At 42.3% G+C, this 144,179-nt stretch overlaps 3 protein-coding genes across 14 annotated transcripts; 1 reads left to right on the top strand and 2 right to left on the bottom strand.

Moving 5' to 3' along the window:
* Positions 1-36,481: 36,481 nt before the first annotated feature.
* Positions 36,482-91,707, bottom strand: tfec (transcription factor EC). 12 transcript variants are annotated; one of them, XM_010898247.4, is made up of 9 exons: positions 91,611-91,707; positions 80,466-80,781; positions 44,998-45,243; positions 44,347-44,448; positions 42,049-42,175; positions 40,490-40,546; positions 40,302-40,377; positions 39,250-39,397; positions 36,482-37,662 (listed from the first exon to the last, which is right to left on the bottom strand). In XM_010898247.4, exons 2-9 carry the CDS (start codon positions 80,757-80,759, stop codon positions 37,213-37,215), a joined length of 1,500 nt encoding a protein of 499 aa, XP_010896549.2. In that variant the 5' UTR covers positions 80,760-80,781; positions 91,611-91,707; the 3' UTR covers positions 36,482-37,212. The 12 variants fall into 12 exon arrangements, with proteins under 12 accessions (XP_010896549.2, XP_010896552.2, XP_010896553.2 ...); XM_010898250.3 differs by having other exon boundaries at positions 39,250-39,424; positions 42,130-42,175; positions 91,611-91,706; XM_010898251.3 differs by having other exon boundaries at positions 42,130-42,175; positions 91,611-91,705.
* Positions 91,708-99,922: 8,215 nt separating this feature from the next.
* tmem209 (transmembrane protein 209) lies at positions 99,923-109,951 on the top strand. Its single transcript, XM_010898260.4, has 14 exons — positions 99,923-100,364; positions 100,459-100,517; positions 100,680-100,811; positions 100,900-101,126; positions 101,364-101,568; positions 103,015-103,190; positions 103,301-103,372; positions 103,483-103,579; positions 104,019-104,144; positions 104,274-104,371; positions 104,488-104,602; positions 106,834-106,931; positions 107,115-107,188; positions 108,878-109,951. Exons 1-14 carry the CDS (start codon positions 100,225-100,227, stop codon positions 108,930-108,932), a joined length of 1,674 nt encoding a protein of 557 aa, XP_010896562.1. The 5' UTR covers positions 99,923-100,224; the 3' UTR covers positions 108,933-109,951.
* Positions 109,952-120,718: 10,767 nt separating this feature from the next.
* LOC105026662 (transmembrane protease serine 9) lies at positions 120,719-133,357 on the bottom strand. The gene is made up of 10 exons (XM_029116973.2): positions 133,275-133,357; positions 126,714-126,734; positions 126,421-126,580; positions 125,864-126,132; positions 125,612-125,751; positions 123,974-124,940; positions 123,698-123,869; positions 123,296-123,552; positions 121,238-121,335; positions 120,719-121,134 (listed from the first exon to the last, which is right to left on the bottom strand). Exons 1-10 carry the CDS (start codon positions 133,333-133,335, stop codon positions 120,760-120,762), a joined length of 2,520 nt encoding a protein of 839 aa, XP_028972806.2. The 5' UTR covers positions 133,336-133,357; the 3' UTR covers positions 120,719-120,759.
* Between the last annotated feature and the right edge of the window lie 10,822 nt (positions 133,358-144,179).

Here is a 144,179-nt window from a genome sequence, read left to right as displayed (position 1 = left end):
TAGCTTTTGTTATGAAGCAGTCAGGGCCGAACACAGTTCCCGTGCATATTCCTGTGGGTGTCTGGGTCTGTGTCACCGCACGCATGCAACAATGTGAAGTCGCACGTCAAATACGCGACTTTTCTCGGTATCCCCCCCGCGTTTTTTGTAAGAATCACAGTGAAAGAAAGGTTTCTGTGATATGTAGAGGAAAGTAACGAGTGTTTGTTATGGTGACAAGGCCTGAGTGGGGAGGAACGAGGAGGGTGGGGAGAGGAGAGAGAGAAGGAGGGAGACGAGGGATCGCCATGCTCCGCAGCTCAGCTCAGAGAACACAGCGAGGGACTAATCAGAGAGAAAGTCCCCCAGTCCTGTCACCTGCAAACCCTGCCGCGTGTGAAATCACATTCACCAACCTCAGCCCTCTGGTTCGTTCCAAAAGTGTCAGGCGACGCCGTGGTAAAGAGGTGATTACTCCACTCTCAGGGATTGGGCAGGAACAGTCTGAGGGAAGGGCGCACGCACTGTCATCTCCCCCAAAACAACGGAGGGAGAGGAGCAACGAGAGACCGAAAGAGAGAAACAAGAACGGTCCTTGCATTTCTCCTTTAAGGTCGAATGTGGCATCTACAATAAAAGAGACCATTTTGCATGGCCCATAAAGGACATTTTATGCTCATCGCTGCTCCCCAGCAGAACTCTATTGGCTCTTTGTTTTAATTGTTCACAAGCATGTCCATTGTTCTGCTAGATCACGGGTTTGGGAGGAAATTTCCTCGAACTCGGTCATTGTTACAGAGAACACATTATAGCTCCCTTCATTATTTCCTCCTGATATAAAGAATATGTTATTTGAATTTACATAATTCTCCCTCTCCTTCTGCTTGAAGCTCAAAAGCTCGTCGTCCTATAAATAGCTTAATTCAACTTTCAACATCAATTCAAATGAGGGGAAATTCATAATCTCTTCACTGGGTTGTATCAGTGTCTATCACTGCTGTGGTCTTAGTCCAATCAGTGAGCCAACTCCAGCTGGGGTCTTTGTAGAGGACAATGCTACAGTATAGATGCAGAGCATTTCTATTCTTATTTGAATGGTTCGATAAATCAAACGCATCGTTTGGTTAGGGCACAGATCTACGGTTTGACGAACACATCTGACGTGCGGATTGGACAGGATCATCCAAAAGTCAGCGGCACCAACTTTTCAACACACTAAACATTGCCTTTGTCAAACGAGGACAATTTCTTCGGGGATCGGTGTCTGTTCTTGTACGTTTGCAAGGAGGCATGTCCCGATTTAAAGCCACAGTTGCATTCTGGGGCCGTGGCGACAGTCCACACTCCCTCCGAGGACGGCGGCGGGACGCTAAACCGTGTACCTCTTCGTCTTCTGCTCGGTCAAACCGGGGGGGCCTGTAGGACAGACACTTGTTCCCAAGCACCTGGGGAGAGCTGGCGGGGCGGGGCGGTTGTCGTATAGTATTGGGTGACTGCTGATGACCTCTGTATGAGGGGAAAACCCGGGGGGATATGAAGCTGCTGGCTAGGATGCCTTTGTGTGGTCAGGCGTTCATTTTACTGCTGGTTTGATTTATATATTTTTTAACAATGGCTTTGCTATTGGCAGAGGGACATTGGGAAATTCTGAAATAATAGGGTTATGAAAAAACAAACTGTTGTTAATACTGCTAGTATTCCAGTTTGTGTGGCCTTGAACTAACAGGACAAGGACTGTTCTTCCTATCCAACAAGGCAGGTGTTTGTTTTAGGTCTGGATAATAATTTCACCTGTCACATCCCTGACTCTGTGCACCCCCTCAGCTGGGCATTGCTGTTTAAAATGGGAATTCTCTCTAATTTTGTCCTACTCCTTATTAATAATAAAAAGTGCCTGTTTGGGGGCAGCCGGGGTTTGTATTAAAACGGTTAGGAACTCTGAATACTTCCAAGGTCGCCAGAAGGATGGACGAGACTGGACCGTTATTCACTGTTATTCTCCTGCCGTGCGAGCCTGACTGAACCTGACTGAACCAGTGGTCACTCCTGTGGTCCAAGCCGAGCGCCAATGGATTCCTTATATATATAGTGTGTGTGTATGTATATAAAAGCTGGAGACCTTCTGCCATTGGAGTGTTTAACCTTTTTATGCAACAGGGATGTAATCTGCATTCGTTGTTGTGTTAAGAAGAGTTAAATGACCACATGGGACAGATATGTCTTCACCTTTGACCCTGTGGGGTGGGTGGGGGTTAATGAGTGATGTGACTATTCAGTGATTATTCTACCCTTTAATAGACTGGTGAACTGTTAATATAGTGAAGTTTAGGGCAGGCTATCTCTGTCTCTCACTCTGTACATCTATTTCTCTGTCTCTGTCCCTCCATCTTTTTTCCTCTTTTTCTCTCCATTATTCTGTCTGACTCTCTCTTTCGTTCTCTTTCTCTCTTCCCCTCGCTTCATGATAAGGTCACTATGTGCAATGATGATTGTGGAAATGAGATGGGCCCGGGTAGAGACTCTGACACAATTAGACGTTCTTGTCTCAGACTGGGTCTTCCTAATAGGCCCAGGCCTCGTCTCTTAAGCATGCAGACAAAGAGAGATAAAGAAGTGACACTCAGTCACCAGCCGAGGGATACGCTAACTAACACCTAACACCTTCCTGGCGGAAAGAATCTAACAGGGTTACAGGGAGCTCTTTCCATTCCGCTCTGAAAATGAATTTCATGGCTTTCCTATTATTTATCATTTCTTTCTCGGAAAGGAGTCGGATGGTATTGATTGGGCTAGTGAATTCATAAAGAATGGGCTGCGACAGTTTGTCACAGACCAGTTTCCGTTGGCCTCGTGCTTCCTGTCCGTCATGCCTGAGACTGCCGTGTCCCTGAAAGGGCACATTTGTTGTATCTGTAGGTGTTGTGTCAAGACTTCTGAGAGAGAATAGATCTTTCCCGTTCCTCTGGAATTCATCCGTCTTGGTTTGGCTTTGTCTCCGAGGTGACGTACCACCACAGGCTCCTTTTGTGTGGCAGAATGAATGTGGCTAACGGGTGTAATAAAACCGTCTAAAACTTACACCGCGTTTGAAGAAAAGCCTTCCCCTTTGTTAGGGGAGCACATATTGTTGTGGGAGATAACTGTTCAAACAGAGGGCTGGGTGCTAGATTAACATGTTTTCCAGCCGTGCTGTACCTTTCTGTCAGACTGTATCGCTAGTGTGAGCATGGTCTTTAATCTTTGGTGTTTTCTTTGTTTTATGGCGGCTAGATCCTTCTAAGTGTTTTATTGAGGTGTAAATAAGTCCACATGCGACGAGGGACTGCCTAGCGCAAATCCCGTCTCCTTGTCCGGATTGGGGTGAGACGTAGTCGCACAGCTTTCGGGATTAAAACAGTGTCCCTCTCCGGCGCAGGTTGAGGACGTGCTTAAGTCATCAAAGATGGACATCGCAGTGGCCGGGCCGAGAAAGCGTCGCACGCAGAGTCGGCCCGGTCCGTTGTTACGCGGTCCCTGCTGGCGGTGTTTGTGCACATTCTGCTGATCTTCTGTTTGAATGCAAGCCAGGCTTCTCATTTCTCTGCCGAGGTGACATATCCAAATACAGGAAGCAAAGCATGAGAGTGACACTTTTTTTTTGTCTCATGACAAATGGTAACCCGACACCCCCCGAGTTGCTGAACTGTGTCTGAGGACTAATGAGAAAAATGTCCCAGGGGAATCTTTATCTATTGCTCCTTGGAGAGCACCTTGGGGACGGGTTCTTCTGTCTGTCACCTTCTCTTCTTCTTTCCAACCCCCCCCCCCCATCCCCCACCCCTCCAATCGCATTGGCACTCGGCGTCTTTAACGCTATCATGGAGTGCAACCATTTCACTTTGCACCTCGCAATTAAAATCAGAGAAGGGGAGGGAGAGGAAGAGGAGCCAGAGAGACACTTTCAGATATACTATACTCTCGCTCTGGTAGTCGCAGCACAACCTGCAGGGTCTTTTTTCCCCTCGTTTTCTTTTTGGTTGACATGGAAGACGAACAGAGAGATGGTATGTGTTAAGATTTGAGAGTTTGCGAAAAAATGACAGGTATGGAATTAATTAACAAAGGAGATCTCACAATGCCTTTCAGCTGGAGGAGAGAACATCAGAGTTTTACATTATTCTCCCATGATTCAATGAAGGGGTCTTTGTGAATATTAAACATGTGATACTTCCATGGTGGTAGAAACAAAAAAGGGGCACTTAGATTTTTACTTCACAACCTGTATATTCAGAGCTATAATTTGTTAGTCTATATTATTTCTTTTAATACTATTGATCTTTACAGTGCCTTATAGAATTATTGCCAAATGTGTTTGTTTATCTGCTTTATCATACTGTAAAAATGTAAGATAAAATTACACACTAATAGAGTTAAACATTTTAAAATAAAAAAGTAATCTAGAAAAAAATGTGCTTCTCAAAAACATGGGAATTTTTTTTTTGGAACTCCTGGAATTTCATATGAAGCAATTCCATTAAAAGTATCTTCACATTGATTTGCCAATATTTTTCTTAAAGTTCTGAAAGTCTTAAGGGACACTCCAGTGGTCATTCCTGAGCTCCCCTTTCCCTGGGATATACATATAATGTGACACAACCCAAACTCTGTTATTCATCTCTCAACATGGAAAAGTTCAAAGAACACAGAAATGGAATCCAACAGAAGGTTGTCGGCTGTCATAAATAAGGAAATGGGTGTAAAATAAAATACATGCATAAAAGTACACATTTACAATATCAGGGCTACAAGTATAACATTGAAATCAACTGGTGCTGTGATGAACCTGCCTGTAAGAGCACTGTATTTTGCCCCTACATTTGTCAAGGAACACAGTTGGAAAGTTGCAGAGATGGTTGGCTCTACAATTACATAACATCTCCATGCCAGCAAGCTATTTGGAAGACTTGCCAAAAGAGAGCCTCTACTCTCATCTAGATGTCATGTCAGTGCCTGGAGTTTGCTGAATGTCACTGAAACATGGATTGGGTATGGGTTCCATGATAAGACAAAAATGGCTCACTAACCCTCAGAATCACGCTTTTGCAATGGCCTTTATTCCCCTGATATAAACACCATTGAAAATATGTGGAGTGAGCTGAATAGGAGAGTACTCAAGCGAGCACCAAAGGACTCTGAAGGAGTTGGAGAGATACTAAATAGATGAATGGTGTCAGATCCTTTGCTATATGTTCTTGCACCTCAACAAATGTGTAAGACTGGCTGCTGTTATCAATAACAAACATTTTTCATAGCTTTTTTGCTAATGTTTTGCCAATCTTTAATTATGGATGTGTCTGTATGCATACATATATATGTGTGTGTGTCCAGAGGCCCGGTTTTAGTTCTCTCAGAAGTCTTGTCCACCATCCAACAATGAATGCTTGGTTTGGTCTGAGTGTTGTGTGAATTCAGGAGAAGTCTTTGATCTCAGTGGCGTTACTATACTGACCTCTGCAGGATCTCTAGTGAGTGTGTGCGTCTGTGAGAAAGTGTGTGTGTGTGTGTGTGTGTGTGTGCACACGTGTGTGTGACTTTTGAAAAAGTAGGTAGTTCTCTGCCAGAGCGCCATGATGACTGGTTCAACATGTGTACAGTACAAGGCTGATATATAGAATGACAGTTTTGGCTAGAGAGAATAGGAGGCTGTCCAACTAACACATCAACACATCTCTGGGAACATGACACACTTCCCGAGGGAAAACATCATCACAGACAGATCAGCCATCACAGCTAAGTAAACAACCAGCTTGATTAGTGTTTCGTTACTGTTTAATTTTTTAGTTGGGCCCAAATTGGATATCCGGGGGTTGCTGTTTCGGCCCGACTGGCACTTCTTCCTCTCCTGATATTAAACATGGATTATGGATGTCTAAGCGCTTGTCTCCTAGACACCTCAGAAAACACAAGCTCAAAAAAAGAGGTGTCTGTTTCCTGCTCACTGGCCATTGATTCTACGCTTACTTACGGGTTGTTTGTATGTATGGACACACTGGAGTGTAAGCTTGTTAAATGTGAAGTGCATCAACTGTCACATTAGGCCCTGTCTCATCTTTTTTCCCGGGCTTATCTACTTGCGGAGCAGGTTTATTCCACCCAGCCGCCCGTAGCTGCTTAGATCTCTTGTTCAGAGATCAGATTTCGATGTTGCTTGGGCTTCGTGACAAGGTGGGGCTAACAAGATCATACATCAAGCTATTATGATCTCAACCCAGGCTTGGCTGCTGACACTTCTGACGGGCTACACTGTGTTATCATCCAACAGCCACTCATTCATTCCCTGTATTAAAGAAGCATCATGCATTATGCCACTGAGTTTCCCTCTGCATTTCCAGTCAACATGTTTATGTAGATCTCCAAAAGAAATCCATTTGTTTTGGGATTTGAGCATTGATGTGTCGAGGGCGGGAACTGGTCAATAATGAAACTGGATTCTTCCTTTCTCCGCAAAAAAGTTCTGTATCTCATTAAAAGACAATTTCTACTTGGCCTGGCCTTCTGCGTCTCAGGAATCACCCAGTAGATTACTTTACGATAAGGTAGATAGCAGTTCAGTTAATTATGCCAAGAAATGTTTCCGGCCTCTATCTTCCATCCAAATATGTTATAAATAATGATTAGTGTGGATGTCCAGTGCTCTGGGGCATGGATATGCTTGTTTAGTTTCAAACGCAGCTCAATCAATAGGAGCCTGTCATCCAAAATGTATGAGAAAACCATCTTATATATTTTATTCATTTATTTGTCTATTTATTTCATTATATATTTCATTCGGATTCTCTCTTTTTTTCTTAAGGTATCTAAACCGTATGTGTTTTTTTGGGGGCGGGGATCAAGAATTTGGGCCAGTGTGGGTTGTCTGTTCAGGGACTGAACATATAGATCAAAGACGGCTGCCATAATTGAAGGTGATTGACAGGTGATTCCTCAGAGGGAATCGGTTGCTTATGTATAAAGAAAAAAACACACATGATAATGAGCATTTATAGCATGCTTGTTCCAGCTAATTACTGCTGCACAGAAATATTGTGATAATCAGTGATTAACAAGAGTCTGTTGTTTTCTTCTACATGTGTTTATTGTTCTTAACCTATGTTGTGAAGCAATCAACATTTTCTTTGACTAATCTGTTGTTCCTAGACTACTTCATGTTTCTCATTAAACATGCAGTAGTCTACCATTCAATTGTTTACCCCAAGTGTGTTGCACATGTTGGGACAATAGTACGTTGCGGTTGTGCCTGGCTTGGAAGGTTCAAATGGAATCCAGACATGCCTAAATTGGACAATGTGTGAATTAACCTTCAGAGAAAATTTTATGTTTCCAAGGTGATAGAATTGCATGGCTTAATAGTAGCAGTCCCACTCACAGCTTCTAAACGCCCATATATGTGTAAGCTACAGTGACTATAACAACAATTCAAAAGAAGAAGACGCTTAAAGGGGTCTTTGAAAGGTTAAGCTAGCTTCACGCTTTCACTGCAACAGTTCTGCTTCTTGTCTTCGGGCCCCACACAGTACACCGTACATCTCTGGTGACCTTCTTGTCTTCGGGCCCCACACAGTACACCGTACATCTCTGGTGACCTTCTTGTCTTCGGGCCCCGCACAGTACACCGTACATCTCTGGTGACCTTCTTGTCTTCGGGCCCCACACAGTACACCGTACATCTCTGGTGACCTTCTTGTCTTCGGGCCCCACACAGTGCACCGTACATCTCTGGTGACCTTCTTGTCTTCGGGCCCCACACAGTACACCGTACATCTCTGGTGACCTTCTTGTCTTCGGGCCCCACACAGTGCATCGTACATCTCTGGTGACCTTCTTGTCTTCGGGCCCCACACAGTAAACCGTACATCTCTGGTGACCTTCTTGTCTTCGGGCCCCACACAGTACACCGTACATCTCTGGTGACCTTCTTGTCTTCGGGCCCCACACAGTACACCGTACATCTCTGGTGACCTTCTTGTCTTCGGGCCCCACACAGTGCACCGTACATCTCTGGTGACCTTCTTGTCTTCGGGCCCCACACAGTACACCGTACATCTCTGGTGACCTTCTTGTCTTCGGGCCCCACACAGTGCATCGTACATCTCTGGTGACCTTCTTGTCTTCGGGCCCCACACAGTAAACCGTACATCTCTGGTGACCTTCTTGTCTTCGGGCCCCACACAGTACACCGTACATCTCTGGTGACCTTCTTGTCTTCGGGCCCCACACAGTACACCGTACATCTCTGGTGACCTTCTTGTCTTCGGGCCCCACACAGTGCACCGTGCATCTCTGGTGAACCGCTGCTTCCTCTCTCCCTCTCCTGTCTGACAGTGGATGCACAGTCTCTTCCACTCCCTTATCTACGTCAGGTGCGTTTACCATGGCTTTGAACGCCATGCCTCCATGTTTTATTGATCGCTTTGTTGGTTGATACTGGATTCTTCCGCAGTGCGGTGCCATGGGCCTCATGCATTAGAAATGCCCATTCGATGGAGCTGGAGACCAGGATGAAAGGAGGACAGTCGTTTCTTTCTATTTCGGTGGGAGAGTGCAGGGGGAAGCTCGTTGCTTAGCATTTCAGTATTAATTCATGTCTCCTCTGTTTTTCATAGGGGGATAGGAAAATAAAAATGGCCATTGTAGCTTGAGGTTGTGATTGTTTGAAACTAGATGACTTGGACATGTATAGATTAGTTTGGATCTGGATTAGTTTCTGTGGACACAGTCAGTAGGAAGGATGCTGGCCTTGTTTTGAGAGTATAGGTTTACTTTGCTGGGAAGTCGTTAGATCTGTATTGGCTATCAACAGTGCTGTTAGTGAAGGAAACCTGAACTGATTTAGGTTCTTTGGAGCAATTTTGACACTTCTGGCAGTTGTGTTTTTGGCTGTTAGACTATGGCAGTTGCCATTGATTAATTCCCAAGCAGAGAGTAAAACAGTTTTCTGTTAATTGTAATTTCCTGCAAAGAAACGTGAAGATGCAGAAAGAAACACACAGATGTGTCAGGACCCGAATTAACACTCCATATTTTAGACCCATCCCAAATGCGAAGTGTCATATGTAATGCGTCCACACACAGAAGGAGCTCTTGTTGTCAGACACACTCCACACTTTCCACCGGGTTTAATACTTCCTAACAAGTGTTGTTCTCCATTGCTTTGTTTCACAGAGCAATGAGGTCTATTGTTACAACAGGAGATTTTACTTGTGCTCTCTCAGGTCCTATATAATTGTGTGACCACAGTAATCATAAGGATTCAATATTTATACCAAAAATGTGTGTTGCACTTGAAGGGAAATTGTAATTCAAAAATGTGTTTTGGCTTTCTGCTTCCAAGATATTCAAAAAAAAAACGGACATTTTTCTTTTTGTTTTCGTTCTTTTTGCCTTGTTCTCTTCTGCATATTTGTCTAAGGGGTGTTGTAATTGTTGAAGGCGTTCATAACAGGGTCATTGGAGCCAAACAGATGTTCCCAGTTTTAACTGACAATTACATACAGAGGAATCTCAGGGGAAAAAAACTGCACATTGTGTTTATTTAAACAAAATCATTACATGACTTGCCCTCTCATTGGCTTGGAGCAGATTTATTTTAAACAGTTATGCTGATACTCACGTTACTTTCTCAACCCAGCCCAGGGAGTGTAATAATCTGCATTCCTGTAGACTAAACATAAAATTAAAAAGCAATCTGCGCTATACAGTATGTTTTATAGAAATCTCAAAACTGCACATCAGCAACTTTGCAGAGATAACAGTGGGCACCAAGCGATTCTTCATCCGGCAGTCAAAGAGTGTGTGTGGGGGGAGGGGGGGGGTGTATATACATATATATATATATATATATTTTTTTTTTTTTTACATAATATGTTACAGTACTTCATTAAAGAGCACACAGACCAGAAGCTAATTATTTTACACAGTCAGAAGTGAGACAGAATCCCACCCAGGGGATTTGGCTTTAGCTTTTCGAATAAGAGAAGGACCCTGTGAGTGTCACCCTCCCCCATCCTTCGTCCTGCACGATGACAGAGGATGAGCTGCAGGTATGGGTGGTCTCATCACATGTGTATCAATAAGGAGCTTACCGGCACTACTGGAAATGGGAGGGAATACAATGCAGGCACAGTTAGATTTTAAGCCCTGCGGGTCAATCCTCTGAACCCTTTTTCAGGCGTTTCCTTTCATCGTTCTTTCCATCAGTTCTCCATACTGTAACTTTGACTTGAATATTGAAGGGTGGCGGTGGGGGTCTGGGGTTCATGTGGAGAGTTGTCTTTCAGGACAGTTCCTGGCTTTAACTGCGCACGCAGAGGCTGCTGGTTCCAGCTTGGAATGCAGAAGGCAGCTTACGGGATGGTAGTTGGAGACACATCTCGGTGACACCTTCTGATACAGTCCATTGCTTTCCACTACCGTGCTCTATGTGGAAAAGAAAGAAGTGTGCTGCGGGCAGAAATGAGATGCAGCTTGTCGATAGTTTATTCCCAGGCTGACTTGTGCCAACCCCACGGATGTGCGGGTCCCTTGTACTCGTGCTGATTTATCCCCTTGACCCTGTCAACAAGATGGCCCCTCGAGGAGCTTTCCGTTGAGAAGATGCTTCACTACGTTCATCTGCCCGTTCGGTATCGAAGGTGAGGTGCAGCGGACAACAAATTGGCTGCTTCAGGTCGCCCTCGCCAAATGTTAAGGTTAGCATTTAATTGCGGCGTGAGGTGAGGAAAGGCTGCAGCGCTACAGACAAAATAGCGATGCACATGTCAGCGTACGTGTTGTGAATAGTTCACTTAATACCACTGTATACACAACGGGACAGAGAATTGGCCACCTTTGCTCTGCATCCCGGAAATCTCTGAATAAGAATTTGACATGAATTCTGCACATATAAAATTAGTAAATGCCACTGTAGCCGTAGTTAAATATCACATAAACCCCGTGGGGAAACTCCTGCAAGTTACCTTGGCCTATTTTGCAACATACAAAAAAAAAAAGAGCTCAGAAGGAGAGAGCAAGGAGGGGAAGGAGGCGGGAGGGAGGCGTGAGGGAGGCGGTGGGCAACAGCTGCCGAGTCAGAAGGAGGTGGGGTATGAGCTGTGGCGGTCACGTAGACAGGAGGATGCCTTTATATATGAAGCCATCAAGAGCTGCGGACCTCCCCTCCCCATGCTGGAGCTCACATTGAAACGATCAAATAAAAGTGCAGTTAAGAAGGTTTTTATTCCGTCCCTCATATGGCTTGTTAGGGGTTAAGTGTAGTCTAATCTCTCCCCCTAATAAAGTTGCTTTGAAGTGAGGAGAGGGGGGCGGGGCGGGGCCAGGGGTTGTTCACACAAGCCGTTTTGTAAATTAGCTGCAGCCAAAAGCCCTTTCTGGCGCAGGGCAACCCTGTTCAGTGTGAACTGTCACTTTGAACTGGGAGAGCTCAGTCGGCCCCCGGGTTCATACCGGGAGGAGGATAGAGGATATAATCCGGTGGAGGGAGACTGGGAGTTATTTTTAGGGGGGAAACCTCGGATCCATCTTCATCCTCTCGCGTTAAGCCACCTCCACTCCTCGGGACTCAGAGGATTCCTCTCCCCTCCCTCCGCTCCTCTCCGTGCCAGCCTGTTGATACCCCAGGCCTGGCACCGTGCCAACGAGGCGGGCCGGGGGGAGGGAGGGCCCCTCCTCATTAATTTACCAACAGATTGCCGTTAGCTCCATTCTCACAGTTCCGCCAGCTCTGACGAGGGGTGTTTACAACAGTTTAGCCGTGAACTGTCACCGATTAAAATCCTTAATGTAGCACAATGTCACGGCGCCAAGACGGGCCGCGTTTGTCTCTCGTCGTTGGCTGGCATTCCCCCTTAATAGGCTGTCCTGGGCTTGTGCCAGCGCTGCGCATCTGTGAGCCAACAGGCAACAGGTCCTACTCGCACCAGCACACACCGAGTGCACGGCAGAACAGTGTGGATTGGTTTGGATGGAGCCGCGTACCTGACACAACACACACCCCAATGTGGTTGTGATTTCCAGTGTAAATGTTATTGTACTCACATGCCTTCCACGCCACATGTTTTTGTGTCTTTGCGGAATAAAATTTGCTGGATGGGGGCTAGGGATATTCTTCCTCAGAACGGATCATGTTAAATTACTCCAAACCGTTTAACGTCCAACACAGAAATGGCATTTTGAAACCATGTGGAACTCTTTATTTAATGTTTTCCTTGTTGATATACAGAATATATAACAACTGATAATGGCTAGCAGCTGTTGAATGGATGAAGCTCAGCGCTGTCAGATGTTCTGGTCGCTTGGCCTGAGTGAGCGTGGAGATGTTTAAGGAGTACCTCATGGCCCGTTCCAGCGGTTTCCATGCTGAGAAGAACTTTGATTGGATTTTGTGACCAGCTTGTTCCATTCCTTCTGGAGTAATGAACGATCCGCTGAAGAAGAAGAAGCAGCTTATTCAAGTGGGCTGCGTGAGTAGGAGGCAGGTTGTATATCACTGGAAAGAACCAGACTTGACTTTTGCCACAGGATGTCTTCCCCAGTTGGCTTCTTGTGGTGCTATTAAAAAGGTTAATTTGTGTTACAGTTTAAAGGGATATATGTCCAATATCAAGGATGTGAAGAGGTAGTTTTGTGAGCTAATATTCAAAGAAGTAAACATTTACATGTTGGCTATCCCATATACTTGGTCATTGCACTAATGCCAGTTGACAATTGTGCTAAAACTAATTGACAACTTCCTTTCAGCTAAATGCTGAGAACATAAAAATGTATCATATCTGGACTCCAGGGAACTAGAGAAAAGGCTGCATTGCCAAAACCCCTAACTATCTCTCTTAAACAGTTTATATTATATTGGAAAGTAATGAAGATTAGACTTTGGCAAGAAAGTTGAACTTTTGATTGAATAAATAGAAGGAGCAAGTGAGAGAAAACATAATGAAAGCAGCCATCTATCCTGAGAGAGGACTAACCTTTTTGTTCATTGGCGTGTATTTTACAGTTTGGTCACTATCCCTGTTTATCATCGTCACTCTGGTTATGTGGATAAATCATGTGTCCTTCAGTTAACTCACCATAGCAACTTTGATAGAATTGAGTTGATTTAGCATAGCATAGCAAAAGAGAATGTTGATTTTTAAAAGCCTGGGGCCTTGATTATACCGACCGGAGTGTGACAGAAGCAAATCAAAACAATAATCGCACTTGTGTGGATCCCCTACTGGGATAAAAGGTAAATACACAGTCTGAGCCAGTAACCTGATAACTGATTTACACAGTACAAGTCTGTGTTCCTGACAACAGACCCATGTTGACTCATACATAAGTTCAGGATCTTCTAAAACCTCCATTTGGTCTCGCTAAAAGGGCGGAAAGTTGAAGACTGACGTTAAGGGAGGAGGATGCATTCGTCAAGCAAGTTTTGACAACACAGCCATTGCTGAGAGGCACTTTGATGCTGATGGCAGGATTGAAAAACAGGGATTTTTCCACCGACTGTAGGCGGGTGTACTGTAAATTCCATCAACTGTCAGTAGAGAAATCAAACTGAGTGCACCATATACCATATTCATGGAACCATTTGCTTTGGTACTACAGACCAAATCTGGACAAACAATGACAAATTACATTATAAGGCAAATGACTGACTTTCTAAGAGACTCTCAATTTGTCCGGCCCAATAAAACCATTGGGTGCTCATTCTGGGCTGAATGCCCAATCCCTGCCAAGAGGAGAGATGATTGGATGTAATTTGGGACAGCTGTTGGAGTTCCGCACGAATCAGGGTTCACTTCAGCCCGACAAGCCAAGTTTCAGAACCTCTATGTGTATGGAACCTGGCTGAAAAGTCCTATGTCATCTGTGTGTATTCAACGTGGCTTTCTGCTTAAAGGGGCATATGACTGGTGACGGCATGGGTTAATGAGGAGCCGTCTGAGCGTGTTTTATGGGGGTCCACTGTCTCCAGGCCCTACATGTACAAAGGAGGTGAGGCCAAGGGGTTAAAGAGGCCTGGGGGTTGTGGGGTGAGGGATGGGGGTGTTATGCTAATCGGGGGTTGCAATCACTGATGGGGAGTTAGTAGTGGGTGGAGTGCTGGAAACAGAACGCTTGTTCTCCAGTCCTCACTGGGTCCCCATTCCAGCCCTCTAGTGGTTAAACGAAGCCCTGTCACTGTCTGAGATTAGCCAACCATTAGTGCTCTCTGTTTGTTTGATTTGCTCCATCGATAAAGATAATCTCTGATCAAACACGGCTATCGACAAAACACTGCAACCTACAGAAGCTTGGATAAACAGGCTGGCAACACAGGACATGGTTGTTGTGTGGAAATATATCCTGTGGGGACAAGTTTTCAAACTACCCCTATTTTCATTTTAGACCATGGCTGCATAAAGCAATATGTGCATTTGAACAACAGCACAAATGCACATACTTAATCTATGCATGTGAAGAATGAAAAACAACTGACCTCACATGCTTTCGCTGTTTTGTACAGACAGTCCTATGCGTACAGCCGGCTCATGAGTCAATTCACAGGCAACACTGAGGGGGAAACAAACATGTGGATGCAAAGAGTGAATGAAGAGCTACAGTTTCGAGTACATTACGAGATAACTATTTCAGAGTTTAGGATAATTTGTTTAAATTTGAAATTGGCTTGGGAGGCAGCTGTTGCTCCAGCGGCGCATATGCAAAGGAGGCAGCATCTTAGCCAGTTGGAGCATCCTGGGCAACCTACGTTTTTAATTATTCTTTTTATCATTTGGTTTTATGCTGGTCTAGGTCCTCTGTCACTACGGCTAGACCTGAGTCAGGGTGGAATGTGGGCTGCCACAGAAGTCATGTTTTTTCTTTGTCCTACAGCAATGAAAAGTGCAAACAGTGGTTCTCCTGTTGGACGCATGTTTTGCAGTGGCAAACCGTGGGCTATTGGACCTGAGGAGAGAAAAATCCTTGAAAACGCACCAAACGAAATAATCAAGAAAAATCACGGGTGAACTTCTCTCACATACTCTTCCATGGCAACACCACAGTACCCAGCCGGCTCGCAATAACGTGACTAGCATCATCAACCACAAGGCACAACCAGCGGTACATAAAGGATGTGACAGCTGAGTCCCAAAGAGACCGTGACCAGATCCACTCCTACATAGGCTAGTTGCATGTTATTAAACAGATCTACTAGGCCAATAGAAAGAATGAGAACATTCCATTCTGTTCACTGGATAGGATGAGCCAGTAACATACTGTATTTCACCAGGAACATTTATAACATACATATGATACATTTTAACACACTAGTTTGAATGCAACACCATCAGTCTCGCATGGTCACATACTTTGAATTCATGGTGAAGAGGCTGATGTTGCCAAATTGTTGACAACACCAACTAGAGCAGTTTTTAAATTCAGTCAACTCAAAGATTGCGCGAACAAGGCAAATGTTAGCTTTCAGTTAGAGACATCTTTCCAGGCCTTCTAGAAGGTCTGACGCGTCATTTGCCTCTTCAAAAAATATATACACCAATTGCTAGTCAAATTGTGATTGATTGATTCTACAGTCATTCCAAAATTCTGCTATAATTTAGTTAAGTGGACGATGCAATGAAGTGGGCAGGTGCCTTCCATCCAAATTCTGAAGGCCTAGCTAGATTTACCCAGAGAACACCAAAGAAATATTCTGATTGGGTGTTCTTTACTCTTTGTTATTAATCCTTCTCGTTCCAACAAAAACTTAAGGAATTGAATAGGAAAACATTAAAATAAAGACAAAAAATATCAAATAAAGAAAAAGTTATTGAGATACACAAACTTATATACAGCAATCCTTTGGCACAGAAGACCCTGATGGTTCCACAGTGATATGTAGTCTAGTTTATGATTGCTATGGTGATTTATGTACAATTGCTGTTTTCTTTAGCGCCATCTGTTGTACTACCGGTGGTAAAGCAGATTCAATCTCATGCGCAGATGCCATCTGGTGCAAGAGACAAGAGCAGGCCCAGAAGATCTTTGAACACATTTGAGCTCCCCAGGACGGTCCATTTAGTTTGTCTAGTAATGAGTTCAGGTTTGAAAAGCTTCAATTTCATTAAGGTAGTCTCCCCTCATTAGAAATAGTTTGCAAAACACTCCCTGCTCTGGTGGCTTTGTTGAAGCCACTTTGCAGCCTCTGGCCTTACTTTTTGAATCAGGAAAATGTACACAAACTGAACACACTTTCAAAAGCAGTTTTAAACATAATCCATATACGATCCAACTATAGAATGAATATGAATATACTGTGTGTATTACTTTTATGTAGAACAGTCACCAGGGCAGCGCTGCCCTTAAGAGCCTGCAGGGTGGGTGAGCACCGGCCCATTCAATCCCTTAAAGCAATGTTCCACAATCTCTTCAGTTGGATCCACGCAGCCTAAAACACAATGACGCAAAGTACGTTATGACAGACTTCTGAAGGAACGAACGCTGTCAGACGCATGGTTAGGGTGTGAAGGCGTTCCATATTGTGAGATGCCATTGTCTTTCCAAATAAAATATTTATCCTATTGATTTCTTTTGATTAAAATCTCTAAGCACACAATTCTCCTGTCGAGGCGGAGATAGAATGTCCCGCTTCCCTGTCTGAGAGAGAGAGCGACGTGCGAGATAAATTAATATTTCAAAGTGTGTTAACACATTTATAACACGGGTTTCGGGATGCAAACGGCAATGTTTTTCTGTTTACAGCGTGCTGTTCTTTGATAGATCAACGGCAGTGTGTCGGCGCTCTTGATGTTCTCGTTGTTGTTTGTGCTTGTTTGTTGCGGAGCAGCAGGGAAGCGGCGGCGGGGGTGCCATGTGTTAAATAATACAACAAATTACACGACAACACTGTTCTTTCTTTAGTCTGACGAGAGAGAGACAGAGAGCAGATTTGAATATCTATTATTTACAGAGACTTGTTAGGTAAAGAGTAAGCAGTTTGTTTACTAAACACTTGTATGTGTCGGATAAAAGCATCCCGGCTGCATAATTCATGAACCCCGTGTTTGTTCACGTAAATCAAGCATTGTAAAATGTTGTGGTGTCAGGCACATATCCCTGCACATTAAATATACACCGTTGTAACACAGCAAAGCTCCCTGCGTTGCTATCATTTATTCAGGCCAACGCACATTAATATTCCAGATTACACATCGGCACGCCAGCCAAGGCTGGGTGTGTGTCTTGTCTGTTCCTCATGCCAAGAAGGGAGTCTCATCATATTTTTTTTTTTAATTCTCTACCTCCACACCCGCACCCCCAACCCCCTTTAAAATAATCCTCATTTTAATCACTAGGTCTGCACTGCTGCTGCCCCCTGATCAACTCAGGTGAGAGATTGCCTCCTCTCTGACACCCTTCAGGGTATCTCAGGCACCTTTTAATCCAAATGCCAATTTGAAAAAGCCAGGCAAACACTGACAGGAAGGCTAGGGCTTTGCTTGTTTGGGCTGGCGACTACTGGATGCGTGCGGGTGTGGGTGTACTGCAGGAGTGTGTGGTGGCGCAGGGCAGCAGAGGCTCTCTCAGCTTGGCGCGTCTCTAATTGGAAAGCGGGGAGCGGCCGGAGTGTGCCTTGTGTCAGGCGGTGTTTAGGATGCCCCAGGGCTCGCCAGGCACTCCTGCGGGTATCAAAGTGTTCTAATTAAATGTGGGGTTCACCAACGTGGCACAGCGCATCGCAGACCCACAGTTGGGAGTGGAAGGAGAGAGGAGGGAGGAGGGAGAGAGGAGGCAGAGAGGAGGCAGAGAGGAGGCAGAGTGTCCCATGTCCTCCAGTGTCTTTGAGAATCCCTGCAAGCTCACACTAATTACCTATTGTCCAAATGACTTCCCTTATTCGCACACTGCAATGAATGTCTCAGCGATGCCGCCTCCCAACCCCCATTCCAACCCCTCCCATCCTATTTTTGTTTTATTTTATTTTTTTCCCGGCCCTCCTGCTCGGCCCTGTCTTTGGCTGGCGAGCCTAATTAATCTTATGGAAATCTCCTCCAGCCAGTTCCCCAGCAAGGTTGGGCCACAATGTTGATAATTTGATTTGTGATGATAAAAGTGAAAGCTCCCCGGTGAAGGAACAGTGTCATTTTCTCGACACTCGAGAGACACGGAGGCCAGGGCTATCAATCTTTCCCAGGGCCCGGCAAACTGATATCCCAGAAAATTAACTTCAATTAATAACAGAAATTCCCCTGACGCGGCAATGCAGTTGAGCCGTGCTTTGAAGGAGGACCTTCAAACATGTCTCTCTGCTTTTTTCCCCCATGCCGGCTAGGGAGTAATTTTAGGATTTTCATTATCATCTGTGATATTTGAAGATTACTTTGTTCCAGCCATTTAAATAAACTGGCGTCCACAACAAAAAAAATCAATTAAATTTCCTCTGGCAAAAATGCTCAAACCTCTAAATGGCAGATAGTGCCATGGCAAATATTATGCTTATATTGTGTATGCATTCCTATACAGCCCTACCTGTCAATACCATGTTGGCTTCGGAAACATGAATCATCCAATTTCTTGTTATGTGTCTTTTTCATAGCAGGCACTGAAGTAACCCCAGACGGGAGTCAGGCCTGACCATAGCTTTTTGGATGTGTCCATAATAACCCTTAAGCCGTGCTTCCCATTCTCTGTTTACACGTCTCCACTGCTGTCTGTGCCTAAGTCGTACAGAGACACAGTACTTAGCCTGTCACACAGACACCATCATCCCATAATAAAAACAATCCTTTTCTCCTCCAGCCCTGCGGTAGCCTGTGATGGCAGGAGCAGTCACGTCTGGCCGAGCGGCTTATTTATTTGCGGAAGTTTTCCACCGCTCGCTGTCAGAATGAACAGGACAACACAGAGGCTGTTTGAGAACATCATTTTGGTCCGAGCGTCTTCGCCTGAAGCGCTACAGGCTGCTTGCTGCGTCTGAGGAGACAGCCCAAACGGCAGCCTTTCTAGCGCACTGCTTTCCACCAGGGTTCATTGAGTAACGCCATAGGGGTCGAAAGTAGCACACTAGATGGAGAACAGGCGTTATATTATTTGCTCACTAACAACACACGCTGTCTTCAGCCCCGGCAGTGCAGTGCACTATGGGTAGCACGGTGGCAGGGCTTTGGGCGGCTGGTTAGGGGCAGCAAACCCTCCCGCTGCCTCTTGTTAAGAACTAAAGGGATCCGTGTCTACAACAAGCAATGAAGACTGGCGATGGGAAAAGGCGATGGGAGGAAGGGGTGAGGAGTGGGGGGGGGGTACACGCGAATAAAATATAGATAGAGGTGAGAGCTTTGAAGGGTCTATTACACAGAGGCCTGGATTGTGTGTTGTGAGAGGAATGCCAGGGCCAGGATCAGTCTCACAACACCGCATCAATGGAGGGGTCTGGAGCCCTGCCAGCCGCTGTTTACAAGCCCCACAACACAGCGTTAGCAGCCGTTTGATACCGGCCTGCCAGCGCTTGATAGGGATGAAATCCCCTCCAAAATGAAAAATAAACCCCAAGGCTTTCTCTGAGAGAGGATGTATGAGCAAGGCTAGGCGGAGTGCGCTAGATAACGGGGAGCGAGAGCAGCCGGAGATGCTGAATCAGGCGCTTTGGCAGGCGGCTTCAGACATCTGGTTCTACGGTGCAGTTTGATGTCGGTCCACGTGTGGCTACTGTGCCAGGCTGAGTTCGGCACACCGGGGCCCTTGTGCACAAAGCGCAGAGAAGTAGGAACACTGATCCAGGATCAGTTTGGACTTTTAGATGATGAATAGCTTTATACGGACATATTCTAGATCATCACTCCGTCTCGCAGATGCTTTGACATTAAATATTATCAACTTACAACAAACTTCAGGGATATCAGTCTGTCCAGTTGGGAAGCAGAAGTGATTGTGAATCAATGTCACCTGTTTTGGTGCAAATGAAAGTGACAACAGGGGCACTGTAGAGGCAACAGCAATTGGCGTCCTATTCTCTTCACAGAGGAGAGCAGGTTCACACTGAGCATGTGATAGACATGAAACAGACTGGAGACGCCATGGTGAACATTATGCTGCCGGTTTGGTGGTGGGTCAGCGGTGGTCTGGCTAGGCATATCCTTGCAGGGTCGCACAGACCTCTATGTGCCAGTCAACGGTACCCTGCTGTTAGGTACCAGGATGAAATCCACCAGCCCATTATCAGACCTTACGCTGGTACAGTGGGCCCTGGGCATCATGTGGCCAGAGTGTGTAGGCAGTTCTTGGTTGATGAAGGCATTGATGCATTCGACTGGCCCTCACGTTCCCCAGACCTGAATCCAATTGAGAACCTCTAGGACGTTATGTATCGGTGCATCCGATGTCGCCCAGTAGTGCCACAGACTGTCCAGGAGCTCCCTGATGCCCTGATCCAGGTCTGGGAGGAGATATCCCAGGACAATATCCGCTGTCTCATCAGGAGCATGCCCAGACGTTGTCATTAGTGAATACAGGCACATGGGGGCCATACACACTACTGAGTCACATTATGAGTTGATGAAATTCACGCAAGTTGGAACCGCCTGTGATTTCAATTGTTTCCTTTGATTTTCAGTGTGAGTTTGAATGCAGCCCTCTGTTGGTTGGTGATTTTGGTTTCCGTTGACCCCTGTTATGTCATTTTGTTTTCTACAAATGACACAATGTACATGTTATACACTGCTAAAAAAAATTTTTTTAGCAGTGTATTATTTCACTATCAGTTTACACACAGTACCATAAAGAAAAAAGAACAAAATGTTTTTAAGAAATATGTGCCACTTGAATGCAATTTAAGATATCTCATGTACAATGATTTCATACTTCTGCCATAACACTACAAGATGAGCACACATGCATCTGTAGACCTCTGAGATCTGTGAAAATTATGCTGAGACGTAGATTTGGGGAATGTTACAAAATTGTTTAAAGGAATTGAAAGTTCCGAAGAGCACAGTGGACTCCAACATTGTGAAATATAAGAAGTGTGGAACCACTGAGATTCTTTCTAGACCTGGCCGTCCAGGCAAACTTAGTTAACCTGGCAAGTAGGGCCTTGATCAAAGAGGAGACTGGCAATAATAAGGTAACACTCATCACTTGGCTAATACCATCACTACAGTGAAGCATGTTGGTGGGAGCTTCATGATATGGGGATGCCTCTCAACAACAGTCACTGGGAGACTGGTCAGGATTTAGGGAAGGATGAACGGAGCAATGTACAGAGAGGTTCTCAAGCTGATCCAGAGTGCACAGGATGTCTGACTGTGGTAAAGATTCATATTTCAGCAAGACAATGACACGCACTGTCAGGACACCGCTGGAGTGGCTTCGAGACTTGAGTATCCCAGCCAAGGCCGGAAAAATCACTGTGCACTGACGCTCCCGAGCCAATCCCACAGAGCTTACGAGAACCTACAAGGTAGAATTGTAGAAACTGCCCAAATCCAGGTGTGCACAGCTCATAGAGACAAAATATGAAGAAAGGTAATGGGTGTGAATATTTTTGAGAAGCTCTGTATATATCAGCAATAAAGCATTTGGTGTCATGTAACACAGACATTCTTAGGCTTGACACAGTGCCAGGACATAGGACTCAGCATTCAGAGCAACCTGTTGAGCAATAAATACAGCACTTTGCAAGTTTTAGGCCAGTATAACAGCCTATTGCTTGGATTTTTTGTAAATCTCACCAGTAGAAAAGCTTTTGTATGTACAATATGAAGCATTCACAGAGGAATGTCCTTTAAGGCTCTTCCTATTCTCCTATTGGGGGGGAAAAACTTCAATAAAACAACACAATCACGTCTTAATTAAAGTAAGCTGTGTGTGTGGGTGTAAATGTCAAAACCCATTGCTCACCTGCTGCTTAGGAAGGATGTGTTGGTCTGTCTTTTCTCACCATCTCACCCCCTCCCTGTCTCTCTTACTCCATTCCTCCCTCAGCTTCTCTCTCCTTCTGTCTCTCTTTCCCTTTCCTCCCCACCTCAGATACATGCATTTCCTCCCACTCTTCTTCTGTCTTTCCTGCCTGAGGCGGCAGGCCTCCATTGGGATGGTTTATATGCAATAGTGGGGCCTCCATTTATTGATCAGAGCTAATGTCTCAATAATCTCCCACTCATGTTATCGGTAGCCGGGCTCACTGGGTGCGCTGCATACTGAGTGGTGGGCTGGCGATGGCCGCAACCAAGCGTGTGATTGGTGCGGCGGTGTTGGTGGCGGTGGAGGCCCACCTTGTGCCGCCCCCCCCGATTCACAACTGCGTGTTAATTAGCAGCTCTGTTAATTAAGGCCTCACATACTGGCCCTTACATTCACCCAGACAACGAACAAGCCAACAGGGTTCATTCACTCAGATCTCGGTAGTTCAAGTTGATGTGACTCTCTCTCTCTCTCTCTGTCTGTCTGCCGCTCTCTCTTGCTCTCTCTCTCGCTCTCTCTCTCTCTCTCTGTCTGTCTGCCGCTCTCTCTTGCTCTCTCTCTCGCTCTCTCTCTCTCTCTCTCTATGTCTGTCTGCCGCTCTCTCTCTCTTTCTTTTCTGTCTTTCGAGCTGTTTCAGCTAGACTCTCTCAAACAAGGCTGTCTCATGCTCTCTCTCTATCTCTCGTTAGAACGTATTTGAACTTCAAGGCTTTTGATATAAGAAATCGAACTGGGATGTTGAAATAACATGCTTAATCACTGTAATGCTAACCCGTCGTGTTAAATAAATCATTCTTAATATGTCATAACGATTAGGAAAGGGAAATTTTTTGTACTTTACGTACTTTAAGCACAGTGTCTGGAGTGCGTGAGAAGTGTATATTCATAGGGCATAACAGTGGTCCTATAGACTGTGAGTGAGACTGAAGAGTGTACAGTGTATAGGTGTTTTAAAGTTCCTCTGAGCGTGTGTTATTTCCATGCTAGATGATGATGCAGTGGGCTGTGCCATAAATCATTTCCTTTAGGCTGAATGTCACAGTTGGATGAAATGCCTCCTGCTTCTAGCTCACCTTCCAGAAACATTCCTGTGTCATCTTCCCAGGAACAACCCTCTCATATTTCTCCCTCTCTCTTCCTGTTTGTGTCTTCTGCGCCTGGTGAGGCCTCAGAGAGCTGGAGGACAGTGTAAATAAAAGAACAATGCACCGTTTGCTGGTGTGGGTGGGTGTGGGTCTCTTTTCCAGCAGTGGTGTGCAGAATGGTGAAGGGTAGTGTCCATACATTCATTTGGGAAATGTGTGTCTTTCATGAATTGTGTATTAGAATTTTGGATCTAAATAGCGTTAAACTATGTGTGTGTGTGTGTTTTTTTTTACACTTTTAACACAGGCAGAGCAGTCCCTCTCTTCCCCTCATTTGTTTTCATTAGGGTGATTGCCTCAATGTCTCTCTGACCTTCAGACATCTTCACTGTGTTAATACACACGCACACATACACACGCACAGACGTTCACTTCTGCTTTTGCTGATTATATATTCTCTCTTTCTCACGTCTGCCTGGCTGTCGGCTTGTCTGTCTGTGTATGTACTGTTGTGCAATAGAGGACGCGGACGCCGCCTTAGCTTATTTTTTTCACTGATTATTTTCAGTTTCCTTTCTGATCAATTCCTGTGAAAGCGCTCTGGGACCTTGAACGCACTAATTACAGTTCCACTCCACTTCTGTGTTTGGAAAATAACCCATTCATAATAAACAGTAGAACGGTGCAGTGCAGTTAGCCTAGATGGTTGCTGGGGCAACGCATGGCTGTCCAGTTGCTGAATCCCATTTGGCATTGACAGTTAGAAGTGTCTTGTGTGTGTGTGTGTGTGTGTGAGCCTATGCGTGTTGAGACATCGTTTCACTGAGTGGCTATGACCTTCAAACAGTGATTAGGGACAATTAAGTTGTGAACGGTGGGCCCTCTGGAGAGAGTAACACTGGTTCCGCTACTGAGTGTGTGGTGGTGGGTAGAGGGCAGCTGGATGTCAATATGTCACTTCCTCCTGGACCTGAAGCCAGCCACATACACTGGGATTGGCATCACAGGGTCTTGAACTGTCTCTGGCTAGCCATGTTTTCTGAATCCGAAACCGGCATTAGTGTGTGTTGGCGTGTTTGTTGGTCAGGGAAATTGAGAGTGTGTGCGAGTGTGCCCGTCCGACATCCTGACATTCTCCCCCCATCTCGCCCTCCGTTAGAAGTGCAGTATTTTCACTTACCGCCTGTCATCATGACGCCATATCAATATTTATCAGTGGCAGCAAGGACCAAGATGGAGAAACAATTATTAATATTAATTACAGGCGACACGCTGATTGAAGGAAGAGAGGTTCCTCATGGTGGAGTGGCTGATGATGTCTCCAGAGTCCCTCCCACACACAGCCAGCGGCCCCCAGCCAGCCACGGGGAGGGTTGCCTGAGCAGGAGCCCAGGCGAGGCTGACGGGTCTGGGGAGGAAGGGTTCGCCCGGCGCTCCCATTTCTCCGCGGAGTCTGTCTCTCCTCCGCTGTGCTTTCCCCCCCTCTCCCTCAGATACACCTTATTGGAAGAAATTACCCCCAGCCGCCATTCCTCCCCCGAAAAATACCCCTCAGCAGCAGCAAGTGATTAATTATGGCTAGTCGAGCATTTAACATACATACCGCGCTGTCACAGTGCCTCCACCCAAACAGTGACAACCACAGGCAATGAGGAGCAGTGTGCTATGGAACTGATTTCTATGGTAACAGGACTGCCAGCGTGCACGCACCACCCGTCGGAAAAAGGAACAGCATCAACGTCGCCAGTCTGGATCTGAACCCTCCGCCTCGTGACCGGTGAAAGTGGTTTAATTCTTCCAGACCTCCAGACTCAGTGGCCCGGCCCCACCGCATTAATGTAGACAAAACCACCTTGATCTCTCTCGCCGGCCAGGCCAGACCAGGGGTGGTTTTACAGGAAGTTATTCATGGTGTGGTCCACTCTGGGGGCTGGGTGTTAATGTGTGTGGAGGACCAGAGGGCCAGGGGCACGCTGGGGCCCTGAGGAGGGCTAAACTTGGGTAGTGGGGGCCCTGGGGGGGAGGAGCCTCTGAAATTAAGAATGATGAGCACCAGGAGCAATGCTGTGGAGCGATGCAGGGGAACAAGACTCAACTAATGAACAGACCCAGGGGATGGAAGAAAAAGCCCAGTGGAAATAGAGATACACACACATGCGGTTGTTTCTGATAACATATTGTAGCGAGGGCAGTCTTTCTTTTTTTTTTTTTACTTGTCCTATGGTTACGCTCACAGTGTCATATTTAACTCCACCTTAACTAGGAAATGAAAGTTTCATTAATTTCAGTGTGTGTGTGTATTTCCAAGAGGAATGAGTGTGACACAGAGTACATGTGGAAAAAGCACTGGCCGGTGCTGTGGCATTATTGTGGCAATCACGGCTCCGTAATTTGATGAGTTTATAAGTGTCAGCAGAAGTAAAATCATTGTCAAGTTACATCAGCGAGAAACATTTTTGTTGGCCTCGCCAGTGATGTAATTAACTTTTAGACCTTCCTGTTAGCAGCAGTTCTTCAACGCAGGTGTGCCAATGAAAACAGTTTCGCCAGTGCGCCCCACTCTGTTTCTCCCACTCTCCTCCTCTGTCTCTCTCTTCTTTACTGTCACATTTTCTTGCTCTCCTTTCTTTAAAAAAAAAAGTTGCCCTGTTTTCAAGCAGGAAAACAATGCGTACACACCATTCAATGTAGGCTTGTATCCAATGTGTCTTTCACTTTTCTGCCTCCAACACAAAAGCTTTTCCTTGCTTTGTAACAATTTCATATTCCCAGGAGAGGTGCATGTTAAGAATAGGCTTCAGTCCTTCTGACACTCTGGAATTGCTTAACACAGCACATTTTTCGTCAGTTTTCAGGCGTTGTGTTGGACTGACTTAAAATATAATCCGATACGTTTGCAGCTGAGACATTCTTGGCGTGCCTCAGAAAAACAATAATAGATTTAAGTTTACCCATTTATTCTTTTCACTGTTGAATTGTACTTTTAGACTGGTACAACAGAGTGAACAAAATGGCATGAATTGACGTTAGAATAACTGCCACTTCACTTTCCATTGAGACAACTCAAACCAATGTGTAAGTCTTAGGTGGTACCTCCCTTGGGTGTTGAGGTGTCCAGAGGCGAAAGACTCTCAGAAAGTGCAGGTGTGTGCATTTTAAAACCACCCTGGCCATATCAACTCTAATGAATAATGATGCTAGGGTTCTTGTTTATTTGCTGGCTTTGAAACAGGATCTGGCTTATTTAGTACTGACCCCAACCCCCCCCACCCCCCCCCCCCCCCCCCCCCCACACACACACCTTACCCTCCCTCCCCCTCCCTGCCGATACACAGCTAATGGTTGGCAGATGCAGCGGGGATCCGTGAGGGGGCCAAGCTACTAGACGTGTTTGTTTGCACACGTTGATTCCTCAGACTAAACTGGTATCGGCCACTGCCAGCTGGGTTGTATCAAAACAGTGAGACTGTGGCGGCTCCACCTGGCAAAACAAGATGGGAACTGACGTGACAGCAGTATAACATCTCCCTTTAACAAACGAGCAGTTTACGGAGCGAATGCATCGGAGCCCCGACTGTTGTTTTAGCTGTAAATCCCATCCCGTCCCACGGACGAACCACGAAGTGAGATATTAGATGTGTTGAGAAAAGACGACAGAGGGAAAGAAACACCCGCCACCCCACCAAAAAAAAAAAACACTGAGTGCTTTCTTTGTCTGTTGAAACAAGGTCAGACTGAATTATGTGATCCTATGGTACAAAACCCAGACTATATTTAGGCTTCAGAGGTTGTGAAAAGATGGAAAAGACTTTCCTGTCTGATTCATACGATACAACACACACTCAGGGACGATAGCAGCGTCTCGTTTTCCTCAGGTGTCTCGCCAGCAGAAGCTCCCCTGTAGCATTTATATTGGCATTTGGTGTCCATTTGGCCATGACAGCCCCACTGTCTAGCAGTGTGTAGTTAAAACCTGGTCTTAGGCCAGCACCATCCAGTTTCACTGTAAAAGCCTGATGACTTTGAATGTCTTTGCTAAGTTTGTTTAGTTTGTTTAAAAGGAGAAATAAATGACCGTAGTTACCCAGTAAACACTGGAGCTATGTAGCCCTCGGGAATTACAGTCAGTCGGTAACAGAATGAAGAAACAAAGGGGCTTGTGTTCCTGCCACCTCACAACTCCAAAAGTGCAAGTCTCAAGTTGAAACTGAGGTAAAATAGGCCACCTGCAATCCTCCCCCCATACACCCCTCTCAGTACCTCACCTAGCTCTCACCCTGCCAAACCAGGGAAAGAGGGAGGGGAGATGGACGACAGGAAGCGAGAGGTGGAAACAGAGGAAGAGAGAAATAGGCAGATGGGGAGAGTGGGGCTGGAGGAGTGGAGCGTGGGTGGAGAGGAAGAGAAGGACAAGAAGGCGCGTCTTGGTTACCAGGTTTTGAGCCTCTCCACAGGTGGGCATGTCTGTGGTGAGTGGAATGGATTCATTTGGCGAGGATTGACAAATTCCCCACAGCGGTGTGCACCTGATTTCCTGGTTTTAGCGACACGCCTTTCTTGCAAAAAAGGGATCTATTTATGCTTTCACGGCCAGTTGGAGAGCATCTGTTTTTGCTCACACAACTGAACAATTCTCCTCAACACAATGAGTAGAAATAGTGGGTGAATACTGCACAGTATCTCCTGATGGCACTGATTTGAATGTAATGATCCAGTCACATGAAGGTCATTTTAATTGCCCATCAGTCTGACTTGATGATCAAGCAAACCAATAAAAGGAGATTATCTCAAGGGCATTTTTCATTTCTCCAGCCTATGCAAATCCTCCAGTACAAACCTAAATCGGTGACTGCCGCTGGTTAATAGCATTAGAATCACATGAATATAAAAACGGTAAAACCAAATAATTTCAACACCAACGATTCCATATGAAATACATAAATATCATGTGTGTTCCATTCCATCTCCAAGTGTCCTAGTTAAAAAATATAGCCTTTCAACATTAGCGAATGCACAACATAGCTCAGTAGAGGTGGCAGACAGGTTAGTGGTTAAAGTGTTAGCCCAGTAATGGAACGGTTACTCGTTCAAATCCCTAACTGAAACATTGAAAAATAACTTCTTGTGCCCTTGTGCAAGGACCAAATGGCTCGTTAGTCTATCCGTGGTGATATGATCATCTGGTAAATGAATAAAGTGTCAATATCTCGGTACAGCACTCACTATTCTGTCCTAGTTTGATTCCTGCCTACTCTATTGCACACTGTCTAATGAAACGCTGGCTAGCAGTAAACCTAGAGCTAACAAAGTGAATATAGCCAATTAACAAAGCAATGAAAATATCTAATCTTTTTTTGCGTGTCTGTTCTCCTTTCCTTCTCTTTCCTTTTGAACGGTTGTTTCTTAGGGTGTAAGCTAGGAGGCTGAATCCCCCCCCCCACCCCCATCTTTACTCCTTTCCGGAACACTCCCACTGATTGGCAATATGAGGCTTGAATTTGTTTAAGTACGTCAAGTAACTTCAACACGGTGCTTTGTATTTCACCGCAATGTACGTCGAGCCTTTCCAAGCCTGGGTCTGCGAGTGATTTCCAGGCCACTCAGAGGGTTTGTGTTGAGGCTGGGGGGAAAGGGTGAAGGCCTGACTGAAGTGTTCGCTCTGACAGAAACATCCATCTGATCCATGCAGCTCCCGATAGGCCTCGGGGTCTAAAGCCCTCCAGAGCCTGTGTGTGTGTGTGGGTGTGTGTGTGTGCGCGCGCATGCGGGCTTAGCCCACCACCATCAGCCGACCTCTCAAGGCCTTCCCTCCGCCTCAACACCAAATAAGAACGTGAAAAATGAAGGGGATATGAGAAGGATCTGAGCCAAGCCAAACGGGAGGGCCTTGTTTTCAAGGTATTTATTTTTCAGAGACGCAGTGGCGGTGATGGGGGGTGGGGGGGGGGGGGGCTGCTAAATGCTGATGTTCCTGCAGTCTCAGGTGTGGAAGTTTGAACAAACAGGCCTTTGTTGAGGAGGGAGAAGGCCCGGGCGTTTTAAGCCCCACTGTTATCTTACGCCCGCTGCAGGGAGAGCAAGGGATTAGGACTGACGCTCCTCTTTCCCTGAGGCCTAGACTCCAGGGGGAGGGAGGGAGGGAGTCGGAGGGGGGGTGGAGAGAACGAGAGGGAAGGGAAAAGGAGAGAAACTGGCAGAAGCTAACTGTATTTCTTTTTTTTTCTACCTCCTATTCATTTAAGGAAACCACAAAATGGCCTATGTGCAATCTGTGGTATGCTTGAGCCAGACACCAGAAGTAACATATGATTTGGCATCCGCAGAGCAGCTTTGATTGAATTCTAACTTGAAGCGCATATGATTGACTCGGCTTGATCCTTGCTCCTTGGCAAACACTCACGCGCTCTCTCTCTCTCTCACCAGCCAGCATCATAATGGAATAGCAGCCAGCCTCCACCAAAGTGGATCATTATTTACTAAACAGGTTTCTTGCCTAACAAGAGAAGACTGATTACCATGAAGTCTGCTATCAAAACCCTGGCGCTGGAGGAATATCCATCATAATTGATGTGTTGCAAAGCAGATTACACACATTAACGCACACACTCCTAGAAATGACAGCTCCAACTGAACATGACAAATTTCATAATGCCAAAAAAGGATATTTTACTCTCTAGACATTAGGATGCATAAAGGCAAGTAGCAAAGAAGCATTTGCATGTTGCGTGCGTGCGTCTGCATGTGTGCGCACGCCCTCCACCCCTTTCCTCACTCTCCATTTAATTAGCTTTTATTTGTTAGAGTTTTTCAAGAGTCGCTCTGTATTGTGAACTGTTGTTGGCCAGGCACGAATTCGGTTCATGACCAGATATACACTCATCAGGGTTAGCTAATATGGCTTTAGCTCTGTGCGATGTGTTTGAGCCGGGGGTGGCCGCGTCTGTGGTGTTATTTACGGAACGTGACGCGTGTTATGCGTTGCACAACAGATAAGCTCATTTAAATTGCCTCACTCGTTCATTCATTTGGACGGTATTAGCCTGCTATACCCCCGAATAATCACTGGCGGGCGTCGCTGGAATAAATATGCTTTGGGATAGATGGGCGTTTCACTCCTCGCTCATTCAGTTAATCAACTAGTCTTTAGAGGGACCACCACTGGAACTTGCAGTGTTCGGCGTTGTAAATGGGTGGAGAGATTTTAATCTAGATCTATTAGCCTACGTTTATTTCGGATATTGATATGCAGGCCTACCTGTTAATGCCTTGGGTTTCTTTATTTGATTAACGGTTTATGATCAGCCCAGTAATCTACCATTATACTGTTTAGATTTTGTCATTAACTTAATTTCAAAATCGTCTGCTTATGTTTCTTTTTGGTATAAGATGTTCTTCGCTCAGAATTGCCTGAACCCTGGATCTGAGAAAAAAGGTCTGATTGCTATAGTCAGTGATTACATTTGGGTCTGAGTGCACTTTTTCTAAATGTTTTAAAATTCCTGGTTGAGCTGTAAATGCGGTGTCTGCTGAGAAACTGCAAGTTATTACCCAATGTTATGTGTAATGTAAAACGTTTGAATATCGTCGTTCGTATTAATATAAACTTATTAGTAGTGTTAGGCTATGCGTGTGTCATGTTGTTAACGGCATTCTTGTGTCGCGGCAAACCTTGTCTTTTAACTCAACATCCATTTTATTTAGACTATGTCTGACTCGTTATTAATCGTATTATTGTGTTAATTAATTTTGTTTTAAAATAATCCTGATGATCTCTGCTGTGCGCTGACATGCAAAGGGGCTAGCTCTTCAGAACTGTGTCATTACATTAGGCACACAGCCACTCCTTGGGCTAAGACCCCTTAATTAACACTCCATGTTAATCACTTTGAACCGAGGCAAGGTAATGACGTTCCATCATACAGATCGCTGCGCTCATTCCAGCTCACAAAGTATTTCCTATTTCTCTTCCTCGCCGCCTATGTGCGTAAAAGAAAATACCGTAGAATCTCAATGAGCGCTTTCATTGAATGAAGGTGTGTTTAGGAAGCGGTTTGTGCTATGAACGAAGCTGTCAATCACTTTTGCGTTATCACATCGACTATACAAACTTAGTATGGTATGACACCAGTACGATAGGAAATAAAACACCCCCTCTCATTCTGTGTCAGTGCATTGATTTCTTACTGTTTTTCCCAACTCTTAATCTAACTTAATGACACACTAATTTGTGTTAGCATACTGTGTGCCCCATGTTTCCTATCGAATCCATTAACTGAGTTCCTAAACTACATAGACTGTTTTAAGTACATGTTGGCTAAATATCTTTTCTAGAATCTGCCTGCCAGCCTGCACGTAATCTGAAATAATGATTTCGATATAAGTTAAGCTGATTTGCCTAAGCTACAGAGTAATTAACTGAACGTAATCATTTCATTTCGATTCATTTCCATCACCTCGATTATATTTTGTCCTCCCTCCATGTCGTTCCTGGATGTTTGCTTCTTCTGCCTGAGCCTAACGTGAGACACCACGAATTCTATAGCCACACTGACCTCTAGTGGTTCCAGTCAGCTCCTCTCCTTGGCTGGCTGTCCCTCAGAGATGACATTTAACTGGGCTCAGTGGCTGGCACACAGACATGTGTCCCATTTGGTGCACTCCTTTTGACCAGAGCACTATGGGCCCTGATCAGAAGCACTGAACCACCTAGGGAGCAGGGTGTCATTTGGGACATCCATCCTATCTCAGGTAATGAATCCGCTTTTGACAGACTGTCTCGTCGGATGCCTTACCCTCCAAAATGCCGAGAGCTGGGATTGCCCACGTCAGGCCGTGGAGAGATTAAGAGTCAGTGTAATGAGAGCAAAAGAGCTTCTTAGCTCTTTGTCTCTCGGCCTATCCGCTAACTCTTAACGGAGACCGTCAGAGGAGAATTCCATCCGGTCACATGGGCATTTTTATCATTCCTCTCCTCCCTCTGACGGCTTTCTCTCTGCCCCCCCCCCCGCCCTTCCCTTTGCCTACACTTCTCTGTCCCCTTTCGTCCATACATACATACAGACCCCACTTATCCATACGAATCTGGCCCCAACGTCTCTGACAGGGGATGGTAAGATCTTTAGAATATGGAGAAATGCATGCGCCGCGACTCTGCAGACGGGCCAATAGGCATAATAGGGTCAGGTCTTGCATTTAATAAACAATTACCCATCAATTATGAATGAAGGCCCAGCGATGGCCTGGACGCCTCGGTGAGGGAAGCAGGAGAGGAGAGGGGGATAAAAAAAGGGGGATGAATAGATGAATAATGTAAACGAGGAGAGAGATGCCCATCGGAGAGAGGAGGCTCCCGCCAAAGACCTCACGGCCCATGCCGCCGGAGCCAATTATCTCGCCACGGTGATGATCATCATCATATTCCCCCAAACCTGGCTGACATTTACCCACATGTCACGCGCTCAGCTAATACACACTCACTTACAGCAGGTTCTCCTCGTCACCCGGGCGCACTCTCTGCTAACCCATTCAACGCTCACACTTCCCACGGCCTGCTTTCCTCCCGCCCGCTCCCCTTCCCCTCTCGGGTGTTTGAGGGGTGACGTCGGTTTTAGCGGCGGCTGTCATAGCCCGAGACCCGTCGCTCCCGTTCTGAATTACAAATCAATCGGGGCCTTCCTCAGTCCCCCTCCCGCGTCCCCACCGCCCAGCCAAGGGCACCCAGATTAAAGAAGGTTACCAGAGATAGATTGAGGGGAGGGGGGGGGGCAGCAATGGAAGGATAAGCGTAGCTCCCAATAGTGATGGAATTAAACAGGGCAAAAGCTTGACGTTAACCCAGCCAAACAGGCCTGCGCTTCTGCTCCATTAGAATGTGTTACCCTGAGATGATACGGATGGAGAAGGGACTGCAGATCAGAGGCCGGCGGCCCAGGGCTGCTATAGGCTGGTTAGTGAGGAGACTGAGTCAAGGAGCCCCAGTGGACAGCTCTTCTAGGAGCTCAGGCTGGAGAACATGGACATTCTGGGTCCCTGGTGGAACCTCAGTGACTCCATCCAGCCCTGGGGGATCTGGTTCAAACGGAATGAGGGCTCATCCGGAACCTCACCGGACACTGTTAGCTGAGTTTATGATGCGAAGGAGGCCTTGGGCAGCGACTGCTTTGTCGTTGTGGCACTGTCGTTGTCGTTATGTTTGATAGCAACATCTGGTCTGTACTGTGTGTGTCTGTATGCATGTCCAAGGCTTCTTATGTGAAAATGCATATAAAATAGCCAGTTTCGTAATGGGTCCTTTTTCCTTTGAATTTGAACACTGAACGTTATGCCAATGGATCATAGGAACAATTTCCATTCCAGAAGAACCTGCTTGTACGGCACGTCCTAGCGTACAACACAGAGATAGTAACCGGCTCAATTCTATTAATGGTACAGTCTTTAGTTCTGCCGTCTGCTGGTTGGATTGTCATTTTCCTAATGATCTGCTTTGGTCCTCTTAACCATGTCCCTTCCCTCACCTCACTGCCCCCGCCTACTGATTTAAAACACATACAACTGCACTGTAACCGCCTGCCTTTATTGTCGAAATAAAACAAAAGAGCGGTTCGAAACACCTTTGGTCTCCTCCTCGCCCCCATCTGTTGCACATCTGGAAGTGTGTGGCTCAAATAATTGGAAGTCAATTTGTTTGAAGTTATGTTTTGGCATCTGGTTCAATTCATAAAAACCTCTGGAAATCGCATTAATTTTATAGTGCTTCGAAGCCCAGCTGGTTATTTTTCATCTCTTTGTGTTCCGTCGTTAATGCGATGGTTTGCTGGCGTGTGACGTGGGAGTTTCGAGAGACTGGTCAGGGTGCGGTCTCCCCTCGTAAAGGCTGAATGGACTGGAGGCATGGCCCCAAAGGATCATGGGATGCATTTTGGTGGTATTTTACAATATGGCAGTGGGGCACTAACAGTATCAGCAAATATCAAATTCCACTCCTAAAGCAGCGCTAGTATATAGGGAATATGTTGTCACTTGGCCATGGTGAAAAGTCATTTTCTAGGTTGGCAATGGAGTGCAATTGCCATATGTATTAAGTTCCACTAGCTCCCCAGGATCTCTGGATCAGAATCAGCCTGTTGTTTCCAACACAGCAACTCTGAGTCAAGGCTTGAAAATAGATATGACACATGATGTTTGGGCCTTCCTGTCACATTGTTACCCGCTGTCAAATTTCATTTTAATTTGTGCATAAGCCTTGTCACAGGCCAGATGCTGATGACTGTTTGTAAATGGTATTTTCTTCCCGATCTTGCTCAGGTTGATGAGTGGCAGCTGAGAAGGTGTGTGCGTGTGTGTGTGTTTGGGCGCGCATACACATATGCAAGTGTGTGTCAGAGTGCTCGTTGTGTTCCAAAGTGAGTCACTTGCAGATGATTAAAAGTTGCCATTGGCAGCCTCAGCAGGTGAATGCATTGTGGCGTGTTAAGCTGGCAGCTGTGGCTACACAGGTGACAGCTAGGCAGCCTTCGTGTCAGCATTTGTGGGGAAAAGGGGTGAGAAAATTGTTGTGGTGACAGAGTCACCAGCATCCTCTGAGGTGGATTACATCAAGTGGCTTTATGAGCCTGCTAAAGATCTGCTCTACATTCAGTAGAGACCAAAATGTGCTCAGGTAATGATACCGAGATAATGTTAATAAAATGGACGTTCCATATATTCCATAATTGTCTGTGCAGAAAATAGGATTTTCACTTTAAAATAAAAAAGGATTTGGTTTTGCATTTACGTGAAATAATTGTTTAATTTTTTTTGCATTGCTGGTTAAATCAACCACAACAGTGGTCATATAATATTACAAAGCCAGGTTTGTGTAGGAAGGGCAGTGCTTTGAGGTTTTTAAACAGGACACAGCATTCTGCTGCCACCTACTGGTAAACTATGGCAGTGACCTTCTGCTGCTTGAGTATTTTTTGAGGTACACTTCCATGTTAAAAAGCCATACATTTTTGACAGATATTCTTGTACATGAAATACACCGCCATATCTGTGAGCATATAAAATATAAACCGATTACTATAAACCAATGTGTTTTACATCTTTACTTCATGTATAGGTTTGTGTCCTGACTGATTTGATCTAAAGCAGACATTTGGTTTCCCTGCTTTTTCTCCTGACTGATGAACTGAGATTTTCCAAAATTAAAGATTCTTATGTCACTGTTGCTGCAGACCACCATTTTTTTAAACTTTGTTCATTGTTGTTTTTATTATTGAGATAAAACTGTACAGGGGTATAATGTATTCTCTTTAGGTAATGTTTAGATGTTGCAGCTTGTGTATCCAATTGATGTAGTTCATATTTTCCGCAATACAAATCTGGATAGAGTCCTAGATATCAAAATGTAAATTGTGCCTTTGGAAAATTGATTTTAGTCACACAAACCCTCCTTTTTTCTCCATAATGAAAATCCATATTTACCATCATAATTGCATTGGCCAATTACCCGTAAACATCACTCACCACTTTGTAGTTGGGCTGTCTATATTTTATAATGATTGCTGGTTCAATTTTATTTTGTAGCTATCGAGGAGATGCAAGCAGGAATCTTTTCATTTCATTATGGGAGAAACATACAAGCTAATACTATGCTGAAACATTAATTTGGACGTGCTTTGATGAGGAACACAGGGTGTATACTGAAATGAGTCTGGACTGTTTGTTCTATTATTAATGCATAACTTTAACAAGATGGAAAAATATCCACTAATGAAATATTTCTTCAAAAGACTTCGGCATCATGTAACCAAAACAAGTCTGACTAAACTTTTATTGCAGTTGAGATTACATTTTATGAAAATATGATTTTTTTGGGGGGGGGGGGTTGATTCTCAATGTTTTTGAAACAGCATATTCTTCGCTAAGGTGTATTTTACGTAGGGGCAAAGCCTATATCTCAAGCTTCAGAGAAAACTTTTAACGAATGCCTGCTCTGTGCTCTCCTGCAACGCAACCTTTTTCGTCTTGTTCTCCAGAGTCCTTAACTGAATCATCATGATCATCGCTCCTCATTTTCCCATTCTCTTAGTCTTTGCTCTGTCAGTCATAAACTCTCAGCCAGCCTAGGTGAAACTCTCTTCTTGCCCGCACTCACCTTTGTTCACATGCAGTCCCTGCATAGACCCTGGTTCATCAGTTCAGACTCGTTGGTCTAGCCTTCCTGAAAGACATATTCAACCCTTCTGTCACAATCCTGGTTTGTAGCTGAACAGCTCATGTTGGATGAGATAAGAAAGAAAGTTAATAAGACTCTTCATCATTTTATTATGTTTTAGATAATGTTTATAGAAATGTATTTCTTTTAAATCGTTCAGTTGGGTGCATTATATATAAAAAATGTATATATAAAGTATGAGTTTCAGTATTGGTTATGTGGTAAAAACATTTGTGATTATAATGAAAAGATCAAGTCGTGGTCTATCAAAACGGGGTTTATTATACGTTCCCAACCCCTGAATATGAATAAAAAAAGATAACGTTAGATACTGAAATGTTTTAGGAATACATGGTTTTAAACACATAAATACATTAAACTTTTGTAAAAATACATTTATCACGAACAATAGATGTGTTAGTTTTTTTTGGATGCATCACTTGCATTTGTTTTCTGGAAGCGGGAACCACCAGTAACAGTCTCTTGTTAAGTCAATAAATCTCAGTGAGTTAAAGTATTTTTATACAATACATATAGTATTACACCTCTGAAAAGGGTACTTCTTTTTGGCATATTGCAAAGGCACGATATATTGTAGTAGTCTTTTTTAAGTGGTATACACCTGCTGTGTTCAGTACACTGTGAAACAATATTTTCTGATCATTATGGACCTATTCTTTATCTCCCTTTTTCTCATGAGTCTGATTCCGCAAGGCAGAAGTGCACGTCTAGACCAAAGTTTGTAAAAAGCAGGAGCGCCCCATGGTCACTAACCCTGGGCCTAGAGAGCCCCAGGCTTTTGCTCTGAACCAGCACTAACACACCCGTGCCCACTAATCAAGCTTTCGATGATTTGAAGTGATAATTTTGAATCGGGTGTGTTTTTGGTTCTGGGCTAAAACAAATCCCTGCAGCGACTGGTTTTGGGTGACCAACTGCTTGTACGTCCTTTAACATGGAGTCACCAAAGGTGTCAGGGTTCATAGGTTTTCGTCATCGGAGCTGAAGCTGCCTCCTTTGGCTGGAGTCCTTGGAAGTGGCGGGCGAACCGGCGGGAGAGCAACGGGTTCGGTGGCAAAACGGCGAGAGTGGGTCCTCCATGAGAATCTCGTCCAAGCGTTGCTCCTCTTTGAGGGTGGCGCTGAAGAAGTCTGTGAAGTGAGACAGCGGGTCGGAGAAGGTGGTGGAGCCGTCGACCGCCCCCGGACCCTGTTCAGTAGCACCGGGGGCCATGGCTGGCATGGAGGTCCTCTGGAGGTACTCCCCGTTCACCTCTTCCTGGTACATGGGTGGCTGGGGACCCTTTTGGGTCTCCTCCGGCTGGGAAGCCTGGGGCTGATGCTGCTGCTGCTGCTGTTTGAGGAGGTGGGAGGAAAGCTCGACAGTACCTAGGGAAGTGGCCATGTTGGGGAGACCGTGAGCAAGGGCCTGGATCTCCAGTTCCTGGAACCAGAAGAAAAGGACCAAGGGTCAGTACATGTTCATTCTCAAACCCACATTAATGGAAGTTTTGAAGATAAAGTTGATGACTATTCTCAGAATGGGCTCAGTATGAGTTGGCAAGCTTTACACACACACACACACACATCCCTGATAGTCTAATTGATGATAATGGATCGACTTTAAATAGCACTCTAATGTATTAGAGGCCAATCCGTTTAATATAGCCCTCCATGTGTCTGCTAATCTCGTTCCCAGACACTTTCTTTCAAATGTGCTGTGTGCAATAGCCTGGGGACCAGGTTGTGTTTCTCCAGACCGTCCCTCTCAGGAGTTGGCCTGGGCCCTCAGGGGTTTGTGTTATAAACATGACAGGAAGGAGCCAATGACCAAACCTCATCAATCAGATAACATCAGGGGAGCAATATGTTTCCCACAGGAGACGCTGTAAGAGTAGCAGCAATATGGACTGTCTTGTCAATCTACCTTAAATAATGGTTTAACTGCCATGTCGTATAGCTCAAATAAAGTAGAGTTTGAAGCATCGCCGTTCCCACGTAACCTGAGAGATACCACTGAAAGACAGTTAGAATCTGTCTTTCTAGGGGATTTTTATTAGCCAAGATGTTTCTGTGGTTGTGACAAGGCTATCGATCACCTACAGTGTGTTAGCAATCAGTGAAGCTAGCTTTCTACCATCAGTGAAGCTAGCTTTCTACCATCAGTGAAGCTAGCTTTCTACCATCAGTGAAACTAGCTTTCTACCATCAGTGAAGCTAGCTTTCTACCATCAGTGAAGCTAGCTTTCTGAGAATTGCTTTTGTTAGCACCGTCCACATTCATATTTACATTCAACCTTTAAATCACCCAGTGGTATGTGCCTACATTCTACCATTATGGACAGAAAAAAAGAATGTGCCAAGTTAGTGTTTAATACAGGTCTGGAAAAAAATGAAGAGACCACTGCACCTTTTTCTTTCCTTTCCAAAAAAGTTGAAATGGAAAGTTTTGAGTGAGCTGTATGTGTTGTTCTCGCCGTCCGTTACGATCACAATGGGCAGTTTTTCCTGTGCAGTGAGAGTTGAAAGCTCAACCCTCATCTCAGTGAAAAGTTGTCCTCGACTCCCAAGTTCTGTGTGAGTGCTAGAGCTGCGGCCATGGCAGTGAGGAAGCTGATTAAACTGGCACAATTGCAATGTCTCAGTGGCTTAGGACTGGTGGTAATATCTTCACTGTCTGCTAGGCTCTGCCTTCATGTTAACAACCGTCTGCCTTGTTTTAACAGATCATTACGGTGGGGGGGGGGACTCATGTCTCTCTGTGTTATTGGGACTCATAATCAAATTCTGACCCGATTCCTCCCTGGTATATGGAGCCGGGGTCTGTCGCCCCTTTTTATTAAGTAGATAAGGGCCAGAGCTTGTTCAAGAGGAAAGGGACGATGAGGGAGTTTTAGGGAAACAAGGGGGTGCTAGGGAGAGAGCACTTAGTTATGTGTGGGGGGGTCAGTGTGCACTGGCATGTTGCTGAGGATGGTAAAGTCGTTTGAGGAGGGGGGGGTTATGCGACTGTCTTTGGGGTAGCCCATACCTGGATCCTGAGCAGCAGTCTTCTGTTGACCTGCTCCAGCTTCTTCTGCCTGTTCTCCAGCTCTCGGGCGTGCTGCTGCTCTTTCTGCAGCCACTTGATGTACTCCACAGATGCCTTCAGAATGGTGCCTTTGTTCCAGCGCATGTCGCTACGGCAGAGGGATGTACAAGATAACCTTTTATTCCCCGCGTCAGCGGAATGTTCTGTGCAACCCCCAAAAAAAGAGAGCCCACACAGGGACTCATTTTTTATATATGAATAAGAAATGGTGATTTACATGGCCAATTATTCACTCTCGGACATTACATCCAGTCTTTGAATGGGAATTTTAATAGAATAGTTAAGTGTATCTGCGAAGAGTCCATTCTGGAACCCCTTGCATGGTAAAATTAATCCTCAAGTAAAAATAGGCGTCGCAAAAGAGGCAAGGCGTGTGGGGAGGGAATTGGACTTTGGAAGAGGCCAAGAGTGCACTACCCATTCCCTGATACCATTACTTTAAAAAAGAAGGAATACGTTGAGAACGGTTCTTTTCTTTGGGGTAAGACGTTGGTCTGCTCCACAGCTAATAATCTTCTTTATCTTGTCTTAATGGCAAGGCGACAACGGTAACCTTCCATTTAATTTCTATCAAAAGTTCAATTGCGGTCGGGCCAGTCGGATTCCAATTCCAGCTTCTGTAGTTCATCTTAGTGGGCCAATTGTACTCAAACTTTGATTTAAATGGGTGGTAGCCCTCTTTGGGTTGACCCCATCTTCATTTTCTTTTTTTTTATTGCTCTGAGCTCTAGTCTGTAGTTGAGAGTCCAGAGGGGACACAGACTCACTTCTTTAGCAAATCATGGAGACTACAATAGCTACTCAAGTACACCCTCAAAATAGGAGCAAAATGTGCTCCCCAGTATATGTTAGAATTCAATTAACAACATTTAGCTGGATGTGCTTGGAAAGTGATATGCTTTGCAGCAGCAGCCAGACATCTGGGCATTTTTCTCAAAGTAATAGACTTGATCATAGGGATTGATAAAATAGAAAAACACTAGATGACTCACGGGTCATTTGACTTCGGTATCATTGTTCCAAGTTCTTTAATTCTGTAGTTGATGTTGTACCTTCGTCTTCTTTCAACTGGTCAGAAAGTTACCGAGAGGGAAGGGAGAATGGAAAAAAGTGAAGTTACTTTGGTGCCCCAAAGGAATATTCAGAAGGTAGCTCCGTATTGAATGGGGTCAGCTCTTACTCAAATTGTGGTTGTCCTTCTTCTGTCGCTCTTTGGCCATCACTCTTGTTTCATGTTCTGTGGGCAACACATGGAGAAACAGCTTGATTAAAATAGCACAAGTACAATCAAGTCTGAAAATAAACCTGCCCCGGTTATTTCTGGGGTGGTAGTGGAGGTCAAACTGAGAGCAGAGATCATCCGTGTCAACCACCAGCACCGCTGAACTCTTTCCCACACAAACACGTATCCACTGAAAGGGGTGGATTTATCCCCGCTCTCAGCTCGCCTCGGCCTACATGCATCTCTTCTTCTTTGGTTCATTGTAAAAAAGCCTGAGTGTCCCCGTTTTAAGCCGCTCAGCCTGGCAATTAAGTCTGTTTAACAAATTTGCTCATCTACCCAAGGGGGAAGAAGGCATGCTACAGCAATCATATTCACATTTCTCCCAAATTATATAATTGGAACCTGCGACTGGATTTCTCAATTCGTCTCTGTTGATTCAATAAGGTCATTTAGAACTCGGTGTAACTGCACATTGTCCGTCAGCACACTTATATGAAAAATATCGTAATCTAGTTAAATTCTCGTTGCAGTGAAGAGTTCTTATGGCATCCTTTCTATTTCCTAAATCAATTAGCTTTACTTGATGCATGACATTCATGAGAAAAAAAAAAAATGTCTCAAAGAAGTGCTTTGTGTTCGGCTTTAAAACACTAAATAATACATGACGTTTCTCTATAGACTGTTAACTGAGGCCCTTGATAATTTGGTATGTGAGTGATACGGTTGGAACCAAACACTTGGCTTACTACTTGTTAACACATTTATCCTGGGCAACTTTCTTCTTCACTGGACTTGATACAGCTAAACTGTGAACTTGTGCTACTGCAAAAACTCAGCGTGACAAGTTCTGAACTGTCATAATTCTGGCATGGAATACAGCTTTATAAGCAGAGAGGAGACTCTAACTGCGTCTAAGGATACTGATTTTGCTATGCCGGTTCCGTTAATCATTAACTCGTTTGTATTGGGTTAATGCAGTACACATCTGAGCTAAAGAGGTGGGCTTTTCTAGGTATACACACGCCAGATTCTACGGACCTCTACACTAATCAGGCTCTCTTTGGCAGTTATGGACAGTATGAAGAGTTCATTGGTCAGGAAGGTCTCCCATTGGTCATTATTAGACTGAGAGGTCTCCCATTGGTCAGTAATAGACAGTAGGAAAAACTTAATCAAACTGGAAGGCCCAGGTTTGGTTAATCCGATCACCAGATCTTTGAATAGAAAATGCTGAATTCCGAAAGGCTATCTACAAAGCTTTATTCATTTTAGTCAGAGGAAAAAGGTCTCAGTGTTGTTTCCTATTGTCATACACTTTTAGAAATGCTGGATTAATTCGAAATGAGTGTTAATGGCAAACTGTTGAGACTTTTCAGGAATGTGCTATCTAGGATGTTATGTTTCAAATACAGTATGTGTTTGATTTTCACAATGCTGTCCTTTTGAAATATCTCCAAAGTGATCATGCACTGGCTAGATCTGATCGGATTCAGCACTATGGTGTGTGTCCGTACCTGTGAATTCCCTTTTTACAGTAGTGAGTTTAGTGGGGCATGAGTTGGGTTTCATTCGGCCGTGAGGGGCTGTGGTCATACCTGGTTCACCCCCATAGACATCCAGCATGCTGCTGCTCAGGGAACCCTGGGGAAGAGAGTGCAGGAGGGCAGGGGTCAGGTCATGGTTGAATACACAGTGAGAACATTGCTCATACCCCAGGACCCCCCTGCCCGGGTTATGAAATCATTGCTACTTCCAAAAAACAATTAACTTTGGTTCAAGTGAAAGCAGTGAAATAGCAACAGGCGTTTGAAAGGCTTCTGGGGTGGTCAGGCGAAAGGAAGTCGGTTGTCCTGTTGCTTCACGGCCCTCAGGGCATCGCTTTGTTTGGTCCGTAAGGAGAGTCTAGGGGCCCTCCAGGGACCCATCCTTAACACGGACCTCTCATTGGCCCTTCTCCTGGTGTATGACCTGGCTCTGTACCTTGGTACCCATGTTTACCAGCCTAGTAGTACTGATATCACCAAGCCATTAAAGCTACTCATCATAAGAGCCCCAGAACACAGAGGCGTCTGTGTGTTCAAAATAGCCCCCCAAGGAATCAAAGCCGGGGTCATAACCCACCCAAACAGAGACCAAACTGTTTTTCTATGCCGCTTGCCTACTGTGAGAGAATAGACATATATATTTTCCCAACAAGCGTGATAACTACAGGGTCTTTCAGTGACTCGGTTGGAATGCAGATTTTTTTGGGGGAGATATTATTATGACACACATGCGTATCAAATTGAAGCGAGCTCTGTATTTCTGGGAATCTTACAAAAGTCTGCGGAGATGCCACAAGCTGTGTAAAGCCAATCTATCACTGCATGTGATGATATTCTGTTCATAGAAAAGCACAGAGAAGGATAAGAATAGAGGTCAAGTTATGGGAGGGAAAGAGAAAAAGAAGGAACTGTGGACATTTTCCATATTTGCAGTTGCTTTGCTTCGCGAGTAGGTGGCTTTCTCTCTCCCGCTCTCATTATCTTGAACGAAGGGGGTGATTGGGAGGGGGGAGGGAATGCTTATCAAAATGAAAGATTGCAACAGTCCCCTGACTGCTTGCCTGGTAATCACTTCAATCCGTTCCCATCTGTGTCGTCGGGACATGTTGACATGATGCATCGTACTGTATGACTAATTAGAATGAATTGATCCATTTAAGCGCGCTATCATTTCTGAACAAGCCCATCGGGAGTGTAGGCATTAACCCAATCCGATGCCTCACTGCCTTGCTCTGAATCGCTCCTCTCCCTTTTTGTCGTACCCCCCAAATACACACAGAGGCAGAAACGTAGTCTCTCTCACTCTGTGTCTCTCTGTCTTCGTCTTTCACCCTTTCTCTCAATTTGTCTGACTGTGTCTCTCTGTGTTTGTCTCTCACTCAGTTGGTTTGATTGGCCTCTCGTCAATGTCTCCATTTGGAATTGCAGTGTGGACATTTCCTGCAGTGCCTTTTATATTTGTGTTTTGGATTCAGGTGTAGCTGTAATCTGTCCAAGCATGGGCACAAAGTTTTCAAATTCCACTCTGGACCTAGTTTGTACGGAAAACACATCTCTCTACTGCCATGCACGCATTCTTCGCCTAATGGAATGCCTAGTCTGAATAAGGTCTTTTTTCGGTTGTTGATATTTTGCAGAGTCTTGCTATTCTCTCTCTACCCTCCTAGCCCAACCTCACTGGAAGTGACCAATAACCATACAGGGCTTTCAGTAATGTAAAAGAATGAAATACTTTGTTTTCACTAATTAGCACATTATTCTCACTCTGTGGACATGTAATGACATCACTTGCAGATTAATCTGTATTGTTGGGCCGCTTGAGAAATGCCAGCAATGCTTTAAGCCCTCAACCCTGGTGAAATGAACTTTGACTCATCAGTGGACTTAATCTGACCTCACACAAAGCCAGCTCCTTTTTTCCCAAGCAAGTGAAGCCTGAAAGTTAATGTTTGGTAGAGGAAGTTCCTAGACGTTCTCACGGCTCCTTTTAAGTTTGATAAAGCAGTTAGTTAAGCAACTTAACTTTAATGCTTAATTTGACTACCCAGAGTAGTCAAATCTGCTGTTGATGAGTATCAAGAAGATCAATGATCTTGCTTAAATCACATCAGGATAAAATAATTGTGTCAACAACAGTCTACACACACAGGAACATTTTAATATTAATTGCACGGTTGAATATTTTTTGTTTTCACCCGACTTTTGTGATTAAAATGTTTTTCCTTTGAATATTTGCAAAGAAAAATGTATATGAATATTTACACTTACATTGTTTTGCATTATGATGCCGGACTCCATGCAATCCAAGCCCCCATCATTAAACCCGGATTCCAGGTTAATCAAATCATCAATAACTTCATCCATTGGAAACTGAAAGAAAACAGTCATAATATTATATTGTGCCACTGATAGCAGCCTCAGTTCAAGTCAATTCTCAATACTATACCTGTCCAACAAAAGGTAATGCTAGCTGACCAAGAATATATATGATGCTAGCTGATGAAATGCACTTGTTGTAATTCAAAATGAAGTTTATTTTTGCATAATCTCAGATGTAGACACTGCAGATAGTTAAGGACAGTTAAGGTCCCTGTCTGATAGCAGACATTACTTAATCCCCATTCTGGACGAGGGCAGCCGTTTGGGAATGTTATCAAACCAGTGCCCTCCTTAAAAAAATTAATCCATCCCTAACAGAATGTCTGAAGTTATTGACAATCATTTCAAAAGAGAATCAGGATCACCAGAAAGCCCTGAGCTGTTTACACAACAGCATGGCCCAAACATCGCTCGGCGGAGACTTGTAAGACTCAGTCACATCTCTCATTGTGTTACAAAGCCTCTTCATTTTCCAATAATTTCTCTCCCGAATAATCACCGACCTGAACGAACCCTGAATGATGAGAAGTGAAAAGTCACCTCACTGTCGTGGGAGCCCGCCAGACTCAGCAGAGTGACCGGGCTGCTGGGGGTGCTTCCGTCACTGACCGAGGCCACGTGGCCGTTCCTCATCACAGGTACGGTGCCCAGCGGCTGCCCTCCCTGGGGGTGAAGGTGACCCCCCTGTCCCCCGGCCAGCTTGGAACCCAGCGTCAGGTACTGCTTGACCTGCTGATCCTGGCCCGGGTGCAGATGGAACTTGGAGGGCTCCAGGTGACCCGGGACCTGTTCCATACAGACCTAAGATCAGTTAATGAGCGAGACAACAGGGTTACAATGCAGATGGGGATCAAGTGTCAGGATGTCAGACGGACGTGCAGCAAGTGATCGCTCAGAGCCGTCTAAGAGGAACCACTGCTGTGAGTCATGCTGGAACGGTCATCCATCATACCCAGTCATGTTTCACAGATGAAAACAAGACGTCCTCAAACCCATCGTGGACCAATCAACATTAAACCGCCACTAAGTTGATAATTGACCGCAATGGCATAGTTGTTAAGGTAGGTGCAACAAAAATGTCCCAATTTAGTATCATGTCCTTCAAATGGCTATGCCCAAAATGCTCCAGAATCAGTAAGTACACGCCACAGAAATACAACCAATGATTATGATATCTACAAAGTCTCTAAGATAACTTCAATGGAGCATACTGCTGCTATGTAAATATGAAATCCTTACATTGGAAACCCGGGCTCCGTCTCGCATCTTGTAGTAGCTACAGTCAGTGAAGTGTGGCATTCTCATCGGTCAAAGAGAGACAGCTGTTTTCAGGTCTGGTCTGCTAGCTCTAGTGAAGCTCAAAGTAGTCGTAGGGTTGGAGTTAAGATGCTACTCTCCGGTGGCTATCCTGATGAGCTGATATAAGGACTGTCCTCTCCTGTCCTCAGCCAGTGTATTTATAAACTTTCTCAAGACTCTGTCACTAAATGAGCTAATTAGGCAAGAAGCCGTGCTATCCCTTTATGTTTCCCTCCGTGATAATCACTTCAAACAGAGACTCATCAGATTACCCCCCCAGGTTTAATTCTCAACAGGAAATCTGCCTATGGCTTTTGACTATATCTCGACTAATTCAACGGCACCGCCCACCAGCCAACCACCATCGACCCCTAGTCTGGAGTCTCTAAGATCTCCTTCAGGGGTCTTGTAGTTGGTTCTAGTACAATTGGTTCTTTCTTGTTCTTCTGTGGTTTTTAAATAACTTTGGATGGTCATTTCTACCATGACCCCTCCCCTACCCGACCTTTCATTGTCTCATGTCAATTACTCAAAGAATAACCCGAAATGTACCACTTTGAGGGCTTGTTTTAGTACTGTAGTTATTATAAGCCTATTTTTAAGCGGTAATCCTCTTCTTGTCTAAAAATATGTCCCTCTTTTGTCTAGGGCTATAAAGGGACTCATTGTAATAGTTTTCTTCATTGGGTTACAGTTGGTTAAGTATTTCAGGCAGCATCTCTAAAAGGTTGATTCTCAACTGAACGCAATAGGTTAGGGTTTTAATTTCCACTATCAATGAATTTCCACGGTATGTGAGAGTTTCTAAATGTACCACTTGACATGAAGGGGAAAGATCCTTGCAGTAGCTATCTTAGTCTTTTGTCTCGCACAATCAAAAACTTGGTAAACACAATCCCTATATTACGCAACAGTAGTGACTGGGGACTGATTTCAATGACTCTTTTGGCAATCCTTGGAAAAAAACATCTTTAAGCAGGTATCTGTTTCAACCAATCACAAAGCTGGCAGGCTAGAATGTGTCAGTGAGCGTTTGCAGGTAGTCTACGCCAACAAGCATCTCCAGGGGTCCATAGTCCCACCCATTTTACTCCCTCAGTGGAATTTGAATGTAGGTGTTGTTGCGTCTAGAGAATTGAAGTATTATGAATTTGATAACTCATAAATGTCATTGTGCACCTAAATGTATGTGTGCCGCTACGATTTGTCAACTGAGGCGCACGCATGCACTTCGATTCACGCATGCCCTGAATGAAAGATCTGAGTTGAGCTATGCACTTGGAAAATCTGCTCATTATTGAGATGAAACATTTAGTTTTTTACTTGTTAGCTACTACTTTATATTTTTGGCAAATTAAGCTAACTTTTGTGCTACATTTGTAAAGTTGTTATCCTTGTCATCTTGCTTTACATGGACATTAGTCCAGACCAAAACCGAAGTAATTCATGTGTAACCATTTGCTTCCCTTTTCTCACTAGTAACCAGAAAAGGAACCGGGCAAGCCTAGTTCAGCCGGCCCGCAATTAATAGTGATAGATATTGTTGCCTTCACTGGATTCGAACCCATGTCTCCCACAGAAGTGGCTGTGTCTTTAACCTGTACACCACAGTGCTATACAATTCCCTACTGTCGGTATGGCATCTTGACATTATCATTATGTCACGCATTAACATCAAGCCAAGTTTGAATATTTCGCTAGACATCATTAAGCATTTTGTTAAACTGACTAACAATATAAGAACTGAGCAATTGCTAGCGAGATTGAATATGAACTTTACACTGCCAAAAGTTTTTTTTCTTTCATTAGTGAATTACATTGATTCAATATCTATCAATATAGGTTACGATAACTGACTTTTTTTGTCAAGTGAAAATACAAGAGAATCTTGGAAACCCCTCCTCTTTTGCTGACCAAAGGGGCTTTGATCTAGCCTAGATTACCCCAAAAATGCATGCACGGATGAGTACTTCGAAAATCCACCAGAAGTAGTCGCAATATAAACAGTTTTATTTTAGGCTTACTATAACACAGCTACTGAAGGTTGTAATCTAGCAAAAGTTTTAATCTATCCGGAACAAATCCTATTGCTTAATTTGCTTTAACGAGAATCGATCGTGGGACATATTGGTGGCAGGTCTGCGTCTAACCACTACATAAGGGGTAGTCAATCACTCAGTAAGAGACATTCACTCTTCTTGTCCGTCTCCACTTACGAGGTCCAGCAAAAATATATTGAGATGCTTAAAAAAAGAAGTCTAAGAATCTACATCATAGTTTTGGTGCCACTACACCCCAGTTTCAATACCAGGTAGTGTTACAGCTGATGTAAATGAAAGGCTCCAGGGTTAGGGGAGGCTGAAAGGCTCAAGGGCTCTTGTCTCATTGCACTCTAGCCTCTCCTTGTGGCGGACCGGGAACCTACAGCTTGACTAAGGTCAGTAGTCAAAGAAGGGTTCACCTATTACATGCTGATTAGAGTCCCTGGTCACACGAGTAAACAGATAAGAAGCAATGTGGCATGGCTGGGCATTTCTCAGAGGAAGGATGTCCCACGCTTTTAACTACTGTTTGGACACCAAAACATTAGCAGGGAAAAGAAGTACTAAACGCACCTGAATTCTCACAGACACAAATTAAACCACAGATACAGACTATGCACATTGCAATTGTATAGAGCCTACATTTTTGGGCAACAGAAAGTCAGCCAGTGCTGTCGTCCGTCTTTCCACATAGGTCATGTAGAAAACCAGCCCTGTTCAGAATGGACCAGCGACAATACTGAACTTGTCACCAATGAAGAGACAGGCCGAGTCCCAACACTGGCAGCTAAGGGCTGAACAAGATACCATTTGTTACTTAATCAACATTTTTCCACAGCGGATGGGATGGCTGCCAGCGCACTACACTCAGCTTGTTGTCTGAGGAGATGGAGGCCGTCCTTGACATACTTGCCTTGTCTTTACTGTACAGGCAGCAGGAGACACGCCTATTAAGGCATTAGGGGGCCTCTGATTTGATTCCACCAAGTAATAGCTCTTCTGTCGCTTATACACCGTGCAACAATGACCAGACTGTGCATGAAGACAGGACACGGCCGAAAACTAACAAAAACCGGCATAGAATAATAAGACATCTAACTGGAGAATCAGAGATGTAGATGTTCGTAAATGACTTTGACACTAGTAAATGGAGTAGACTGCGTTTCTTTTCTATTCTTCTCATTAGAACTGATGGAGTCCCTTCTGTTTTGTGGCTTTGCTGCAATGAAAGGATACAAGTCCTCTATGGGTTTGGTAAAAACTAATAATAGTCATCTCCTATTTGAAAAAAAAATAGACCCAAGTAACTTTTGTGTTATTTGATCCATCGTACATTCTGTCCCTCTATACAATAAATGTAGTTAAATACTCTCCATAGTATTTGACTGGCATCTTAAAGCAGTATTCATAACAGCAGGCCTCAGCTAATCATATTTTGTGCTCCCCATGCAGTTGGCTTATGGTTGAATCTGAGCATTGATTTGTTGTTTTTTTAGTTGTTGTTTTTTTGTAATGGCCTGTGGGGAGGACATCCATGAGAGGTTCAATTCCCGTTAGAACTTCTGCTGTGTTTACCTGATAACTTCATTTTAGCTACTTAAGCCACTAAAATGAGGAATGTCGCACAGGCAGAGGAGAGAAAAACACAGTCATCTGACAGATTAAACTCTCTGGCACCGACAGTTAAAGTTTATGCTCCATCTCGTTATCTGATGTAAAGCATCCCACCATTATTTCACACAAAACAGCCGTGATTGATTAAGAAAGTGCATCATGTTCCTGAAATACTATTCTGGCAGTTATAATAAAAGGAAGTCGAATGGGAAGCAGAGTATATCAAATTAAACAAGATAAATATACATCTAATCGTAGCTAGTCAAAAGCTGTGATCAAGTCATTTTCGTATCCATATACATTCTCATATCAACAGCAACCAAGAGAGTCCTAAAGTACTTTGATATAACCTTTACATTAATAACATTTTTAATTAACAAATTAAAAACTAAAGATTGTAATCTACTTTCAATTGTGACAAACTGACAAATATTTACCTCAGCCCGTACTGTACAGCGATACTTGTTGGCTACTTTCTCTGTGAACTCAGTGAAAACATATGGTCTGTAATGACGCATGCTGCTGTCTGTCACAGAACTCGCAGGTAGCTACCATTCTCTAAATGGCCAGCTGTTGCTTCACTCAGTTTCAGTCTTACCCAAGTTCTTTTTTCACTTCAGAAAAATTTTGATTATGAAACTTTGGGTTGTTAAAAACAGTTAGACATGCTGTTTGGCAATTTTGGGCAATACCTTAGAACCTTGAAACGGTGAGATTATTCTTTACTTTGAATCCCAACTTTTCTAGTGTTCTGTTGACTTACATTAAGTGTGAAGCATGGTGGACTATCACCAAGTTACTATAATGCTCTGTGCTATAGATTAGAGATGCAGATAGAGTCTGGTATGGACCATGACAGATATGTTCTCAGTCATGGTTCATTTACATTTACTGAGCCAGCTAACCAGTAAATATATGTGACCACGTAGCTGAGACTGCATGGTGAGAACACAGACTATCACACAGACAAAACTAAAGATTCACAGAAACAAGATTTCTCACTGTGTAATCCTGTTCGGAACATCAGTCGATAAGATCACGTTATCTGGAGAGATGTTTGTAGGTTAGCGTGCAAGAGTACATAGAAAATGTGTAGTTCATAGATCACACACAGAAAACAGCATTCTAAAACCCCACGATATATATATATATATATTTACACACACACACACACATTATGCAAACCATTAACTAATATGATGCACTTCACAAGAGTCTAGAATACCTGAAAGTGAACCTGCATGCACACAGTATTCAGGCTGTGTAGAGACCCTCTTCCCCACTCACTTCCTCTCCTCTCTCCCATTTTCCCTGTTTATCCCCTCTTTCCCTGGCACATACCGGCAGCACCTGGATCTCCGTCAGGGTAATCACTTTGACCACACAGCATCGACTCATGGCTCCGAGAGTGACGGCCACCCCCTGCAGAAGCAACTCAGGGCGACAGAGGAAGAAAGATCTGGGGTACTGCCTGCCTGACCCCCCCCCCCCCCCCCCACACCAAAACGTGAAGAAGAGAGGACTGTGTTCGCTTCCTGAGCTTTGCTGAAACTAACGTAGGCCGGAAAGGAAGGCATGACACATCAGTTTTTTGGAGAGTAGGGCTGCTTCCTTTGTGTGTGTGTGTGTGTGTGCGTGCACATGTGCATGTGGGTAACCCACTTGTTGCAACCCTGTGCACTGGGTAGCAAAAGGCCTTATGGCAGGAGAAATGCGGATGGCAGTTGTTCTGATCCACACTTTCCTGCCTGAAACCCTTCCAGCTCTGATCAGCACATTCCTCTCAGGTTATCTTACTGACACTCACTTCCCCTGCAATCCCTTACTGCGAACAGACACATATACACACACGCACACACACACACAGAAACTCACAGCACGCGTGAGGTCACTGTTTTAACCCTCTGTCACTGAGAGATGTTCCTATGAAAGCCTTTGGCAGGTCATTCAGAAGTCAGTGTGCTGACCAGAAACTCTCTCTACCAGAAACATCTGAGGGTGGCAAACTGGAAGTGGGACATATTTAATCCACAAAAAAAACACAACTAGAGAATTTACTAAAATCTAATAGAACCGCTTCTATACGAGGACAGAGATTGATTGGATGAGGCGGATAAAGTTTTTAGAAAAACCTTCTCTGCATAATATTTGGGAAATGTTTTGTCTTTGTGTCGCTATTGCCCAATCCTTGCTACTACTTGCTAAGTCATTTTTATAAATACTTACAGTACAATGATTAAACAGCCTAATATCTTGAGACACAGTTAAGTAAACCTTTCAGACCTGAATTTAAGTACAGCGAATGCAATAAGGGGCAAATTGCATTATAATGATTACATTTCAAATGCAGATAGCAAGCACATGCTCTTCGGAGTGCACGGCTGACTTACAACTGAAAGGCTGGATGTAGGTCATGTTTCAGTGTAGTAAGGCTGCGTAACGTTGTGACCTTTCAGATGGAGGGCATTGTGATGTACAGTGGGGCAAAGTATTTAGTCAGCCACCAATTGTGGATGTTCTCCCACTTAAAAAGATGAGAGAGGCCTGTAATTTTCATCATAGGTACACTTCAACTATGAGAGACAAAATGAGAAAGATAAAATCCAAAAAATCCCATTGTAGGATTTTTAATGAATTTATTGGTAAATTCATCGGTAAAATAAGTATTTGGTCACCTACAAACCAGCAAGATTTCTGGCTCTCACAAATCTGTAACTTCTTCTTTTAATACATTACCTGTATTAATGGCACCTGTTGGAACTTGTTATCAGTATTAAAGACACCTGTCCACAACCTGAAACAGTCACACTCCAAACTCCACTATGGCCAAGACCAAAGAGCTGTCAAAGGACACCAGAAACAAAATTGTAGACCTGCACCAGGCTGGGAAGACTGCAATAGGTAAGCAGCTTGGTGTGAAGAAATCAACTGTGGGAGCAATTATAAGAAAATGGAAGACATACACTGATAATCTCCCTCAATCCAGGGCTCCACGCAAGATCTCACCCCGTGGGGTCAAAATGATCACAAGAACGGTGAACAAAAATCCCAGAACCACACAGGGGGACCTCGTGAATGACCTGCAGAGAGCTGGGACCAAAGTAACAAAGGCTACCATCAGTAACACACTACGCCGCCAGGGACTCAAATCCTGCAGTGCCAGACGTGTCCAGGCCAGTCTGAGGTTTGCTAGAGAGCATTTGGATGGTCCAGAAGAGGATTGGGAGAATGTCATATGGTCAGATGAAACCAAAATATAACTTTTTGGTAAAAACTCAACTCGTTGTGTTTGGAGGAGAAAGAATGCTGAGTTGCATCCAAAGAACACCATACCAACCGTGAAGCATGGAGGTGGAATCATCATGCTTTGGGGCTGCAAAGGGACCAGGACGGCTGATCCGTGTAAAGGAAAGAATGAATGGGACCATGTATCGTGAGATTTTGAGTGAAAACCTCCTTCCTATCAGCAAGGGCATTGAAGATGAAACATGGCTGGGTCTTTCAGCATGACAATGATCCCAAACACACTGCCTGGGCAACGAAGGAGTGGCTTCATAAGAAGCATTTCAAGGTCCTGGAGTGGCCTAGCCAGTCACCAGATCTCAACCCCATAGAAAATCTTTGGAGGGAGTTGAAAGTCTGTGTTGCCCAGCGACAGCCCCATAACATCACTGCTCTAGAGGAGATCTGCATGGAGGAATGGGCCAAAATGCCAGCAACAGTGTGTTAAAACCTTGTGAAGACTTACAGAAAACGTTTGACCTCTGTCATTGCCGACAAAGGGTATATAACAAAGTTTGAGATTAACTTTTGTTATTGACCAAATACTTATTTTCCACCATAATTTACCAATAAATTAATTTAAAAATCCTACAATGTGTTTTTCTGGATTTATTCTTCTCATTTTGTCTCTCATAGTTGAAGTGTACCTATGATGAAAATTACAGGCCTCTCTCATCTTTTTAAGTGCGAGAACTTGCACAATTGGTGGCTGACTAAATACTTTTTTGCCCCACTGTATACACCTCTCTGGGCCTGAATGTGTAGCCCTGGGAAGTAGGGGTGCTGTACTTGTTAACACCCCCCTGTCCACTACGATGCTTAAGCATCATCACTTCGGCTGATGGGCAAAAGTCTTCCATCCGTCACATTGAGCTTCCGTTCAATATCTGTCCAATACCGTCCGTTATCAGACATTATCAGCCCTCTCCAGTCAATTTTTTTTCCTGTGGCCTGAACAGTCATTATTTTATTATTGTTGGGTTATCCTTAAGCTGATACCCTTAGGTTACCGCATTAGGGAGAGCTGTTGTGTTTAATTCTTTAGATTTTCTGGTCAAATCAGCAGTCAAATTTATAGTGCATGTTTAGTATACTTTTGTTCTGAGTAGCCATGTTTAGTGCACAGGATGGTTTAATGGGAAGGAAGTTGGAGTTCCCCAAGTGGTTGTTCAGCTTAATCTTAATCCTCACTCACTCTCTCTCTGTGTTTATGTTTGTGTGCACATGCACACGTTTTTGTCTGTGTGTATGAATGTGTGTGAATATATACTGTGGATTTCTATTTTCTGCTTTAGCTTTTTCTCACTGCTGAAATTCCTGGCTGGCTATTTACCGTCCCATCTTGGGGGCCCATCCAAAATGCTCACCTTTGTTAGTCCCATGCACCACGGCACGTATGTTTAAAACATGAGCGAGGCACTTCCTGTAAGAGTTGGTCTGCTTCTGAGGCAAGACTTCAAAGTCCTGCTACCACATCTGAAGGCTGTTTTATCCTGCTAGAAAAGGAATGCATAATAGCCACAGCACCGCACTTTAATGATTCATATATAAATTAAATATTACAGCCATTTTAACGTCAGAGGTATATGTGTGCCGAACTATTACCTCAAGCTTGATGTTGGTATATAAGTTGGTTTGTGTCTGTAACATTTGACCTGGTTTTTGTAAAAATAATGTTGTACTTTCTGTAGAATACATGTAGCCTTCAATATATAGAGTCAATATACATTTTTCTTGGGGAAGAAATATGGTTTCAGTCTACTTTTTCATTGAAGTATTTCAATGCTAGCACACCTGATTCAGCTTGCAAGTGAATCATAAAGCCCTTGATTAGTAAATTAGTTGTGCTAGTTCTGGGCCAAAACCACATTATGAAAAGTCTGGGGGGCCGTCTGACAGTCTCTATTTACCAAATATTAAAGGCTAATTAGGTGCTTAAGTCAGCTTAACTGTTTAATTAAAAAAAAATGTTTTTATTTTTTTAAGACTACAGGATTGTTTTAGCGATTTGTACTCTCCGCTTCAAAAGGGCTGTACCCCCAGTACTTTTTTTCATATTTGCTTTGAGGGGGCACTGCAACAATGACCCTGGATGATTTTAACATATTAATTTTAACAGCACAAAGTCAATGGACCGTCCTGGGGCTCAGAAGATCTTCTTTGTCTGTTCTGTCAGAGTCAAAGGATGTAATGACAAGATGCTTGTGTTTCCGCCCTAACAATAGATTTGTCCACAGAGCAGAATTAAGGGCTTTGAAGCTCCAACCTATACTACCGTTCAAAAGTTTGGGGTCAGAAAGAAATGATCATGTTTTTAAAAAAAGAGCAATTTTTTGTCCATTAAAATCAAATCAGATTGATCAGAAATACAGTGTGGAGATTGTTAATGTTGTAAATGACTTTTGCACCTGAAAACAGCAGATTTTTTATGGACTATCTACATAGGCGTATAGAGCCCCATTATCAGCAACCAGAGGCATTGCTAGGATCACAGTACATTCAGGGCTCAGCCCTTCCCCCCTCCCCGGACAGAAAGTACAGGGTTCTGAATGTACATGCTACAAGAAAATTGCTAAGCGCATTGTAGCGGCCAACACGCAAAGATTATCATAATGTGCGATTGGAATTATTGATGAATAGATCAGGGACTTTTTTAGTATTAATATTTTGGTCAATTTGAGATCTGGGGCTATTCATAAAAGATCTGGATGCTATAGCCCCGGACGACCCAGGCCTAACAACGCCACTCTCAGCAGCCATCAGTCCTGTGACCAATGGTACATTGTGTTTGCTAGTTCAAGTTTATCATTTAAAATGGTTAGTTGATCATTACAAAACCCTTTTGCATTTATGTTAGCACAGCTGAAAACAGTTGTGCTGATCAAAAAAGCAATAAAACTGGCGTTCTTTAGACTAGTTGAGTATTCTGAGCATCAGCAATTTTGGGTTCAATTACAGGATCAAAATTGCCAGAAACCAAGAACTTTCCTCAGAAACTCAAAGTCTATTCTTGTTCTGAGAAATGAAGGCAGTTCCATTGCAACAGTTTGCCAAAAAATTGAGAGTTCTTACAATGCTGTGTACTTCTCCCTTCACAGAACAGCCCAATCTGTCTCTAACCAGAAAAGAAAGAGGACTGGGTGCACAGCTGAGCAAGAGCACAAATACAATGGAGTGTCAAGTTTGAGAAACAGATGCCTCACAGGTCTTCAGCTGGCAGTTTAATTAAATAGGACCCGCAAAACACCAGTCTCAACATACACAGTGAAGAAGCAACTCCAGGAGTTTCAATGAAAAATCCATAAATCTGACTGGCAAATAAAAAGAAAAGATTGAGATGGAAGAAAGAACATAGACCCTGGACACAGGAAGATTGAAAAAAGGGTTATGTACGGACTTAGTTAGGGGTGTTCAGATCAGACAGAAGAACATTTGTGAGATGCAGACCAAATTAAAAGGTGCTGAAGCAACACTTGCTGCTATCTGTCAAGCATGGTGGAGGCAATGGGATGGTCGGGGGGTGCTTTGGTGATGGTAAAGTAGGAGATTTGTTCAAGGTTTAAATTTGGTTTTAAACAACTGAAAACACCCCTCAACTGCCAATCAATGCAGTCCCAGTAGATAGAGTCAAAAGCTTCAAGTTCCTCTAGTGTGCTCATCATATACAACCTAAATTGGTCCAACTACACAAACAGAAGTGGTTGGAAGCCTGCCCCATCTACCCCAGGCAGCTGTATAAATTCAACATGTAGTTATAGCTGCAAGAACAGCTGCTGTAATGTATAGGTAGAAAATGATTTTAAGTAAAATTAAAAGCTTTTTTATTCTAGATAATAGACAAATGCACATACTGTTTAAAATAAGAGGAGCAGCAATGTTACATAAAAAATTTCATACATTTCTAAACGTTTGGTAGGGTTGAGGTGAGAGATAAATAAAACTGTTCTTCTTTAGTCATGTAGCAGGAGATGCAATTACAAGAAAATGGAGTAACATGATTTTCTCCCTTAAATCAATTAGCCTGTTCTGTTCCTGTCGTAGACGACAAAAAAGGCTGTTCACAGGGACACCTGAGAGCTAAGGCATCTACAGCCATCCTCTTCCCTGCCTGCTTTCTTGTTTTTGCTTCTCTTTAAATGGCATTAATTAGAAAGTACTGTAAATTGGATGATTGGAAGGTATGTTGATGTTCTTATGAATCTAGCTGTGTCAATGAGAGGGCTGCCTGTATGTTCTTCCCTGCCAGAGATAAGCCTATCCAGAACTATGGTGAAGTGCCTCTCACAGACAGACAGTGAGAGAGCCTGACAGATATGAGACCGACATACAGACACATAGTAAGACAGAGAAATCGAGAGAGACAAAGAAACTGACAGAGATATAGACAGACAGGCAACAGAAAACAAGCACCCTGGAGTTATAAATGCATGTTGAAAACCGTACCTATAGGTTGAATTGAGGTCTTTTATGGCACATTCCTTCGATAAACATGTTGTTGTGAGATTAAAGAAGCTTATTCAGCTACAGGGTGCTACAATACAATGTGAAGGCTCAGAATGTCCCTATGGTGTCCCTGCCATCATCAGTAAATGGCTATAGCTTTTCCTGGCCTCCACACAAAAGATTACCCAAGATTACTAGATTAAACAAGCATTAGCAGCTACAACTTCACATGTTGTGAAGAAACTGAATTGTAAACCTCCCTGATGTTAACCAGCCCTTAAATCACCAAATGACCATCTCTTGCCACATGATTCTCTTATCCTCTCCGTCCGTGGAGCACAATGCTGCTCAGCCCAGCAGAGCGCTGGCTTATGGGTAACCGCTGTGTCTGTGTCTGCAGTCTTGAAAGCCCGTCTTTATTCCTTAGCCTGACTGACCCTTGAGATGACCGCTGGTCTGGGACTAAATGGATCCTCTTTATTGTCATCTTCGGGGTGATGTTATTGTAGGCTCAGTGGTTCCAAAGGGGAATACGTCGGTTTAAGTCGGGTGACGCTGAGAGAATTGGTTGTGTAATGCTACTTCAATCTAGCTGATGTCACACCTGAAACATGGAGGCGCTTTAGGCGATGAGTGAAGAGATGTCTTTTCTGTATCCTGGGTAAAGGATACAATTTTATGAACTGATTTTTTTTTTTAATGACATCCAAAAAACTTACCTTTTTAATGTTTTTTGTTTCATGACTAGATGTTAATGGAAGTAGTGGTATTAAAAAATATAGTAAAAAGCAGACTGAATACCATCAGTGTTTATATTGAGAAGCATGAAACAATACAATTGATAATGCAAAAAATGGAATCAGTAAATTACCATTATTGTTTTGAGAAGCTTATTTGGTTATACGTTTAAAAATGTGTGATAAAGAAACATTTCTAATACAAACCCGATTCCAAAAAAGTTGGGACACTGTACAATTGTGAATAAAAACAGAATGCAATATTTAATTCAGAATACAACATAGATGACATATCAAATGTTTAAACTGAGGAAATGTATCACTTTAAGGGAAAAATAAGTTGATTTTAAATTTCATGGCATCAACACATCTCAAAAAAGTTGGGACAAGGCCATGTTTACCACTGTGTGGCATCCCCTCTTCTTTTTATAACAGACTGCAAACATCTGGGCACTGAGGAGACAAGATTCTCTGAATCTTTGGATGATATTATGCACTGTAGATGATGATAACTTCAAACTCTGCAATTTTTCTCTGAGAAACTCCTTTCTGATATTGCTCCACTATTTTTCGCCCGAGCATTGGGGGAATTGGTGATCCTCTGCCCATCTTGACTTCTGAGGGACACTGCCACTCTGAGAGGCTCTTTTTATACCCAATCATGTTGACAATTGACATACTAAGTTGCAAATTGGTCCTCCAGCTGTTCCTTATCTGTACATGTATCTTTTCCGGCCTCTTATTGCTACCTGTCCCAACTTTTTGGAATGTGTAGCTCTCATGAAATCCAATTTGAAATCCAATTTGTACAGTGTCCCAACTTTTTTGGAATCAGGTTTGTAAATGCAGGTGAATTAATTAGTGTATGCTTCCTTAGATTATGCTTTTGTCAATAGAATGTCCTCATGATGTCTTTTGAATTTTAATTGGATTTTACAAATAATCTCTGTCTTCATAAATGAGTGTTTGTTTGGTTTTTAATGCAACAAACTAACATTGTGATAACATTATGCAAATCAACCAATCAGCAAATCAGTTGATACCCTCCCAACCAAAATCCAAATGTTTTATTAGGTTTTTTGTTCTATTAATATGGACAAAATTGCTACTATCATCATAAAACATAGGCTATATACCGTAGTATTGTTCTACTTTAGTTCATATAAAGCTTATACCTGGATTTCTTTGTCATTTTACATGGTTAGTAAACATATAAAAATATTTGCGTAATCTTGTCAATTCCAAAGACAGTTTAGAGATAAGATCTTCGTGTGCCATCTAGTTGATGCAGTTAAGAGATAGGATCTTCTTGTTCCGTCTAGCCATTTCTCTATATTTAGGGGTAGGTTCAGTGTTTACATTGGTTAAAGTCTGGCTGAATACAGTTACTTACAGTACATAATGAAATTATCCCTCACTCTCTAACTCCATAGCTAAACCTCAAATCTTATTTGAAATCCTCAATGCTTCTTATCGACTGTGGGTTTTTAACCTAGCCTGTTTTCATTTAGAAACAATTAGCAAAACAATAGGCTTTCTGACCATCTAAGTTTGCGCTCAGAGCAGAATGAGATCTGACTGATAGAGGTAAGAGAATTGAAAACAATTGGTCCATTTTGCACCAAATGTCAGGGTGGATGAAATGAGCGGGAACTATTAGCTGGCCTGTCATGGCTGTCTGAATCTGGTAAGCTCAGGCTGCTCCCCCATTGTTTTGATTTATCATCGGCTCCCTGAGTGAGGGAGGAAAGCTGACAGCTCACAAAAAATTGCCCAGTTTCATGTCGACCAGGGCGATATTTACTGCTCGTGTTGTGAATCATCTTTCATTGATTCCTCTATCAGAGTTGCTAAACACAACCCTGCCTGGCCTATAATGTGCAGACTGGAGAGAAAAATCAACACCGGTCGCATCCTTTCTCCTTCCACCAACCTTTAGTATCTCTCTGCTAAAGTTTTTGAAGTGCACATGAAGTACATTTGCGGGCTAAATTTGCAAACCGCTTTTCAAAAGCTTTTGCTGTAGATATATTAATTACCCCCACGCCCCCCCTCCCTCCATCCTAATTCGATTGTGGGAAATTAAATAATGCAATAGCTGTTTAATGAGAACTAAGCAGAAAATGCAATCAACTTTGACCTTACGTGAACTAATAATACATGATTTGTGTGGGCTAGACAAAGGGGCATTTGTCCAGATCGTCTTTGTGCCCCGCAAAATCGCACCATTGGATGTTTTGAATGAGAGACAGAGCATGGGAGGGGATCAGTGTTAACCACAAGCACTCAGGGTGTGGTGAGAACTGACCCTGAACATGAGGATAGAGGGGCCGGAGAGGAAGGTCCTCCTGAACACCACTGTTCCTTGTCTTTATTAAGTTCAACCCGGTCATTAATGCCAACCTACTGAACTCACTCAAGACCTAATAATGCACCTATGCTTTGGATGGACTCGCATTTATGCTTTAGGGACCTCACAAAGGAGGTGTTAGGGACCTCACAAAGGAGGTGTTAGGGACCTCACAAAGGAGGTGTTAGGGATCCCGCAAGGGAGGTGTTAGGGACCTCACAAGGGAGGTGTTAGGGACCTCGCAAATGAGGTTTTAGGGACCCCGCAATGGAGGTGTTAGGGACCTCACAAAGGAGGTGTTAGGGACCCCGCAAGGGAGGTGTTAGGGACCTCATAGAGGAGGTGTTAGGGACCCCGCAAGGGAGGTGGTAGTGACTTCACAAAGGAGGTGTTAGAACCCTGCAAGGGAAGTGTTAGGGACCTCACAAAGGAGGTGTTAGAAACCCCGCAAGGGAGGTGTTAGGGACCTCGCAAAGGAGTTATTAGGGACCCCGCAAGGGAGGTTTTATGGACCTCTCAAGGAAAATGTTAGGGACATATTTTTAAACGTGGCTCTGAATAAATGATGGGATGGTCTACAAGGTTACCCAAATAAAAGGCCATTGTTTATTAGGATTATTTTGACCTCGAAGTGAGTCAATATCGTAAGGAGAGAACAGGACAAATCACGATTTCACCTGCATGACCCTTTGAACAACTCAGCAGTCCTCAACACATACATGTGAATGCACAGAGCATACATCGTATAGCCCGGCTGAATACGCCATTTAGCCTTATACAACCCCATTTCCACAACAGTTAGGACATTGCGTAAAATTCTAATAAAAACAGAATGCAGTCATATGCAAATCATTTAATCCCTATTTTTATTTGGAAATAGTACAAAGACAACATATCAAATGTTGAACCAGAGAAATGTCATTGTTTTTGTAAAACAGTTTTCCATTTTGCCTTCATAATTTTAAATGAGCTTGGGCACAGATAACACAGCTTCTGGATCTAGTTTATATATGGTTTCTTCTTTGCATGATAGAGTTTTACCTTGCATTTGTGGATGCAGAGAAGTACAGTGTTCACAGACAATGGTTTTTGGAAGTGTTCCTTAGCCCATGCAGTGATATTCATGAAAGAATCGTGTCTGTTTTTAATACAGTGCCACCCGAGGCCACGAAGATCATGGCCATCCAGTATTTGTTTTCGGCCTTGTACCCCACATACAGAGATTTCTCTGGATTCTCTGAATCTTTTAATGATATTATGTACTGTACTGTAGATTATTAGATCCCCAAACTCTGCAATTTTACACTGACAAACGTTATTTTTCAATTGTTGCACTATTTGCCTGTGTTTCACAGAGGGGTGAACCCCTCCTCATCTTTATTTCTGAAAGATTCATCCTCTCTGGGATGCTCTTTTTATACTTAATCATGTTACTGACATGTTGCCAATTAACCTAATTAGTTGTGATATGTTCCACCAGGTTCTTTTTTGTATTACACAACTTCTCCACTCTTCTGTTGCATCTGTCCCAGTTTTTTTGTGGCATCACATTAAAAGTGGGCATATATTTTTCAAGGAACAATATAAATGTTTATTTTGAACCAGAGATATGTTGTATATTTACTATTTCCTCTTGAATATAGGGTTTAAATGATTTTCACATCTTTGCATTCTGCTTTTATTTCCATTTTACACAGCATCACAACTTTTTCGGAAATGGGGGTTGCACTTTAATTTGCCTTGATATATCCATGTGTCAGCCATGTGTTGTTTTGCCACATACTGAGACAAGTGAGCTGCTACTGCGTCTCACACAAAATGATGCAGGAAATACGAGATCCCAAAATACATCACTGGGAGATACAGACCCACTTTGTATGCCATACAACCCCCTTAAGGTCTCATGCGTGGGCTTCACTTGTACTCTGTCTACTACATTTTATGAAAGACAACTACACCATGTCAGTTAGGTCAGATAATATGAACTCTCCCAAAGCACTCTACTATAGAGGTCATCAATTACATTTGATAACTTAATATAACTTAAGATAGATTTTAATATTCAAACGTCTTTATACATTAATACATTCATTATCCAGGCCAGTCTGCTTTAAATTGGATCAATGGCTATTTCTTTACCAGCATACCCCCCCCCTTTCCTTTTTCTTAATTGATTAACCAGCTCAGCCTGAGTTTCATTTGATATTGAAAAAGAAGAGGCCATGGGGAGTACAAAGTACATCACTGTACCAGCCTCCCATGGCTGGCCTTTCATTGAGGGCCCTTGTCCCTTCCTGCCCTGGATACTGTCCTGCACCCTGTCTCTGCCCTGCCTCTATGGGACCTAAGCCACTGTCGATCTGCCAGATAGTCACAGAGGAAATCAACCATGATTTGGAAGTCATCAGATAAGCTCCCTTTCTCATTCTGGCGAGTCAGACAACCTCTGAGACCACTCCAGCTGGGCTGTTGGCCTTTTCTTTAAGGTACACTTTGCTCTGAGATGTGAGCATACGGTAGCAGGTGTATGCTAGCATGCTACTTTAGCTATGGGCTGATAACCGTGATCAGCAATGGTTTGCGTGACAGGACAATAATTAATTCTGGTGCATTGTGAAAATCCCCAAATCACAGGTGTTAGCATAGGTCCAATTAGGTGGAGGGGGCCTAATGGGTTTGCCGGTTATTTTCAAAGGAAGAGGGTGAAGCTCTTCTTGACATGTCAGATCTAATCTCTTAACACCTATGGACCCATTAATTTAGATATGGGTTAACTGAGATGATTAACATGCCAACAGAATCAATAATCAGGGGTTCCCTTTATCTCAGAGCTTTATCTCAAATCCATGGAATCATGATAGGATGATTGAAATGGTGTTCCATGGAATTCAAGTTCAGCAGTGCCTCTAAGCCTTTAAAATATGTCACATAGGGATCCTTAAAGAGGCCAAATGGTTGTTTTAGCCTGGTCTCTAATTTAACAGGATTCTGCTCATAATCCCTGTGTTTACAGAAACACTTCCAGAGCGGAGGACAATCGCAACATTCCTGAGAGTCCTCTCTCCACCTTTCGTCTCACCTCTCCCCATCAAGTCTCCCCCATTCCCTTCAGCTTCAGCCTCACTATGATCTGATTTGCAGCGGGGAGAGGTGGGGAAGGAGCGAGCACCTGTGTGAGGCTAACGTGACCCGACACACGGGCACTTTCATCGCAGTGGGGTTCCCTCCAGACCAAAAAGACAGGCTTAAGACTTATTAGAGTATTAATTGCCTGACACGGCACAACCAGGTAGTGTTGCCATAGAAAACCCTTTAAACAGCAATGAAAGGACCGCTTAAAGAGGGAGAGAAGTGTGTACTGTAAGAGCCGGGGTTAGATCAGAACCATCACAAAATGCCATGGTATTTTTCCACAACAATCACGTGTCTTCTGCTTGAAATCTGTACTTTACGGAAATTGAGTTAATCCCTCCTCCACTCTCTCCTTCTGGCCACGGTATGTAGTGTGAGTCAGGGTAATTACACGTGATCTGATGTTTCGGTCCTTCTGAATTGTGTCTTCTGACATGTGAGGCCATTCGCAAATGCAGACAGACCTGATGGTAGTACAGATATGACAGGATAGGAAGAAAGGTGAATGGCCCTCACTGTTTTCGGTGAATGTACTACTGTACAGACACTCTGTAAGCTCAACCGACGGCACAAGAATAGCAACAGAAGTTGTAGGTCTCACGTTGAGACTAAATCAGTTATGGCTGACCCTCACTTCTTCCTGACATCCTGTCAGAGAACACAGAGTATCAGTCTGGTCAGTGTCTTTAAATTCTTCAGGTTGTACATAAGAATTCACCATTAACCAATACAAAATGCCACAGCTTTTCTGTCTACTCTGTTAAAGCAGTGTGTATTGCATGATCCTTAGACTATGGGTTCAATAAACACAGATACTATAAGAATTACGGTGTAGCCATAACAATGCTGACGTCACCAGGCTTTCCCCGTTCACGTGCTGTTACTCTCATACCCATTGAACTTATTTCAACTGTGTGTCTCAATCAATTCGGGAACTGAGGAGCTGACATAGTTAAAGCATGATAGGGAATACTATCAGTAAACATGTGGTGTGGCCTTGACTAGGGAGAACTCTCATCATCAAAGAGGTCATGAAACTATGTTGGCCTTATAACCCAGTTGCATGAATATCTAAAAGTCAATTCAGCGGTTACAACTTCACATACACTTGTTCCATTCATGGCCTCCATTAGACATTTTATTTTTGAATTGCTATGAAGAGACTAATATCATGATGCCATTTGAAGTCATTATTAGATTATCATATTTGTACTTTAGTTTTTGTATCCAGATTTATTATACATTGTTTTTCTTCACTTTGAAGTCAGCGCCAGCAAATTATTCCCAGAAATATATTAGTGTAAAAAGCATTTTTTGTTTGACTTACCTGCCCGTACCAATTATATTCCAGCATAATGGCTATGTCTAGCTGGTGCGCTGCAGTGTTTGTTCCCAGAAAATGTTTCACCTCTTCCTTAAATACGATGGCCACTCTGATTCTTCTTCTCTGTACCTGTACGACTCTTTTCTATTCCCTGGGTGTTGGTCGCTAATAATGTTGTCAGGGCTAGCTAGCTTACTGCTCACCCATCAACATAGCCCAGCACAGCCAAAAGCAGCGCAGCCCAACCCTAACCCTGTTAAAAGTTTTGCACTCCCAAAGCTTACGACCTGTTGATAATGAACCTGAACCCATTATTTTGAGTCAATGAATTGAAAGAAATAGGGCAAGGAATGAAAGCCACCGGGCCAATTACCGGCCCGCTTTGATGTATTACGCTGCCCGCACTCCTTCGCTCAAACCTCACTACGCCTTTTGTCTTTATCCTCTCTGTTATTCATTAATTATTCGGACCGGGGTCAAGGGTTGCGCGGCTAATTGTGCAGACCATCTTACTTTGAGGATGGTGGGGATTCTGCCTACTAACACTGACACTCTCCCTCACTGTGCCCAGCCACCTTGCATTATGCCAATTAATCTAAATCTTTGATTCCCCCACCCGCCCCCTTCAATTCTCATTCTTAGTCTTTATGGTTTTTAGGTTCTCGACTCCCTGACTGATTTGTCAAAAACGATTTCATGTTCATATTTACATTTTAAGAATTCCATTGCTGGCCGCCTGAGAGCTGTATATGTGTAGCCTCAGTTATTTATTTTGCCTTTGGAGTCTGCTTTTTGTGTCTGTAGGCGTAATCCACCATGAAGACCAGGGAGCAGCACATCAAAAGCAAGCAATTTGGATGCAAAAAAACAAAGACTCAATAGCACATAGCTAAAATGTGGGAATAGCCATATCAATAGTTTTGAATGTCCTGAAAAAGAAACATCCAGAAATAAAAGGTGATATTAAAACCATATTGAACCATATTTCTCTTGAGTGAACAGCAAAAATAGCAACAACTTTGATTTTACTGTCCCAATGCTCATGGAGGGCATTTGCAGTTGAGTCAAAATATTATCTTTTTTTTAAAAACTTTTATCCTGTATTTACAGCCCAATGTTTCATATCCAATTCATTGCTAAGGCCCTTTGCGCCAACTATATGCACTCAGAACAGTCAATGCTATGATGTATGTCTTCTAAAGCACATACACTGCCATTCTGGCTCTTATCACACTGCTCGCTCAACCAGAAAGTCTAACGTGGAATCCTAACACACCACAAAGGATTCACACTCAGGCCTTCTACCTCAATTGAGCTTACGGCTTCCCAAGCCACCACAAGGAATCAATAGAGCATGCCGAGGCACATAACCATACCTAGTTGCTCTATTCAAGGGCTCTGAATCTTCTTAATGTCACAATTATATTTTTCAACTTGAATGGGCTGTTGTGGAAGTATAATATTTTATGTATTTCAAGTGTGTTGAATTGCAATGGGAAACGTGAACTTCATGCAGATTTTTTAAATTCTGCTATATTAGCCCGGGCAACATGTGTAAAATAAATGGCTAAAATTTGATGTCTCTTGGTCCCTTTAATGGTGTACTTTCCTTGCCCTATCCGTGTCCTTTCCCTTAGCTTTTGGAAGGGTTAATTGCCTTGATCTCTGTCACAGTTTAAGCCAGTTTAACGGCCTATTGGGAACGCCACACTTGATTTACACTATAGATAAAGAATAGTCAATCACATTGTCTGTCTGTGTCAATGTGATTGGTTGGAAAAGACTGCAAATAATCATTTTATTGTCAGTTGGGCCACTTTATTGCTCTCTCCATCTGAAAGCATATCAGTGAAGATGTCGTGTCCTGGTTTGCAGATGATGGGTGCAGAAAGTAAAGTTTTAATGGCTGATTCTATGGATAAAATCATCTTGCCCTAGACCCTTCACTTCTCCCTGTACGTCTCCCTTCATCAGCCACGCAACAGACCAAAAAACTATGGGTGACAGGGCTCTCATAAATGGAAACAAACTATAATTAAGTATACTGCAGAATGGGCACATTTCTGGAACGCACTTCTAAACACTGTTTAAGCTGTAGCAACTCTGCTGTTAAGAAAAGCATTTAATGGCCTTTTCTGTTCTGAAATCCACCGAAACTGACTGAACCTGACTTTAGTATTTTGTATTTGTTGTCTTTGTTCATTGGTCTGTATTTAATCATTGTAAAACAATTTTGTTTTATACTTTTTACTTTATATTGTTTATACACTACCAGTCAGAGGTTTAAAATTTTTCTAGTTTTTATTGAAATTCGCTCAGTTCAATGTATTAATGTACTCTGACATATCAAATTAACAATTGGAGACAAAAAAGAAATCTTTTTATTTTTCAAAATTGTATCTACATTTTTTGACTTATCAAAGTAGCCACATTTCCCAGGCATAACAGCTAACACAACATTGTGCTTTGCTTTCTGACATGCCCATTTTTTTTTGCGTTATTCCTAAATCTATTTAGCCTTAAGATGTTTTGTGAATACGGCCCCAGGATTCCATTTAACACCCAGCACAAAATGTGTTTTACAGTAAAACTAGAATACACTTAGGAAAACAGTCTTGCTAGCAATTGCTCAATTCTTCAAAACAAATTATGCATTTGGATTTGTTCAGGATAGACAAAAACCTGGCTGGCTTCAAGCTTCAGTGGCTATGTTATATATTAAGCCTAAAAGAAAACTTTACGGTTGTATTGCGTTACCAACAAAAATATTGTAATCGGATTACAGATACTTGTGAAACAAAATATGATTTGCAAAATAATTAGTAAACGTTCAGTTTATTATTTAATGTTATAAATTATTTTGGTTACTCATATGTATTGCGCGCCTCAGTTGTGTGTGTGATCATCATGCACGCAAAGATGGATGCACATAACGGAGGAAGCACTAGTTTACATTTCTCCGGTTTTGGTTGGTTGGATGGCTGTTACAAACAGAATATACAGTGGGGAGAACAAGTATTTGATACACTGTCGATTTTGCAGGTTTTCCCACTTGTAGAAATCAGTCATTTTTATCATAGGTACTCTTCAACTGTGAGTGACGGAATCTAAAATAAATATCAAAAAATCATATTGTATGTAATTAATTTGCATTTTATTGCATGACATAAGTATTTGATACATCAGAAAAGCAGAACTTAATATTTGGTACAGCAAACTTTATTTGCAATTACAGAGATCATATGTTTCCTGTAGTTCTTGACCAGGTTTGCACACACTACAGCAGGGATTTTGGCCCACTCCTCCATACAGACCTTCTCCAGATCCTTCAGGTCTAGGGCAGTCGCTGGGCAATACAGACTTTCAGCTCCCTCCAAAGATTTTCTATTGGGTTCAGGTCTGGAGACTGGCTAGGCCACTCCAGGACCTTGAGATGCTTCTTACGGAGCCACTCCTTAGTTGCCGTGGCTGTGTGTTTTGGGGTTGTACTCATCCTTCTTCTTCCTCCAAACACGGCGAGTGGAGTTTAGACCAAAAAGCTCTATTTTTGTCTCATCAGACCACATTACCTTCTCCCATTCCTCCTCTGGATCATCCAGATGGTCATTGGCAAACTTCAGATGGGCCTGGACATGCGCTGGCTTGAGCAGGGGGGACCTTGCGTGCGCTGCAGGATTTTAATCCATGACGGCATAGTGTGTTACTAATGGTTTTCTTTGAGACTGTGGTCCCAGCTCTCTTCAGGTCATTGACCAGGTCCTGCCGTGTAGTTCTGGGCTGATCCCTCACCTTCCTCATGATCATTGATGCCCCACGAGGTGAGATCTTGCATAGAGCCCCAGACCGAGGGAGATTGACCGTCATCTTGACAATTATTATTTTCTAATAATTGCGCCAACAGTTGTTGCCTTCTCACCAACCTGCTTGCCTATTGTCCTGTAGCCCATCCCAGCCTTGTGCAGGTCTACAATTTTTTCCCTGATGTCCTTACACAGCTCTCTGGTCTTGGCCATTGTGGAGAGGTTGGAGTCTGTTTGATTGAGTTTGTAGACAGGTGTCTTTTTTACAGGTAACGAGTTCGAACAGGTGCAGTTAATACAGGTAATGAGTGGAGAACAGGAGGGCTTCTTAAAGAAAAACTAACAAGTCTGGGAGAGCCGGAATTCTTACTGGTTGGTAGGTGATCAAATACTTATGTCATGCAATAAAATGCAAATGAATTATAAAAAAATCATAAAATGTGATTTTCTGGATTTTTGTTTTAGATTCCGTCTCTCACAGTTGAAGTGTACCTATGATAAAATTACAGACCTCTACATGCTTTAAAAGTAGGAAAACCTGCAAAATCAGAAGTATATCAAATACTTGTTCTCCCCACTGTATCTTTGATAATATTAGCAGAGTCATATAAAATTTTATTTAGTTATCTACTCGACGCATAATTCACAGAGCAATGATAGGCAAGTCTCAAGGTTTATTGGTCAAATGCACAGAAAAACACAGCCAGGACGAGTTGCACCGAATACCTTTTACAGGAATTGTTTAATAGATTAGGCAACTATTTGTTAGATAGCTGTAACATGGCGCTGCCTTCAAAATAAAACATTATATGGAATTTACCATGACATTTGAGGAGAAAAGGTCTGTTGGGAACAGTGGCGTTTTGTATGTAAAACATTGGTGGGGCACAAACCATATATATAGGATACATATCCAGTAAAGCTACAAAACTCCCTCTTGCTACTGATGTGTTTATTTAACACATCAACAAACAGAGTGGCTCCACAAAACACTTTCAACGACAGAGCGGCTTGCTTCTACCAGGTGTTGTAGTACACATACTGGAGAGAGAGAGACCTTCTTGTTTAATTGCTCTCCTTTTCTCTTACACACATGTAAAATTACCACTGTCACATTTACTAACCTACATTAGGAATGCAACCAAGCTCAGAGCTAATGTGCCTACAGGGCCATACGTGAACAGCAATGAGCTCAACACCACTGAAGGCAACAACAAAGACAACTTTTTAGGGATACAGATCCATTCTATGACAACAACCTTAATAGATAAGCATAAACACAGACACTCATCACCATCTATATCAATCGATCCAGAACAGAAATATGTCCAATGCACGGACCAGCACCACAAAGGCAGGATGATAAGACATGCCTTCACTCACCAAGGCTGAGGGCTCACTTGAAGAGAAAGTTGGCACGGCGGTTCTTCCTCTGGGCAAACTTTTCAATTACTTTGGGAATTAAGTCATGTAGCTGCTGAATCAGCTGGCTTTGGATGGACAACACATGGCCAATGCATTGAGTTGCGGCTGTCCCATGGTATTGCGAGTGAAGGTTTTTAACCTCTTCAAGGTGGAAAAGTTCCCCTCTGACTCAGATGTCATCATAGGTGTTGTTATGATACTTTTCAGCAGAGTGACGGTCTAGGTTGTTCTCATGCCTCCTCTAGGTTGTTCTCATGGATGGATCTTAACAGAGACAGGGCTGTCTTAACAGTATGAAGCTCAGTGTGGCGGTACAGAGTGGTCAGCTCAGACTTCTACTTTTCCTTGTTTCCTTGAGGCCATAGTTTCCCCGCACAGTCAAGCTCAGATGTAGGGAATGACAGGACAAATTGTGGGAAAAGCGAGCTGTCAACCAGCTTGGCAGCGATCAGGTGGTCACTTTGTGAAAACCTCTGCTCCACCTGGGAGATGACTGTGTCGCATGCCTCCTTCATCACCGGTGCTGTTTTGGTTACTCGTCGGCCTGGCTCGTCTGTTCCATCGTGAACGGTGGCAGCCTATTCATCAGTTTGCTTCCACATATTCTGGACATTCTCCTTGGGTGAGCACACTGCTAATCCCAGATGCATAGATGCTCTGTTTTGGCAGAGTGTTGTATAAAACATAAACTTCTGGCATAAGGAAGAAAATAAATTCCAGCAGCTGCAGAAAGGCTTGGTACCGGAGTTTTTTTGACAGGCCACATGCCTCACTTATGGTGGCCTCATGCCATCCTGGTTGTGTGTGTATGTCCTCCATACACAGGAGCAGCGCAGCGCGTTTTCCCAAATTGCATTGACAGTTCTACTTTTAAAGTTTTATTGTACAGTGGGTGGCCTGGGAATGTGTCTCTGTGTTGCCTCAGCAAGTACTGAAAAACGTTTTGGAGCACCAGAGAAAAAGGTGGCATAAGCAGTTAAAACTGCAGAAAACACCTTCAGGATGCTCATCCTTGCTGAACAAAGTTGCTGCAAGGTCAAGTTCAGCTTGTGAGCATAGCAGTGAACAAACTGAGCATGTTGGTATGTCTCTTTCATTAGCGTCTGTACCCCTCAGACGTTTCCACTCATTACAGCCACACCATCATAAATCTGAGCGATCAGCTTTTCTCCCAGCTTCAGTGGTTCCAGCACTGGTTGATGCTATTAGAGAGGCCGAGTCCAGTTTTATCTATGACTTCCACGAACTCCAAAAACCTCTCTGTCACTGTATTGTCAGGCAACATGTATCGCAACACAACTACCATTTGTGATTTACAGGAGACATAAATTGTCTCACCTGCCTGTATGGCAACAATTGATGTCTCGTCCACTTGCTTGGCTATCTCTTCCCTGTACACTTCCTACATACAGTCTAACAGTTCGTTTTGTTCAGTGCTAGATTTCCCTTTGAAGATGGGCTGAGTGTCATAGTGCCTCTGATGTCTCGAATCGCCCTCACGCATCTGAATATTCCAGGTCTCAGGGAGTCCTCTGACTCATCGTGCCCCATTTCGTTTCACATTTTCCACACAGTTAATATGTTATGATCAGACTGAGAACGTACCTGTTTTCTTCCACCTGTTTGTTATGCTGCTCAATGGAGCGCCTGAATGCACTGTCAACTTGGGCTGCAACATTTACCCTTCCAAGTAAGACCAATTTCACAGCATTGTCCAGATGACTCCCGCTGCTCTTATGTTTTGCAATCCTCTCAGAAAGATGTTTCAAATCTTTGTAACCCGTCCTCAACCAAGTACCATCTCCTGGTCTCCACCAAATAGCAGACATGGAAAACAGAAGAGTGTCTTCTTTTGTATGCTAACCGTTAGCCACTTTTACTTCAAAAAACACTCCACGTTAAACCCGCGGTTACGTTTACCAGCAGTTTGAGTAAAGACAATATCCTGTGGCTGATGGGCACCAAGTCGCTTTACTTCAAGTTTCTCCTCCAAATTAAGCGTTTCAAACCGGTGCTAGAGTATAAAATCCACTTATTCTCTCAAGTTATCTTGCAATTGTGAGGCTAACAAGCTAGCTAAAACAATCTACCCTTCTTGCTCTTCTTGCCGACTAATGTTGGCGCCAGTCAGACAGACAGCCAATCAGGTCTGAAATAAGAAAGGACGCTGTAGTGGGGCTATCGGCATCACATTTGTGTGATCTACATTGATCACACTAACATTCTGAGCATGCATATTAATATTTTCACACATATTTGCACAGGTCTTATTTCTATGCGGGTGTTCATGATTGCAAACGTGCATTGGCCTGCCGGGGGTTTCTGCAACATTATGACAATGTTTGTTGTGGAGAAAATCTTTAGACTACTGCAGATTTAGTTTATAAGCGAAAACCTACGGATATATACATTATTATATACAACAATGTCAATAACCTTTTCAAGTATTTTTCAACAATGTTTTGAAGCAATTATAAACATGAATAAAACACAAATAAAAGAACAGGCTTAAGCATCTTTAGATGTTGGGTTATGTTCAGATAAAAAGTCAGATTCTGGAAGATCAATGTTTATTGGAATAACTGGAATGACTGAATATCTGACAGACCTTTAGCGTGTAATGTAGAGATGTAGCCCAATCAATTGAAGTAGAAAGCAATGGTTTAGAAACCCATTTCCAAAGGCACTGTAGCCTACACAACCCATAAGGTAAAATGCAAATTCCGTTTTAGACAAGCTATGTAACATTGATTAATCCGGCAACAGGTGTTCAGTTGGTTATAGGCAATTCCTATTTGTTTTCCAATGCCTCTTAATATGAAAGTAATCTCAATGTACACAGATTACACTGACTATAAATATGCACAGGTAATTTGTAACTGTAACGGATTACATTTAAAAAGATTTTATGATGAGGTAGTGTGTCCCAATCGGTCCCTACAGTAATCTCTTTCAAATTTAATGTCTTGAATATATTGACCCTTGGTTTGAATGTTAGCTAATGTAGGGAACTCGTTTTGAGAACCGTGGAGTTTCGACCAATTGGTTTAAAAATGCAGAACACTCTGCCCACGTATAGTTTATTGGCATAGTGGTTAAAGACACCGCCTGTCATATAGGAGACCCTGGTTTGAATCCAGTGAGGCTAACAATATTCATTCCTTCTATTCGCGGGCTGGCTGAACTATGCTTGCCTGGTTCTGGTATTATTTTTATATTTTTACGCAGGGTTTGTTGCTAATAGCTTCATCATGCTAAAATTAAAGTGGACTAAATGTAAATCCATTCAAATCTTATACCTAACATCCCCACCATCAGACTTAGATTTAGAAAAGCTACCCAAGGTTTTTTTTCATCAATTAAAGGAATTTTTTTAATGTATATTAAGTATCACAGAGACTGAATGGGGACTTTAATTCAGTTAAGCGTGTTGGTGCTCACAGACAGCACGCGGCTGACAGGGGTGGCCTACTCATTTTTATTGAAGCCTTGGGGGGGAGGGGTTAGGGTTAGAAGTGACCGTGCACATGACAGTCGCTCAACCGGGCTTGGGAAAAGGCGTAGAAAATAGAAATCTGTTCTACTTTTTACACATCACTGCTAGCCTTGTTTCCACTCCAGAGTGAGCACTAATGCCTGACACATATGGCTAAGACTTGTCTCTGACTTGTCCCTGTCCCCGAAGGTTAGATCCTGGGGCTGTCTGGCCTGACGCCACTGGTTAATAGGTGTGTCCCAGTTTGGCCGCGTTCACTTGTTCATGCAGAGACGGGGGTGTTGGAGGGATGGGGGGGAGGAATGGGCAGGACAGAGTGAGTCTGTGTGAGGCAGTTGTTTCTCACCCCCTTCTACTCTTTCTGATAGAAGCAGGTCAGAGTTGACTAGGAGGACAAGATAAGATCACGCTACAAGACTTTCATCAGGCCATTGATCCATTTGACCTCACGGTGTTAACAAATAGGCTACCAGATCAACTCTGCTTCTGTTGTGAACGATTAGGATCAAATAGTCTGCTTTGTAGTGTAGAACGTAGTGGTGAAATGTTAACTGGCTTTGCTCCAGAAATCCCTCTAAATCCTTCTGAAATTTGGTGAGCATGAAACAAATGTAAACGTGACATAAATAACAGAGCATCTATCTCCGTTTGGGTCCCTTTCATGAACACAATGGGCTAAAGATCTGTCATATAAACAAACCCTTTGTCTGTAAGGGTCGCCACACCAAACTCCAACAGCCCCACACCTCAAACCTCACCACACCAAACTCCAATAGCCCCACGCCTCAATCCTCCACATACCAACCTCCAACAGCCCCTAACTCAAACCTCAACATGCCAACCTCCAACAGCCCCTCGACTCAAACCTCAACATGCCAACCTCCAACAGCCCCCCAACTCAAACCTCAACATGCCAGCCTCCAACAGCCCCCTGACCCAAACCTCAACATGCCAACCTCCAACAGCCCCCCAACCAAACCTCAACATGCCAACCTCCAACAGCCCCCCGACTCAAACCTCAACATGCCAGCCTCCAACAGCCCCCCGACTCAAACCTCAACATGCCAAGCTCCAACAGCCTCCTGACTCAAACCTCAACATGCCTACCTCCAACAGCCCCCCGACTCAAACCTCAACATGCCAACCTCCAACAGCCCCCAGACTCAAACCTCAACATGCCAACCTCCAACAGCCCCCCGATTCATACCTCACCGCATAAGCCCCTCAGCCTACAACCACCACTACCTCCCAACTGGTAGTCCTGATCTCCCTCTCAGCACCTCTAGCCTTGAGAGTCCCTCGACCTCAGCCCTCTCTCTTTATAAAAGAGATCCTACATCATTGGGTTGGGGGGTGGAGGAGGTCAACTCCACCAAGGCCAGCTAGCCACTGCTTATTCTTTTCCATGCATTGTACATTTTACTTTTAAATCCTATTAGGGGCTGAACTTGGTTTAACTGAAAAAGACTACCGACTTCACTCAATTAGTCCTAATAGGATTAAACCGCTGGTATGGCCTGGGAGGTTTAAATGGGAATGGAATTTTGGCAGACACCTGCTACATGCACTGCATTAATCCTATAAAGTCTAGTATGTGGGGGTCACTTGTTAATGGGGACCATCAATGCCAGTTTGCAGTAGGTTCTATGTTTCTCTGGGTGCAGGGACTGGGATCTGGAAGTTGGCACATCCACTGAGTGCCATCCCTTTCCTATCCCAAGGCCGAGTCTGGGCATGTGAGCCTGCCAAGAAGCCCTCCGTGGGAGGGATGAAGATTGCTATATAGGGAGAATGAGGAGGGTGTCTGATTTAGCTTAGTACAGTGGCTGTGATTAGAGCTGTGGATGGGCATGGTTGTTATACCAGAGCCCCAGGTTGCACCATCCCCAGAACAGACCCCAGAAAACTTAGTCCAGCCTACTAATGCCAAATATAGTTGGGATCCATAAGATGGATCTCCCATCCCATCCCTGCGCTACTTGTTCTGCATTCACTCTGTGCATGGCTCTGAGTAGCCAAAGCAACTTCCTAGCAATCAGCTATAGGCTCTGGAAACAAAACTCAGGGAACATCTTTAATTTTTCCGTGAAACAATCTCCCTTGTTGACTGAAAAAATGTACTGGCCTTATGATAGTTATAGCTAGCTATTCTTCTTTGGTTAATGCATGTTCCATTTTTATGTGTGAGTGACATTTATTGGATGAGTGGGTGATTGATTTGACATGTTTATGGCTTGCGATAAGTAGGGGCCAGTAAACAGATCAGAGCAGACAGTGTTGCAGTCAGGTGGTAGTAGGGGGAAGGTGGCATGTGGAGGTCAGGGTGTTGCGAGTTGTGGATGTATTGAGATGTGTACCACACAAAACAGCTGAATAAAACATTGCAGGGCCTAATGTTTATCATAGTGTGACAGCACTGCCAGATCAAAGGGGTGACAGAAAGATCCCCTATCTGATTCATCTAGTTGCCAAAAAGGACATTTCATATTATTACATAAGACGATGGGAATGATACATTTTAATGAATAACAGTCCCATGTTCATCCCATTTGTTCTTAAAAATCCCACCTTTAAAAGTGCCTGCACCTTGTCTCAGATGACCAATCATAGTTCCAAGAGAAAAATGTATTCAAGCATCAGAAACATTAACTGAGTCGGGACAGAGCACAATCTTATAACGATACATTACAGCCTCAACCTCCCATGTTTTTAGCTACTGCTGGATAACAATGTAAGCTGGCTTGGTAATAGCTTGAAGTACTTGAATAAAGAATGTATTATTATACTGTCTGGTGTAAACTTTCAGTTCAGTCTTTCCGTTCAGGAACATAAACAAGTGTCTGAGCAAGGCAGCTAACCCTAATTGCTGTTAATGACAATTTCTCAGTCACCGTACCCTTAAATAAGGCAAGAAAACTACTTTTTAATTGTTTCTCACCCAAGTTAGCGTCATAATTCAGGATCTCACAGTCACAGTGCATAAGGGTTTAGTGCTTGAAAATGCCACCTCACCTTTTCAGTTCCGTTTAAAGTAAGACGGAAGCAGAACATTGTTGTCATGATCAATTGGCTGCATGGTTATAACTGTAGAGGTGGTGTTGGTGCCTTTCAGGTAAAAAAAACAATATTCAATAATTCACGGCATTGGTATAAAATTGGTATCAAACAAATTATCAAATAACACTAAATAGTAAACCTTCTATATCTTATTAAAAGTCATGAATAACTTCTATGGCAAAGATTATGTAATTGATATAGGCATAATTTGGATTAGTTATAAACTGCATTTTATTAAGTTATTATTTAATTCTTATTCTTTAAACTTGATTCACTGTCTTATACCAAGCCAATTTGACACAATAACAGCTAGGGATTGCAGTTATCCTTCCCTTTTTATTCCAGTGCTTTTTGGTTATTTATGTTATTTAAATCAGAGTTTTGTTTACTCTGCCTTCAATAGCATTTTCAATTCTTTGATTTTGTCTACAAATCAGATAACATGCAAGTTCTGCATTTTCATATAAAACCCCTTATAAAAGCGCTTTTATATATCACCTGAAAATACTGCACACCTTTAAACCTAGGAGTCTTAATATTGAAACAGTTACTCCTATGGCAAACAGGTCCTGGTGAAGCCTCTACTCAGTAGCATGTAACGTCCTTACCCAACTTACGTAAAATAACAAAAATATGTTTCAGTATTGATCGTAGTGCTTGACAAGGGTTTCCACTGCAATCATTTCACATCTGACACTTCAAGTTGCTTTTCGCTATTTCTTAAATGTTTTTCATGCTTGCAACTCCAGGATAGGTGTAATTACTGCACGCATAACTGAAAATCAACATTCTATGTACACATGATCTTTGCTATATTTGTAACTTCTTTTTTCATATTTGTAACCTGCTATTAAACAAAACCAGAGGAATACAGTAGCCAGCTGCTGGAGAAAGTTCAGCTAAGGCCATCCTCATTTGGAGAAATGGAATTAGTTACTATGCCAGGGCTTTAATTTTATTTCTACCATGACCTAAGGCAACCTGCCTTGTTACTCCATTAAACCGCTGTTATTTCATTGGACTTCTAATTACAAACAGTGGATAAAGTATCACATTGCCCATCATTTAACTTCTGAGTGGTCCATTTCCATGTATAAAAATAGTATTGCTGTATATATATTCTCATGCTTAAAATCGGGGAAAACACACTATTACATTATATAATGAAAAAGATTTATGCACCATTTGGATTGTGTGGCACCATTGGTTTTTGAGTTACTAGTTAAAATAAGAGGCCAAATTCTTCGACTTGAAACACCCCTCCAATGACATTAGGGTAAACGTACCTATTAAGCCCAACAAAAGTATAGACATTTCTTTATATACTGCACTTTTTTCAAAACAAAGGATATAATATTAAGATTAATGTTTTATTTGAAGGTTTATTAATTATCTTGAGCCTTTTTATGTCAGGCCAAGAAATGTCATAAAAATACAATTACAATTATAGATAATGTAAGTTTACGTACAACAACCTTTGACTAATTTATTTTTAAATAAAATCTAGAAATATACACTGGAAATTAATACACAAAGTTATATTGATGTACATGATAAAAAATAAATAATTTACACTTAAGCTTAGAAATAATGGTCCTAATACTAAATAAATGATCAGTGTGTATAACAATTTTTGTTTCATTTAATTGTAAATAAGAGCAAATTAATTGGAAAATGGAAGATATCTTTCCTTAACATCTTGTTGCAGTACACTAAGCTATGTAGCTACTGTACTGTATTAGTTGGTACATATAGAGTGAGTACTAGTGCATAAAACCTATATTTTTCAACACTAAATACCTTTCTGTAGAACCACAATACCTTGGACATGTGGCTCCACTAGCCCACCTTTTGTTTCAACCCAGGAGACCAGGGCAATTCTGAACCCTGTTGGTTTGACATACACAGCAGATGAGTATTGACTTCTACATTGTTAAGGAGGTAGCACATAATAATGTTTCTGCAACTTTTGAACTGGCTATACATTTACTAAACCCTCAAACTGACTGTCTGCAAGCCTACTGGGCCCCACTGTTACACACCCAGGCACCCAGCCAGCCCAGATGGGTGGTCTGGCCCAGTCACTGCCTGAGTCTTTGTGGCTTAGCCTGTCAGGAGCCTGGTTATCCCCCTGAACTACCCCCTCCGTTCCCCCATCCTACCCCCAACGCCAGCCCCAAGCCCCAGGCCATCAGTGAGATCTACAGGGCTGTCATAACAGGGTCCCTGGATCTTGGATGTGAAACTACCCCTTCTAAACCCTCCACCTGCCCTGAGACACACGGTCAACATCAGGTATCATCAGGCTCACAGCAGGGGCTGCTTGTACATACACACTTATAAATTCCCCTCCATCCATCCATCCATCCTCCTGGTAGACCCTGCTTCTGAAAGGATAGGCTCTCTTGGTATCTCTTACGCACACACACACACACATACACACACACACATATGGAAACACACAAATACTTGCACAGGTGTATACACACACACTTACACTCTAAGAAAGATACACTATTTTTTGTATCTCACTCGCACAAACACATTCTCATTGGCACACACACACAGACACACACACATGCCAGTACAGAGCTAGAGTAGTAGCTCCTCTGAACCAGACACCCTTTAACACATGAAAGGCCCCCTGCAGACCAGAGAAAACACCACATCGCCTTTGAAGTTTTTCTGACTTCACCCTAGTACTGGCTGCAAGTCGGATTCATTACTTTCTTTGGGAAACCCATCTGGGCCAACTGCAACCTGGCTGCCAGTTATTCTGCTCCACATACAATAGCCTTAACTTCTCCTAACTATGAAACGGTTGCATCGAAGCCTGGGGGGAGACAATAAATAGGAAAGAAAAACTGATTTAAAACACTGTACAGTGTGCAATCAAAGCAAACATGCTAACATAAACCTCAAAGCTATAATTACAATGATATCTCTTGGCTCAGTGGTCCATCAGCACTGTGAGACGAGGACTTATATTCAGGCACAATGTCGATCAAATTCCTCTGGGACAGAATTGCAGAGAAATGACCCTTGAAACACACAGACCCTTTTTGGGTGGTTCCTGGATCAAATGTGCGGACATCGGCATGCGTTTGTAATCACATCATGAGATTAATTGTTGATGACAGAGCATAGGCAGCCAGCATGCACGGACAGCCACTCACATACACATTCAGTCAAGCTTCACACATTCATTCATTGCTATCCTCTCAAAGGTTTTTTGAGGAGGTTCATCTAAACTCATCAAAATGCAAATTCCAGCACCACCAAGCAAGTGATAATAACACCTTACCAAACCACATTGCCCACATTGGCAAAATGTTGGCTCAGTTATTTTCCCCTGGTACTGCAGGCTGGTGTTCCTTTGCTCATCTTCTTGTTGGCCCTTAAGACATTGCCTTAGTAACCCATATTTGTTCAGCTAACATCCCCACTTTGGGACGAGGCTGACCCAATGCCAAACAGAGGTTAGCGTGAGCTGGACAGTGCTCAACCTTCCCACCAAATAACCACGAGACCAGTGGTGTAACTGCCTTGCTTTTTACATTTATCTTGTCAGCTCAGGGATTGGACCTTTTAGTCCATGATCAAAATAGGGTCAGTGTATCAGCCATTAAAGTTTATTTCAGTAGACCACTGGTTTGGCAGCTAATCATCCTTTGGATGACTGATTAAACTTTTTGATGAAACTTTTCAATTAAACTTTTCGATTAAACTTTTCAATACAACTTTTCAATGGAACTTTTCAATGAAACTTTTCAATTAAACTTTTCAATTAAACTTTTCAATTAAACTTTTCAATTAAACTTTTAAGCGTTTTTGCCTAAACAGTTTGAGATTCAAGTTTGTGGGGATGCCTTTGAATAGTTTATAATTTCTCCTATGTATTCTTTCTCCAAAAATATAACAAGGAATGAACAACATTGAGTATGAGTTAACAGAAGCTGGAATTATTTTCACTGGGCAGTTACATTAAACAAGAACATGGTATATACCTTCCAAGTGTTGTTTGGTTGATACCATGCTGCCAAATGCTGCTCTGGGTACTGAGGCCCTGGGTACTGAGGCCCTGGGTACTGAAGCCCTGGGTATGGGCATGGCGGGCGAGCAGACCGGGTAGAACAGGCAGGGTGAGCTGGAGGAGCAGGGTAGGAACAGGTCCAGTGTTGCTCAGGCCAGGAACGCGGATGAGGCTGTGGTCCTGACGGGCTCCAGTATTCCTGCTTCATCCAATCAGGCTGGCCTCTTTCTAGCTGCCCAACAGGCAGGTCAGTCTGGGAATCGAACATGGCTGTCCAGGAATGGTCTTGTCTGGGTCAGAGTGAGAAAAACAGACGTTACAGGAAATAGCCCACTCTGTAATTTGATCATTGGCAGTCTTTATCAATCTACCTAACATACTGAACTTAATCAATATCCTGGTTTGTCTTCTTGAGATGAAAAATTTATTAATTATCTTTACGTTAATATGACTGACTGAAACGTATTTATGGCTGCCAATGTCTTACAGTCTTTCAGCTCTTGACAATAACTTTTCAAAATACTATTGTGGGCACCCACTAATAACATCCACATGAGATTCGTATTCAATCAAAGCATTTTCCATCTGTTGAGCAGCCTGTTTTTCAGTTGCCTCTTATCTGATTACAACAGAGGTTTCCTATTTAGGTTATGTCCTCTTAAAGTTAAAGTATTTTTCTTCCTAAAGCTGTTTAGAAAATCTAGATAATGAAAGTATCACTATAGTAATTGGGAGCATCATGTTCTGGGTAAACCATCTGAATTACCACGGCACAGTGAATTTAATTCATACAGTACATAAACCAAATCAAGTCGGCAATTTAATTGGGTAAACAAGCCTGCCAAACAAACCAATGTTATCAGTAAATAACGAGAGCCATCCAACTGGACATGCCCTGACAAGACATGTGGTGGCCATCTGTCTAAATAATACACTGCGTGCACAATTATTAGGCAAGTGAGTATTGTGATCGTATTATTTCTATGCATATTTTCGAACTCCAAACCATATAAATGCTCATTGGTTTGAATCATTTTCAGTTGACATGTATTGGTGTAATGAGGGAGGGTGTGGCCACAGTGAATAACACCTTATATCAAGGAGTGTATAATTATTAGGCAGCTTCATGAACTCTGGTAAAATGGGCCAAAATAGAGATTAAACTGACACTGAAAAGTCAAAGATTTGTAAAATGCCTTTCAGACGGATGCAACACTCTTGAAATATTAAAATATTGAGGTGTGACCACCGGCCAATCAAACGCTTTGTTGCGAAATAGTCAACTGGGGTGCAAAAAAACACATGGAGAAGAAAATATGCAAATTTACTGCAAAAGACTTGAGAATAATTGAACGTGAAGCTACCAGGAACCCATTATCCTCCAGTGCCACCATATTCCAGAACTGCAACCTACCTGGAGTGTCCAGAAGTACAAGGTGTCAAGTGTTCAGAGACATGGCCACGGTCAAGAAGCCTGAAAGAAGACCACCACTGAATAAGATTCACAAGTTGAAGCGTATTGATTGGGCAAAGAAATACCTAAAGACAAATTTTTCCAAGGTTTAATGGACAGATTAAATGAGAGTAACTCTTGATGGACCAGATGGATGGGCCTGTGGCTTGATCACTAATGGACACGGCACCACTTCGGGTCAGGCTCAAGGAGGGGTACTGTTATGGGCTGCTATGATTAAGGTTGAGGTAGTTGGAACTTTTCGGAGATGGACTGAAACTCAACTCCTATACCTACTGCCAGTTTCTGGAAGATACTTTCTTCAAGCAGTGGTACAGGAAGAAGTCCTCAGCATTCAAGAAGGCCATGATCTTTATGCAGGACAATGCTCCATCACATGCATCCAAGTAATCCACTGCTTGGCAAGCAAGCAAGGGCCTCAAGATAATGAATAATAATCTGGCCAACTTCCTCACATGGCTTAAATCCTGTTAAGAACTTGTCAAACGTGAGATTTACAGTCAGAGAAGACAATACACCTCTTTGAACAACATTTGGGAGGCTGTGGATGCTGCTTCAGCGAAAGTTGATCATGAACAGATCAAGAAACTGACAGACTGAATGGATGGAAGGCTCATAGCAGTTATTGAAAAGAAGGGTGGCTATATTGGTCACTGAATATTTTTTAAGGGACAAACATTTTAATTAATTGTCATTTTGTGTTACTTATTTGTTACACTTACTTTTAAAATTGAGAATAAACAAGTGAGTTGGGAGAAATCATTTTTGTAATTAATTGCTTGATAATTCTGCACACCAACTGTTTCCTAGTAATTGTGCACACTTATGTATTCCCCTGAGAAAGATCAAAACTCACTTTTCCTGTTAAACGGTTTGAGGTCTTGGATTGTCTGAGAGCATTGTGTTTGTTCAACAATAAAATAAATCTTGAGGAATACAGTTTGACTAATAATTGTGCACGGGATGTATTTCATCCCAGTATTGCCTATCTGTAAATGGTAGTACAGTGTCTTGAATTACTTTGTGTAGTGCCGCACACCTATTTTACCTCGCCGGAAATCAATTTTGGACCTGTCTCCAATGCCAAATAATTTCCCCTAGCCATTAAAACAGGTTTGTGCAGATGTGAGGTCACGGGAAAATTCTGCCTGCATTGTAAATCAACCAGCTTCTGCTTGCTGGACACCTGAATGTCAGCGTGTCACCTTTAAAGCATGTGTTCCCTGTTAGAGGTCAGTCAGGGAGAAATGGCCCCACACTCACAGGCAGCTGAGAAATAAACAGAGGCCAGGCTAGAAGGGGACAGCCTCTAATGGGGCTCTAAGGAGAAGTGGCAGGGGAGGGGAAGTGTGTGGCCACTAAGCAATGGACCTGCTCTTCATCCATTCTTTCATGAAGAGGTAATTGGGAAGGTTCTGGCTGTCTCTGTCTCTTTCCTCTCTTTCTTTCTGTGTCTCTCTCGACTGTCTGTCTCTTTTTTCTCTCACTATTTCCTGTCCATGGCGGGCATTGCAGAACACTGGTCCTAGATAATTGCCCGTTCAGACAGTGGACAAATGTGTTGGATGACGCTGTGTAACTGGAAGAAGCCGAATTGTGTGAGCCAATCTGCATTCCATGGGTGATGCCTGTTTTAGACTGCCCCTACGGAACAATTGGCCTAGTCTGCACTTGACTTGGGTCTGTGTCTCTGTTTGTGTGTAGGTCATTCTGTTAGGTGGAAGGCATTTTTCTCTCCAAAACAAGGAGCCCATTTGGCAGTGGTAATGTAGTAATAGACAAGGTAATGTCACTGAATTAGGCTTTTGTTGCCAGTTGCGCCCATTCACCACTTGGCCATATTTAGAGGTCAAACAGCACCAAGTCATTTGGGGACGTCTTTGTCTGTATTTCCCTGAACCGTTGACACCTATGCTAAGGGTGGTTAGTGTTGTAAGGAATGAGTAACGCCTACAAAAATGCCTTTTAATATCATTTATTTTGGTGACTTCCCCATATTACATGCCTGTTCATACGTGTGTGGTCGGCAGATTGTGTGGTTAGAGAATCTGACCTGTAACGGTTGCTAGATCAAATCCCGGAACAGGCGAACTGAAAAGGTCCGTCATTAAGCGAAGCTGTTAAATCTTGTTTCTCTTAGATAACAGGGTCTGGAAAATGACCGAAATATAAATATGGCCTTGATTGCATAATGGACTGTGCCGTCTGAGTACTGCAACAGTGAAACAGATTTCTTGTTTTGGCTATGGACTTCAAAACTGTGGATTTGATATCGGACCTCAAGGTTAAACAATAGATTAACAGTTTTGTTACTCATTATTTGGGCACATGCTGGTTCCACCAGTTAGGCATGACACTATTCATAATACATATAATAAATGGTGTCATGTCTAAATGACACCATTTATTACTGGTCTCCAAAAGGAATGGAAAAGATTAGTTTTTCCTGATTGCTAAGATACTGATTGCTAAGATAATGAAACTGGAAGTCAAGTTGATCTCCATTTGACCTAATTAGAACAGCAGTGTTCTTTGTTTGCAAAATAGTTTCTCATTTCTCATTGCTTTCACACACAATGTCAATGCCTTTGGTTTCTGGATATTCAAGCTCATCAGTGACATTCTGCACTGGTCACCTTTAGGAAAAACGTTTAGTGAAAAAAGCAGCCCATGTGTTGATGCTGAAATATGTTTATTTGCCTTTTATGGTACATACAATAATTACAGAGTCAACAAATGGCCCATATACCGTTGTGCTCATAAGTTTGCATACCCTGGCAAAATTGTGAAATGTTGGCATTGATTTTGAAAATATGACTGATCATGCAAAAAAAATGTATTTTATTTAAGGATAGTGATCATATGAAGCCATTTATTATCCAGTGGTTACAGCAGAAAAAGGTGAAGGTTCTGGAGTGGCCATCACAGTCTCCTGACCTTAATATCATCAAGCCACTCTGGGGAGATCTCAAATGTGTGGTTCATGCAAGACGACCAAAGACTTTGCATGACCTGGAGGCATTTTGCCAAGACAAATGGACAGCTATACCACCTGCAAGAATTTGGGGCCTCACTGACAACTATTACAAAAGACTGCACGCTGTCATTAATGCTAAAGGGGGCAATACACAGTATTAAGAACTAAGGGTATGCAGGCTTTTGAACAGTCAGTTCATTTTTTTCTTTGTTGCCATGTTTTGTTTTATGATTGTGCCAATCTGTTATGACCTACAGTTGAATGAATGCAATAAGAAATAAAAAACAATTTTTTTCCTGCTCACTCATGTTTTCTTTACAAATGTTATATTCAGCTCCGGAAAAAAATGCACCTTTAACTTTCCTTTCCATAAAAGTTGAAAAGGAAAGTTTAGGGTGAGGAACAGAAGCATTCAATTTGCCGTGGTCTCTTAATTTTAACCCTTCTGTTCCTCAACTTACTTTTCAACCTTACTTTTCAACTTTCTTGGAAAAGGAAAGAAAGAGATGCAGTGGTCTCTTAATTTTTTTTATTATTGAAGGGTACGCAAACTTTTGAGCAGAACTGTATATAAAAGTGTTAGCCATGCTTAGGTATACTGATATGTGTAGATAGTACAGTGAGGGAAACAAGACCCCCTGCAGATTTTGTGCGTTTGCCCACTGACAAAGAAAGTATCTGTCCCAGCACGGTGAAGATCAGCGCCACTGTGCCGTGCACTCCCAGTTCCCGTCACTCCACGAACTCACCCCGGACTCATTCACGGTCTCGTCTCCCATCATCACGCACACCAGGTCCCAAATATGTCATCACTATGTGTTTAAATGTTTCTCCTCTGCTCCCCTCACTTGTCCATCACGGTTGTTGGTATGACACGTACCGGGTGAGTGTTTTGTTATGCTGCTATGCCAGCGCTTTACGTTCCTTCAGTTTGTTTGTACTCTGTGTTTGTTTCAATTAAAAAGGTCTACATCGACGGCAATCCGTCTGCGCCTGGTTCCTCTCCTCCACCGCTGTTACATGATCAGTCAATCATTTTAATGGTAGGTTTATTTGAACTGTGAGAGATAGAATAACAACAAAACAATCCATAAAAATGCATGTCAAAAGTTATACATTGATTTGCATTTTAATGAGTGAAATAAGTATTTGATTCCCTTCAATCAGAACGATTTCTGGCTCCCAGGTGTCTTTTATACAGATAACGAGCTGACATTAGGAGCACACTCTTAAAGGGAGTCTAATCTCAGCTTGTTACCTGTAGAAAAGACACCTGTCCACAGAAGCAATCAGATTCCAAACTCTCCTCCATGGCCAAGACCAAAGAGCTGTCCAAGAATGTCACGGACAAGATTGTAGACCTACACAAGGCTGGAATGGGCTACAAGACCATCGCCAAGCAGCTTGGTGAGAAGGTGACAACAGTGGTTTGCAAATGGAAGAAACACAAAAGAACTGTCAATCTTCCTCGGTCTGGGGCTCCATGCAAGATCTCACCTCGTGGAGTTGCAATGATCATGAGAACGGTGAGGAATCAGCCCAGAACTACATGGGAGGATCTTGTTAATGATCTCAAGGAAGCTGGGACCAAGGTCACCAAGAAACCAATTGGTAATACCTTACGCTGTGAAGGACTGAAATCCTGCAGTGCCCGCAAGGTCCCCCTGCTCAAGAAAGCACATGTACAGGCCCGCCTGAAGTTTGCCAATCTGAATGATTCAGAGGAGAACTGGGTGAAAGTGTTGTGGTCAGATGAGACCAAATTCAAGCTCTTTGGCATCAACTCAACCCTTTAATTCCATAGAAAATCTGTGGAGGGAGCTGAAGCCTCGAGTTGCCAGACGTCAGCTTCGAAACCTTAATGACTTGGAGAAGATCTGCTAAGAGGAGTGGGACAAAATCCCTCCTGAGATGCGTGCAAACTTAGTGACCAACTACAAGAAACGTCTGACCTCTGTGATTGCCAGCAAAGGTTTTACCATCATGTACTAAGTCATGTTTTGAATACTTATTTCACTCATTAAAATGCTTCTTTGGACAGGTGTCTTTCATACAAGTAACAAGCTGAGATTAGGAGCACTCCCTTTAAGAGTGTGCTCCTAATCTCAGCTCGTTACCTGTATAAGAGACACCAGGGATTTTTGTCATTAGTTTTAGTGTTTTAGTACATTTTGCAAGTACAATTTGTATGGCCTTAAGTGTTTTTAGTTTGGACGTGCTTTAGCTGTTTTGATAATATGAATTCTGCTGGCAGGAAAGTGCTCAAGCAATCAAGAAAAACTGTAACATAATTTCCTAGTATGCTTTTGATTTAGAATTTTCTGACTACATCAAGTGTTTTTGATTAACGTGTATTTTACCAAGTACATATGAGAGAAAATAAATTTTCATTTACAGCAACAATCTACAGTATAAGAAATTGAATTGCCTTTGACATAAGAATGAATAATGTTTCTAAACTTTCTCATTATTATTTCCTATTCAGGATCATTTGTACTCATGCTTAAACACTTATACCATTCTTGGTTTGAACGAAAGTAACCGCAATAATATATATACAATCAAACCCAATCAAGCTGCCAATGCGTGTAACACGTTTCTAGTCACATGCTTGATATCATGGTGTGCTGGGGATATAGGACCAAATACCAAACATGCATCCTTAGTTTGGACATTACATTAATCAGTCCTACTGTAATACTACAGTGTGTATGAAATGTGTTGTCGTGTCTAAATGGTGAAATCAATATCCATTCTCTAACAATTTGGGAATGAATGTGCATCTCAAAAGATGCACTTCCGTCGTGCTCATTTTTATTAATCATTGATTTTAAGTTTATAGCATTGAATCCTAAGTATTATATCTCGTAACATATTCATCAAAATGCATTATAATCAAGACATTCACCTTAGCTGTCATTGGCTGGCATGTAACAAGGTAAATAAAGCACGACTAGTCCTTCAGCCAGATGTTACCAGTGGGATGTCACATTTATATCACCAGTCATTCACTGCTAAAGTAAAAAAAACTACAACTTTTTATAGAACCTGTTAGAAGTTCTCCAAAACAGGTAGTAAGAGGCTATAACGGTGACCAGTTGAGCCAGTCAATGGGTCAATCAGATCAGTTACTTCCTGATTCAGTGGCCTCAGGGCTTTTTGATTGTGGTCTTTTGAGGACAACATGCAAATGTAACTGTCTCGCTCTGTTTAAAGCAGGCTTCAGGCCACGATTTCTCGGTCTCCTGTAAAGCTGTGAACCTGTCAACATTGTCCTTCTGCCCCTCCTTGACTCAACTCTACACACACACACACACACCATCTCAACCCCAGGGAGAGAGGATGTCAGTTCATCGTCTTGAGGAGGTTCTGTGTGTCTCTGTCACAGTCTGACGAGCAAAACCCCCTCCCCCTAAACCCCCACCACCTCTCCTCCTCATTAAAACCCTTCCCATAGACACTAGCATTCTCTGTGGCTCTCCCCTCACCTCCTATCCTCCACCTGCTCTATGCCTCCCTTTAAGCCTCAAATCTTTATTTTCATCAGGCAATGAGTTGAACTGAAAAAAAGGAGAAAAAAAACATGTTTCTTCTCTCTTGCCTGTTGTCTTCTAGTGGGCTTCTGGGGCTTTGTGACAGACCTTTTAAGATCCAAGCACCTTTTTATTTGCTCTTTTCATCGCTAATTCTCTGTCACTGTCCCTGCACACCTCCCTGGGAGTGCTGAACAAGGCAGCCATGAGAGACTGCTTTGTTTACTCAGGAGGTGAGTCACTGAGCTTCGATAATGATGCGACTATCGACCCTGGAGAGATCCAGAGATTCAGGCTACCATCACGGCACCATGTTGCTATTCTGTTGGGAAATCCGGGCTGTGAAGACTTTGCTACGCTACAGTCATAACCGTTCTGTTTCCAAATGAACTCACATTAGGTCATAGTTGTGACTTTTGACATTATGTTTTCTCTCAACCGATTTGTAGATCAAACAAAATCTATGTAGGTATGTGTGATCTGGAGCCACATATTTTGATTTCATACGTGGGATCTTTTCTTGACCCACCTATTGAGGAATACAAGAGACGTTGACAAGAAAAGTAATAGATGAGGTAGACCAGGGAGTACAGGTTGCCCTTAGACTGAGTAATATTTTGGTTCTACTCTTTATATTTATGAATGCTTACAAATGCACCCAGTGTATATAGGCAAATGAGGAATGTCTTTAGGTTACATGATATATTAACAAAATGTGTATATGAGAGCACAGTAATTGTGAAAGTGTTCCCACCAAAATGCCCATACTCAATGTATGGGTTATAATTCAGTCAATATCTGATGTTTGTAGAATCTTAGTTTGTAGAATCTTCATCCATTGTTTAATTGTTGCCTTTTTTTTTTTCGCATTGAAAGAATAATTGAGAAATGTAGAAATGTTTAAATGGCAATGCAACCTTCACAGCCAGAATCAAAACAACCTTGACAGTGTGATTTTTTTTTGGTCTTGCAAGATAAAACATGCTCACTCTCAGGCTATATTAGTTTTGATGTAGCGTGTGTCCTTCATTAAGATATAACAGTTGGATTCATTGAACACCGTGGAACACATTCCTGGCAGGACTGAACCGTCTCATCGCAAATATGTACCTCCTGTGTTCATTTATGATGCACACACAGAGCATGTCCGCCTAGCGATTACAACATTAGCATGAGGGATATAATACACTGTCTGCCTGTCTGTCTGACTGTCTGTCGGTCTGTCTCACAAGTCAATTAGATCTCTTCCATTACTTCAAAGACAAAAGCACCAAGCCTCAGAGACAGTGGAATGGTCTTTGGGTGGGGAAAGAGATAAAGAAGACGGAATCTATGTCAGTCCATGTCATCTCTGATTAGTCAGGTCGGGGCAGTGGCGTATACGTTCAGTGAACACATTCAGTGAACACATTGAGACCCCCCCCCCATGGAGATGAGGTCATAAGGACAGTCTCCACTTTGAACTGTTCTGTTAGATCATCCATTGATCCAATGTTTACATTCTTCTCTCTCTTTGTCTCTCTCTCTTTCTACATCTTGGTCTCTCCCTCTCTGTTAATCGCAACTGTTTTATCTCTCTCTATTCAACCCTACTTTAATTGTAAGTGTGTGGTTGGTTCAGTGAAGGGTCCACTCTCTTTCCCACTACAGAAAAGTGAGTGTCTGAAGGGCTCTCCCATCATCAGACATAACACTTGATACGAGTGTCATCTCAAACCAAAGTCATCCTTTGGCAATGTTATTTTATCCACTCCCATTAACATATCAAACTCAGCTCAACTTTGAATTTGTGGTTTGCAAACCACATCTTTTGGTTGATGTGTCCATTCAATTGCTCATGTGTTCTAAATGTGCATTCTGTAATTCTCATAAGAATCACAAGAGGGCAGTGTATCCAGTGTTTTCTGTATCTCCCAGTACATTCTCTATTCATCCTATAGGAATGCATTATTAAAGTTCCTTACATAGTAAATAAACATACTATTATACATTTGGTTCAGCTGGAGGAGGACGAGTTCCGAAATCTGATTATTTATATAACTGTAATGTTGAGTTGGCTTTGACTCACAAAAATGACTCAGTCTACTCCAACACAAATTACAACACACTTTCTGGTAGCGAATCAAGACGTTTCTCATTTTCTCAGTTTCACCTCCCTATTATGCTTAGTAAGCATGAGCTGGACACAGCATGCATCTGTTTTCACGCATAGTGTGTACACATCCTCTATTTTATAACCATTGTCATTGTGACTCATGTGCCCCTTTAAAGGCCAACATGGGGCCCCCTCAAACAGCCCACTTCCTATCCAAACAGGATACTTATCTAACATGCTAAAATCAAATTCCCCGTGATCATCATGTCATATTACAGAAGTCTGAGAGTTTTCTAAACATTTCGAAAATAATATCTGGTGACTGAAAAAAGAGGAAATTCCCAAAAGAGAGGAATAAGAAAGACTTTCCTGCAATGTCATTGTGTACATTGAAGAAGTTGAGCGAAAACAAAAACAATCACAGCACACGAGATGCTTTCTCTTAGCCAAGGAGACTCTTGAAATGATGGCCTCTTCAGCTCCTCAAGAATATCTAACATAATTTTTTGCATTTTAGTCTAAGTTTTACAATAAGAGAGATTCACATATCAAATGGTTATTTCAGGCTATTCCACTGCTGTCAGATCACCAGAAAATAGATTTACACTTGGAATATTTGGATTTCCTAAATAGTCACATTAATAACAAAGATTATGGTTAAAGTATTGTAATACCTGAGAATACTCATTCAACATGAGTCATTAATCAAAGTGAGCTAGGCTGATTAAGTGTTCTTTGGACTCTTTATAACTAGCATGCCCTGAATGTAATATACTTCCTGCTGAACAGGATGTTGTTAGGGAAGGATATGATCAGAATAGGTAGAAGATTTTTGTTCAGATATTCCATTACCCTCGTGGTTTAGCTTTGAGTTAAGGATGGGGTTATCTAATCGGGTTATCTAGTCTAATCAGGTCAAACATCAATAAGGTATACAACATTCAAAATAATGGAATCCATTCAAATGGATGGTCCTAACATTTGAAAACTTTAGTAGTTACAGTTCATCATCTTTGTAGATAAATAAATGATTAGCCTACCTGTGTTTGAAGAAGCAGGAGGTGCAGTTGATTTGCTGTTAGCATTGGGCATCAACCCTTGATGGGCAAATGAAAGGGCCCTGTTTATTTAACCAAAGCTTATTTCCTCTTTTGTTTCTAATAGACCAAAGTGCAAAGGGAAGTTCTTACGTCAAGTCCTTGGTTGGACAAATCTTAGACAGAAATAATCACCCAACAAATTTGACCAGTCATCCTGCTGTGTTGCATAATGAGAAACGCGTGTCGTCTCCATTGTCTGTTTTTGAAGAGACTTGCTTCGTTAGGACAGAGGAGTTGGAGATGTTTTTGGAGTGCTATTAGAAAGTATATGTCGATTTCTTTTTAGAGGTGGTTTTCAGCAGTTGATATGGCTGTTATTGAAAACTCATATTTTTGAGACAATTTAAAATCATGCCAGAGAAATACTGACATCAGTTACTTTCATTTGAACTGAAGCCAGGATTCCATCCAAATATGGCATTGTGGCTTTTTAAAAGGCGATTTCTCACTGAGCGAACTTGCAGCAATTTCAGCAATCTCTGCCAACATTGCCTTTAAAAGCTGCAAAGCCAACAACTTGCTTTTGATTTGAATCCAGGCCTAATCCAGGCCCATCTCCACTCCTTCTTTGGACTAGCCTGCTCATGTGTTTTCTCAAGTGTCGTTACATTTTTCATGAACAAAGAAGCGCACAGGAGAACATCATTTGTCACCTTTGCAGAACTTGGACAGTATTCCATCAAGTACAAAGGAAAAGCACTTTACTCTGTTCCACAGCATTGAGCGAATGTCTGAGGCACACAGTATAATCTACATAATGAGAAAGTTGAACAGCCCATCTGAACTGATTTGAGAGAAAAAGCCTCCAATTCCCTCTTAAACATGTACTAGATTGATTATGTTTATTCACGCCAGCTGATGAGAGACATGGATGGACACTTGTTTTGGCAGAAAAGTTACGTCTTCAGATTGTCCACAGGGAACAAACAGCATTTGAACCCTCCCAAAAATTCAAGGTGTCGGAGAAGCACTCAGGAATGCAAATTCAGAAGCACTTCATTACTCTGCTTTCTGCCTGCAATCTTCTGTCTGAGAGGATGAACTAAGTGGTTAATCAAGCCTCGGTCTCGTCTGAGGGGCACAGAGAGGACAGGAGAGGCCTGTGGCATTGGCTGCTACATGGACTGTACACACAGTGGCCAGGCGATCGAAGCAGGCACTCAGAGAATTGTGTCGGCTTCAATGTCCAGCTGAGGTGAAGAGTCACCCAGCTCTTATAGGGGCAGCAGGCGTCTCAGTGGTCAGAGAAGCTCTTTTGTTCGATGGTGAGGTGGATAATGCAGTCTACTTGTTGCATATGGACTGGCTCTTTTGCTTTCTGAGAACATAAGTATTGTCATTAAGGTCTGATTGTCCAACCAGAAATCCACCAAACTGGAAGAGACCCTTTCATATTAAATTAACAGTACTTTCTGACTGTTGTTAGGTTCCTAGATTTTTCTATATTGTTTTTGTCCCCCAGAAGACAGCAATGCCAAATTGATTAGACCCAAGTGAATAACAATTAACGTTTGTCTTTTAACACAGTGGAAATATAGTGCCCTCGAGAATTACTGGCACCCTTGTTAAATCTGCCCAAAAGGATGTCATTTTTTTGTTGAGGTTTATCAGCTTGATCTTACACTTAAGTTCATTATATGAATCTAACCTTTAATTGATTGAACATTTAACTAGGTGAAATTAAATAAAGGAGTCATCAAGAAAGTAGACAGCATTGGAACCCCTATAAAATCTTACAAACAAAATGTAATTGATGTATAATCTTATTTAGGTTTTACATTTGAAGGTTCACCCGAGTCTTTGGAAACTCTTAAATTGTCATCCATGACATCCCGTTTCACAGGGTTATAAATATGAGGTGACACACAGGCTAAGCTAATCTTCCACCAACATGGGAAAGGCCAGAGAACACAAACAAAATGAGACAAAATTGTCTTGACCTTTATAAATCAGACAATGACTATAGAAATATGGCTAAAAATACAAATATCCAGTCCTTATTACGAAAAGCATTTCATCATATCCATCATTTATTCCAGTGGAGACTTCTAGTCAGATGATGATGTTTACATGTCCTGTCTTGTTGATTGGTTCATCTGTTGACAGAATGTACAGTGTCATCCAGTTGACATCCAGGATGACCCCCATCTGGACCCGACTGACCCTGTGCACCGCGGCCGACGGAGAGAGAGAGGAGGCCTAGCGAGCCAAGCATAGACATGCCATTTGATCTCTCCGGGACAGGTCAGGAATCAGAGATTTAGTTTGTGATCTCTCATCAGGGGCTGAGAGAAGCACTGTCGCCCACCGACCCCATAGTGTTTTCATGTATCAGGGAGATCAGTAGATCGGAAGACACATCAGTGGAAGAGAAGGAACACTGGGTTGGTCAGTTGTGTGTGTGTTTTTGTTGTTGTTTTATGTACCTGCTAGGATGCAAACCAGTCCACATCAGGTTAACAATTCATTGCTCCTCATGAGGATAAATGCAATTCCAGTTTAGGGGTTGACTTTAGGTTTGATTACGGTTATGAGTTAATGTTGAGTTCAGGGTTAAGGTTAGGCCTTTATGTTTAGCGTTAGGAAAGTTTCGAGGAAACCAGGATTTTAAATAGGATATATTTTCTTTTTTGTGTGTGTTCTCTGTCCATATTTCGGATTGTATGTGTACACCGATCATTATGACCACTGACAGGTAAAGTGAATAACACTGATAATCTTGTTGTCATGGCACCTGTCTGCGGGTGGGATATATTAGGCAGCAAGTGAATATTCTGTCCTCAAATCAAAAAGTGGTCCAAGGAAGGAAAAGCGGTGAACCGGTGGTTGGGTCATGGGCGGCCGAGGCGTACTGATGCATGTGGGGAACGAAGGGTGGCCTGTGTGGTCTGAGCTACAGTAGCTGAAATTGCTGAAAAAGTTAATGCTGGTACTGAAAGGTGTTAGAACACACAGCCCATCGCAGTTTGTTGCGTATGGAGCTGCGTAACCACAGACCAGTCAGGGTGCCCTTGCTGACCACTGTCACTGCTGAAAGCACCTACAATGGGCATGTGAGCATCAGAACTGGACCACGGAGCAATGGAAGAAGGTGGTCTGGTCTGATGAATCACGTTTTCTTTTCCATCACGTGGATGGCCGGGTGCGTGTGTGTCACTTACCTGGAGAACACGTGGCACCAGGATGCACTATGGGAAGGAGGCAAGCCGGCGGAGGCAGTGTGATGCTTTGGGCAATGTTCTGCTGGGAAATCTTGGGTCCTGACATTACTTTGTACTGTATGTACTGTAAGCATTGCTGACCATGTGCACCCTTTCATGGCAACAGTATTCCCTGATGGCATTGGCCTCTTTCAGCAGGACAATGTGCCCTGCCATAAATCAAAAATTGTTCAGGAATGGTTTGAGGAACACACCAATAAGTTCAAGGTGTTGACTTGGCCTACAAATTCCCCAGATCTCAATCCAATCAAGCATCTGTGGGATGTGCTGAACAAACAAGTCTGATTCATGCAGGCCCCACCTCGCAACATATAGGACTTAAAGGATCAGCTGCTAACATTTTGGTGTCAGATACCACATCACACTTTCAGAGGTCTAGTGGAGTCCATACCTTAACGGATCAGGGATGTTATGGTGGCGAAAGGGGGACCTACACAATATTAGGCAGGGGGTCATAATGTTATGGCTGATCGGTGTATGTTTGTCAGTAGTAAATCACTTGTAATCGTAAGCGTGTTGTTAGCAGGCTCAGTAGCCATGTGTAGAAATTAAGAAGAAAGTCGCAGTATGTATTTAAATAATCACTTATACATGACCTTTATACAGAAGGTGATTCATATTCTCATTCAAATTCTTCAGAATGTGCACCTACTAACTGCAGTGAAGAACTCTTTGTCCAAAAGTTTTTCCAGAGACAGATCAAGATCAACTCATGTCTCTTATCTTCAAAACAGATCTTTTTTTGTCATTGATTCTGATCGCAGCGACCCATGTCAACTCACGCTACTCAAGTTACAAAAAAGAAAAATTTTAAAAATGAAAATGTTCACCCTTTTTAGATGGCAAGATGGCAATTGTATGTGGCTTCATGTCTGGCTTACCTGTGCCTCTTTGATCATAGCGGAGCATGGGGATGGGATGGCTGGGTGTTTGATTCCAGTGGTACTTTGACAGCTCACAGGCTGGCAAAAGGCTGTTGGATGTCTGCAGGCAGATCAGAGGAGACGGGCTGGAAAGCAGAAGTCCAGCTGGGAGAAGATCAGTCGAGACACAAACTTCAGCAAAGAGACATTGTGAGGTACACATATAGACAGTGGCTCTTGATAACTTTTCTGTTTATGGTTTCAAATCTTATTTCTCTTCCGAAAGGTCCCTTTTTGAATTTTGAATGTCGCATTTAAAGGTCTGTGAGGTTTTGTCTGACTTAAAAAGAAATCATGTTTTTTTTGGCCTCTTGGGTTATTCACTTATTTTTGATGGCTGTGAATAACTGTTCTAATCCTTACAGTGTTGTCCCACACATTCATACTGCAAATGTTAAGTTGTTTAAAAATGTACTGAGGTGTTACTGTGGTTGTCTGGCTTTTCAGATGTACTGTAAGATAATGGCATTTATCCAGTTTGTATGGATATTAAACTCATACTATATCCCTCAATCACATACCGTTTCTAGTAAACCCTACATACAGTTTTACATTTAAAACATTTATTTAAATCAACAAACCTGTTTAAATTTTTTTTATCTTAATATAAGGTCCAGTTCTTCCTAAATGTTTTATCTATTTTTTTTTTGTTGGTGTTAAGATAAGACAATGAACACATTCTAGAGTCATCTTTTTTCTTTCCTATGATCTGATCAATCTGACATTAGGATAAGTAAATAATATGATTGGGAATTATTCTAACGCAATATCACAATGAGTAGTGATACAGTCATGTTTGATTTAATGCATTATGTAGATGCATTTAAAAATGATTAGTCAACTTGAATACACCTTCACTGTCCTTCACCACAGATCACTTTTTCAGGCTATGTGAGCATCTTGATGTAAGAGCTGGGCCACAAAGCACAAGGTCAAAGCACATTGTCCACTATCCTCTAGTAATCGTTTAGCATATGCTACAACACTCCCAACATTGCGATATCACTCCCCACACTAACAAGGACAAACTGTTAGATATTCACACACAGAAAATATAGCCTAAACATTAGCAGTCTGAATTGTATGGAAACCAGAAGAAAACTGTTCGTATGGTCCCTGGGCTTCACCATGACCTGTCCTTCTGGTCTGGGAAACAAAAGTGTATATTTTTATCCCATGTGTTTGTGAGAAAATGGAAATAGAAATTGGTTTATATTCAAATTGGGGCTGACTAGTCTACTAAGACATTATAAATATGAAATGATTAACTTGAATTTAACAATACTGTAATCCCAATAGCTGCTGTAGACTGAGTGCTTACATTAACATGTAACAGGACTACACAAACTCAGTGTAAAGCATACTCCAACCCTAAAACATACTCCTACCTTAAAACATACTCCAACCTTAAAACATACTCCAACCTTAAAACATACTCCAACCTTAAAACCTGTCCAAACTGGTTGCTTTCTTTGTGAATAGTTCATTAATAGTTTGTTAATGGTGAAACACATAAGATTTTCCTCTACCTGGATGACAGTTAAATTATATTTAATTCAAATATTTCCCTCACCTGCTCCTTTAAATTGTGGAGACTTTTTTGTCCACTAGTTCTAAACAGCTCTTGAAAGATATATATATATATATATATTTTAAATACATTTATATAATCAACTGGAATACAATTTTAATACAGAATATTGATTGATACTATTTCATGAAAATGTCCTACACGTTAGTCCCAACACTGGCAGGTAAGTAATGAATTACCACAATTCCTCCATTACTACAGATATATACTCACACGCCTGTTTATTTGCTACACCACCTCGAAAAGGAAAATAGATTGCTCCTATAGGCAGTAAGTTTTTTTGCAATGGCTTGCTATATTCAGTTACCATTTCATCGTAGTCCTTTGAGCATAAACAGTTTGTTGATAAAGAATTCTGCTAGCTAACAGGAGGGCCACAAACGGAAACAAACCTATCGGCCCTTGGCAGAGATATTATAGCGGACAACCACACTTGCTTCCACTCCATCTAAAATCAAGAAGTGACTTTGGTCACCATACTATCTCCTACGCTGGACAACTGACAAGTGGACAAATATTTTCTGTTTGTTAAAATACCAATTAATTTACTCAAGTGGCCCAGAACTCATCCCAATGGAGTATGTTTCAGATTAAATGGAATGGGCTGTTCACAACGCGAATGTATGGTCATCCAATCTGCGGTAACTGTGTGATGTTACAGCATCAACATGGACCAGGATCACTGTGTAAAATGTTCCTGCTGCTTGTAGGATCCAGATCCAGAAGAATCCAAGCTGTTCTGGGGGACAGGTGTCAGACCCAGCACTAGATGGGTGTGAATAAACTGTCCACTGGGTGTATTGTGAACCATTTCAAAAAATAAATCCTCTGTAGTATTACCACAGCTTAAACACATCTTTATATATATGGTCTGGAGTTTTGCGTTTTTTTTATCATGTAAGTACATGGTTAGGTTACCAAATCAAGAAAATCTATGGACCTCTGACATCTTCCATTGATGGGTTTTGAAAAGATTAGATAAGAATGCAAATGAGAACCTTTAGAGACAATATACATTCCTAATGGCATTAAATACAGTTGATTAGTGAAAATGTTGTGGGAAACCCACAAATGTTGACATTATAATGCTTGAAGGGGCTGTTTACTGGTAAAGGTAATGTTACCTTTCTTGGCTGAAGGAAGATGAATCTGGCCTAATTCATGTTTTTTTTTGGAGGAAATACAGTTTCTCAGAACAAACAAAGGAGTGAATCAAGCTTATGTTATGGGTTCTGATGCAGTAAGACATATATGGGTATATATAAGTAGTTTAAAGGTGAAATAACGGATCGTGTAGCCATCAAAGTTGCCCTTTGTTAAGCTTTTCAATTCCAGGTGAATGGTGGGGCAATGTCTCCCTCAGGTGGTTGATAAACAGAATGCTTTAGGTGAACCTCACCATTTTGATAATCGTATAAATGTCTATAAGACAAGTTGGATTTTTCAAGATTGGCTACATTTAAACAAGAATATGTTTTTTAGAACTAAATGAAGTAAATACGTTGACAAAAATTGACATTGTCCTGAACATATTTACTCGATTGTCAAAAGACCTAGGCCGAGTAAGCCTAAACAACACTGGCCTTATTTGAAGTGATTCTCAAACTCTTCATAGAATAAATGAATGGTGAAATGCTAAAGAACCAGTATAAAACTTTATGGGGATTATAACTCGTTGACTATTTCTATATCTGTCTATGTGAATCAAGAAAAGTGTTGCTTTCTTAACACTATACAAGATCCCTGTCACTCCTAGAGACTTTGCAATTGTTATTTATGCCATTCCATTTTAGATTAGATTAAACTTTATTGTCATTGAAGTGTACGAGTACAGTATAACTAAATACAGTTACTGTAGCATCGAACCAGAAGTTAAAATAGAAGAGGGCAGGAAATGTAAAATCATTTACAAGTATTAAGTATAATGTATGTAACAAGTGGAATGTATAAATGTGCAATGAAGGCAAATAGGGGATGGCAGAACATTTTAAAGTACAGTATAAGTGTATGCGTGTTGTAAGTTGTAATGAATAGTTGTGCGATGATGCAAATGCAAGTACAAATGACAATTCTGACTGTACAATCAAGCAATTTGGAGGTATTGTGTTTTGCATTGGGGGCTAAAGATGATGTGGGAAATAATGTGTTGCTAGATGTAGCACACCATTCCCCATGATTAGACAGGTTTGACTTACTTTACACACTTTCCTGAACATTTCCTACATTGCTTTCTCTGTGGAACATTCAAAACATTTTTAGCTATAAGGCAATATGTATTCCATATTCAGTCATTAGCATTGTCTGCATTTTGACCGTGAACGTTTTAATGACCACTTTAAATGAAATTACTCTTTAATATGATAAAATATGAATTGTTGTCAATGTTTTGAGAGGTACATTTTCTTAAACAATGAATAAATGCCATTTATATCAGTATTGAAGTAATTCGTTGGTCTCCTTTATTTTGAAATATTCCTTATTTTCGTGACCCGGAAGTGTTTTTTTATGTTGCTCACAAGGCGCTGATGATTTACCGCCCGGTGTGGAGCTAACAGGGTTGGACATTTGTAAATGTAGTTGTATTTACCTATACGTTCTTGTGCACTTATTGGTGGTCTGACTGACTGCATTAAATATAACAAAATGATGACCTAGTGGGTAAAACCAATATAACGTGACTTTGCCCGCGGTTTCGTGTTTACGTTAGCTGGGCAGCTTAGCATTCTATGCTTTCCAACTGAGTGTCCCAAGCTGTGGTTTACTTAGAAAACCGTTCTGCCTGAATTCATTCCCTGACGTTGTGGAAACGTTAGGTGACCATGACTCCAACAAAGCAGGAGGGCATGTCTACTCTCATTGACAGGACAATGAGAATGAGGAAGGAGGAGCAGGCGCGCCAGGTTGTCCTTGCCTGGGCAGTCCTCAACGTGTCTCTGGCTGGCATGATTTACACTGAAATGTAGGTTACTTGTTCTCGTAAATAATTATTCTCTCTTACGTCTGGTTGCTATTTCTGAACTACAAACAATTATATCTGTCGATTTACCTTTTAGGTCAGGAAAACTGCTGAGCATGTACTTCAACATATCTTACTGGCCTATCTGGTACATAGGTGAGTGCTCATATTGCTGTCTAGTTGGAAATTCATTTGACGAAAACAATTGTTCTGGGTGGGAATATTTTGAATTTCTGCTTGCCAGGTTTGTCACTAACAAATGAGCTATAACAATTACAGGTTATGTTACAGTATATCTCTTTCCTTGTTTACTGACAGAGCTGGCCTTTGCCTCTGTCTTCAGCCTTAATGCCCTGTTTGACTTCTGGAAGTACTTCAAGTACACCATGACCCCGTCCACAATCGCTGTTACCCCTGACCAACACCGCCTTCTTGGCCTTAGAAACTCAGGTGAGTGATTGGCTGCGAAGTGGTTCCGGCGAACCTACTCTAAATGTAGCCTATGACCCTTTCACAAATGTTGTCCACCCTCACTCAGGTATCCAAGCATCTCCCCCTCTGAAACAAGAGAAGAAGGTGGCTCCAGCCCCGGCACAGTCATCTCCCCTGCAGGGACAGAGTGTGCTCAGCTTCAGTCCGTCCAGGCCAGCCAGCACAAGCCCCAAATTTTCCCCCTCCTGTGTGCCTGGATACAGCCCCCTTCTGACTGGCGCCTCTACCCAGGGCAGCGGGGGACACTTCTCCCCTTCCCTGGCCTTTGGGAAGGTCTGTCTATAGATACAAAACAGGGCTCTCTAGCTAGTGGTCTCTCATGCAAATGTTCTGCATTATCCAGCCATCAGTCCAAAGCACATGTTGTGTGTAACTTACTGTCAACAGCCATTTTTCTTTCAAGTCTGGCTGCTACTTGTTGTTTTTCCTTACTTGTGATGTATCTGAAACATGGAAGAAACAGCGGGATTGTCTTCTTTCCCTCTTCTAAGAGCTGTCTGTTGTTTTCAGTTGAACTACAGCCCCTCTGGCAGCTCCCCATCATCCTACCCAAGCAGTATTGGCCCAGTGGAGGGCACCAGCCTGAGGGCTCGATACCGAACCTCGCCCTCTGTGTTCAACTCCCCCGGGGGCAAGGAGGACTACATGGAGGACCTAAAAACCCTGGACAGGTTCCTCCGCACTGAAGAGGAGAGGAGCCATCGCAGTCAATTCGGTATGATTGTGATAATGTCAAATGAATTTGGTTTATTCTACATTAAAGAGCGCGTTGGCCGAAGGTGGCTAAGTGGGGATAACACGGATTACAATTATAATGAAAATCATCAAATTCTTTGTTAGGCTCTTCTAAAGCTTCGTTCACACCAGACACAGCAATCTTTATGCGTTCCGGCGGAAGTCCATTAATTTCAATAGAAAGCAATCCGCACCGCTGCGTCTAATCTACCGTACTCGGCCAGATTTGGTTGCGGTACGGCAGGTGTGTCGCATGAGTTGAAATTTTCCAACTTGTGCAGTGCTTTTCCGTACGGTATCAGAAACGGAAGTTGATGTACCACCGAAGAAGAGCTAATATGTAGCTTTCAATTACGGGTTTATGGGATCGCAAAAATAGATTTGACAGCTCATTAATTATTTGTAATAGCCTACCAGATCAAAGTTTGAAACGCTAAATATTTGAGCGGGACTTATCCTAGACCTGATTGGTTAAAACATATTTGAGGGAAAATATATATATATACAGCCTGGATGATGTTTTCATTTCATCTACTACAATGAAACAAACTGAGAAAGCTTCTGCTCATGCTTGCATGGCTACACTTTTCCACGCAGCATTTTTAACATTTAGGTCTCGGTAAACGTCTGAGGTAGTATCATACAAACAAGGGTGGTTAGACACTAGCAAAATGAGGCTCCCCTCCATCTTTGCGATACTGGTTATGAAGATGCGGAAGATTGATTGCGTTTTTTGCGTAGATTGATTGCGTTGTTTGCGTTAAATTACCGTACAGTAATTTTATGCTGTGTCTGGTGTGAACGAAGCTTAAGACATATGTGTTTTATAACAACAAAGTTTTTATAAAAACAGGTAACCGATACTGCTTACGTGGTTTCATTGTAGATTATGGCAAAATTGTGTGATATTCATAACAGAGGAAATTCTGGTTCAAATATTGCTCAGGTGTTTGTGTGTGGGTGTGTGCATTACAATATCTACTTCTTAAGATTAAAAGGCACAGTCACTTTCCAGTTGCTTTCTGTGTATACGAATAGAAGAGAAAGGAGTGCTACTTTAGCATAAATTAAGGTTAGCAAGGTGCTCATTGACACAACTGGGCATGCCTTAAAGCAAAACAAGTGAAACCATACCAATGTTTTGGATTCTTTGAAGTCCGGGAAGTTTTACTCTGGTATGGTCTTATTTGTTCACCTTCTATGTATGCCTGAGTCACAGACCACAAGAAAAGTTTTTTTTGCACTATGCTTTGATAGTTCTATTCAAATTTAAATCTAAACACTGGTGAAGATTCACAGTTTTCCCTCTTGATTCCTCTTGAAACCTTCCCTGGTCTCCCCATGCCGCTATAAGCTTTTAGCCTTCTTTAATGAGTCTCTACAATTGAGCAGTATTGTGAAATCCTTGTTGCACCCTTTGACTTAGGGAGTCCCGAGTCTGTTTCGCCCTCCCACAGCCCTACCTTCTGGAACTACAGCCGTTCAGTGGGGGACTATGCCCAGAGCCTGAGGAAGTTCCAGTATCAGCCGGCCTGCCGCTCCCTGGCCCCCTCGGCCAGCAAGGACGAGACCGACCTCGGGTCCAAACAGGCTGCGGAGGAGGTCAGTGGCACCAGTCAACCAATGAATAATTAAATCTTAATGAGCGAGGCTATGTAATACAAATGTTTTCCTAGCAGGTTTTCTGTAATCTTTTTAACTTTTATCTGCAGGTTTGGGCCAGGATCACGACCAGTCGTCTCGTGGTGGACAGCATAGACAGCTGGACTGCCAAGCTTAGAAATGTAAGATAATAAAACTGTCTCAAAGCCCTCTGTTTCAAGACTGTTACCAGCAGAATAGTTTTATATTGATAGAAGGTGGTTTAGTAGCGCTTTGTGGTTTCTCTTCTCAGTGGATCAATGACACTATCCTTGTACCACTGGTGAAGGAGATAGACTCTGTGAACGGCCAGCTGAGGAGAATGGGCTGTTCAGAACTACAAATCGGAGGTACATGCTACCATATATTTGTATAGAGGTGTCTGCAACCCAAATGCTAGTAATGGACGGTCAGCATTTTGACTTGGTCAGCTGAACAGAGGGTGGCCTTTGATTTAAGGAATAGTCACATAATTCCATATTGGTCTTCCGGAATATTCAGCCAATTAATTGTACTCAGGAGGAAGCATTCCATAACTGCCGGAGGGCCACCTTTGCCATATTAACACCTGTTTAAATAACACTCTCTGTGGTCGTATAGAACTAGTAACAGAATTGACTACTTTAAAATGGAGACTACACATGCAGCGCCGCTGAGGATGTCTCCATAATGAGAGTGATAGAACATTGCAATCCCTGTACCCTTCTACACTGCATACGTACTGCATGGAGCATGATGGGAAATGTAGTTGACACTGACCCTACCTTTCTCTATCACCGCACTGAACAGAAGCCAGCATAGCCAGCCTTAAACAGGCGGCCGTCGTGAAAGCCTCAGCCATCCCCACCATGCCTGCTATTGTACAGTACCTAGATATAACCCCCAACCAGGAGTATTTAGTGGAGAGGATCAAAGGTAAAGGCTGTGTTTCAATATTTGCTGTTTTACTATTTCAGATGCTATGTGTGGCCACAACAACTGAGTGACTATTATTTAATTAGAATCAAAGCAGAGATTCTTGACAATGTCCCCCCCCCTTGTCAGAACTGGCGCACAGTGGCTGCATGAGCTCTTTCCGCTGGAACGGGGGCGGGGACCTCAAAGCCAGGAAATGGGACACGGACCTTCCTTCAGACTGCGCAGTGAGTCTCATCCACCACCTCTGTGGTCATTGTCCGTCTTTTGACCCGCCAACCTCCTGAGATGGAGGTCAACATGGGGTGAATGTCAAATGTGTGGTGTGTTTTCTACTCATTAGGTCCTCATGCACCTGCTTTGTACGTACCTGGACTCCCGGCTCCCTCCTCACCCCAAGTATCCAGACGGAAAGACATTCACCTCGCAGCACTTCACTCAGACACCAGACAAGCCTGGTAAGGCCTGGCCACCATCTCACACCACCACTGACAGTGTAGTGCTTTTTTACAGTGTGTGTGTGTGTGGGTTAGGTCTTACTGAACGAATGGGGACCAAATGTCCCAATGAGTTTAGTAAAACCAGAAAAAATTGACCTCATTAGGACCTTTTGCCGGTCCCCGTGAGGAAAAAGTCAATATCCAGCTCAGGGTTTAGGGTCAAACTTAAAATTGTTTTTATAGTTAGAATTGGGGTTTCTTTAAGGTCCAGGCGTTGTTGGTTAAGTTTAGGGTTAAGGTTAGGCATTACATCTAGGTAAAGTTTAGGCATGAATGTTACTTTATTGAGGTTAGGGTTAGATTAGGGTTAGGTTAAGGTTAGGGTTAAGTTTAGGGCAAGGGAGCATGCAATTTCTATTTTCTGGTCCCCATGAGGGTAGCTGTACAAACTTGTGTGTGTGTGTGTGTGTGTGTGTGTGTGTGTGTGCGCGTGTGTGTGTGTGTGTGTGTGTGTATATATTATATCCATTTTTAAAAAATGGACGGTTTAATAAAGAAAATGACCATATCAGAGTTTGAGAGGTTTTAAAAAATAAATTCAAAATGAATTAGATTAAAATAATTGTGAATTGGCAAACCATGAAAACATTCCATTGTAATGACCATTATTTAATTATTTTCTATTATTTATTTCCTTTGTCGTCATGTCTCTTCCACTGAGCTCCAGGTTTGATCATTTTAGGACCGCGTAAGCGGAGCCGGCCAAGAAGAACGAATGTCTCTTACTGAGTGAGTGTGTGGGTGACTGAGTACCCGTAGTGGTTAGAGACGCGGACTACAAACAAGAGGTTTCGAGTTCAAGGCTTGTCACATTCAAAGCAGGTTATGCGTACAGATTTGTTCAGGGTAGACAAAAGCTTTGTTGGCTACAACCTTCAGTAGTTACTTTATAGTAAGCCTAAAATAAAACTCTTTACGGTTATATTATGACTATTTCTGGATTTTCTAAATAAGCATTCGTGCATGCTTTTTGGGATAATATAGGTTAGATCACAACCCCTTGGGCAGTAAAAGACACAAAAAAATCAGTTCTCGTCATCTATATTAATAGTTAATGTATCTATGTCATTCACCAATGAAAGAAAAACTAACATTGTTGTGCCATGAAATGAAATAGCTTTGGCAGTGCAAACTTCGGTCTCGCTAGCAATTGCTCAATTCTTATGGCTATTCCAAGTAGTAAGTTAGTAGTTACTAGTAAGCCTATTACTGGCTAATAAGCTGTTAAAACGACCAGTGGCAAAAGCAATACAGTTCATGGATGCTATTTGTGGTTGAGGTATACTTAATAAGAAGCGTTAATCAGTTTAACATAATGCTTAATGGTGTCTAGCGTAATAGTCAAACTTGGCGTTATGTTAATACGTGACAAAATGATCTGTCAAGACTCTACACCGACACCTGAAGTATAAAAAACGTATAGCTCTGTAGAGTAGTGGTTAAAGACATAACCCCTCACGCAAGAGACCTAGGTTCGATTCCAGTGAGGGCAACAACATTGGTCACTTCTATTTGCCGGCCGGCTGAACTAGGCTTGCCTGGTTCCTTTTCTGGTTATTAAACAATACAGAATAAGAGTGTCTTCTCTGACCGGCGGGGTTCTTTCTCAAGGCTCTCTGTACAGCTTCTTCTCACAGTGTGTTTGAAAACACGACACAGTCCGTTCCTCTTTTTCTGGCTGGTTACCCCAGGGTGGCTCGGGTCTGTCCTGGTTAGGCACATGAAGTGTGGATGTGGAGGGGTGGAACAGCCCCTCCCAGCTGCCCTAATTCCAGAATCGTTCCACGGTCTCTTAGTGTGGACATTATCACTCTTCTGGAATATTCTTTGTGCTCTGCATCATGCTTAACCTCCACTGGCACTGTGCTCTCCCGCTGTTGCACCACAATCCAGTTTTAGTTATTTAGCTGGGAGAAAAATTCCTGAGTTAGCATCTCCTATGGGTGGGCATTTTCTATTTACTTGTAAGCCTTTCTTTGGATTAGAGGCTCAATTTGGTGTGAAAACCCTTCTGTTTAGTGCTGGTATTACATCCCATTCACTTGGTTGTAATGGCTTTTTTGGATAACGACTAAGCCTATTGCAAGATTTTATCTCTTAGTTGCCAAATAGCTCTGCGCTAACACTTACCAAATGGTTATTGTCTTGCATTCTTTTACTAATGTGCTGTTTTTGTGTTCCCACCAAAGACGTGACGAATGAGAACCTCTTCTGCATTCACCAAAGTAGCACCAATCCCCCGCACTACCAGTTAATCTACCAGGGCCACGTGTACAGCCTACCCAAGGTATGAGCCTGTATGTGCTTCTTTAGCCCTATTCACAGGATTATTGCCCACGGTCCGCAAGGTGAGGTTTTGATAACCGCGGTCTCGATATTGTTGGTTGCTATTCTATGAAGAAAATGTTTTATGTCACTAATTTTGTGTATGAATGATCTCCATTTTAATCCCTTCTGATTGTGCTCACAGGGACGGAATAACCTGTTCCACACCGTTCTCATGTTCCTCTTTGTCATCAAAACCAAGGAATCTGGAATGCTGGGGTGAGTACTTAGTGATGAAGCCCTCCCAGCTGTGGTTCAGAGGGTGTTTGCCCAGGCATTAGGTCAACATTTGACATTTTAAATAACTTTATTCTGCTTAATTTATTTATAAATCCTTCCACGAATACATATTCCTATAGTTACTACACATTTTCATCAGTTTGTTGTCCGAAACTTAAATGGTTGCTATGCAGGCTCATGACTCCACAAAACGTGCTTAATAACTCAGTATATCCACACACTTATTCATTATGCATTCATACATTTTGTCACTGGAATGATGCTGTCTTAATTTACCCACTATATAAAAACCTTCCGACAAATACAGCCATTACACTCCAACATGTTTTTTGTATTATAGACAATTATTTTTCTTTTTGCATTGATGGGTTGTGGCCTAGGAGGTCCAGCATCAAAGCAGCTTCCTCTGGAACTTCTCCACTTTCCTTTATCATAAAGCGTAAAATACATTAAATAAATGCATTAATGCAAACATGGTTCTGGGAGATAATCAGATGTTATATTTAGTAAAAGTTGCCATAGGCCTCCCTGACCCCATAAATTATCTCATTAGCCCCAAAGGAAATTCCATATTGGTCAATTTCTAGTTCCCAGGAGATAGCCGCCATACCTTGACCCAGGCAAGTTCAAGCGGAGTAGTACTTTGTTCACTAACTAAATACATTTCCAGACAGAGATACTGGCATTCCGGTATTTCTTATCAATGAAGCATAATTTTCTGCCGGACTGAATAAAGGGCTATTTCCACCTGGCAGTATGCACTTGCAATTTACTAAATTACCAAATAAACCATTTCAATCTACGAAATGTGGCAATATATTTTCCTCCAACAAACTACCAAAGGTCATGCTCTACTAAAGGTTTCAAATCAGTGCTAAAACCGTCATGGAAACGAGCCAACCCTACTTTCCAAGCTGGCAGTCTAGTACACCATCAGAACTGGCTGTGCATCCATTCTTGGCTCATTACCTAGACCTTACTGTCAGCTGGGAAATGTTATTTGGAAGTGCTGTGGAATAGAATATGGCTTCTACACTGTTTTAAACAATCATTTCTGACAGACAGCTAGGTTCAGGCTCTACGTTATTGGCATGACAATGTACCAAATTTCATTGATAATAAAATAATGTGCATTTAGTTCACACTGTCTGCTGTTGCTCTTACATGATAAGTGATCACTTGACAATTCTTCAAAATAAATACAACAAATTACCTGGAAAAGAATGTTCAGATGCATAATTTGTTTTCCAGACTGTACAATTATTCTACAGAATATCTATCAAACCTTCTAGATACTTGTTTTTTTTGCGTTCTTATGTTTGGCATCGATGAGGAAAAACGACCATTGACTGGACTCTATACCCTTTTTGGAACCTAGCCACTGAATCCAGATGGGGCATACTTTATTAGGTGGTTTGTAAAAAATGTTGCTTCAAAGACTACATATACAGTCTGTTGGGGAAGCATACCAAAACATGACCTTGGGGAGGTTACAGAGATGGTTCTTGGTCACCTTCCTGTAAAATAACAAAATGTGGAAAAGTGAGGGCTCCACTTAACGAATGCATTGTATAGTTGAAACACTAGTGGAGACCACAAATGTTAACCTAATCCTTATATAAAATGTTTAAATTCCCCGTAAGTTATCATTCTGTCTGTCTTTTTCAGGAGAGTAAATCTGGGCCTATCAGGTGTGAACATTCTGTGGATATTTGGGGACTGATGCTATCACTTATTTATTCTTGAGAAATTCACAGCAGAATGTCATAGAGGATATTACATGGCAGCCACTCTTAGTGACACCTCAAGGTTTGTTTGTGATATAATAAATGACTTCTGAAGATTATGCCGTAGGTGTAGGTTTTCATAACCTCTCTCAAATCCTGTTTCAAATGGAAGTTGCTATTCAATTTCTACAAGTACCTTCATCTTCAGTGAAACTGCACACCACATTTTGTAAAATTCTCAGTTTTATGGCATTTGTGAATACTGTTGTTTTAGTTTTTTTTTTAAATAAATATTCAAATATTACAGTTACAGTTAGACAGTATGGTGCTTCAAGCTAAAATAGTACTGTATTTTAACTTAAGGCTTTCTAAATTGACTCCATATTCAGTCATTATCATATTAGGTATTCTGTGACTGTACCAGGATAGCATCCTTATAAATGGCTTACCACAGATTTGTCTGGTGGATGGCAGAGGGTTGACCCCTCCTGGTGTGAATGTGTATTAAAGTGTTTTCTTTTTCTTATAAATGATTTATGAGAGTTTGATAATTGAGTATATAATGCATGACTTCCTTTTTGTTGAGTGACAGGCTTTGGGTGCTAGAAAAGGTACTTGCAGAAGATGGCATGACTGTTTACTAGGGATGCAGGTTTTTGCCTTGGCATCCTCAGTAAATCTGCTGTGTATTTTTCTGAATTACAATTCATATACTAGATGATAACAGCCATGTGCATTGTATGACATGTGCATTGTATGACAAGATAATTGGTGTGAAGTCTGCTGCTTTTCACTTGATGGTAAATTCTGATGTACAGTATGGTCAGAGAGATGCCTTTATGATATTCTGAATGTCATTTCTTTTATTTTTATAAAAATAAAATAGTGAAGCTGAGTATGGTGGTAAAGGGCTGAATGGGCAAAACCCTGCAGTCGGTATTATGAAATTGTTATTAGTAATGTTGTTTTATAATGGTTTTCGATTGAAACATGGTAATAAACACAATTTACTGAATTAATCTATTAAATAGTACTTTGATTTTCTTCCATGGATTAAGTTCCTGTTTTTTAATACACGTTTTTAGGCGGGTGGAAGGAACACCTGACAGGCTGCTATTTTGGGCACACTTCTGTTATATGCCTTAGGGGTCATTGGGCTTCCTTCTGTGGTCTGAGGGGTTGTTGTCTCTGAAGAGGCAAACTTATGCACAAACAGTAGTTTAGCTTCTCTTATCTCCTCTATAATGTTTTGTCACCCTTTTATAGCCCCACTGATGGAGCTTAATTGGCTTCTACCTGCCTCTACCTGCCTTGTTGGGGCTTGGTGGGGGGCTGACGAGGCTTGGTGGGGGGCTGACACACTTGTAGGGTGGGAGCGCCACTCTGATCGGACTGCTGCACCTCAGTACTGAATAATAGGCTATAGGGGTGGAGCCGAACCCGAATACGGTATTCGGAAAGGCACAAATAACGTGGTTTTTACAAATACTTATTTCAAACAAATATTTGTATTCGGGAACAAGAAAACCGTTATATCAAAAAGCTGCGTTTTCTCATGAGACCGCAGTACATGCCCGGATGAGTGAGTGAGTGACGTTCAGTCGGGGGAGGGGAAAAGAATAAAAGCGGTAACTGACACAGGCTGCTCCACACACCTCCATTCTCCACACAGCAACAGAGAGCGCTCTGTATTTTATTAGTTGTTGGTTAACCATGGATGAGTTGGCTGTTATGTTATTTTCTTTTCAATGACGTTCCTTGTTACATGTTAATATCAACCAATATTTCCATATCCATAATAATTATAATAGATTTAATTAAAGAATACTTACACTATAACGTAAATTAGAAGTGTAACGCCCCCCCAAAAATAAAAATGTATGCCTATTTTGAATTTTACTCGAATGCAAATACAAATACTTTTTCCCCCTTAACAAATACATATACAAATACTGGCTGCTTTGCACACCCCTAATAGGCTACTAAGTGTGGAGTGTTCCCCCCTTTATATCTTAATGCAGTCATGTGGAAATTCTTGTAAAATCAATATTTGTACTGTAACTGTTCCAAATGTATGTCCACTACAGAAAATGCTCCCTGGTGAGATAATTTTGTATTAGTTGTTTGAAAAACCAATGGCTTGAATTTTATCCTGTTCCAGTAGAATTAAACCTTCTGCCTTTGTGTTTGAGCATTGTAAGGGCTACTTTTTGCATTTAGGAGGTTGAATCAAGTATTCTTTACCCTTATTTAAATTATTTGTTAGGACTGTTCTTTTAGTGGTCTCACAGGGGAGGGAGAAACCAAAAAAATATATTATTTTGACCTCTCACCCAAGCAGGTTGAAATATCTGCTCGTTTTCAGACAGGTCTTAGACAAAATGACATAACCAGAATCCACCACATGAGAGCAGTATTTACTCTCAATGACGGCTTTTCTTTTCTCTCTGAACTCATTTGCTGTAGATTGAGATAATGGAATTTGCTTTGAAAGTCTGGGTTAATGAGCAGTGTCCAAATGAATATTATCCACTCATTTAATATCAGTCATGCACAAATAAAAGCCTCTTCCATTAGTTTTTTTTATCATGGAGTTTGTGCCCAAAAAGGCGCAGCAGCGCCTGCACTTTTTGAGGAGGCTGAAGACAGCCAACCAAACTTTTACAGCTGCACAATGGAGAGCATTCTGACTAACTGCACCTCAGTGTGGTTTGGCGGATGCTCCGTGGCCGACACCGAAGTCCCTGCAACGGGTGGTGGAAACTGCCCAGCACATCACTGGTGTCCAGCTCCCAGCCATCGTAGACCTCCAGCGCAAGCGGTGTCTGCACAGGGCGTGCAGCATCATCAGGGACCCTTCACATCCAGGCCACCAACTGTTTCCACTCCTACCATCAGGCAGGCGGTACAGGTCTCTTTGTTCCTGCACCAGCAGACTCTGGAACAGTTTATTTTAATTTCCTGTTACCCCACTGAACTCTGTGATCCAGAGAACTCTGTGACCCATCACTAACCATACCTACCCACCCTCCGCTTAGTAGTGCTTCTCAGGGACCTTGTTGCACTACTCTCTTTGTACTACTGGACTCTGACACTGCTTTGCAAAGTCTGATAAGGAAGTTTTCAGTTGTAACATGTGCATGTCTACCTTGGGAACCTCATTGCTTTTATCCTGGCATTTCAGTTACACGTGCTACCTTGGACCTTCAATTTGCCTTCATTGCACATTTAGAATGGCCATTTCTACTTGCATTTACCTTCAATGCACATTTATACATCCCACCTATAACATACATTGTTCTTAATTGTTTCGCTTGTAAATTCTCTCCAATCTTCTATTTGCACTTCTGGTTGGATGCTAAATAATGAGAATGAAGTTGAATCTAATCAATATCACAGTTATCTAATATCTTTTGAATAATCTATAAAATTACATAGTACTGTCACAATGTTCTTTTGTAAATTTGTCACACAGGATTTTTTATTAAAATATTTCAGTCAATGTGGTTTGGATACAGTAAAATGTATTTAAATATTGTGTTAACATTGCTTCTTATGAGAAATTGTGAGTAGTTTCATATCAATCAATCAAATTTATTTATAAAGCCCTTTTTACAACAGCAGTTGTCACAAAGTGCTTTACAGAGACACCTGGCCTTAAACCCCAAGGAGCAAACAACAGTAGTGTTGAATTTCAGTGGCTAGGAAAAACTCCCTAAGAAAGTCGTATTTTAGGAAGAAACATAGAGAGGATCCAGGCTCAGAGGGGTGACCATTCCTCTTCTGGCTGTGCCGGGTGAGATATTAAGAGTCCAATTGGAATAATAAATAAATTTCTCTGGGCTAAATCCATAGTCTATTTGAATTTAGACTAGGTCAGAAGTATGACCAGGTGGACAAGGACAGGGACAGCAACGGGCCCCCCAAACCAGGTAATCCGCAGGTGTGGACCAGGACCTCATCTCCTTCTAAAATTTAAAACTGGAGGAAACTGAGAAAAGTTAGTAGTACATCCCTCATATCCCCCAGCACAATATTAAACCGTGCTGTAGAGATGAGTTTTTAGTAGACACTTGAAAGTCTGCACTGAGTTTGCATTTCTAACCTTAATTGGCAGATCATTCCACAGTAGTGGGGCTCTATGAGAAAGGGCCCTGCCGCCAGCTGTTTGTTTAGAAATTCTAGGTACAATTAAAAGGCCTGCATCTTGCGATCTAAGGTTACGTGTAGGTATGTATGGCAAGGTAAGTAGGAGGAAGTCCATGTATTGATTTATAGGTTAAGAGTAAAACCTTAAAATCAGCCCTAACCCTAACAGGCAGCCAGTGTGAGGACGCCAGGACAGGAGTAATGTGTTCAACATTTTTTGTTCTAGTTAGGATTCTAGCAGCCGTGTGCAGCACTAATTGAAGTTTATTAATTGTCTGGATAATCAGAGAGAAGAGCATTGCAGTAATCTAGTCTAGAAGTAACGAAAGCATGGATTAATTCTTCTGCATCAGTTTTTGATAGATAGTTTCTAGTTTTTACAATGTTTTGAAGATGAAAATAAGCAACTCTTGAGACATATTTTATATGTTCATCAAAGGGGAGGTCAGGGTCAAGGGTAAAGCCAAGGTTTTTTACAGTTTTTTGGGATACGACCATGCAGCCATCGAGGTTCACAGTGAGATCTGTGAGATCTGAGATCTAAAACGAGCATTTCTGTTTTATTTGAGTTTAAGAGTAAGAAATTCTCTGTCATCCACTTCCTAATATCTGAAACGCATGCTTCCAAAGTAGCTAATTTAGGGGCTTCTCCATGCTTCATTGAAATATATAACTGTGTCATCAGCATAACAGTGAAAGTTAATATTGTGATTTCGTATTACATCGCCCAGAGGGAGCATATATAGTGAGAACAATAATGGGCCCAGAACCGAGCCTTGAGGAACTCCAAAGCATACCTTTGACTTGTCAGAGGATATACCATCCACACTAACGAACTGATATCTTTCAGATAAATAAGATTTAAACCAGGCTAAAACATGTCCACGTAGCCCAATATCAGTTTCCAGTCTCTCTAAGAGAAGGGAGTGATCAATAGTGTCAAAAGCAGCACTAAGATCAAGAAGCAACAGGACTGATGCGGAACCTTTGTCTGAGGCCATTAGAAGGTCATTTGTTACCTTCAGGAGTGCACTCTCAGTACTATGATGGGATCTGAAACCGGACTGGAGTATTTCATAAATGTTATTTGTCTTTAAGAAGGCATTCAGTTGTTGGGAAACACGTTTTTCTAACATTTTTGAGAGGAACGGGAGGTTCGATATTGGCCTATAATTGTTTAATATGTCGGGATCCAGATTAGATTTTTTTTTAGAAGAGGCTTAATTTCCGCTATTTTTAGTGAGTTTGGTACGCATCCGGAGGAAAGGGAGCAATTTATTATGTTCAGCATTGGCTGACCTAGCACAGGAAATAGCTCCTTAAGTAATTTTGTAGGAATCGGGTCTAGCTGAGAGTTTGTGGGTTTAGAACTCATTACAAATTTTGTAAATGTGTCGAGCGATACCGTAGAGCTCGGTAGAGCTCGTCACCTAGCTGGGAGGGGGCCAGAGACAATTACTCGATGCCGACATCTTTTTAGCTAGTTTACACACTGATGCTATGTTCTGCTTCGTAACCTCTGACTTTTTCATCCTAACATCGTTGGTGCCAAGTGAATAACAATATCTCTGTACTCTGTATACTTGCCAGTTTTAGACTTCACTAGCACCAACCCCAGATTTGCGGCTACGTCGGTGGCTCTGCCCCCCGGTGAACAATGTACGATCGCCGGCTGATTCTTTAGTCTAATACTGCGTGTAATGGAATCGCCGATGACTAAGGTTTTTAGTTTTTCCAGGCCACCGGTAGAACATGCCTGCCGATCATTCCCCTCCGAAGACGGCTCGGGCCTTGACTCCGACTCCAGTGGGGAAAACGTGTTTCAAAGTCTCAGTTGGATTTATCAACGATTCAGGTTTAACTGGTCGACGGCATTTCTTCCCAGTGACCAAGAGAAAGTTATTGCCCGGCTGCAGGAGCTGTGCCGGGGGGCTAACAAAACTATCGTTTCTACCTGGTGGCACTGACGCAGATTTGTCTATTTCTACACTAGCATAATCCTTGCCTGACATTTGCGCCAGAAGCCGAGCCTCTAACTCGGCTATCTTTAACTGAAGACGAACGTTCTCCTCCGTGTTGTTGCTACAACAATTACAGTAATAAGGCATTGTAATGATACTTAGCCTTGGGTGTTCAGGGTGAGTAGTTCCGTTAATTATGTCCAATAAGACTCCCGGTGTAGTAAAGTTGGGTAAGAGGTCAACAGATTAATATTGCGTTGGTAAAACTCTTAAAATAGAATTTTGACCAATTAGTTTATATAGAGTTAATTCGAAAAAGTTTGGCAGGTAGCCATGTAGGTAACAGCAGGCAGAGTACAGCACGTCAACCTGAAGATGCCTGACATGTATTCATATAAATAGTCTGCAGGCTAATAAACTCAGTTAGCCAGTTTATTAGGGACAGTCATCTTTTACAGAGTCTAACCCCTTTCCCTCCAGATAATGGATTCTACAAGGTGTTTTCAGGCACATGCAAAGAAAGGGAGGGCTTGAGTACTGCTCCTTTCCCCTTAGGCTCCACAAGTGCCCTTTTTGCCCATCTTTTTCAATCTGCGTGACAGCAGGCTGTGAACAGCCTGTTCCACCTCATCCTCAACATGTTGGGTTGAGGTCTGTGGACTGCGGGTCCCTCAGGTTAACAGAACCAAAATTCTTCAAACCTGGAAAAGTTTTCCTCTCTTTACTGTTGGGGAACACGTTCTTGTTTTTTGCTCATAGGAGTAGATCTGCGGGAACAGTTCCCTTTGGGAAAAGTGCAATGGGTTGTTTGTTAATCCTGCTGGTGTGCTGTGCCTTTATTTGCCTGTTTACATACAGTGCCTTTGCAAAGCAGGGGAGAGGACATGGGTGCAATACATCTCCAATAAAAGCGATATTATACAGAGCGCTTCAGAATGTGTTCTGACCCCTTCACTTTCCACATGTTGTGTTATAGACCTCATTTATAATTGATGTCGTTTTTTTCTTTGTCGTCAATCTACACCATTTGAGGCACTGAAGGAAAAGAGAAAGGTTAGCGATATTCTTGCCGGTGAACCTTCCAAGTGTGGCGAATGAAAAAGACGCTAATATCTTAATGTCCTGAACAACAAGGGTCGGTGATTCTATGGCTGTCTTGGGTGAAGGTTTAGTAGACACAGCGAATGTCAAATTATTTTCAATCATGAAACGCATTCTAGTGACACGCAAGATTTTTTACAGATTTATTTTAACCACTTCTCAAACAAGTCAGCAGAGGTCACAATACTCCTTAAGTTCAAAGGTGATATGCTAAAGATGTGCTCTTCATTTTAATTTATCAAATGATTTGCCAGAAATGTGTAGAGTTGCGGAGGAAATATTAAAGCGATGATTTAATAATTTGGGGTAACTTTAATGAGGCACTAGACAATACTAATCTTAGATGTTGTAACATTATGACCACATGCCTAATATTGTGTAGGTCCCCCTTTTTCCGCTAAAACAGCCCTGACTGGTCGAGGTGTGGACTCCACTAGACCTAGGAACGTGTGCTGTTGTATCTGGCACCAAGACATTAGCAGCTAATCTTTTAAGTCCTGTAAGTTGCGAGGTGGGGCCTCCATGAATCTGACTTGTTTTTCCAGCACATCCCACAGTTGCTCGATTGGATTGAACATTACCCTTTTCAGTCATTTGAGCTACAGTAGCTCGTCTGTTGAAACAGACCACACGGGCCAGCCTTCACTCCACACGTGCATCAATGAGCCTTGGCCACCCATGACCCTGTCGCCGTTTGACCGCTTTTCCTTCCTTGTACCACTTTTGATAGGTACTGACCACAGCACCCCACAAGGGCTGCTGTTTTGGAGATGCTCTGACCCAGTCGTCTAGCCATCACAATTTGGCCCTTGTCAAAATCAATCAGATCCTTACACTTGCCCATTTTTCCTGCTTCTAACACATCAACTTTGAGGACAGAAGTTTTATATATTTCCCACCCACTGACTGATGCCATGGTAACAAGATTTTTAGTGTTATTCACTTCACCTGTCAGTGGTCATAATGTAATGGCTGATCAGTGTATATGTTCCACATGAAAACGGGTCTTCTTGCTCTAAATTAATTCTATCATGTAATGGCCTGAATATAATAGACATGGCATTTTCTATAACCAGACCAAGACTAATATGAATGTTGTAATTCACATTCTTTGAGATCAAGGACATGGTTGGAGTTTGGCAAAAGAAAAAACATTGATGGTGGGAATGAACTTAATGCTTCTTTTGGCTAGGTTAAGAAGCTAACTATTGATCTTTTTACAAAAAGTCTGGCTGATGTGCCAACACTGATATGAGCCTTGTTTAAAGAACATAATGCCTGTGGGAATTAACAGCTGAGACCTGTACCTAGCTAAGTTAAATGTATACAGTGCTTCTTCGATATGGCTACTTCCACTTCCAAACCATGCAGTGTTAAGCCAATTTTGTCATTGTACCTTTACCGGGATTTAAACGCATGGCCACAATGACGCAGATGTACTGGCAATGACTTAGACTAGTCTGTATATTGTTATGTTTCCTGTTGGTTTGGTTGAATGTCTCTACATGTTTTTACTGTGAACTGCTGACTGCTTGTCATGATTATTTAGATTATCTGGCAAAACTAGTTCCAGCACTGTGTACTTTTCCAAAAATAACTTTGCACTTTACATTGTCCTGAATGTGTATAGCAATCTGAGGCAGGTAGCCCAATGTTTGCCAATAACCAAAATGTTGCTAGTTCGAATACTCGAGCTTGCAAGGTGATCTATCAATCTAATCCTAATTCTCCAGCATGGCCATCCACAATGGCTGATCCCTGTTCATGACCCCACTCTTCAGGATTGTCTCACATCAGCATACAAATGAATCATAGCAAATACTCTGTAATCAGAACCTGAGGAAGTGTTATGTTATGGGGAATTAAAATATGCTTTTAGGTATGCTTTTAGGTATGCTTTTAGGTATGCTTTCAGGTATTTCAAGTTCGCCTGGAAAAAAATAATAGAGACAAAAGGTATCACCAAGGGAATTTCACATGACTCATTTGTGTATGTATGTGTGTGTGTGTGTGTGTGTGTGTGTGTGTGTGTGTGTGTGTGTGTGTGTGTGTGTTTGTTAGTGCGTCTTAGGGTGTCCTGGGTTCAAATGTGGGAGCTTACCATTCTTTGGGTAGCCAGCTGTCTTCACTGGCCATGTCAAACATGGTGGTGGCAGCAAAATGTTGTGGGGATGTTTTTCAATGTTTTTGTGGAGACTAGCCAAGCTCGAGGAAAAGATTAATAGAGCCAAGTACTACTGAGGGATTGTTTGCTAAAGTAAGTGGCGTGAATGTTTTTCTAGGAGGGAGATAGGGTTTACAGTCAAGTTATTCAATCTGGTCAACATCCCTTTTTTTTATCAGTAGCTGTTGAATCATCGATCTTGGCGTAACTTTCTGTCTTTCAGTGGCCACATTTCTGCCCTATTTAGTGGTGGAGAGTCTACTCCAAAATAATCGATTTACTTGTCAATCTGTCTACACCACTAGAAATGAACTTTCCAAAATTAGCCAATTTTTTGAAGATTACGATATTATACTAAAGAAAGAGTTAACTTTGTGAGAGGAGGGTGTCATAGGCAAGCATAGCTACTAGAAGACTACAATTACAAGGCTTTGCTGTTCTAATTGCTTGTCTTCCTCGCCCTTATCCACTATGGCTTCTATGCAACAGAAGATCTTATCAATTCCCTAGCATTTTTCTCTTTATACACTAATCTCTTGGCTCTGTCATATCCTCATGTGGTCTATGGAGGAAGAAATTTTTACGCGTTGTATGTTGCTTTCCTGGCAACCGTTTGTACCCGCTCATAAATGTTAAAGAAAAGACAGCTTCCTCCCTTCAGTGTTTTCTGAGTTCAAAGCATATGAATGCATCCTACTGGTATTTACCAATCTGCAACTGTTACACAATATGAGTTTAGAATGTATCTAGTTAATGCACTCCATTATGTTGTTTATACATTTTCTTTTTTTGTTTGCTTGAGAAACACATGATTTTGGATGCTCAACATTTTCCAATGTCATTTACTTAATGACAACCCAATATCCAGTTTGACTTTAATCATTCGTCTTACGGTATTGTAATAGTGCACTTTCCTATTTCCAGTGCTCTTTAAAAAGACAGGATCTTAAACATTTGCTAAAAATGGTCAGTGACTCTTGTCCTAAATTTAAATGGAAGCTGCTTCCACAATTAGGGTTCCAAAATCAGGGAATTCTTTGAAGATCAGGGACTTCTTTGAAAGTCTTAGTGTGTATTTAAAAAAATATATTTACTCTGAAAATATTTGTTATTTTTTCTTTTCCCAGGGCTATTTGGCTATTGAGATGCTCAGTCTGATTCTGTTGACGTAAATTTGCAGATAATTGTATAGGAAGACCTGACTTTTACATTAGTGTCTGTTCCCTTCTTCCTGTCTGTGGGATGTTGAGTGGACAATTTCATGAATACCATAATAGCAGTTATAGGAAGTTACTAGCAACGCCACAATTTGCCCAATAATTGGCAGTAATGTAGTCCACAGTTTTTATTTCAAATTTTATTATTTGACAGGCAGTGAAAGAATGTCTAAACAGATAAAAGTCAGTGTTTTATAAGCAATATGATACAGAATAGCAAGCGAAAACAGTTCAGAAAAGGTTTTCACTTCCCCTAAAAGGATTTAGCATTTTCAAATGCAGAAAGGTATTCTAGGGGGAGAAAGATAGTTTTGGGGGGGAGTATAAGAAATGGAAGACCCCTGTGGTATGGAGAGATCCCCCCCCCCAGGTCACTCAGTCTCTAATGTCATGTTTGTCCCACCTTTTATGTACATGAACAAGATTTGATGCCAGATTTGTGTCTGCATTTTTGTAGTGTAACCGGTGAAAATGGCAGTTGTTGCACATCACCTTCCAAGGTAACCTGCTGACCAATACTTTACGTTGAACACTTATCACCTTAGGGCGCTGAGAGTTTCTCTTCGCTGGTGTAAATGGTAAATAATAGTATTTACATTTTATGTTGGTGCTAATTAAATGAAATTGTGTTCTCGACAGTGGATGTGGTCTAAATAGGCTCTATGGTACTGACAATGGAGGGAATGTTCACAATAGACCGCTGGAATGACACTGGTCTGAGATCTACTTCTAATTCATTTCCAGATCTTCCGGAGGTGTGCAATGTCCAATAGCATTATGATTCTAAAGTTATTTCTGCAGGCTGATAGAGAAAGGGAGGCAATCCTCATACTTCACACTCTAGATTTGGGTTCAGTTCACTTAAGAGATTTTGTTCAGAAAATATAACCATGTTTTGCTATGTGAGAACTTATGGCTTGAGTGAGACAATGGATGGATTAAAAAAGTTCTTGCAAAAAGTGGTGAAATGTATATCCCTGTCTTTTTCTGTGGAGGATAAATATGGATTTGTTGTTGAGTCTTCCTTTTTATGAACCCCTCCCCATGGTTTTATTTCTTGGAGCAGGAAATGGGTAGGGGCAATGATTTATTACAAATTTGAGCACAGACCTCTTGATGAGAAGATTATTTAAGTGAAGAAGATTTATCTTCAGTAAATATTTTCATAACATGAAAATTAACAACCCAATATTTATATTATTTATTGGCTTTGACATGGAATAGACAAAAATTAGGACAGGAGGACGGGGGAGAGCCAGAGCAGGAGGAGAGTGGACGAGTAGCCCTGGGACATTCCACTGCTGCCAATAACTGATGCAGTTGTTGTAGCGCTGGTGGTGCTAGTAGCATTGGTAGGGTTAGTGGCGTTGTTGGAGTTGATTTCAGTAGTGGGGGATAGGAGTGTTCCCAAAGTGTTAATCAGGAATGTCTTGAAGGAGGAGGTTTTGGTGAAGACTTGAATCTGGGGGGTGCTGGTACTCCTGCGTCGGCGAGCGTTGCTGAGACTTGTCGTGTTAAGGGTAGTGGCGTTGCTGGGAAGAGTCAACACAGCAGCCTGGTACCATGAGTTGCCCACCTGACACATCAGAGGACCACCCACATCCCCCTGTAAAGCAGAGAAAAGCATGGGTCCACATAGTCATATGATTATGAAAACATGACTTCAGTGATTTACAGGCAATTATACAGTATGTCCATATTGACTGTACCTGCAGTAGTGTCACAGCTCCTGTACAAATGCTATTCGTAGATGAAACATTGACACAGTCCACTACAGATGTCTGGGTCTGCTGCAGGGCTTGCTCAGCTGAGGACAGGGAGACAGAAATGTTTGTACCTTATTATATCCATGCTTGTTGCACATAGGACAAGAGACATTTGTGTCTCTGACTTTACTAAAGTGGGCATTGCTTATGATGGGGCAGCAACCTATACCGAAAATTCATTATTCTCTTTTTATTGTAATGTAAAACCTGTGGTATTCCATTGTTTTTAATACAGTTGTTAATATGTATTAACATTGCAGTTACACAGTAATAAGTGTCAACTTAACCACATAATTAATGATGAGGAACAGGTGTGTCGATGGTGTGTGGAGGTGCAATCATTTCCTGCCAGCTATTAGCACGCCCACGAGGTAAATTGACTTGGGATGAATTTCGTCAAATTGGAAGAAGTTATTTCTAAAGGAAGCTTTTAAATAATAGTCAAAAATCTATGCTTGATAATTTGTGAAAAATCAAGTTGAGGCTCTTATATTATAATGGAGAATGTACTGTTTGGACATGGGATGAAACTGTCAAATTTGAAAAAGCAATTTTGAAAAGAAACTTTATAATTATCCTAAGAATTTTGTACCAAATTTTTTTGTGAAAAATCTAAGTTGAGGCTTTTAGATAATGTCATGAGGAATATATGGATGCGATTTGCGATGAATCTCTCAAAATCAGAAAAATCGTATGTATATATATATTTTTTATATTAGTAAAAAATCTCCGCTTAATTTTTTGTGAAGAATCTTAGTTGATGCTCCTAGACATTGTCATGTAGACTACATTGGTGAGATTTGAGATGGAAATCTGAAATTATTAAATATCTATTTCAAGTAATAACCTATCAACTGTATTAGAAAAAGCCATCGTTCTGAGGACTGCACTTTTACCCCGGTCCCCAAGTTGTCCTTTCTCCGGCACGTTGATATAGCCTTGTCCGACACACTGCAGTCGGCAGACCAATGACAATTTTACCGGTACATGGGAGTAGTCAAATGTCCATGGCAATAGCAAACAGCAACTGGTCTGGTGGCTGACATTTGGTGTTCAGTGCCCTTGGTCCTATTGATCAGGAATTTATAATGCAGATGCCCATTGGGTAATTGCAGGACTTATAACAACCACATGCCTAGTAACTAAGACGTACCAACCAGTCGCCTTGTTCCCCAGGGATGATTGAGTTATCGTTTTGTTTAAAATTCTAATGTTTTGTTGACTGTGATCTTTTTATTAATTTTTATAATTAAAAATGTGATGAAAGAAATATAAAAATATTTGTTTCATATAGCCAGAATGCATTTCATGAAGGTTTAAACATGTTAAGTAACAAAAGTATTGGTATATGTTGTAACACTTGTGGCATTTTATTTTTTACATTGTGCCCTGTCATATAATTAACTTATCTTAGGGTTTCACTTTGTGAATGAAACACAGTTTTGGGTAACTTAACATGTTTTCCTTCCTGTGACTTTTTTTGAGAAACAAGCCTGGCTTACATGACCTACATTACTCAGTAAGTGCTGTGACTGGTCTGGTCAGGATCCTTGTGTAACCCCAATATTCACTCAGAAAATGTGTAAGCATTTTGATTGGCTCTTATTTACTAGCAATTTGCAAACACAACACCGTGAGATATCTCACATATTTGCATGTATTGTAATAGATATTTTTGAGGTAAACATGACAGTTTGTTTTTGTGGGGAGGTGGATTAGTAAAACATCGATTTTGATTAATTCTATTTGAAAGTGGGATATCCAACCCGTAGTGTGCATCCCCATCACGGTCAGTGCCTATTACCATAAACTTCAAAATACCCTTTTCTTCCAGAAATCAGGAGGACTTCTGCAAAAGTGTCAGTCAGGCTCCTGAGGAACCTTTATTTTTAAGAGTGTATAAAGGGTTATGTGGACCAACTGCCATTGTTTATCAAATTCTTTCAGAGATATACACATCTTTCACTTTTTTATTTCATTTCAGAGAGTCCATCCACTCACCTCCACCCTGTCCTGTGGCCCAGCCAGCCACCCAGCAGTTAGTCCCTACACTGAAGGTGTTGGTTCCCTGATCCAGACAGATAGGCTGGATGTAGTTAGATAATGTGGGTTTGTTGGCCAGTCGGAGAATGGCCACGTTGTTGCCCGTCAAGTTGCTCATTGTGATGTTGATGACATTCAGTTTCACCTCATTTGGGTTGGTGCCGTTTTGATTCAGACGACCCAGGATCACAGTCCACAGAGAGGCATTGGGCTGGCTGGAAAGATGGAATGAGGTGTTTTTTTGTGAGGTGGACAAAGCTCTTCATTTTCATTGTTGTGTAATGCTTTAGGAGTTCTGAATTAGGCTTTCCAGTATTCCAGTGTTTCCAGTATTAGGTGACTATATAAGAGTGAACGTACCTGGATATGCAGCCAGCGTCACTCATGACAGAATTCAGCGTGACTAACGTGCCCCCACAGACGTGCACGCCATTTATCTGCAGACTGGCTATCCAGGGCCACAAGCCTGCTGTCGCTATTGACATTCCCACACCAACACCCAAGTTCAATGGGGCGGACCCACAGACCACAGCTACAGAGACAGATCATATTCAGTGATCCAACAGTCAGATCAGTTGCAGAGGGATTCTATATAAGGTGTAACCATAAGCACGTTAAATCTATAGGTATACATACGAGCAGGTGTGGTAGGAGTAGTTGTGCTGGTGGTTGTAGGGGCAGCTGTGGTTGTAGATGTAGCTGTGGTCGTAAAGGTAGCTGTGGTCGTAAAGGTAGCTGTGGTTGTAGAGTTAGCTGTGGTTGTAGAGTTAGCTGTGGTTGTAGAGGTAGCTGTGGTTGTAGAGGTAGCTGTGATTTTAGGGGCAGCTGTGGTTGTAGAGTTAGCTGTGGTTGTAGAGTTAGCTGTGGTTGTAGAGTTAGCTGTGGTTGTAGAGTTAGCTGTGGTTGTAGAGTTAGCTGTGGTTGTAGAGTTAGCTGTGGTTGTAGAGTTAGCTGTGGTTGTAGAGGTAGCTGTGGTTGTAGAGGTAGCTGTGGTTTTAGGGGCAGCTGTGATTTTAAGGGCAGCTGTGGTTGTAGAGTTAGCTGTGGTTGTAGAGTTAGCTGTGATTTTAGGGGCAGCTGTGATTTTAGGGGCAGCTGTGGTTGTAGAGTTAGCTGTGGTTGTAGAGTTAGCTGTAGTTGTAGAGTTGGCTGTGGTTGTAGAGTTGGCTGTGGTTGTAGAGTTGGCTGTGGTTGTAGAGTTGGCTGTGGTTGTAGAGTTGGCTGTGGTTGTAGAGTTGGCTGTGGTTGTAGAGTTGGCTGTGGTTGTAGAGTTGGCTGTGGTTGTAGGGGCAGCTGTGGTTTTAGGGGCAGCTGTGGTTGTAGTTTGGATTGTCAGACTTGTACAGGTGGCACTGGTGGAGGTTGTAGGGGCTGGAAGACCAGGGCAGGTGAAGTTGAGATCAGAGTCAGTCCCATTGGAGCAGAAGGGGATGAAGCCTGGCTGGTTGGTGCTAATTATGCTGTTGATCCAGGTCTGGTACTGGGACACTCTGGCATAGACTCCTGGGATATTTGGCTGGGCACAGCCGTCTCCGAAACTCACAATACCAGACTGGATCCAGCGACCAGCCTGTTTGCTCACCATCGCACCTCCTGAGTCCCCCTATGCATAGACATTATTGTATTATAAATACAATTTTAATTTAATTAATTATGAAAAATATTGGATGATTTTTCTAGATTAGTCAGAGTCACAAATGAGGAAGTATTTTTGCTGGACCGCATAAGCGGCGCCAGCCAATAAGCGCGAATGTCTCTTACTGATTGAGTGAGTGAGTGAGTGAGTGACTACCCTTTGTTAAATAGCGTAGTGGTTAGAGAAGTGGACTTGTGAATTATAGGTCCTGAGTTCGTATCCTGTCGCAGGCAAAGCGAAGTATGCATTATGAATTATTCTGTATAGTTGAAAACTTTTTTTTTACCAGAACCGTTAGTATTTACATTATAGTAAGCCAGAAATAAAAGTTATATTGCGACTGTTCCTGGTGGATTTTCGAAGTACGCAGAATTAGGTCATGATAGAGACAAGAGGCTATACTGACACCCAGCAAATCTACAGCTCCATGGTGTATGATTAACGACACAGCCTTTAATGTGGGCGACCTGGGTTCAAATCTCAACACTTTCTATTGCGGGCCGGATGAATTAGGCTTGCCTGGTTTTTTGTTAACAGAGCATCCAAAAATGCTTTTTAGACAAGGTAGGTATGATAATCGCTGAGGATTTGTCCCAAAGTGTATTTCACTCAGACTGTAATAAGCTCTGAGATTTTACCTGACAGGAATCCTTTCCTCCAGCTGACAGACCGGCACAGATCATGTTGTTAGTGATTGTGCCAACTCCATAGCCACAGTTACACTGCCTGTTCCCCACTACTGGTATAGACACTTCCTGTAGTGTGTTTGAGACGGACCCTAAAGACATGGAAGACACATTCACACAATTAAGGAAAACATTTTACACAGATTAAGAATACATGTAATATTATTGACGTTCCATTAGATTTTTATCTCATCATGATCTAACCTCCACTGCTAGTAGTGCCCCAGCCAGTGACCCAGCTAGTAGTTCCTGTGTAGAAGGTGCTGGCTGATGCAGCTAAACAGACCGGCTGGATAAAGTTGGTAAAAGTCACTGTGGAGGACAGCTTCAGCAGGCACAAGTCGTTGTCATTGGTACTGCTGCTGTAGTTGGGGTGGACGGTGATCTGAGATACCGTCAGGCTCACTGAGTTTGGGTTGGAGCCTTGCAGGTCCTGGAGGCCCAAGACGACCCGCAAATTCGAGGGAATGGAGCTGGGGGAAAATGAAGTTACAACTGTATTAAATGTTTGAAGGGCCATTAGTAACCACCTGAGAAATGTTTTGTATTATCTTAATTAAAAAACCTGTTATAATTAATATTTTAAAAACTGGAAGCAAAGGATGTACAGAAAAGTCAGTTTCCAAAATGTTTTTCCAAACCTTGTGTTTTTTGTATGATCACAAGAACATTAGGTATTGTTATTATTATTATTGAAATAATTCAATATGACTAAAAAATTGTCCATTCATATTTGACTGAAGTATTGTATAGGTCCTAACCGGAAGCAGTGAGCAGCTGTCAGCACCCACTGATTATTGATGAGGGAGCCGCCACAAAAATGGTTGCCGGATGATTGTAGACTGGCCTGCCATGGCCAGCTTCCAGGAGGGGCTGTCTGACCCCCCACAATCTTAGTGTTGAGAGGAGGGATACCACACACTACAGATACAGATGGACGAGGGATCAAAATACTGCATACACAGAACGTGAAGAGATTTAATGCTCACTAATATGGTTGTATCATTCAGTTTGGTATAGAAAGGATAACATTGAAAGGGGGGGGGGGGCTTACCAGCCAACTGAGAGAGAGACCCTGAGAAATATAAAGAAATAATGTTTGATTAGTCACCATTTGGAGACGTACTTCATTATCTAATTATTGAATATTTTTACTGACTATATATTAAGTGTTTCCTGACAGTAGCGTACATATTGTTGCAGCATACCAAAACTGCAGCTGTCAAAAAGAGTTATACCACTATGTACATTACCTAACCGTACTTATACACTCAAAATTGTCCAGAATGTTTGTTCCACATTTATGAGCACATTACCAACTGTATATTTGGTGGACAGCCTAGCAGTTAGATTGGTGGATCACTAGCTGGAGCCTGGAAGATAATGACCTCCACTTGATCAGAGAACTAACCCCTAATTATTCCAGGGTTAACATAAAACATTTCTGTGACCCCACTCTACAAGAGTGTCTCAGGGAGAGTGGAATATGTAAAAACATCTTTGCATGTAGCACCAACACATTTTTAAAACACTTGTGCATCTTTGTGGAACTGGACAAATACTGTGTAAGCACTCTATTTGCAAATAGGATTCTTTCAGCGTTAGTAAATGTTCTTTATAATTTAAATGAAGAAATATTAATTATGAAATGTATGAATTAGTTAAATTGCCAGTATGTAAGATTTTTACAGTACTCCTAGCTTAAAAAAGAGCAAAAATGACCAGCAGACGTCTGCAGTAAATTATTTAAAACATGGTAATGTTTTAAATAATATCTTTCTACAAAATATATCAGAGTGAAATTATTCCACATTTAAACTTCCTTGCCGGTCTGTCTATTTATTAACAGGGACTTGTAATCAGTGCTTGACATTAACTTTTTTGCTCACCAGCCACTGGGGCTAGTGGGTTCTAGTCACTCAACATTTTCACTAGCCACCATTTTGTTGTTCGAGAATGATGTTTTATATGATAAAATTGGACTGTGGTGTGCTACGACTTAGCCTGTCTTGTTCACTGGTTCAGTCACTGGCGCGCAAGGCCATAAGCCTAACACAAATGGAACAGAATCAAACACTGTATGCAGGTAGTGCTCATGGGGGTTGTAGGGACGTAGCTCATAGTGTCACTGTCATTTCAATTAGATTACAATTGTAAAGAAAATTGTGTGTGTGTGTACAAACCCGATTCCAAAAAGGTTGGGACACTGTACAAATTGTGAGTAAAAAAGGAATGGAATAATTTACATATCTCATAAACGAATGTTCAAAGTGAGACATGTTGTAATGTCATGCCAAATATTGGTTCATTTTGGATTTCATGAGAGCTACACATTCCAAAAAAGTTGGGACAGATAAGAAACAGCTGGAGGACCAATTTGCAACTTAGTATGTCAATTGGCAACATGATTGGGTATAAGAAGAGCCTCTCAGAGTGGCAGTGTCACTCAGAAATCAAGATGGGCAGAGGATCACCAATTCCCCCAATGCTGCAGCGAAAGAGAGTGGAGCAATATCAGAAAGGAGTTTCTCAGAGAAAAATTGCAAAGAGTTTGAAGTTATCATCATCTACAGTGCATAAAATCATCCAAAGATTCAGAGAATCTGGAACAATCTCTGTGCGTAAGGGTCAAGGCCGGAAAACCATACTGGATGCCCGTGATCTTCGGGCCCTCAGACGGCACTGCATCACATACAGGAATGATACTGTAATGGAAATCACAACATGGGCTCAGGAATACTTCCAGAAAACCTTGTCGGTGAACACAATCCACCGTGCCATTCGCCGTTGCCACCTAAAACACTATAGATCAAAAAGGAAGCTGTATCTAAACAGGATCCAGAAGCGCAGGTGTTTCCTCTGGGCCAAGGATCATTTAAAATGGACTGTGGCAAAGTGGAAAAGAGTTCTGTGGTCAGACGAATCAAAATTTGAAGGACAACCCAAGTTGTTATCAGCGCTCAGTTCAGAAGCCTGCATCTCTGATGGTATGGGGTTGTATGAGTTGGGTCCTCATTGGACCAGATGGCTAACTAGTTTTGAGTTGTTTGTGGATGGAAAAGGCATGATTCTATCCGTAGACGTGGCAGAAGCTACAAAACAACGAAGGGCACTGCTTCTACAGGTGCATCTAAAAAAATATATATATATTGTGGAAAAGTTCATTTTCTCTGGTAATTCAAATAAAAAAGTGACACCTTCATATATTCTAGATTATTTACACATAAAGTGAAACATTTCAAGGCTTTTGTGTTTCAGTCTTGATGATTACGGCTTACAGTTCATGGAAATCAAAAATCCAGTATCTCAAAATATTTTCCAACACTTCCCTTGCAGTCAAATTTCCATGGATATTCTTTGCTACAGCACTCTGCGAACTGCCGGCCCTTTCAGCAATTACCTTCTGTGGTTTACCCTCCTTGTGGAGGTGTGAATGAGTGTCTCCTGTCAGCAGTCTTCTTCATGATTGTGGTTGTGTATAGTGAAGGTTCAGGGAGTTAATTAGCTAATTAGGGCTCTTCTCAAGTTGACATTTCTGTATTGTACATTTTTTATTTTAATATTTTGAGTTACTGGATTTTTTATTTCCATGTGCTGTAAGACGTTATCATGATTGAAACAAAAACTACTTGAAATATTTCACTTTGTGTAATGAAAATAAAATATATGAAGGTGTCACTTTTAGATCTGAAAGGAAATGACCTTTTACACAATATTCAATTTATTTTAGATACATCATGCAGGGGCAGACGTACAAGATATCTTCTCTACACTGGCGGACCGACAGATTATGACCAGGCAGTAATAGCACAGAATACATCATATCTCAGGTGAATACATCATTTGCCAGACAGACATTCTCCCAACTATATGTTCTCAATATATATGCTGACTCTGGGTGATGTAATCTGGAATCACAATGTCAGTTTTCTCTGTTTTGCTGATGACACACAGTTATATATTTCAATGAAGCATGGAGAAGCCCCAAAATTAGCTACTTTGGAAGCGTTTCAGATATTAGGAAGTCGATGACGGAGAACTTCTTGGTTTTAAACTCAAGGAAAACAGAAATACTAGTTTTAGGACCCAAGAAACAAAGAGCTTTGTTGGCAGATCTCACTGTGAACCTCAACGGCTGCATGGTCGTATCCCCAAAAAATGTAAGAAACCTCTGCATTACCCTTGACCCTGACCTCTCCTTTGATGAACATATAAAGTATGTCTCAAGAGTTGCTTATTTTCATCTTCGAAACATTGCAAAAATCTAACTTTCTATCAAAAACTGATTTAGAAAAACTAATCCATGCTTTTGTTACTTCTAGATTAGATTACTGCAATGCTCTTCTTTCCGGTTACCTTGATAAATCAATAAATAAACAGTGCACAGGGCTGCTAGAATCCTAACTAGAACTAAAACATTTGAACACATTACTTCAGTACTAGCCTCTTTACACTGGCTCTATGCGAAGGAGATGTGTTGCACTGCGTGAGGCAATTGGTGGTCACACCAGATACTGACTGGTTTTCAGAACCCCCCCAATAGAGTGAAACTGCACACTTTTTGAGTGGCCTAAGGCACACCTGTGCAAAAATCATGCTGTCTAATCAGCATCTCGATATGCCACACCTGTGAGACGGATGGATTATCTCAGCAAAGGAGAAGTACTCACTAACACAGATTTAGACAGAGAGAAATAGGCCTTTTGTGTACATAGAGAAAGTCTTAGATCTTTGAGTTCAGCTCATGATAAATGGGGGCAAAAACAAAACTGTTGCGATTATAATTTTTTTCAGTGTAAATACATTTGATTGAATGATTGAACAGAGACAGAAGACATGCATCAATTTGTTACTTGTTTGAGAAGGGCAGTGAATGACTCTGGATTTGGAGGGGAAAAGGACAATCAAATTAGAGATGCGGTTTTGAGCAGGTCTAAAGGTCTAAACTTGTTCGATGGAGCTGGCAGCACAATGTGAACAGGCTGAATTACAAATGTCTTCTATGCATGTGGGCTTGGATGTTAAAGGGAGAGAGACCGTGATTTGTGTGTCCAAGAAGATGTGATAAGAAAACAAAGACAAACTAGTCATAGAAGAGAGGATGCCGTTAAAGTATGCTACCGATGTGGACATGCAGATCACTTTGCAAAGGACCCTGTTTGCCCTGCATGGGGAACAGCATGTCGGAAATGCAACGGGAAAGACCATTTATCCAAAATGTGTAAAACCAAAGGTAGTATGAAGCTGACAATGAAATGTGTAGAATCTAAAGTGATCTGAAGGAGAAGGGAATAGGTCCTACAGCCAATAGCGTCAGGGCTGTCGTTGTGGCAAGAGAGGGTGAAAAAGCATCTGAGGTGTGCGATTTTCTGGACCGCATTGTGCTCCAATCTCAGAGCCTCTCCAGAGACTGACAAAGAAGGATGTCATTTCGGACCTGAGCAGTAGGCAGCATTTGAGACCCTGAAGGGAAAATTATCAGAAGCAACAACGTTGGCCTATTCCGATAAGGACACTCCCACAAAATTGCTGATGCTGGACCTGTGGGCTTCAGTGTGGTGCTTGTACAAGACCAGGGAGGTGAAATGGTGCCAGTCTGTAATGTAAACAGAAGTCTGAGAGACTGCAAACAGTGACACTCACAGACTGAGCGTGAGGCACTCGTGTTGGTTTGAGCGTGTGAGAGGCTACACCCATACGTATATGAGTGGAGGTTTGAGTTGCTGACTGACCACAAGCCCATAGAAACAATCTATGGCCTACGCTCAAAGCCATGTGCACGCATTGAGAGTCCAGTATACACACCGGTTGCTGTTGAACTATGTCATAGGTCAGATAGTGCTCAGGGCGACATCTAAACTTTAAAGTTTGAGTGAACATAATTCAACTTTGAATTACCATATATTCCACATTAACATTACACTGTTTGTGAATTAAAATATATCATAAGGCCTTTCTTAGAGGGCCTACATATACCCTAATTCAGTAGTATGAAACTCTGACTAACAAATCAAGCCAGCAAATCACATTATGTTCAAACTCATCCATTTAGTTTTACATGAATTCAAATAGAATTATTTGTTTTTTTAGCACATTTTCCAGTGGATAGGGAGTCACTGCTCTAAAATGATTGTGGCAACTTTTACAGGTACAATATCTGTCAAAAATATTTGATTTATTTGACCATTATTTTACAGAGGGTCAAAAACAGGATCCAAGGTCTCTTTTTCAGATTAGCCCTCATAAAATATCCAAGTTGCATTATACACAAAAAATGAAGTGCGATTAGAGGATCCTTTCGGGGTCATCCCTTGAAACTAAGGTGAAATTCCTATAAGTTCTTTAAGGAAATATGTGTGAAGAACCTTGAGGAATAATTAAGTTACCTCACGATATACATTAAAAGAACCTCTAACCCTATACAGTTAGGTCCAGAAATATTTGGACACTGAAACAGAATTTTGGTTCTTTACGCCACAACTAGCGTAGTGTTTAGAGAAGCGGACTTGTGAATTATAGTTCCTGAGTTCGTATCTCCTCACAGGTGAAGCGATGTACGCATTATGAATTATTCCATATAGATGAAAACTTTGTTGGCTGAAACCGTTAGTATCTATGTTATGGCAACCCAGAAATAAAACAGTTTACGGTGGATTTCTGGTGGATTTTCAAAGTACGTATCCGTGCATGCGTTTTGGGTCAGGATAGACAAACACATTTGCTGGCTTAACAACGTAGTTACGATATCTTTACCCTTAACTGAAACTGTATACGGTTAAATTGTGACTGTTTCTGGCATGGAAAAGTTAATCTTCAGTCTCACTAGAAATTGCTCAATTCTCATGATTATTCCAAGGAAGTTAATAGATACTAATAAGCCTATTTAACACAATCCTTAATGGAGTCTAGCGACTGCTGAAACTTGTAATGCCGTGGCGTAGTGGTTAACAACAGTGTCTCATATGGAAGACCTACGTTTAAATCTATTGAGAGTAACAACATTAATTATTTCTGATAGATTCCTCAATTCTCTCGTCTTTTCACTTTATGACGCCTATGTTGAAAGTTATTGTATAAATGTCATTAACGAATGAAAGAAAAAAGTATGTTGTTTTTCCATGAAAGAAAAAAATACGTTCTTATGCCATGAAATGAAAGACTCGCTTTAGTAGAGTTAGTAGATACCGGTAAAGCTTATTACTGGCTAATACGCTGTTAAAACAGCCAGTGGCAAACGCAATACATAGCCGCTAACAACACAGTTACCATGACCCGGTTTCAAAACTCGAGATGGCAATACTTTCTATTGCGGTCCGGCTGAACTAGGATTGTCTGGTTTCTTGTTCGTCCATCTGATCAGACAGTCATTTGTATTCTATTTAATGAAAAGGTCTGTAATAATGGGTGTCCGTGGGTCACCGGTTTGGTCTAACAAGATATTTTTCTGTGTCATAATGCACGTGAAATCCCTTGGACTTTGACTGTCTTCATTTGCTATGCCTAAATTCCATAATGCAAGCATGTATGGCCTAAAAGCATTCCATAACTTGATCTACTCCTGAACTCAAAAGTTAATAATATAATGCAGTGCAATAATGTCATTTTTGTCTCTTACCATTTGAAAGAAGAGTCACTAGGAGAGAAACCCAGCAGATTGCTTTGTAAACTTCCATCATTTAAATGCCAGTTGCAACAACCTGTCTGTCCTGCTTGTTTATGGGTTTATATACTACTGTCGGCTTCCACTCCTCCCCTCTTATCTTTCTATCTTGCTTATAGATCAGATTAGTTTCTAACTTTATGGACACAATAATTAGTTCACCAGCATGATTCACCAGCATGATGGTTGACACAGTTTGTTTGGACATTAGGCAATCAAATTCAAAGCAAGAGACTAAACCGTACAGTAACTACAATGTTGCAATTGTGGAATTTCCAGCACACACACATAAATCTTTGAGACAGCCCCCCCCCCCACACACCTGATACCAATGTGTTCTCACTCCTCCCCCTTTAACCCCTCTTGTTAATTTAATCAATTGAAAATCTTTATGCAATGTCTTTGATGACTCAAGGGCTATTTGTTTTTTCATTAATGTAAGGGTGTCATGTATTTTAGATGTAGATGTGCTGTATCTTTTTAATCTAGCCTACATTCATCCAGTGTGTAAGGAACAGTGTTGCACCATTATCTTGTAAGGTTTTTGTGTACGTTTGGTGTGTGTGATAATAAAACATTCTGTTAACATGCTTCTTGCAAAGTGTTGAGCATTTAGTCAGAAATCAAAGAAAATAATATACAACATTTTATAAAGTAGCATGTTTTTCCAATCCTGTGTGTAATGCTTTAAAATGGTTGGGAGAAAGAATCAAACCATACATACATACATACATCTTCTTCCGCTTATCCGGGGCCGGGTCGCGGGGGCAGCAGTCTAAGCAGAGATGTCCAGACCTCCCTCTCCCCAGACACTTCCTCCAGCTCTTCCGGGGGGACACCGAGGCGTTCCCAGGCCAGCCGGGAGACATTTAGGACACCACCGTCCCTCCAGCGTGTCCTAGGTCTTCCCCGGGGTCTCCTCCCGGTGGGACAGGACCGGAACACCTTCCCAGGAAGGCGTCCTTCCCTCACATCCTTCCCTCACTCGTGAACAAGACCCCTTGATACATAAAGTCCTCCATTTGAGGCAGGCACTCTCCACCAACCTGAAGTAAGCAAGCCACCCTTTTCCGACTGAGGACCATGGCCTCGGATTTGGAGGTACTGATTCTCATCCCCACCGCTTCACACTCGGCTGCAAACCGTCCCAGTGCATGCTGAAGGTCCTGGTTTGAAGGGGCCAACACGACAACATCAACCGTAAAGAGCAGAGACGAGATTGTGTGGTCCCCAAACCTGACACCCTCCAGCCCCTGGCTGCGCCTAGAAATTCTGTCCGTAAAAATTACGAACAGAACCGGCGACAAAGTCCAACATGCACTGGGAACAAGTCTGACTTACTGCCGGCAATGCGGACCAAGCTCCTGCTTCGGTCGTACAGGGACCTGACAGCCCTTAGCAAAGGACACAGGACCCCATATTCCCGAAGCACCCTCCGCAGGATGCCGCAAGGGACACAGTCGAATGCCTTCTCCAAATCCACAAAACACATGTGGACTGGTTGGGCAAACTCCCATGAACCCTCCAGCACCCCGTAGAGGGTATAGAGCTGGTCCAGAATTCCACGGCCCGGACGAAAACCACACTGTTCCTCCTGAATCCGAGGTTCTACTATCGGCCGTATTCTCCTCTCCAGTACCCTGGCATAGACTTTCCCAGGGAGGCTGAGAAGTGTGATCCCCCTGTAGTTGGAACACACCCTCCGGTACCCCTTCTTAAAAAGAGGAACCACCATCCCGGTCTGCCATCCCAGAGGCACTGTCCCCGACCACAGGCGTGTCAGCCCCACAACATCCAGAGACTTGAGGTACTCAGGGCGGATCTCATCCACCCCGGTGCCTTCCCACCGAGGAGTTTCTTTACTACCTCTGTGATTTCAGCCCGGGTGATGGACGAGTCCACCTCTGAGTCCTCATCCTCTGCTTCCTCAATGGAAGACGTGACAGCGGGATTGAGGAGATCCTCGAAGTGCTCCTTCCACCGCCCGACGACATCCCCAGTTGAGGTCAACAGCTGCCCACCTCTACTGTAAACAGCGTTGGTAGGGCACTGTTTCCCTCTCCTGAGGCGCCGGATGGTTTGCCAGAATCTCTTCGAGGCCAGCCGATAGTCCTTCTCCATGGCCTCACCGAACTCCTCCCAGGCCAGAGTTTTTGCCTCCACACCCGGGCTGCAGTCCTCTTGGCCTGCAGGGACCCGTCAGCTGCCTCAGGAGTCCCACAAGCCAACCAGGCCTGATAGGACTCCTTCTTCAGCTTGACGGCATTCCTTACTTCCGGTGTCCACCACCGGGTTCGGGGATTGCCGCCTCGACAGGCACCGGAGACCTTACGGCCACAGCTCCGAGCAGCCGCTTCGACAATGGCGGTGGAGAACATGGTCCATGGTCCGGACTTAATATCTCCAGCCTCCCTCGGGATCCAGTCGAAGCTCTGCCGGAGGTGGGAGTTAAAGATCTCTCTGACAGGGGACTCGGCCAGACGTTCCCAGCAGACCCTTACAGTACACCAGGGTCTGTCGAGTCTGTCCAGCTTCCTCCCCCGCCATCGGATCCAACTCACCACCAGGTGGTGATCAGTTGACAGCTCCGCCCCTCTCTTCACCCAAATGTCCAAGACATACGGCCGCAGGTCAGATGAAACGACAACAAAGTCGTCCTGGTGCCACGTGCACTGATGGACACCCTTATGCTTGAACATGGTGTTTGTTACGGACAAACTGTGACTAGCACAGAAGTCCAATAACTGAACACTGCTCAGGTTCAGATCAGGGGGGCCATTCCTCCCAATCACGCCCCTCCAGGTGTCACTGTCATTGCCCACGTGGGCGTTGAAGTCCCCCAGTAGAACGATGGAGTCCCCAGTCGGAGCACTTTCCAGAACCCTTCCAGAGACTCCAAGAAGCTCGGGTACTCTGCACTGCCGTTCGGCCCGTAGGCACAAACAACAGTGAGAGACCTATCCCCGACCCGTAGGCGCAGGGAAACGACCCTATGTTCACCGGGGTAAACTCCAACACATGGCGGCAGAGCTGGGGAGCTATAAGCAAACCCACACCAGCCCGCCGCCTCTCACCATGGGCAACTCCAGAGTGGTGAAGCATCCATCCTTTCTCAGGGAGTGTGATTCCAGACCCCAAGCCATGCGTAGAGGTGATCCCGACTATCTCTAGTCGGAACCTCTCAACCTCACGCACGATCTCAGGCTCCTTCCCTGCCAGCGAGGTGACGTTCCACGTCCCTAGAGCTAGTTTCCGTGTCCAGGGATCGGGTTGTCGCGGCCCCCGCCTTTCGACTGCTGCCCGATACTCTCCGCACCGACCCATTATGGTCCCTCCTGTAGGTGGTGAGCCCACGGGAAGGCGGCCCCACGTCGCTCGTTCGGGCTGAGCCTGGCCGGGCCCCATGGGGAAAGGCCCGGCCACCAGGCGCTCGCATACGAGCACCAACCCCAGCCCTGGCTCCAGGGTGGGGCCCCGGCTGCGCCATACCGGGCGACGTCACGGTGCTCGAAATGTTACTCATCATTAAAGGGTTTTGAACCAAACCAAACATTTTAAAAGGCAAGAGAGGTGGAAAGCAAACAGTTTGTCTTTTATGGATAATTTTTACTTGCAAACAAAAGCAAAGCCTGAACCCGACCCTCCTGACCGTGTTTAATTTCAATGCCTGAACCCGACCGTGTTTATTTCCAGGGGCTCATGTATCAATCTTGCATACGTTTCTAACTAAATTGTGGGGTATGTGGAAATCCTACGATTTGCGTGTGCTCAAAATTAGTGTGATTTATCAAACTGACTTACGCAACACATACGCATGTATGGAGGTACATTTGTGTCTTTTTGTCGCGAGCAAAACTTTTTTCTTTTCAATCAATAATAATTGTTCTAAAAGCAAAAATGAGGCTTCAAAGTAAAAAACAATTTGTGCAATCAAATATTTAGTAATAGAGCGCAAGCCTTTTTTTTTAGAACAAAACATTTATTTAAAAACAAAACTCACTATCAAACACACTCTATTTTGGCTAGAATTCCCCGTTTGCTTGCGGTTCTTCTTGTTTTGCTATTGAAACTTTTTTTTATTGAACTGAACTAGTTCTTTGTTTGTACTTTAACCCCACAGCTGTGGGCGAGGTTTCTTGGGAGGTGTGGATGATGCTTCTCCTTTGGTTCCGACATTAAGTAAACATACGTACTTCGTGGGTGATGGAGTACGTACTGTTTAGTATGCCAGTACTAGGACGGATTGGAACCTCGACATGAAATTGCAAATATCAAAATATCAATTTGTTGCACATTAATTAACATCAAGCCATGTTTGAATAATTAGCTAGAAACCATTAAGCATTGTGTTAAACTGATTAACATGTATTATGAAGTTTATTATATCCACCACAAATAGCATCTATGAACTGTATGGCTTTTGCCGCTGGATGTTTTAATAGCTTACAAGCCAGTAATACTGTATATTACTACGTAATAGTCATAGTAATTGAGCCCATTCTAGCGAGACTTGAGAGGAACCTCACACTGCCAAAGCACCTCAGGCAAAAGGGGCAGTCAAGCCAAAATGGAGGGTGGGAGATAGTCACATTTATTTGGGGTTTGTTTTAAAATACATTTGGACCATGTGTAATACCTGTGTTAATTAGGGCAGTGGCAGCTACAAGGCTGGTGACGTTGACCGCCGGAGGACTGCATGTGGGTTCACAGCAACAAATTCCAAATGCGAATGCCTCACCTGGAATCAACTCCAGACCTTTTACCTGCTTTATTGATTATGAAATAACGAAGGAATAGCCCACACCTCTCCATGAAACAGCTTTTGAGTCAATTGTCCACTTACTTTTGGTCCTTTGATTGTCCAATTACTTTTGGTCTTGATTTCGATGTGAATGCCCTCAGTGACTGCACTTTAAGCCCATATTCATTATTTAACTGTAACTTTTCAATTACAGCCAAAATGACAAAACTTGGGTGAGTGTCCAATTATTTCCAGACCTAACTGTATACAGTACACACTTTAGATATGCCAAGTTTAGCCTTCCAACCCATGCTGTGTGTGCCAATTTTACTGTGCCCTTGGTGTACCTTTACCAGGATTTAAACACATGGACACAATGACGCAGTTGTACTAAGAGGCAATGACTTAGACCACTGGTTCTCAACGACAGGGCTTGGGACCCAAAGTACTGTTAATTTTCATTCTAGCCCTCTAAATATTGACCATTATAGACTTGGGAACACCAGATGAACAGTGAATGGTGAATGAACTATCAGGCAGAATAGAAAATAAGCAGTAGTCTGGCTCTCCAGGCTTGGAGTTGAGAACTCCCGGCTTCTCAGTCTGAATGTTATGTTTCCTGTTGGTTTGGTGTATGTGACCTTACAAGTTTTTACTGTTAACAGCTGACTGCTTGTCATGATTGTTTAGATATTCTGGCAAAACTAGTTCCCCCACTGTACTTTTCCCCCAAAAATCTTTGCACTTAACATTGTCCTGAATGTGTAAAGCAATCTGAGGCAGGTAGCCCAATGTTTGCAAGTAACCAGAAGTATGCTAGTTCAAATACCTGAGCTGGCAAGGTGATCCGTCAATATAATCCTAATTCTCCAGCATGGCCATCAACAATGGCTGAGCCCTGTTCATGATGGCTGACCTCGCTCTTTAGGATTGTTTCAGCGAGAGTGTAACATGCAAAATATATTCAAAAAAGATAATTCACCCCAGCATACTTGTGATTCATAGCAAATACTTTGTAATCAGTACCAGGGGAAGTGTTACGTAACAGGCAATTGTGTAAAAATATCCTTTCAGGTATTTCAAGTTTGCCAGTGATTTTCTTTTGGAAAAAAAATATATATACAGTGGAGCAAAACATTTGGTCAGCCACCAATTGTGCAAGTTCTCCCACTTAAAAAGATGAGAGAGGCCTGTAATTTTTATCATAGGTACACTTCAACTATAAATCCAGAAAATCACTCAACGAGTTGAGTTTTTACCAAAAAGTTCTATTTTTTCTGGATTTTTTTTCTTATTTTGTCTCTCATAGTTGAAGTGTACCTATGATGATGAAAATTACAGGCCTCTCTCATCTTTTTAGGTGGGAGAACTTGCACAATTGGTGGCTGACTAAATACTTTTTTGCCCCACTGTACCAGAAGACAACAATTACAAGGCTTTGCTGTTCTAAATGCATGACGTCCTTAAACTTAACCTGTCCGGCTTCTATGTCACAGAAGCTTTTGGCAATGCCCAAGCATTTTCTCTAATCCTTGATCTATTTGTTCCCTTTTACACTGTGAACCATCTCGTCCTACTTTTCACTGTTATGGTAATACCATCTATAAGAACTCTTAATGGAAGTAAGGACAGAGACAATATAATCTTGGCACAATTAAAGGTTTTATTTACTTGCAGGAGAGAAGCGTCAAAAGCTTACAGAATAAACTTGTGCGGAATCTCTGAGGAAAACACAGAACAGTCAGTATTTATTAAAGTTAAAAGGGGTGTGGTAAGACTACTCAGTCATTCTCTAAAGACAACATTTGTTCCTTATTCTTCCTGCCCTATCTGTCTTAGGTGTTTACTCTCAAGGGGACAGCGGAACATTGTAAAAGTCACTCTCAGACAGTTAGCCACATTGCTGAAGAACAAAGGACTATCCTTATTTGTTTAAGCAGATTAACAGATAGTCAGAGAACCCGATGATCTACTGATATAATTCAGACATGTCACCAAATAAGACCAGAGTCACATACCAGGCAGTAGGAAAGCAGACAACACAAAAATGTACATTGATTCAAGAAATTCCATGACACCCAACTCTCAAATTTTTGCACCAACTGGGATTGCTTCCTACTTGGCATGTAGCTCCAACAAGGTGACATGGAGAGGATCAGTGTCTGCCCTTCAGCCTCTTAATGCTGATGTTCCCCAAGGCTTGGTTCCATGCCTTATTACCTTTGTATATAGTGGGGAGAACAAGTATTTGATACACTGCCGATAATCCAGAAAATCACATTGTATGATTTTTAAGTAACTAATTAGCATTTTATTGCATGACATAAGTATTTGATACATCAGAAAAGCAGAACTTAATATTTGGTACAGAAACCTTTGTTAGCAATTACAGAGATCATACTTAGCTGTAGTTCTTGACCAGGTTTGTACACACTTCAGCAGGGATTTTGGCCCACTCCTCCATACAGATCCTTCAGGTTTCGGGGCTGTCGCTGGGCAATACGGATTATCAGCTCCCTCCAAAGATTTTCTATTGGGTTCAGGTCTGGAGACTGGCTAGGCCACTCCAGGACCTTTAGATGCTTCTTACGGAGCCACTCCTTAGTTGCCCTGGCTGTGTGTTTCGGGTTGTTGTCATGCTGGAAGACCCAGCCATGACCCATCTTTAATGCTCTTACTGAGGGAAGGAGGTTGTTGGCCAAGATCTCGCGATACATGGCCCCATCCATCCTCCCCTCAATACGGTGCAGTCGTCCTGTCCCCTTTGCAGAAAAGCATCCCCAAAGAATGATGTTTCCACCTCCATGCTTCACGGTTGGGATGGTGTTCTTGGGGTTGTATTCATCCTTCTTCTTCCTCCAAACACGGCGAGTGGAATTTAGACCAAAAAGCTCTATTTTTGTCTCATCAGACCACATGACCTTCTCCCATTTCTCCTCTGGATCAACCAGATGGGTCATTGGCAAACTTCAGACGGGCCTGGACACGCGCTGGCTTGAGCAGGGGGACTTTGCGTGCGCTGCAGGATTTTAATCCATGACGGCGTAGGGTGTATCTAATGGTTTTCTTTGAGACTGTGGTCCCAGCTCTCTTCGGGTCATTGACCAGGTCCTGCCGTGTAGTTCTGGGCTGATCCCTCACCTTCCTCATGATCATTGATGCCCCACGTGGTGAGATCTTGCATGGAGCCCCAGACCGAGGGAGATTGACAGTCATCTTGAACTTCTTCCATTTTCTAATAATTGCGCCAACAGTTGTTGCCTTCTCACCAAGCTGCTTGCCTATTGTCCTGTAGCCCATCCCAGCCTTGTGCAGGTCTACAATCTATCCCTGATGTCCTTACACAGATCTCTGGTCTTGGCCATTGTGGAGAGGTTGGAGTCTGTTTGATTTAGTGTGTGGACAGGTGTCTTTTTTACGGGTAACAAGTTCAAACAGGTGCTGTTAATACAGGTAATGAGTGGAGAACAGGAGGGCTTCTTAAAGAAAAACTAACAGGTCTGTGAGAGCCGGAATTCTTAATGGTTGGTAGGTGATCAAATACTTATGTTATGCAATAAAATGCAAGTTAATTATTTAAAAATCATACAACGTGATTTTCTGGATTTTTGTTTTAGATTCAGTCTCTCACAGTTGAAGTGTAACTATGATAAAAAATTACAGACCTCTACATGCTTTGTAAGTAGGAAAACCTTGTTCTCCCCGCTGTACCAATTCTCTTGGCTCTGTCGTCATTTAACGAGTTCAAAGTAAAGGAATGCATCCTACTGGTATTTACCAATTTGCAACTGTTGAATTCCAAATACATTTTTTATAACTAGAAAAAACTAGAAAAACACTATTTAACTACAACAATTTTTCCAAGAAATTGGGACGCTTCCTAAAATGTAAATAAAAACAGAATGCAATGATGTGTAAATCATTGAAACCTCATATTCAATAGAAAATAGTACAAAGACAACATGTCAAATGTTGAAAATTAGAGATTATTGTTTCTTGAAAGATATATGGCCACTTTGAATTGGATGCCAGCAATACATTTAAAAAATGTTGGGACAGAGACAACAAAAAACTGGAAAAGTTAAAAACTAAACCTAGTAGAATATCACACAATTAATTAGGTCAATTGGCAACAGGTCAGTAACATCATTGGGTATTAAAAGATCATTCCAGAGAGGATGGGTCTGTCAGAAGTGAGGATGGGTCTGTCAGAAGTGTGGATGTGGTGGGGTACTGTGTGGGGCAAATAGTGTAAGATTTTAAGAATAACTTTTTAAAGATTTTGGGGAGATCATTTATGTTACAAAATATATAAAATATTCTTAGAATTCAGAGAAATCTCTGTATGCAAATGACAAGGCTGAAAAACAATATTTGATGGTTATTATCTCAGTCAGCAGTGAATTAATTAATTATCAGCAGTGGATTAATTAATTATTGTTGTGTACATCACTGCATGGGTTCAGGAACACTTCCAAAAACCATTGTCTGTGAACACAGTACGTCGCTGCATCTTATCTGCAAGTTAAATCTCTACCATGCAAAGAAGAAATCCTATAAAGAAGATCCAGAAACACTGCCGCCTTTGCTGGGCTGGAGCCCATTTAAAGTGGGCTGAGACAAATTGAAAAACAAATACAAATGTGAAATTTTTTGGGGTATCATGGACGCTGTGTCCTCTTGACTCAAGAGGAGAGGGACCATCCGGCATGTTCTCAGCGCACAGTTCAAAAGCCAACAGCTTCCATCCAGACAACGTGTTTTGCTGGGAAGGCATTGCTTATTTCAGCAGGACAAACCACATTCTGCACGTATTACAACAGCATGGCTCCGTAGCTGTGAGGTGTGAGGGTAGCGACTGCGTAAAAGAAGAGGCGGATAAAAAAAGATCAACAACACAGAGAAGTGACAGTTTCTCTTTTATAGTGGAAAATCCACCACACGTTCTCAAACAAAACAGACACAATACACCGTGAGGTGTGGGTGAAAATCAGGAACTCAAATAGACAACATAAATACAAACAGCGTTTGCCATCTTCCCCAGCTGGCAGTTAGTACACCAGCAAGGTGGAGTGCCGGAGAGGGAGAGAGCACCCAGCGCCACGGGGAGCAACCGTCACAGTAGCAAAAGTGTCCGGCCTAGACTGCCTGCCTGCAGGACCTGTTAACCATTGAAAACATTGGGCATATTGTGAAACTAAAAATATAACAAAGGAGATCCCCCAAATGTTGAGCAGCTAAATTCTATTTCAAGCAAGAATGGGAATACATTTCACTTTCAAAACTACAGCAATTGGTCTCCTCAGTATTGTTAAATGAGGAGGTGATGCTTCACAGTGGTAAACATGCCCCTGTCCTGACATTTTTTTTTAGGTTTTGCTGGCTGGTATTTTTCCAAAAACGTTTACACTTCTCAAATTCAACATTTGGTATGTTGTACTATTTTCAATTAAATATAGGGATAAATAATATGCACATCATTGCATTCTGTTTTTATTTGCATTTTACACAGCGTCCTAAATTGTTTTAAGATCAGTGGAAATTTGGAGAAAGCAGATCCCAAAGAAAAAGGAATTTTCCTGTTATGAAGCTCATTTAAAAGCCATTCATGCATCGATAACTTTCTAATTTCTATGGAATTGATGTCCATTGTAAAAAAATAGAATAGCAAAGTGATCCTGCAACTGTATCTATGGAGATCTACTTAAGTAGGTTTGAGCACTGCTCAAGATGAAGATTTTAAGTGTTTTGGTTATAAGATCTAGCCTTTGTTGAATTTGTGGAACGTTGTATTGATACATATTTTGAGCTAAATACAGATGAAACTATGGCCAGCATTAGACGGGAAGCTTTTAAAGCCTCTATTAGAGGAGTAATTGTGACGGCTGCTCCATGTGGTGCTGCATGCTCTCTCCCTCTCCGGTGCTCCACCTCGCCGGTTTACTAACTGCCGGCAGGAGCAGATGGCAGCAGTGCACCCAACACACCCTCACACCTGTTTTCAGTTATCAATTAGAATGTTTATTTAGGTTTCGCCTTTTCACCCACACCTCATGGGTTATTGTGTCTATGTCTGTTTGAGACCATATGGTGCCGTGAGCGATTTCAAGAAAAGTAAT

The sequence above is a fragment of the Esox lucius genome, chromosome 23 (genome assembly GCF_011004845.1).
Source record: "Esox lucius isolate fEsoLuc1 chromosome 23, fEsoLuc1.pri, whole genome shotgun sequence".
Lineage (NCBI taxonomy): Eukaryota > Metazoa > Chordata > Actinopteri > Esociformes > Esocidae > Esox > Esox lucius.
Note: the sequence above shows the minus strand (reverse complement) of the source record. Positions and strands in the feature narration are given on the sequence as shown.

Coding starts and splice junctions, on each gene's coding strand:
- tfec (XM_010898247.4), bottom strand. CDS start 80,759: ATGTTCGATTCCCAGACTGACCTGCCTGTTGGGCAGCTAGAAAGAGGC. Junction 40,378..40,489: donor GAAGGACAACCACAATTTGA/GTAAGAGCTGAC, acceptor CTTTCTGACCAG/TTGAAAGAAGACGAAGGTAC. Junction 39,398..40,301: donor ATACCGAAGTCAAATGACCC/GTGAGTCATCTA, acceptor CCTCTGCCGTAG/CGACATGCGCTGGAACAAAG.
- tmem209 (XM_010898260.4), top strand. CDS start 100,225: ATGACTCCAACAAAGCAGGAGGGCATGTCTACTCTCATTGACAGGACA. Junction 101,127..101,363: donor CTTCCCTGGCCTTTGGGAAG/GTCTGTCTATAG, acceptor TGTTGTTTTCAG/TTGAACTACAGCCCCTCTGG. Junction 107,189..108,877: donor AAGGAATCTGGAATGCTGGG/GTGAGTACTTAG, acceptor TGTCTTTTTCAG/GAGAGTAAATCTGGGCCTAT.
- LOC105026662 (XM_029116973.2), bottom strand. CDS start 133,335: ATGATGGAAGTTTACAAAGCAATCTGCTGGGTTTCTCTCCTAGTGACT. Junction 121,336..123,295: donor GGCCACAGGACAGGGTGGAG/GTGAGTGGATGG, acceptor CCCTGTCCTCAG/CTGAGCAAGCCCTGCAGCAG. Junction 121,135..121,237: donor GAGCTGTGACACTACTGCAG/GTACAGTCAATA, acceptor TCTGCTTTACAG/GGGGATGTGGGTGGTCCTCT.